General features: G+C 43.9%; 4 protein-coding genes across 5 annotated transcripts; 2 read left to right on the top strand and 2 right to left on the bottom strand.

Moving 5' to 3' along the window:
• The first annotated feature begins 1,683 nt into the window (after window positions 1–1,683).
• On the top strand, window positions 1,684–43,618 carry LOC119379318 (ovotransferrin). The gene is made up of 9 exons (XM_037648597.2): window positions 1,684–1,827; window positions 6,234–6,500; window positions 9,158–9,412; window positions 14,047–14,372; window positions 24,885–25,215; window positions 28,110–28,213; window positions 28,738–28,877; window positions 38,476–38,591; window positions 42,766–43,618. Exons 1-9 carry the CDS (start codon window positions 1,773–1,775, stop codon window positions 43,569–43,571), a joined length of 2,400 nt encoding a protein of 799 aa, XP_037504525.1. The 5' UTR covers window positions 1,684–1,772; the 3' UTR covers window positions 43,572–43,618.
• A 4,828-nt stretch (window positions 43,619–48,446) lies between these two features.
• Window positions 48,447–51,334, bottom strand: LOC119379319 (ATP-dependent DNA helicase DDX11). Its single transcript, XM_037648598.2, has one exon. The coding sequence runs from the start codon at window positions 51,294–51,296 to the stop codon at window positions 48,672–48,674; it is 2,625 nt and encodes an 874-aa protein (XP_037504526.1). The 5' UTR covers window positions 51,297–51,334; the 3' UTR covers window positions 48,447–48,671.
• Window positions 51,335–51,568: 234 nt separating this feature from the next.
• On the top strand, window positions 51,569–90,787 carry LOC119379317 (DDRGK domain-containing protein 1). 2 transcript variants are annotated; one of them, XM_037648596.2, is made up of 8 exons: window positions 51,569–51,815; window positions 53,213–53,335; window positions 53,419–53,537; window positions 54,481–54,582; window positions 62,490–62,609; window positions 65,643–65,681; window positions 68,545–68,601; window positions 90,537–90,787. In XM_037648596.2, exons 1-8 carry the CDS (start codon window positions 51,725–51,727, stop codon window positions 90,732–90,734), a joined length of 849 nt encoding a protein of 282 aa, XP_037504524.1. In that variant the 5' UTR covers window positions 51,569–51,724; the 3' UTR covers window positions 90,735–90,787. The 2 variants fall into 2 exon arrangements, with proteins under 2 accessions (XP_037504524.1, XP_049267888.1); XM_049411931.1 differs by having other exon boundaries at window positions 53,213–53,340; window positions 53,421–53,537.
• A 25,595-nt stretch (window positions 90,788–116,382) lies between these two features.
• LOC119383312 (uncharacterized) lies at window positions 116,383–117,138 on the bottom strand. Its single transcript, XM_037651393.1, has one exon. It carries the CDS (start codon window positions 117,136–117,138, stop codon window positions 116,383–116,385), a length of 756 nt encoding a protein of 251 aa, XP_037507321.1.
• Between the last annotated feature and the right edge of the window lie 6,227 nt (window positions 117,139–123,365).

Below are 123,365 nucleotides of genomic sequence, written 5' to 3'. Positions count from 1 at the left end.
GATAAATTTGGTCCAACTGTGGTCATGTTCAGCATTGCAAGTAAGCAGACATTTTGCGATTCTGTTTCCCATGTGCACGGCTACCCAAGCCATGTTAACATGCCATATGCAAATGTTCTGTGGCCTTGTTCTGTACATTCCAGCTCGCATCAACTAAGGGTACCACAATGCCCTGGTGGAGGAGTACGTTGAGGCACCTAAATCCTCCTCGAATATGGCAACTATCAACATGGGCAGTGGTTGTTACCTCTGCACAAGGCAGCACTACATTTGCAATGCGGTTGAGCTTGGAGCCCGTGGCAAAGCAGTGCTTGTGCGATGTGCAACACAAAAATGCTGTTGGTGTTTTCGAGGACTACTTGCCTTAACGAAACTTTATGAATGACTCTTTTGCATATATATTTGTATTTGTGAATGTATGTATTACTTGTGTGTATATGTGGTAATTGTATATGTCATAGTCATCACCCAACACCTGGAGTAGCAAGCCAGGCAGCATCTCCAGGGATACCATTAAAAGTTGCTATCTATCTATATGCAGCACTTGTGCACTGTGAAAGATTGGCCATGAATTGGTTCACATTATGTAGGTGTACATCGTTGGAACTGCTGGATTGGCCAAGAGTTGAGTGGTTCAAAATAAAGTAAAGTAGAAACAACCAAGTTTTTATTCATATTCTTTTCTGTAGGGTCACAACATTCGAGTAGAAAAAGAGGGAAGGGCAATGTGAATCCTTGAGGACAGTAACTAATAAAATTATATAATAAATTTGGAAGGAGAGGAAATGAAGTTTCATTGCGCATTTGCAGTTCACGTGGATTCTACTATGTGAAATCTTATGAACTGCTAAAAAATCTCGAGTGGCAGCGCAAGCCTTCCCATTGCTGTGCTCAAAAGTCAATGTACCCATGGGTAGTAAAACTCACTAAGGGCACAGTTATTTTTTGCTCCAATAATTCATTTTCGTTTTATCTCGTAGTTAATACAGTTCAATAAAATACTATAGTGGCACCTTTGTCTAATTTACAGTTTAAAAAACTATGGTGCAATCCCCTACTTTCGTTTATGCACACAAGGCATAGGCTAATATATATAGAAGATTCGAAAGTACTGAAGTGCATAACAAAAATTGGACCTCGATGATACGTTCCCGTTTCGTACAATTCCCCGGTTCGCGATATATCGTTATCAAGCGAAACTGTGTTATATGTTAGTGCATTTGGATTGTACGTTTGCCCGAACAGTACATTTTTTTCCGCGGTTTTTTTTACGAACGTATGAATGAGGTTCTACTGTCTATTAAAAAAAAAATGCAAATCCTCCGCCGCTGTCGACGAGGGGGGTGGATAGCTTGGAGAAGGTGATCGCCATGCAGGAAGGTTGATAATAATAACCGGTTAGTTTGTTTAACTCTGTGGTAATGGGCTCGTGCCACTACGCGCATCTGCGCGTTTGAATCATAGAGAAATGGAAACAAGCTCCCTTTCTCTATGTCCGTACTTGGAGAAACGAAACTACGAACGGGTACGACGCAACAGGCAGAAACCTCACTATTACATTAACGCATTTTACTTAATTTTTTAAGCAGTAAATATGTCTAAAAAACGCTAAATGTGAGCAGCTTTGCTTTAGTTTGCTCGTATAACTTTAACTACTCACCTGTGGACCGGAAGTGACACACCTTTTGAAAGCGTTGCTGCCGCTCCTACTGCTCCTACCTGTTACCGCGTCTGCGGAATGCGCGTGCGTGAAGTTTGAGCAAAAGTTGGATATGTGGCCTTTGTCGAGGCATTTACTGTCTTGGCTCCTATTAGTTACCCTCTACGGTAAGCCGCTGTGTTTTCTTCGTAACCCAAATGCTTTAAAACGGCCCTGTACACCGTGGAGGACACATCTGGCGGTTATGCGAACCACACCTTGCGCTGTTGACAGTTATGTCGACTGACTGCCCATAGCTTGTTTTGTTTCCTTCTGTGCTGTCTTTAGATCAGAAAGACTTGTGGCCGTGGCAAAATTTAATCTTGTACTCGTAGGTACGCGCTATTAAAACCGCACGATTTTTGAAACTTGCATTTAACGGGTTGCTCGTAGGAGGGCTTGTCGAATCTGGGCTGAACTGGCGTTTAAAGTATCCAGAATAGCAAACACTTCGTGAATCTCTGTCGCTGTGATAATTTTATGGCTCGTGAAAAAATAATCAATGAGGTTTAGTCACCCTTTGACACTATATTTAGGTTAGTCTGTGGTGTCACCACTGCATGTGCTAATTGAAAATATGCCTGAAGGTACTACATGCGCTTAAATCACGCTATGATCAAGCGATGCGTCAGCGCTTAGTAGGATCGAAGCGTTCTGATCATGGTAAAGGTGGTTGAAACGTGGTATTGCATTCCTACCTCGTTAAGGTTTCAGCTACTGTGCTTCTGCGCGACCTGTTCGTGAGACAAGATGCGTTTTTGAGAGCTGAAGGAGATGACTGCTCATAAGGTAGTTCTTAGCGAAGAGCGTTCTACTATTTCTCTGTCTTGTGCCATGTTTGGGTCCTTGCACATTATGAAATCTTTTTTTTTTCTCTGTTAGTGTGTTTTCAGTGTCCACTTCCTTCCTATTTCTATGTTTTTGGAACATGTGCATTACACAGAGTTGGTTTCTTTTGGCAAATTCCACTAGTATTTATCCTCTGGTATACATAGATTCGATGCCATACTTGCCAATTGCCTGTTATTCTTTCTGCTTTCTTTCTACTTCGCATTGAAGTCACCCACGACTATAGTGTGCTGGGTTAAGACCTTATGCATTGCTACTTGGACGTCCTCATAGAACTGTTCCATCCTTGTCGTCATTGCTGGACATTGGAGCGTAACCTTGCGTTACTTTTGGTTTATATTTCTTATTTAGTTTTGTCATGATGCATGCCGTGCTACAAAATTCAACGTTGCCCGCAATAGCTTTGTGGATTTGTGGACCCTACGCCATACTCTCTCGTCTTGGGGAGGCCCTGTATCAGAGGATGTGCCCATTAGTTAACACTGGATAGGCTTCCCCAGTTCTACTAACCCCACTAAGGAAGTGATATCCCAATTATTACCTTGTAACTCCTCGAGTGGCTCCACTGGCCTAGCTTCACTTGAAAGGGTCTGTGTGTGTAAAGTTGCTAGGTTTAGCCACCAGTGGCGGCCTGTCTAGGTCCAGTGTGTATTTTTTTTTCACGCTCCGCTGCGTTACAATTCTAACCACCACCATGGTCAGGAGTTCTGCAGCCTCTGGACACTGAGGGCCAGATTGTAATTGAGAGCATCATTTCGAAGGTGGTGGCCAGTACTGCACCAGGGAAGCCAATTCCTACTTGGGGGGGGGGTAAGTCGTAGGAAGGAAATGTAAGCATAGCCCTTCAGGTGCATTGCCTGTCCAGGAGGCCATCCTCCAGGTCGAGGTCATAAGAAGAGCGTGCTTGTGGGTTTGTGGGGGGGGGGGGGGATCAGAAAGAGGAAGATGGGGGGTGGATTTACATTTTCTTAAATTGCTGAACAGGCCTATTACTGAGACTATAGTAATTCTAGTTATATCAGCTCATAACCTGATGCTATTTATATAATTGCTTTCTTGTACGTGTATTCGCTTCTTTCCTTATCTATATATGTGTGTGTATATCAGGAAAGAAGTGGATACACGTACAAGAAAACAATTCTTTTATGCTTAACATTACGGCCGTGCCACAGCCGTAATGTTACAAAGAATTGCTTTCTCGTACATGTATATATAAAAGTTCCTACTGTTTACATTTTGTCTCTTTCATCGTAAAATTTCATTAGACTGCCTGCCTTTTGTTAACCTTGTCAACAAAAATACTAGGCTTTCAGAGTGCAGTGACCTTCTACTACCAAAAATCAGATCTAATTATGGAAAAATCACTCATCACTTCCATGGCATATCACTTTGGAATTTCATCTCTGTTGATATTAAGTCACGTCTTTCATATCAGTTTAAACATAACATAAAAAAAATTACTACTAATAAAACCAGCTCTTTGTCTTTCTTAAAGACATTTTCCTTATTTTTTTTTATTTGTTCTACATTACTTCTCTTAGTGTATTTTTAGGTTTTATATTTTGTAAAATTGTTTTTTTTTTGCTTAGTAAAACAAAAAAAAAGCTTTTTGTACGTCATCACACATTTGTTTTGTTTTCCGAGTACTTATTGTGGTAATACTGTATAATGCCGCTTTAACGTTTATGTACCTGTTTTGTATTTGATTATAACTTGTATTTCATTATGCTTTTTTCTCGTTGGTTTGTTTGCACTGTTCTTGCTGCTCTAATACTTATATGTGCCCAGTGAGGATAGGAGGTCCCCTTGACAGTTTTCAACTTTGGGACCTCCTGATACTGTATATAGTATGTAAGCACATTTTCTTGTACATGCAATAAGAATTCATAAACGTTAAATTGCATTTTCTATTGATGAAAATGAGTGACATTTCCAATGTACATATCTTTACTGGCATTATGTACTTTTTTACCTTGGGATACAGTAAGCTCTTTTTTACCGTGCTTGAAACCAGGATGCACGTTTTATTTTGCTTGCGCATAATATAGAGAACAATGGAATATAAAGTAGCCGCTGACTCACTTCGTGATGCAACTGATGATATCGATAAAGTATGATGCATGTTTTTGATACAGTCAAATGTATTATCAGGCCATATAGGAGTGGGACAGTGGAACTTGGACACCCACTTTTAGTAGATTTTTTGTTTACCTTATGTGTCAGAACTGCTTTGCTGAGTACTGTGGTGCCATTGAATTTTCAGGACAGATGGAAGTTGTGTGGTGTAGCAAGAGTTATCTTGTACTATTTTTTTAATTCATGGTTTGCAGGGTAGGCAAGAATTCATTTTTTTCTTTTGAGACTTTCCAGATTTCCTCTGTAATGTTCAGATCAGACAACTGCACAAACTTTTCATTGAAAGATGCATTCATTTTCATTTTCTTTGAATTACCCTGTCGCTAACTGGGTGCAGGTTGTAGATAATAAACAATAGCGCCTTTCGACATTGGGAGTTTGTATGGCATGACAAAAACATCTGTGCTTAGCGAGCCAGGAGTGTAACATCAGAGTCTCTGGGGCATGGAGGAATCCTTGTAGAGCATGCTAGTGTATTCAGCAGTATTCTTTTCTGTGTTTGGCAACATAACATGAGGTTATGGCCGAGTGGTCTAAGGCGCCGGACTCAAGGGGAAAAAAAAAACATAACATGAGGCAGTATTTGTAGCAAAACTTGAGCACCAGCCATAGTGTGCGAACATGCACAGCTGAATTCATAACCTCACATCCCTGCTGTTGCCCTGTCAGAGGTAAGCATAGTAAAGCTGGCGGTATGCCATGTAGGCTACTGCAACTTGCATACTTTCTCCATGGCGGATGTTACTCATATTCCTCATACACATTTACCATGCTGTCCCCTCGTGATGATATCACTGAAAGAAATTGTGTTTGTGCAGTTTGTAAGACTTCCAAAGTTTGGTAGGACCCCATGTTGAGTTTGATGTAAAATTTAATTGTGTACCACTTGTTCAGCTATAACTACTGCCATAGCATTCCACTTGTTTGATATAAAACATATTTTTATGTATCGGAGTTTGTTACAAGCAGGTTTGACTGTAAGCAGCTTCCTTTTTGTTATGGCAGTTACTTTTATGTGACACTATTCATTTCTTTGTGTGTTGTGAAATTCCACACACCTATCTGCTCTCATTTGAATTGAGATATGTTGCAAATGTTATGTCACTTCTACCATGCGAGTGACGGCTATACGTACCATTGCCATTATGGTTAAGTCTCTGATCCTGCTTTTTATTATAAATATGATCGGAGAAATGATTACTAGCTGTTGCAGACAAAGTTTCAAACTTACGATGCTGGCTAAAAGCGCCGGTGGACTCTGTTCCACTGTCCAGCACCTGTAGTTCATGTAATAAATATGTAATTCTCCTGAACTCAGCATTTTTTTACATATCACAGTTCTGATGGTTACCTGAATGGGCCCAGAGCGAAGAAATATGAATGAGACTAATATTTTATATTTTCCTTCTTTTTTAAGTGTCCGGAGACCATTTTGAATCTGTTTTATTACCAGAAATGCTGAAAGAGATCTTGTTTGAAATTTTTTTATTCTGTTTGCTTTTGGAAGTCATTGTCTGGTAGCTTGCTATATCCATTTTGCTTGTTGCAGCACTTCCTTGTCGCTGCCAACATGACGTCACCTGGTGCACTGTGAATGATGCAGAACACCTTAAGTGCACAGAATTTGCCGAGGCAGTGCGTGTAAGCCGCCTGTTCTCTCTAACTCTCAAATGTAAGCGAGCTGCATTCAAGGATCAGTGCATGAACTTTCTGGATAATGGTCAAGCAAACCTGGTGGAACTTGACCCTGGCGAAGTCTACACGGCTGGGCGTTTTCACAGTGTCATTCCTATCCTGGCTGAACGCTATGGCAGAGGTAAGCAATGTCTTGGGAGTATTTTGTGAAATAGCATTTCTCACAATAAACATGCTCCGGCAGGAAGCCATTAGAAGGCCTGTGCAAGCTACAGTTCCAGTTTAAAAGCCTCCCACAATAATCATTTCGTAACATTTTGCATCAACAGAACATTCACCAATTAAACATTACTTGCTACTGTCTTCATTTTCTACCTCCTCATATCATTTACGAAAGTTATGGTTGAAATATGCATCTACTTGTGCAGCATCACACTTGTCACATTACCACTCTTCATTACTTCTCGGTCCATCCACTGTCTATTTTAGATTTGTAATGTTCATTCAAATAATCTTTTTTTTTTTCATACTTAGATGCCTCTTTTGCTTATTTATTTATTCCTGAACGAAATCATGTTTTACACAAACTGTTAAACAAAATGCATTTGTGGCTGTGCAAACAAGACAGAAGTTCTGGGGAAGGTTGACACTTCAAGTGATAAGCAAGTGTCGAGCAAAGAACATCACTGGCGTCAACATTTTGGAAAGGGGACTTGTTGTCTTTGTGCATGTGAATGTATACACACATGCACATACACATGCACATACACATGCACTCACTCCAAGTTGACATCAGGATGTGTAAGGGCAGAACATTTTTCTCTAACATGGCATGCATACCCAGTAATATGCCACACTACCATATTTGCACAGCTATAAAATTTTTTTCCTTTCCATACCACAATTAATTGCAAGCTCAGCTGCCATATGACTTATCCTTGTGGGAAAGCTAACCTCCTGTCCTAATCAGGGTTGCTGCCTTTCCAATGCAAAAAGTTGGGAGAGGAGTGGGGCAAAGTTAAATGAGGGCTAAGGCATTTGCTGTTTTCTGCTCGTGATACTGCATTTGTGATCAATGGTATTTGTCAGAACTCAACTGGAAGTTCACTAACTATACCATATACGTTTGATTCTGTAATCTCTCAACAAGCTCTGCATGATAGTTGACACTCTGTTCTTTGCAATGTGGACAGCAATATCAGGCACTTCAATATTTAACATTATTCTTTTTACTTTCAAGCTACACCTTGTTCACATATGATGGAAGCTCCAATTCTGAATCTCGTTAGGCTTAAATGAGGGAAAAGTGCAGTAAGAACTCAGTATAAGAAACGCAGATGTATCAAGTTAGCAAATATAATATAAAATTTTATGTATGCTCACAACGTATGTCAAATACAAGAGTACTTCTTTTATGTTAAATCTCACTTTGTTATGTGATGTCAAAGTACGTCCTTGTAGGGTCGGGTCACAGCCTGAGGCCTTTTCATAAAGTTTAGGACAGCTATATCCGAGACCAGTTGGCAACCCTAGTGCTGTTGTCATGAGTAAAATAAAGAAAGGTGGAGGTCCGGTCTTTGATGTAGTGGCAGAAAAGTAGACAGAAGAGTAACAGCACCAACTTGTTGAATGGCTCAGTCGGTCAACTCCATACTAGACTATCTACATGTTTCTGTTTGGGTTTCATTGCTGCAATATATCATTCTTCACATTACTGTGGACTCTGGACAACTCACGGAAATTGTGAACAAACAGAAGGAGGAGGCTAATCTTTCTGGTCTCCCATAGACACAGAATTAACAAAGTTTGGCTAATGAACCAAAACTACCACATACTTCCTAGGCCACTATACTACACCTAAGAACTGAACAGTGTGACGACCACAAAAATGGTGATTCTAAACAGTTGAGAAAATTCAAATCATTGAACACTTGTGGTGCTGTGGTATCTGCAGCTACTATGTGGTGTTCACATTGCTTAGTTTTCACATTCCATGCCACATGATGGTGCAAATTAAAAAAAGCAACAGCACAAAGTTATCATACAGGCTACAAAATGAGACGATGTGAAATGAGACACGGAAGTTTCTAATCCTTAAGTCCATGCTGTCATGGAGATGAAGAGAGAGAGATGTTGCCCTAAAACAGCAATTCCTTTTTTTTTAAGGCCCAAATGCTAATGAGTACGTCAGATAAAATGAAAAAGGTACTGTTACTGGAGTTTAAGCATCCGTGCAGCACAAATTTTCTTGTCAGTTGGCCCCATTAGAAAGTTGCTCGTAAAATGGGCATTAGTGGCTTATGCATTAGCAATGATATTCAAAGCACAGCACTATCACCCCTCGGGTTTGTTCACTGCAATAAAATTATGACACTCAGTGCTTTTCAAATAACATGACTGTTTTTATAATAAATAGAACACATTCTTCTGTCCCTTCGAGTTCTCTAGATTCTAGTGTATTTTGTCTGTTTTCACCGTTTTCAAAAGTCCCCTATCCCATTGTATTCGTAGTTACAGAATACAGAATTGAAAGTTATAGATGCAGAATTGGAAACAAAATTACCAGCACTAAATATGACAATCAAAGTGAAGAAGACAACGAAGTCGAGTCATGGTTTTCACCTCAGTTGCTCACTTTAATGTAACATGTTTGTCTCTCAGGTTCCACTTTCAAAGAAATCTGCAAAGCAAGCTACCTGCAAAATATTTCACCTGAGATTGATTTCTGCAGTGTGTGGAACTTGGATAAATTTTTATTTTATCGGACTTATGTCGTAATTAATGTTATCATTTTGTTTGCTTTGCACACATCTTACATTCTTTAACTGTAATTTGCAGATAGGGACGCTGGCTACTACTCAGTGGCTGTCATTCATGCTCGGTCTGAGTTTCGTTCACTGAATGACCTGAGGAACAAGTCTGTCTGCTTTACGAGTGTGGGTGACATGGCCGGTTGGGTGGTTCCCATGGCGACACTGATCCACGAGAACATCCTAGAAGTAACCGACTGCAACAACCTTGTGAAAAGTGCAGCTTCCTTCTTTGGCCCTAGCTGCGCACCAAACTCTCTTATTGACAAACACAACCCAACAGGTATGTTGCCCAAACTCATTTGTTGCATGCAAGTAAATTGTGAACCCACGGGGTCCATTTCACATATCGACAGCGTGTGTTGCGTTCGTGTTCATAGTATTGTTCTGAATTTTGTGTAATGAAGACAAATAAGATTCATGTTACAAAAATATAGTGTTTAGTTGTTGAGTAGGTTTATGGCTTTCTTGATAGTTGCACCACCAAGCTGAAATTTCATTCTTTTATTTATTGAAAAGTATTGTGTAAGTAATTGTAGTGCTTATCCAATTCATTGATAAACATTCACCTGCTGATGTAAGATTTTGTGATCAGAAAGCTCACTCTGCACCATTTTCTTTATGAATGGTCCATTAAAGGAACACTAAAGGCAAATATTAAGTCGACGTTGATAGTTGAAATAGCGGTCCAGAAACCTCGTAATGCTACTTTTGTGCCAAGGAAGTGCTTATTTTGAAATAAAATCATGTTTTAGTGGTCCGCATTGCGTGAGCGCACTTCAAATCACCTGCCTGACAGCGGTCTTTCTGACGTCACTGTTGCCGTGCCCAACGTTGCCCGCCTTGACTGTGCGGCGGCATGCACTGGCAGCGTGCACCATTCCGGCATCCGGCAACATCACATGCATGCAGCATTTTGTCAAACTTTCTGTCAGAGCGACTTTCACGAGCGTGCAAAACACATGCGAGAGTACGCAATACTGTTACTACCACCGAGACACGACGCCGGGAGCCGGGCGAAGCGATGTTCGGCAAAAACGGAACCTTTGAACCACGCACGCCATTCCCCATGGCAACTCCAAAGAGGTTCTTTTTTCCATGAATCAAACGGAAACGAACAAGCAGCACTTTATTACGTCTCTTGATGCACGGAAGGTTCTTTTTTTATTGCAGCTAGTTTGATTACTAGTGATTAATTGTAGTCGGTTGCTCTCACGTCATCGCGATCATTTCCAAAATGTCCCACTTGTGGCGCACGTCATGTGATACATTTAGCTTAATTTCTTGATAAGTAGGGCACTGCCGTTGATAATATTGCCGTTTTAGACGTCATACATTGAGCTTTCACTCTCACATAAATTGTTATTTGCCTGTAGTGTCCCTTTAAATAATGATGCAAGTAGAAAAAAAAATAATGAGCTTGTGTTTGAAGCTAGTTTAACAATAGTGACTCTCAGTGATGTTCTAAAAAGATGACATTCTGACATTGCCTTGAACAAACCAAGCAACATTCTCTTCTGCCTGATGAGTACTAGTACAAAATGGAGCATTCAAAGTATCTTCTTTTGTTTTTGCATGCTGAAGTTCCCCTATCAAACTCGTTGGTTGCACTTCAACCAAGACCACATTACCCTGAGTGTAACTTGTCAGAATAGGAACATAGAAGAGGAACAGAGTGCACAACTTTCTTTACTGATGTAAAACCGAGCACTTTTCTGTACAGTGTCCAGCAAGAGAAGCATGTACCATATTTTAACCATGATTTTTAAACAGGTATCAGTAGCAATGGCGCTGCATTGCTGAGCTCACAGGCCTGATCCTGGCCATAGTGCCCACGTTTTTGGGCGAAATACAAAAGTGCCTGCATACTTAAGTTGGGGTGTGCATGGGCCAGTTGGCAAAGGTTAATCTGTGGTCCCCCACTATCGTGCCCCTCATAATCTGATGGTTGTCCAGTGCGTAAAAAATCAAATTCCAGGACTTAATTTTTTAAAATTAATGTTGGGACAGCTGTGCAAAGGAACACTAAAGAGCAGCGCTATGCTGAAGCTAGTGAAGTATTTCTTCCAGACTAGATTTACAGTTACAGTAAAAACTCGTTGATTCGGATTTCACGGGACCAGAAAAAATGAATGCCGAATATCGAAAGTATCAAGAAAACGATAAACAAATGTCAGTCACATCAATACACTTTCATTTTCTTGATGAATATGTGAATCCTCTACTTATTTTACATAACAGCATTGCAAAAGCCTCAATTTTCGTCATCCTGCAACTTCGTTCTCAATGCGACCATGGCGCCAGACTCCCATATTTAATTAGCCAGAAACTTGCTCTGCACCCCTCCTGTATTACGTACCGTCACCACGTGCACGTGACGATAGTTCTTTCGCAGGTAAAATGGCCGGCAACTGACAGTTCATCCATCAGGATGTAGGAAACAAGCTTTATGCGAGCATACCGACCATGCCTGAAAGCTCCTCATCTTCAACAGCTCCTGTCATGTTTGACTTTTTTGATATTGCATGCGCATCGTATGAAGTTAAAACGGAGCTGCTGAGTGCCGGATCTGCATGTGAACAAAACCGTGGTCACTAACTAATGATGGGACAGCGCCGCCTGGTTTCGGGTTCTGCAGACGCCGTTGTCACTCTTTTGCGTCGCACATTTGCAGTGCTTCACGCTCGGCGTGCTTTGAGGATCGTCCGAATTAATTGGTGTGTGGCCAAACGTGGCCGAATTAATGAGTTTGATGCCATTAAACAATGCATATGCTGGCCGGGACCAGGGAGCACGTCCGAATTATCCGATTTTCCGAGTTAACGAGAGTCAAATTAACAAGCTTTTACTGTATTTGCTGGGGGAAGATTCACTACCAGTAAAGGAAGGGAAAGGCAGTTTCTACAACGGAGCCAGGGCTTTGATTTGAGCAAGTTGGTTCATAGTAAACTGGGGAGAATGCAGTACAGAAAGACGGACAGAAAAGCAACATGGTACACTATACAATCGAACACAGATATATCGAACTCGAAGGGGACCCCGAATTAGTTCGATATATGAAAAATTCGATATAAAAAAAATACAGGCCCCGAGACCTTACCAGTGGCGGACAATCACCTACAATTGGCGCATTCAAAAATGACAACTAGCTCCGCACGCACGATGCAACAGAATGTTTTATTTGCGCGAAAAAAAAATCGCTTATCTTGGCCTGCTTCTTCATCGTCGAAATGAAGTTAAAGACGCTGGCCTCGATCTTATCGAGGCTGTCCAGGTGCGACAGCCTGGTTCCCTCCATGTCGCCGCAAAAACGGCGAATCAAGCCGAACGCAGCTGCCACTTCAGCGACGAAGTACGCCCGTGTAGCCGCCACCTCGTCCGGACGATCTTCGTTGCCACTTGAGCTGTCGGCCTGGGAATCCTGGGTCCCTGCGACCGCAGCTACGACATCCTCGTCAGCGAGGCTCGCAACAGCCTGAACATTGCAGTCCGCTTCCACGAAATCGTCCGCAGACACTTTGGGTGGAACGGCAGCCGGGAAGAGGGACGACAACTCGCGAAACGTGTCGTCTATGTGCTTGTCGTCGCAGTCTTCACCAGTTTCCGCAAGTTCCGCCGTCACGAAGCCTGCCTTTCGGAAGCAGTTGGCCACTGTGTCCATCTTCACATCTCACCAGCTACACTTTGGAAAAAAAAAATGTTGAATTTCAATACAGTAGACCGTGGCAATGAAAATTATTTTGGTTATTTATCTGGATAAAATGATGAAATTTGGCACGCAAATGATTTGTTGTGCTAATATCATAACTCAACTCGGCTTTGAGCTATCTGTTGTAGCTTTTGAGTTACAACACTTGTTAGACTCTCATTGTCATCCCAAAATTAATTAAATAGTCATGAATTCATCAAGATTTTTGCATAAGCATGTCCACAAGGGGCTACTTTGTGCCATAATGCTGTTGGATTATTTTCAGTATTCAAATAAGCACACAAAAAATGTTTTTGAATGTCCTGTACATAGTGTCTTACTAAACTTTTACAAGAAATAAAAATATCTATGATGTGCAGACAAATATAAACAGTTTTACGAGACTCACGAATGTTTCAGGATCTAAGTGCAAGAAACAGAACAGTTTTATCTTTATTTGTTGTGAAATGGCACAAGGATGACTAACAGGAGCTGCACAAAAAATGAAAGCTGAGAAAACGGAGCTCAAAGCTATAAAAATGGAACTCAGAACGGAGATGGTTTTGTTTTTCATTGGAGAAATGCAGCACTGTTGCTACCTTGAGCTCCGTTCTTTCCTCTTTACGATGATGCTGAGATGGCGGCACTGCACCAAAGGAAATCTACAAGATTTAGACCTTCAGAAGCCTGATTTTCTCATAGTTTTTTCATGACAGCCCACAAGTAAAGCGCTTTTTTCCCAACTTCTACTATGTATTTTGTTCTAATATTTCACCATGACATAAAAGATGTTCTTAGGATTCCAAAAACAAAGATGTAAATTGAAAAATAGAATATTTTCATGAAATTTATCATTCCCATTGCCACGAAGGAACCAATAAAATATGTTCCGTTTAACAGGAGTTCCATTTACTGAGAGATGAACAGGGGTGCAGAATTCAAGCACGAAACGAATCATATTCACGGCAGTTTTCCCATTTAAGCAGCAATTCCATTTAAGAGATTTCTGTTTACCTAGAGTCTACTGTATAACAAAGTTACACTTCAATAAAGTAAATTGCCGATTTTACCTATTTTGTTAATAAGTGATGCATCATGTTTGGTCACACCAGTGGCTGGTTTTCTGCTGCAACAATTCTTTTTTCCATGATGGTATCATGAGTGATGTTCTGTGTGTTTCAGACATGTCTTGTAAAAAGTTTACATTCTGTGATTTCTCGGTTGTGCAGGTGACAACCCACAGAAGATGTGCGAGTTATGCACGGGGCGTCCCGGCGAAAGGTGCTCGGGCAATGACCCATTTGCAGGCTATCAAGGTGCACTGCACTGCCTCATGGAAAAGGGTGATGTAGCCTTTGTAAAGCACACCACCCTGGATGAATTGTTTTTTGGCCAGGTGCCACCAGATCGATTCCGACTTCTCTGTCCAAATGGCGAGACAGCCCAGCCGGACCAGTACCGCACCTGCAACTGGGGCAGGGTACCACCAAATGTGGTAGTCACTACATCAGATACACTGCCTCGAGTTCGCGTGCAGTACCAAGAGTTCCTTAAGGTGGGTTGTAATCATGTTCTTATGGTTATAACTTGTGGTGTCAGTGTTATGGTAAGTTATGTAACATATTCCCATTTCACACTGAATGCCCAATTTCTTGCTGCCTTGTAAGGAATTGCACAATTGGTGGAGGGACTTACAGCTTTATCTTTCTTCAAAACAACTGCTATCGCACCTTGGTTTGTTAGAAACATTCCTGGACCCGTATTCTCAAACGATCGCGAAAGGCGATAGTACTATCGTGTTTGGTGACGTAAAATCTGATGCGTTCGATAATTGAACAAACACTTGCCTGTGACGTCATTGTTGCACTGGCCATTGGTGTTACGAATGTCTCACAACACAGGAGTGAGCGTACCGTACGAGCGCAGAGTGACCCGAGTGCAGCGCTTTCCAGCGCATGCTGGCTTCTACGCAGTGGCCAGGCTTGGCTGTGGCTACTTGAAATAGAGGACGTGTTGAAAGTGCTTTCCACGTTTTTTCATGCAATTTTTTAATGCACAGTATAATATTTAAAGAATGAAACTGTGTGAAATGTATTTTCGTTGAGAGTTTAACATGGCGTACTCGGAGAGTTCAGCTGTAGTGTGCCGCCGCAGCGATATCGTCTCAACATCTCAACATGTTGCCGGCGCGCGATAAACCGCACGAGCAAACCACGAAACCAGGAACGTTCAAACCACGAAAAAACATGCGCTACCAAATAACGAGTACTGAAAACACCCAGGTAATGCTCGCTGAAAGCTTGAGCGTAAAAAAATGCTGCGCACATCCACCGAGGATTGAATACTAGAAGCTACCGTCTATGTCACTGAAATGCTAGACTTTACCACCAACCGATGGTGATAAGGTGTGTTCGTTTATTCCAGACATGGCAGGAGCGCCGTGAAGCACCGTCACGTCGACGGAAATACTAGATGGCGCCCTCACTTTTCTGGTTTTGCTTACTAGCCAATCAGCGTGCACCTAAGGCGATACTTTTGCGATTGTCACCTTTTGCGATCATTTGAGAATACGGCCCCTGTTTTGTATTTTCCTTTAGTGTCATGGCTGATTTTCTTACTTGTGCTTGTAAGATGAGATAAATTACTTTATGGATTTTTATTTTATTTTTTTATCTTAACACTAACTTGGCTTTCACTCCTGCTTGATTTTATATAGACTGTTGCAATCATCACTGTATCAAACTTCGTTCCCTTATGTAATGCCATTTGAACATTTGGGTATTCACATAAGTAAATTCACAAAAGTTGATTGATTCCATAAGCATGTCTCTGAGAAGTCAGTACAAGCATTACCACATCTTCAATGCATAATAACTTATGTGCATATATGTAGTAGTTTCAATGCTCAGCTTCTTCATGGCCACAAAAAAATGATAATGAAGATTAGTTGAAATGACTTGCATATCCTGCATATTGTTTTGCACATTTGTCTAACGTCTTGGGGGAACGTCATGCCCAGTTTTATACGATGGTGTCTTTCACTGGTCTCCTCCTCTCTTCTTTGTAACATTGTTGGTGCCCTTTCTTGCTTCATTAGCTGGCAGTGCTAAATGTGCATGTCTGCTTATGGGTAGAGCTGCAATGCAGCATCACTTGCATGTTAGAAGATATGGTGCCCTTAGGAAAGTCGGAGCGTGCTGTCACTACAAAGCTTTATGGTGATTGCATGGAACATATGCTTTTGGAGTGTGTCTATTTATTATAAAAAAGTGCAGTGTACCCTTTAGGGTCTGAGGTACAAGCCGCGCTCATGGAACACACGGACACAGTCGTGCCATCGAGCAGTGAACACGTGAACAGTTATTAACTGCTTTTACAACTGTGAGCTTGCCAGCCAAATCTAATACATAACTAGTAACACGCTAAATAACCAGATACATAATGCCAATACAGTCAAACTCCGCTACAACAGAATTGACGATGCTCGGAAAAAATTTTGAAGTGAACATTTCGTTGTAGTGAAATCGAAAAAAACTTAGCTGACCTGAGCTAGTAGAACAGAGAAACTTTTATTTTAAAAATTCAAAAAGTGTCGGCTGCTTCCTTTGTTTCCCCAGCAGCATCATGACGCGATTCTCAAATATGCATAGCAATGCCAGGTTGAAAAGCACACTGAAACAACAGCTTCCGCGAACGAACCAAACAGAGGCATGGGTGCCCAACGCGAACTGGACAGTTGCACTAATACGCTAACGCTAGCTATTTGCCGACAACAAGGTACCGTAAAAAACGGAATATAGGTCGACCCCCCCACTTCTAACTACTGAAAATCGAAAAAAATAAAATAAAAAATTCATGGAACTAGCTAAAGTATCAGAAGGAGCCTTGACCGTGAAACAAATGCAATTTCAAATGGTGCACAGTGAAAATGTCTACACGCGTGTTTACACATGGCAGAAAGCCAAAAGATGGGCTCGAACATTAACTTCATATGTCACAACAGTCTTGGCAGCATTAATTTGGATGCACTTTGACGTACCCGGTAGCGATCGCAACGCAAGCGCGGCTCCTGTGCAACCTTCGTCTCCAGCTCTGGATACGCTGCATGTCATGATGCGATCCCCTTCAGCGTCCGCCAGTAGCAAGTGCTTCTGTGGTGCACTCGATCTGCCCGCTGATTATAGCCATACGTGTCACTGTAACCAGAGCTGCCGGCATCGCAGGAAGCAACAAAGAAAGAGTATTCCGCGAAATTGGAGCAGCGAGAACACCCATGCAAAGATAAACTTTCAGCTATTGTTTGTGACTCACGGCTTCTGCTTGCGTTCAGGTACACTAGCATCCCAACACACCTTTCACACACTTCAGACAAGACTTCTTCGTGCTTTCGCTAACTCGATCGCTATTTTCTTGAACGCTACGGTAAACTGTCGTCGGCCACCGGTCGAGAACAAGATAAAGAGCACCTCGGAGCCCAGATAGATCACAGGACAACAACAAAAGCGCAAAATGAGGCAGGCCGCCCACGACACAAGGCTGGTAGTAAACAAAGCAACGTCGATGATTGCGATGACGATGGAGGAAGTTGACTTAAGTTGCCCATAGTGGCCAGACTTGCGAAGTTTTTCAGCCAGTGACCGGTATATAAGACGGGGGGCGACTTTTTAGGGCTGCTTTGTGAAAAAAAATTCGACCTACTATATTCCGGTTTTTACGGTATCCTCCAACTCCATGATGCTGGCATACTACACGGAGTGATGACTTACACCTTATTCTATGCTATTCTTATCATCCACCACTCGTGGCTGGCTGATCTTGTTGATAATGTGGACGAATTGTTGCTCCGACCACCAGTCGCACTGGCCAAGCGCGAATGGCATTGGCATTGGAAAAGCCATTGCGCGATTGCACCCCAGGGCTGCTCGCGTTGATAACGTGGATGTCCCGTCGCCCTGACCAAAAACACAAAAAGCATTGGAAAGGCATCGGAAAAGGAATCGTTCCGTGATTGCACCCCAGCGAGGACAGCCGAGCTTTGGCTTCGGATTGTCTGCGACTAAGAAGCAACTCAAGCCAGTTGCAAAAGCAGGGCAGTCTGATCTCCGTCGCTATCAAGCAATAGCGGCCCCCATGCTCAGTCAACAGTGGCGGTTTTTGGTGGTGCCAACACGCGATTTAGACTTTGTAGGCGTATTTTTATGTTCTAAAATGCACCAAAATGTTGAAGATTGGGTTTATTGTGCGGCAAATTAAATTTTTGAGCCCGGAATTGCATCATCAAATTTCGTTGAAACGGAACGGCAGCAGAAAAACTGTTCGTTGTGGCAAGCATATGTATGCATTGACTCCTATGGACAGTTGACGGGGAACAGAGGATTTTTTGTTGTACCAGAAATTTTGTTGAAGCGGCGTTTGTGTAGTGGGGTTCTACTGTACAACACACAGAGAACATAACACACACAAAACAACATAACACATACAATGAACCGCGAATGCGGTGTCGTCAACGTCAGACTCGCTACGAGGGCCCACGGGAAACGAACCGTGGTATCGCACCCACGGACCCTCCTGGCTGCCGACCATCGCCGACCACGCCAAACCCCAAAAGATAGAAAAAACATCCTCCCCAAGCGCCTGGATAACCTCGCTTCCACCGAGCGACGCTACTGGCACTGCCGCGCGACCACAGCGCCATCTCTCGCTCGGCGGTGAAAGTAACTACGACTAATCAGCTGGATGCACGTGTGCTGTGAGGTGAAAACGACTCTACAGGGGGTGATAGCACCCCCAGAACCCCAGTACTGTGTCAAGAGTTCTAGGTGATTTCTTCATTGGAAAATGTCACAGGCAAATTGGTTTTGCTAGGGGCATAGAGTTTCCTAAAACGACCTAGAGGGAACTCTGGCGCTGTGATCGTTCAGCCACCATGGGAATGATGGGTAGTACACGGATTTGCCTAGTCTTCGTGCATGTGGGCTTCGAACACACTTGTGGCTTTGTTTATTGCTATGTTTTGGTTTTCTTTCGGATAAAAGAATGGATCGTTGTGAACTTCGTGACCAGATTTGAATCGGTGAACCTAAAGAAGTTAAAGTGGTGAAGTGAAACTGCTCATTTTTGCTGAACTTCGTTTTGCGACAAAGCGGATGCAGGCGACGCGGAGCCAAACGGAGCCGAAAGAACGAAGTTTAGACAAATCCGTGTACTACCCATGATTCCCATGCTGGCTGAAGCGCGATGCATTGCAGCTCCCATAGACACTAGCGCCAGAGTTCCCTCTGGTAAGTATTGTAGGAAACTCTATGGCTAGGGGCACTACTAGTGTCCCTGTATGTGCTTCTTGAAGGGGCATAGTTGCATGAAGGTCAGGCGTGTCACATTCCAAAGTCTTGTAATAGGTCATTTACTCTCCGTGTGTGCGCAAGAGGCATTCTCCGTGCGCTGCAGTGTACAGTGGTCTTTTCATTTGCCATTTTCACGATAAGTTGCATTTGGTTAGTATGTCGGAAACCTTTGTTAGTATGGTGTAAATGGACAGCTGTCAGTGCGGCCTTGCATGCAACAGCGTGCAAGGACATATTGTAGGTGCCTGAAACGCATTGTGGAGGCCTGAAAGCATTGAATGGACATGTTCTTAACAACTGAGAAAACAAACACTGGAAAAATACGGCCAAATATGATCACTTGTGCATTTAACCTGGTTGCTCAGCACTAGTCACTTGGCTCTGCAGTCCATTAAGAAAGCTATTGTAGAGATGTCATGCTGCCAATTGGGAATGATTATACAGTTGTTGGCATAGTAGTAGTAATTCTAGCTAAAGGCACATATAGTTTGTATTGCTTGCATCCATAAATTATCATTGATGCTTTTCTTGAAGCATCGCAATTTAAAAATAACTGTGTACCTTAGTTTATGCCTACAGCATCTTTTCTCCGTAATGCCAATTTTCTCCGTAAGCGATTTTCACACAAAAGATGCTGTAGTTAGTGATGCACATGCTATTATATGTTTGGGTACGCATTGAAGTTGTGAAACCTGTAACATCAATGAGAAATGCAGTACAAGGCTAGTTCATTTTTGAGCTTCTGTCTGGTCGCCTCTGCATAGCATGCGAAATAGCACAGCCACATCAGACGCTTGATGCTCTGGATGCCATGAATAGCAGCCTATGTTTTTTTAGTGTGAATGGATGTGATGAGAAATTGAGCATTCTCAAAACAATGTTTTGCAACTGTTGGCAGTTGTTCTTGAAGCACTGTTTTCATAGGAAAACAAATTAGGCCTTTAGGCCTAGCAGTACCTTCAGCACTTCAGCGATGCTAAGCTGCTTAAAGTTGACCTGAAAACTATTCATTAGCCACACGAACATAGTTGCACAGGACATGCCGTTGCAGAAAATTTGCTGCCGATATGTTAATTCCTAAAGAAAAGATGAACCTTCCACAAGTGACCAGAAATAGTTGCATGCAGTAGTTGCATGCAGTACGCTGCCACACATACTCATCACCCTATTAAAGTGCGTTGTATTTTTACACGACCTACAAGAAATTCGCCAAAAATGTGTTCATTGTAGCCTATAGTCTGCTCTAGCCACGTCTGTTAAATGTGAAATTTGTTGCATGAATAATATAATATAGGCAGACCAAACTAAGTGAGGCTAATGGTCTGTTATATCCAGAAGTATGTTGTATGCAGATCCATTGTAATGGGCATGGACTGTAATTAAAAAAGAGAAAGGAAGGTGCTTCCCTTGGCTTCATTGTTCGTTGCATCATGCAACTAGCTAACAAAACACAAGCCCCCAGGTTGCCCATATGCTTCTCGCTTGTTGGATTCTAAGGGTCTCAGGTTTGGTAGTGTTGATGCCATAACATAGCATATAAGCCTTGGCCAGTTTCCAGTTATTAACCCTTTCACTGCCAATCCCGAGATAACTCGGGTGATGACAGACTCTCAAGCCCTGCCAATCCCGAGCATACTCGTGTTGCCTCTTTTAAATCGCTCCTTGCCACTTGCGAGAAAGCTCTTGTAAAAAAAAATGAGGGTGTGTGCTGTCATTTGTGGAGAGCACATATAAACAAATATAACTTGTAGTGAAATTTTTAACAACTGATGGAGGCATGCTTGCACATCAACAACAGCTCGCATCTCTTTGTCAGTGTCTCAGCAGCGCAGCCATGGCGAGTCAGCGTGCCACATGCACGTGCTATTTCACAGATGAAGAAATTCAAGAGCTCTTGACTAATTCAGACTTCAAGTAAAAGGGATAATTAGTGTCTCAGCGACTTTTAATAATGGTAATTATTTATGAAAAGTTCATTATTTTGTTTATTTATGCAGTGCTTCTAAGCAGTGCTACTTCTATTTTGATGAGATAATCCCTATAAAAATGTTTTCATGTCCTTAACAGCATCCTACTGCATTGCTAACAGGAAATTTACGCATAACGTGCAGAAGCAAAACAGCCGGCATGTAGTGTGCAGCAGTGCCAAAAAAACCATGCAGTGAAAAGGTTAAAGGGGCCCTGTACACTTTTCCACGTTATAATAGAATAGTCTCTCTATTAGCGCATGATGCTTCACGAATCACATGCCGCAAAAATTTTTAGAATCCGTCAAGTACGAGCGGCGTTACAGGGATTTGTCGCACACTTCAAGCACTTTCTCTCCTCTCGTACCATCAAGCGCACTTAAAGGGACTGACAACCAATTTTTAGGGCACCTATTTTCTTTAGTGCAACAGAAAGCTAACTAGTCAGAGTGTCTAGCCATGCAATGGTAATGTGGAAAATGCCATGAAACATTTTTAATTAGAATTTTTCTATCTGCGGCGAATATGAAGTCTTATACAAACTTGGCAACACATGCTGCAAACGGTGAGTGCCAGAGCGGTTCGTGTTCGAGCGCGGCGGTTTACTGCGCATGCGCCGTGGCTTGGCATGGGCCACTCGCGGCCACGAAGGCAGCGCCGCTTATCACCTATTACTTCGTAGGCAGCACAGAATAGAGCGGGGATAGATACTTTGAGGATCAATTATGGCGCGCATCACAGCATCAGACTATGTGACTACGTACGGCAAAGTGACCGACTTCATAATCCAGCTTCAAGGCTCTTCCGCTAGACTGCGCGACATACCGGTTTTTGTTACTTTTAAGCACGATTTACAAATATAAATTAGAGCTGTGCGAATAGCAAAATTTTGAGTGCGAAGCGAATTCGAATAATAAAGATTGAGTGCGAATCGAATCGAATAATTTCGAATAATTTTCGAATATTTCTCAAACATTTTTCGAATAATTCGAAGTGAAATTACAGAACAAGTTGCAGAGAATCCCTAAGTATGTTCTTGTGAGATAGCAACATGAAAGTGTTTCTTTTCGCTAGGTTGGTGAAGCGCTGGTGGGGTCATATTTCATAGTTGTCTTTCTTATCAAGAATGAGGCAATGTAGAGGCCGAATTGTATTTATGTACATGATTTGGTGCAACCAAAGTGTTGCCAACAACACTTTACACGTGATAGGCAAAGATGCCATTTCCTCGGCCTCTCCTCCTCTTTCAACTTCTGTGGAAGCCCAACTGATGTGGCGGACAAGGGTGTGCTCCCTTCAAGTCCGGAGTTCCAAATCTGCCTCGTAGACATCGATATATAAGAACATCTGAAATTTTGGATGCTAAAAAGCTTCGGCGTCCGATTTTTCGGACTTCCTGCCCAAATTTCAGGTCCAAAACAGCATTAATTGAGCCCCCAATTCTGCCACATCTTTCATCTCCATATTGGAACCAGCGTTTTCTTGAGTTAATACATTTGCGACTGTAGCGGAGCTTAAAAGGCAGCTTTGCCGCAATACGGGGGTGTGATGAGGTGAAGCATATTGAAAATCTAGGGACCACTTCCAAACGGACGTTGACCGACTCTTGGCTAAGTTCGACCGTAACGGACCTTGAAAGGCAGCTTTGCCGCAATACGGGGGTGTGATGAGGTGAAGCATGTTGAAAATCTAGGGACCACTTCCAATCGGACGTTGACTGTCTCTTGGCTAAGTTCGACCGTAACAGACCTTGAAAGGCAGCTTTGCCGCAACACGGGGGGTGTGATGAGGTGAAGCATATTGAAAATAATAATAATAATATCTGGGGTTTAACGTCCCAAAACCACGATATGATTATGAGAGACGCCGTAGTGGAGGGCTCCGGAAATTTCGACCACCTGGGGTTCTTTAACGTGCACCTAAATCTAAGTACACGGGCCTCAAACATTTTCGCCTCCATCGAAAATGCAGCCGCCGCGGCCGGGATTCGATCCCGCGACCTTCGGGTCAGCAGTCGAGCGCCATAACCACTAGACCACTGTGGCGGGGCCATATTGAAAATCTAGCACCACTTACAAGCGGACGTTGACTGTTTCTTGGCCAAGTTCGACCGTAACGGACCTTGAAAGGCAGCTTTGCCGCAATACGGGGGTGTGATGAGGTGAAGCATGTTGTAACTCTAGGGACCACTTCCAATCGGACGTTGTCTCTTGGCTAAGTTCGACCGTAACGGACCTTGAAAGGCAGCTTTGCCGCAACACGGGGGTGTGATGAGGTGAAGCATATTGAAAATCTAGGGACCACTTCCAAACGGACGTTGTCTCTTGGCCAAGTTCGACCGTAACGGAGCTTGAAAGGCAGCTTTGCCACACTACGAGAGTGTAATGAGGTGAAGCATATTGAAAACCTGAAGGGGTCACTTTCAACCGGACGTTGACTGCATTTGTCTTTGGCAAGTTCGAATAGTTCGAATAGTAAAATTTCAGTGCGAATCGAATCAAATAGCAAACGCTATTCGAAAAATATTCGAAATTTCGAATATTCGCACACCCCTAATATAAATCCTACTCGCAGTGTGAAAAGGATGCTGGAATCTGTCACTATATTTCATGGTCTTTTCATTTCTACCAGGATCTAATCACACGTTCTGCCCAGTTGTCGGTCCCTTTAAAGCTATGCAGGGAGGGTGATGACAAGGGGACAAGAAGATGCAGCCCTTCGTCAGCGCACATTATGACCTTGAGCACTTTCTTTTCATTTTTTCTTCGAACGCGCGGCTGACTTTCAGGGTGATTGCGCACGGGCATGTGGTGGCATCCCGCGGCGACCACGGTAACTATTCAGGTCACAATGCCCAAATGAGCCAATAGTGGTGACTTTGGGTATATGGCGTAGTAATTCGTGTATGTGGCATCATTTGTAGAGAGAAGAGGGAGCGATGTTTAGCTGACTTTGAAAATTAATTGTGAATTCCAGGCCGTGTGCTGCGCTATAATGTTTGGCTTGTGTATTCTTGGGAGCCTCGACTACCGATTGGCAGCGTTTTCTGACCATGCTCAGAAAGTGTTGCAGGGCCCCTTTAAGTTCACATTTGATGTGATGCCTGTGGTTGAAAGAATGTTCCACATAATGGTGCCATGACCATGAGTGGCGCTGCCTAATACTCCCAGTGCTCAACTACTCATAAGCATGGACAAGGGGACAGCCACTGCTGTAGCTAATTGTTAGAACACTGCATGATAAAAAAAGCCGTTTTTTTTTTTATGCTTTCTAAGGCTTCATTGTCTGTTGGTTTCGCATGGTTATAACTAAAAAAAAATTGAGCCCCTCAGTTTTCCTTATTCTTCTTTCTCTATCAGTGTTTCTTTTGTGCAGTTGCATTTAATTTATTATCTAACTGAATAGACTGAAACAGTATTAAATTTTACTCTGTTGGCTGAACATAGCACCATTAAGCACCACTGTTCCATTTTGTGGGAACATCCACATTCTTCAAATGGCATTGCCAGAGACGATGCATACTTGTGCCTAATTGGAACATTTAGCTCAACAGCCATATGCATTTGTTTGCCTGAGCAGTGCAACAGTCAGCATGTATTCACAAATTATGGTTTGTTTTTTATTTTTATTGTTCTAAAGTATGTTAGTGTTGTTAGCATCTGAGTGTCGAAATGTTATTACTTGTACTGCCACAGTCTTCATAAGAGGCTAGCACTAGTCATAAATAAACTAATAAGTAAATGTTTTCTGTCGCAGCTGGCAGTGCAAACCTTTGGCAAGCCTCCAATGGGGCAGCTACCATGGTTTTACCAGAGCCATTCAGACAGTGGTGGCTACAACCTAAGCCCAACACCTGATTGGAGTCGAGGTTTCAACCAGAGCTGGGCAGCTGGACAGCCGACGCCCTCCTGGAGTGACTCGCTTACAACTGATCGCCCATTAATTGTCAACATGACAGAGCTGTCGAAGTTCTATCTGTTTGCCAGCGGAAGTCGCTATGGCAATGCTACCAATCTACTTCTGCAGGACTTGACAACGGAGCTGGTCCCGCTCAATGGCTATGAGCAGACCTTCACCGGTTACCTTGGTAAGGATAGCAGCTTTGAGCTTAAAACAGACAAGGGACCTCCTGCTTGACTGTTGTCATTCAGCTTTTCTTTTTTTCACACTTAAGTGACAGGACGGACAAACAGCCGTAAGCAAGGTCTTTTTCAAGGCTCTATTGAAGTGGGGAATGCTTTGCCACTCTGTATTTATGAAGGCTGATGACCTTGCAGCTGCACTGGAAGGCCTTTATTTATTGATGAGGTCTGTTATGTTGGGGATGAGGTGCGTCATTTGCTACTGTGTAAAATCTCTGCTTGCTTGGTACTCTTTCTTTGTGATGTGACCACTACTGCTTGTGCCAAGGCCTGTATTATTTTGAAACAAGTTAAATAAAAACCTGGCACTTCATTAGTGGAGCATAAAGCAGCAGTTTTACATCAATCTGCACCAAGTGGCTAGGCTTTCTGCCACTGAGTACAAGGTTTGAGGTTCATTTCCTAGGAGTGGCACTAGGAATTGGGCAGGGACACTAAGGACAAACAAGAATTTATGCTAGAGTGGCAGGTTAATGCTTGAGAACGACTAAAAGCCCAATATTATGTACAGCAGCACTTTACTAAACGAGAAAATAAGGTAAATGTAGGACACGATTTGCACCACCAGTGAGACGTTCTAGTACTACTAGCCAGATATGACATATTAGGTCCTCAGTGTATAATCACTAGTATTTAAACTACCCATAATAAAAAAAAGATCACTGCAATGAAGAGGGGACGGTATAAAATGCTACGTACACGTTTCTGTTCGATTCATAGAAAAAATAACTCATTGACGTTGCCATTGACGGCACAGGTGGTCGAAAGGTTTCATTTTATCCGGGCTCTGCCCTGCTGGTGTAGTGTAGCCACATCTCAAGAGTAGTTTCGTTAATGCTTATTGCTGCATGGGCTTTGCTGGCTAGTGAAACTCTAACTGCAATTTAGAGGAAATACCATGTCCATGGTATGTGTTCGGATGCCCGAATTGTGTGTGTACGCCATTTGGCCAAGAGCAGCTGCAGCAACAAAATCGATGTGACTTTACAACGGGCACGATGGGGGGAACTCGTACGCTCATCATCTTAAGTGCCGCACTTCTGCGGCAGTGGGATGAACAACAACAAAATATACTTGTGTGCTTGCTGCATTTTTATGTAGAGGATTACAAAGCCAACCGTAATGTAAGCAAGTCGTGTAACGCGACCTCCAAAGCACTGTTTTCCCGCAGGCTGTTCCGTCGGTCTTGTCAGGATGGTGCATGCCCATGTAAGGGAACTGGAAGATTAAAAAAATAGTTTCAAGGTTTTAATAAAATAAGATTATAACAATAGGAAGGGCTACATTTCATTCTCATGACTACTTTCATGAACCATCCCAAGCAAATGCTCAGGTATCAAGTGCTATTCTACCCGTGGAAAACTTCGCAATACAGCGCAGGCAACAGTCGCCAGAAAAGTGTATGAAAACAAGCATAACAGGAAGCGTTTTTGTGTGCGTTTCCAGTGCAGGCACAAAGTTGCCAGAGAACGGAAAACGCTGGCATAGCACCTGCTAAAGGCCAGTGTAAGGAAGGCTATGTGTCAAGTCCGTTCTGAGGCAGAATGTTTAAAGTGTTCTAACGGTATGCGGACCACTGAAACCTGATTTTCTTTCAAACTAAGCATTTCCTTGGCACAAAACAGGTACTACGAGGTTTCTGGAACTCTGTTTCAACAATTCATGTTGACTGTTCTTTGGATTTCGTTCTAAGAGCCCCGTGTGGCTAAAATTTGCCTAAAATCTACCGTGGACCCTCTCACAACCTCAGTGTTGCTTTTGGACAGAAACCCCATCAGAGAAACACAAGCCAGTGATTCAGTCAATGAAAATTTTATTTGTGCGTGCTCAAATATATTTCAAGATCGGGGCACAATTTGGTTTAACTTAGGCAGGCATAAAGAAACAGTACTTAAGTCAATACTTGATCTTTTATGCCTTGAAAATGTTGTGTCTGTTTTTTATGTTAAACTTGGCTCAAATGTAACTAAAACAAAACCTATGCTTGTGCCTCTTGTTCATAAGCGAAAGGATAGGCTTTCTTCCGTGTACTAGAGTGTAAATTGAGAACCAGTAAATAATACAGAATCATTCTAATCAATAGCCTGTGCATAACAATGCCTTTATTAATTTCAAATTATTAGGGATGTGCGAATAGTAAATTTTAGGTTCGAAGCGAATTCGAAGCAAATAGTGATTTTGTCGAATAATTTCGAATAGAATAGTTCGAATGGTATGTATCACATATAAAGAAAAATGAGCATATTTGTCGTGACCCAACTAACCCGCACAATATTTTTAAAGATTGGAACAAGGCATGTGTGAATGTAACTTCTTTGGTTCGTAGTAAAGTGGAAGGAACTTTGGATAGTAGCAGGATCTCAATTTCAGTAGGATGCTAGTGATAACCACTAAAATACATTACGTTTAAAATTTGCTAGTCTTATTGCATATAAGCCTGTATAACAAGCCTATAAACTTAAAAAATAATTAATCGATATGAGGGTAATATGTTCATTTAACCTTGAAGTGGGGCTTCGCGGCAGTGCGGGGTTTACCTGGACGGGTGTTTTCACGGCATAGCACTCCTACGGTGCAGTGAAACCACCTTTGCAGGGGGGTTACATGCAGTCTAATACACGCCTATTCATTTATTTCGAATAATTTAAATTCGTGTCAATGCAAATTCAAATACTTTAATATTTGTTCGAATATTTGAAGTGCTCGAATATTCGCACTCGGCTATAATTTAGCCTTTCTTTCTCTTTTTCTTCTATTTTTTAGAGAGATTTGGTATTATGTTTGAGAAAGTTTTCCCTCTGGTTGTTTCTCACCCCAAGTCTCAAAATTGTTCTTGCAGGGAGGCATGTGGAGCACTTCACAAAACTGCGCAGATGCCCTGTCCCTCCTGCTGTGCTTTGTGTGGTTTCAGAAAAGGAGATGGAGAAATGCCATCGCATGAGGGTTAGCTTATTGTGTCCTTCCCAGTGCATGTAACTTTATTGAGCCTTGTTTGCATGGAATGCATTCAGTGGCAGTGTGGCACCTTCCTCCTGCCACTAGGATCTCTTTGTTATTTTCCCATTATGCAGGTGGAGCAACTTAACATCACCAAATATTACCATTGACCTTAGCAAAGATGAGCAAGGATATAGCTTTTAGACAAAAAATACTTTCTTTTTAAACATTGAATCGAGGGGCCTACCAGAAACCTCACAGTAAACTCCTATTGTAGTTTTGCTGGTTATTCTTATCCATGAATGCACAAGGGCTAAGGCAGAGTTTTGTTTATATCATGTGACAGCTCACAGCCTGCGTAAATAATTTATATGAAAAGTCATCTGAAAGCTGCTCAAAATTGAATGGCAAGTGGTGTATTATGTGCATTATAAGCTATTATGTAGCTTGTTTGCATGAATTTGTATGCCAGTATTGTCTACATATGTGTGGTGCACCTCTGTGTGCCAACCTTTTTGTTATCCTTGCAGACGGCCTTCAAGTCTCAGATGCTGAAGCCAGACCTTAACTGTGTGCGCAGCCATAGCCACCTGGGTTGCATGCATATGATAAGAGATGGCCTTGCAGACCTTGTTGTTCTTGAGGCTGGGGACATATATCGAGCTGGACAGTAAGCATCCTATTTTCCCTCTGGTCTTTGGCCTTCCATTGTTAGTCTAATGCATGTGATGCATTTGTCACAAGGCTACCTAATATCACTGAGGTAAGGACATTTTGCTGTTAGGGCACACTGTGAGGCAAAAAGGGATATACAGTCAGCTTCCTTAAGGCCAAACCCCATATGCGCGAAAATGCACGCGACAGCGACGAGCAATGCTATGAGCGATGAAACGAGCCGTTCGCGCAACGTGTCGCGTGGTCGATATCGCGCGATCGCTCTGTTTTTCAGATTTGGAATTCGTCGCTCGTCACCCGGAAGTGCTGTGCTCAAGCAGCCAATAGCAAAACACCGGAACAAGATGCATCAGCGACATACTGCTGATTGCCGCCACTTTCTTATCGACGCGCATCAACAACAACGTTCATCAACATGGCCAATGGCGACGAGCGCAACGTTGACGTTGTTGAACGCGAACGTGCGTTACGGGACCTCAGGGACGGGAACTACAAGTCCCATGCCGTCTGTAGCGTGGCTTGGCGGCACGTAGCAGCAGTAATGGGATCGAAAAAAAATGCTGCAAGACAATGATAAACATTTTATGTACAATTATGCAATGAAACGTCGTATTTTACATTGTATACCGCTGACAACGGGCCACTTTTGGTACGAGTAAACGCCCTCATGCCAGCAACAGCGGAGATCGCTCGCCAAAGCCATCGTGTGAATGACCACTTGCGCGAAGACGATTTACGTCGCGTCGCTCATCGCTGTTGCGTGCATTTTCGCGTATATGGGGTTTGACCTTTAAAGGAGTATAGACACCAAAGTCTTCTATTATCATTTTATTTTTTTATGTGGAAAGCTGTTTATTAGGGACCCTGATCACAACCGGCAAGTGCATGATAGCATCCCCAGTAATTTAACATTACACAATTTACATGGGACGCCCCGCCACGGTGGTCTAGTGGTTATGGCGCTTGACTGCTGACCCGAAGGTCACGTGATCGAATCCTGGCCGCGGCGGCTGCATTTTCGATGGGGGCGAAAATGTTTGAGCTCCGTGTACTTAGATTTAGGTGCACGCTAAAGAACCCCAGGTGGTCGAAATTTCCGCAGCCCTCCACTACGGCATCCCTCTTAATCATATCGTGGTTTTGGGACGTTAAACCTCAGATATTGTTATCACTACAATTTGCATGGCACATCTGACGATTTTAAAAATTTCTGCCAGGTGGTGAAAAATCTCCAAGTGACGACTTGTGAATAAGTATCACGTGAAAGCAGCATCATGTGGAGTACCAAAGCAGTGACATTGGCAAACCGATGTGGCGTCTGCTACCTTTCACACATGCACCTTCGCTTTGCGGCACCAGTACCACCGAAACATGCAGCTGAGTCTCTCGGCAATGAGACCATTTGTCATTGCTATTATCATTCAATGAATTCGACCATGTGTGTCTGCCCAGAAGGGAGCAAGTCGAGGTGGAAAACCATTTCATTTTTTATCCCTCATCATCAGACACTGAAATACACATGGTCACGGTGGTTTGATGGTTATATTTCATTAAAATTGTCATCATAATTTGGTGTACACATCTCCAACATCACGTCTTTTGCTGTTCTCTCCTGACCTTTTGCTGATGGTTATCGCGACAAGTCTGGAAGAGGAACCACACTTCGTTTCTATACTTCAAAATTCAAATAAATTATCCTTAAGCTGTGTGTTCTATATCAAAATTCGTCGCAGCATTTCTTGCAAGTACACAAAGCTCCTTCTGTAGTCAGTTTGCCATCTGATTTTGGTGTCTACACTCCTTTAATTCTACCTTGATGTAACCATTGAAATTGTTATTATTTCTTGGTGGGAAAAGACAAGACAGAAGAAATCTCCATGCCCACCACTGCTTCATTTGGCCCTATGTAACTGATGTGCACCTGATTTTGTAACAAAAAATGTAGCTTCCCTCTAACTCCAGTATTAAGAAAGGAAAGTGAAACCTACCGAGTTTTAGCTTTTAAGAATGAAAGTTTACTTACACCTGTCAGTGATTCCACTCCTGCGCCAACTGCGCCAAAGTGTGCCAAATTGGATTTACTGTGCCATCGTGATAATATTGACGGAAATTACATGAAACTGCCTCAGAGTCTCGGGTTTGGGGGCGTCCGTTACAGGCAATTGCACCGTCAGCGCGTCAAAACATGTGCAACTTGATCTTGGGGGCCACCAAAGTCACAACCACGGATCAAAAATTATTCCGCTGAATGAACAGCGCTCGCGTGTGCTTCCCGAGTAAGCCACAGTGCCAAGCATGGTGCCGGCGCAGCTTCAGTGCCGACTCAATTCAAGTCGTCTGGATGGCAAAAGGCACTCTCTTTGGAGGCTCATGACGTCTAGGCCAATCGGAGCGAAAAAGTGTGTGGTGGCGATTCATCGTCAGACATTGTCTGTTCCAGAAACGCTGCTGGTAGTTCGTCTCAGGCATCGCACGGCATCTAATTAAAGCAATGTTCAGTAATAACTACACTTGTGCCGCTAAAATGTCCGTAACTTCTTTTTCTGGACATTGCGGAATGAAATTTGGGAGTGCTAGCAATATATATATGGAACAATAATAAATTTTCCGTGCTTCATGTCCATGGAAGAGCATGTGAACATTGGGAATGCATTGACGCTTTTCCTCAAATATACTATATCCATGGATCTTCATCCAGAAGAGCTTTTTCGTAATTCCTTCCACCAGCGCATCCGGGTTTGTAATCGCTGTTGCGGTAAATACCCCCTAAGAGGTCCTGCCCTCTAGAGCTAATGAGTGCTAGGGCCCCAAATTGAATTTTTCGCTTACTTTTCTAAAAATGTTGTCTCATTAATAAAAGCATGCCTTCTGGTCGGAGCAGCCGCAGTTCGGTTTTAGTATGTGCAGCTGTCAATAGCGGGCTCGTCCCTGACGGCCCTAGTGTCGGAAGGCCCACTGTGAAGTGGCTACGACATGTTACACATCTGCCCCTCGCTTTCCAGGGTCAATAGCTGATGGTTAAAAAAAAAAATCAGTTTTGCTTAAAGGGACCGACAACTGATTTTTCTCGACCCAGCTTTTTACGGCACGACAGGAAGCCTACCCTTCGTAGCGTTTGTAGCTGCAGTGGTTTATCCTAAAAGCACGTAGTTATTTTATAAGCTGTATTTTTCGATCTGAAAGGCTCTAAACACGCATGAAGGCTTGCTCCAGCAACGCTGAGAATTGATAGCAATGCCGCTAGCCCTTGTGAAAGCTGTCGTTGTTCTGCTTTCGCAGGAGTTACTGTAGCTATGCTTAACCACCTTTATTTTGAGCTTTCGAGCCATTTTTGAAAATAGCAAGCTGTTACAATGAGACGATGTGGCTTTATACACCTTCTCGGTATTTGTACAGCGTTGTGCGCGCCTGCGACCAAGGTTGCCTGCGCCTGTGTCATGGATGGCTTTTCGCGGCATGGGATCACTACGCCAAGCGAAGGCAGCGCCACTTTGTTGCATACAACTAACGCAGGCCTATATGTACATTTTTATGGAGTAATATCTTTTAATATAAAGAAATTAACAATATTTCAGTACTAACAGAAAAGTCATCGAACGCATACACCAATCAACGATCACGTGACCGGCTTCATCGGACCGTGTATGATTTTGCCGCCAGAGGCGCCGCGACTTTCAATGAAGAAATAAAAATATAAATCCGCCTCTCATGATATAAACAGGGTTGGTTTGAGTCAATGCGACGGACAATCTTTCCATCAGTGCAGTCATCTCATTTCATGTTCTGGGCAGTTGTCGGTCCCTTTAAGAGTGAAGCAATGAATGCGATACCAACAAATTGTATTGTTTTATGAAGTAAGGCTAGCAGCTAACTCTTTTGGATCCGATCTCTCGTAACTCAGCAAAACGCTGGTTTAAGGGAATATGGCCACTCCAGGGTCTGAAGCAGTTTTCGTGCTATCATTTCTCTAAACGCGAAGTAAGCATTGAGAGCAGAGTAAGTTTCCGAGCTGTGTACTGATGCCTTGAGATAGCGCACGCGCCAGCGACTGCGCTCTTCGAACGACGCAGCCCCTCCCCTCCCCTCCCCTGGCGTTCTTTCGTGCTCCTTACGAAAGACGGGTGGGTAGTTTCCTCTCTGTTTGATGAGCAATCGACAACAGGTCTCGCATGCAGGTGATGTTATCGCATGCACCCTCTGTGCGATGGAAACGGCCAGTTCGTTTCATCTCTACTTCAGCCACATTCATCGCCAGCACTCACGAGCTTTTACTCGTGAGTAGAACATACGATGCGCGGGTGATGTTATCATTTCAGCGATTCCACTCCTGCGCCAAAGTGCGCCAAATTCTATTTACTGCGCCATCCTGATAACATCGACGAAAATTGCGCCAAACTGCGCCAGAGTCTGAGCTTTGGGGGCGTCTATCACCGGTATTCGCACTGCCGGCGCGTCAAAACGTGCAGCTTGATCTTGGGGCCACCAAAGTCGCAACCAAGAATTATGCCGCTCAATAAATAGCGCTCAGGCGTGCGTCTCAAGTAAGCCATGATGCCAAGCACGGTGTTGACGCATCTTCTATTGCGCAAGTCGGCTCGACAGCAAAACGCGTTCTCCGCAGAGGCTCGTGACGTCTAGGCCTATCGGTATCGAGAAAGTGTGGCAGCGATTCATCGGTGGACGTCGTCTGTTCCACAAACACTGCTGATAGCGCGTTGGAAGCGTCGCACGGCACGTAAGGAAAACAATGTTAGTAATAACTACATGCGTGCCGCTAAAATGTCTGTCACTTCTGTTTCTGGACATCGCACAATGAAATCTGGGATTGCTGGCAATAAATATATGGAACAATATCGAATTTTCCGTGTTTCGCGTCTATGGAAGAGCACGTGAACGGTGGGAACGCGTTGACACTTTTCCTCACATATACCTTATCCATGGATCTTCATCTAGAACAGCTTTTTCGTAATTCATTCCACCAGCGCATCCAAGTTTGTAATCACTCTGCAGTAAATACCCCCTAAAGGCTCTGCCTTTTCGAGCTCGTGCGTGCTAGGGTTCCAATTCGATTTTTTTTGTTGCTTTTTTAGAAACATCTCATTAATATAAGCATGCCTCCTGGTCGGAGCAGCCGCTGTTGTGTTTTAATATGCGCAGCTGTCAGTAGCGGGACCACAGTGAAGCCCACAGTGAAGCGGCTACGCCATGTTACACGTCCGCCCCTCGCTTTCCAGGGTCAATAGCTGACGGTTAAAAAAACTCACAGTTTCGCTTAAGGGCAAAGCAATGAGTGCGATACCAACAAATTGTATTGTTATATACAAAGTAAGGCTAGCAGCTAACTCTTTTGGATCCGATCTCGCGTAACTCAACAAAACGCTGGTTTAATGGAATATGGCTGCTCCAGGAACCGAAGCCTTTTCGTGCTGTGAGTTCTCTAAACACAAAGTAAGCGTTGAGAGTACAGCAAGTTTATACGAGCCGTCTGCTGATGCCTCGAGATAGCGCGCGCACAAGCGACTGCGCCCTTCGAACGATGCGCCCCCCCCCCCCCCTCCCCTCCCCTGGCGTCCCTTCATGCTCCTTACGAAAGACGGGCGGGGTGTTTCCTCTCTGATGAGCAATGGAGGGCAGGCCCGCACCGGGGAGATGTTATCGCATGTGTTCTCCGTGCGACGGAAACGGCCAACTCGTTAATCTCCGCTTCAACCGCGTTCGTCGCCAGCGCTTGCGAGCTTTAACCTGTGGCTAGAATGCGCGGGGTGATGTTAGCCATTTGGACTTTATACGGAAAATTACGCTGACGACGATGGCAAAAACCCGTCGAGAGTGTCCATATAATTGCTGTGACAATAAAAATTTTAAAAATAAGGAGCCATTCTACTCTGTGAAGTGCATGATACGCGCCCAGCAAAACATTTTATTAAGTTACCTTTCTTCTAAAGTGGGCCCCTTTTTTTATGTCCCTTCACTCGTCAACGATCCAGCTTTTTTGGTAAGCCACATTGCTGTTGCTTCGTGAGCGCTCGTGTAGTCGTCTTGTATTCTTGTGTCTCGTCCGTTCGCGCTCGGTCTATTACAGAATGAACCAACGTGCCCCACAAAACATTTTATTAAGTTACCTTTCTTCTACAGCGGGCCCTGTTTTTTATGTCCCTTCACTCGTCAGCGATCCAGCTTTTTTGGTAAGCCACATTGCCGTTGCTTCGTGAGCGCTCGTGTAGTCGTCTTGTATTCTTGTGTCTCGTCCGTTTGCGCTCAGTCTATTACAGAATGAATGAACGCGCCCAACAAAACATTTTATTAAGATCAACACATCGATCGAGAAGAAAAAGAACCTGGCTTTCGCCTTGGAGTTGTCTTAGGGGGGTGCATTAGGCAAAAATGTTTGAGGCCCGTGTACTTAGATTTAGGTGCACATTAAAGAACCCCAGGTGGTCGAAATTTCCTGAGCCCTCCACTATGGCGTCTCTCATAATCATATCGTGGTTTTGGGACGTTAAACCCCAGATATTATTAGGGGAATGCTTAGGGACAATGTGACTCTTTTGCATTGAGGCACTGCTGTACGTCATGGCGTTTGTCTACCACGTCTGCTAATAACCACATGTATGTACTATTTAGAGTGTTATTTCATAAACTACAGTTTTATTGATCCGGTATTCTGTTTACTTGCCAGTGTCGAAAATAAACCGAAGAGTTCACTCAGCTGCATGAGCCCTTATTTTTTCATTATCGAGTGAAGTATGGAGTCCTCCTGAGATGATTTTTTCCATGAGATTTGCAATGAATCAAAATATTTCAAGCTCTTCATAAGAGCTTCATAATAATTATTTAGATGCTTGAATGTTAATGCAATTTGCTTCTCTAGTGCACTCCAGGATGTAAGCTACTCCAAAGTGCTCCCAGATGCAAAATTATCTGCTCCAAAGTGCTCCAAGATGAAAATTTTTGCTGCTCCAAAGTGCTCCAAAATGGAAATTTTGCTGCTGAAAGAATTGCTCCAAATCAGAAGTCCTTGGTAGCATCACTGCAATTAGGACTTTAAACAGAAAATGACTGCAATGATGACGCCAGTGGCTACGGCAAAAACCCATCAAGAGTGTCCATGTACTTGAAAAAAGAAAACAACTTGAGGAGCCATTCCACTCTCTGAGGTGGATGATCAGCGAAGCTGTTAAGCGCACGGCACAGAGGTGACATAGTGGATGCCAGTTTGGTATGTAAGGCCAGGCTGTCAACGTTCAATACGCAATATTAATGCGAAAGCCTTAGATGATGAAGAATAATATGGTGAACTTCTTGGCTAGTTGGTTGAACATCTCGTATAAGGAAACCGCGCGGTAAAAATGAAGACGCAGCATAGGAATTAGGGGTGTGTGAATATTCGAAATTTCGAATATTTTTCTAATAGTGTTTGCTATTCGAACTTTCCAAAGACAAATGCAGTCAACGTCCAGTTGAAAGTGGTCCCTTCAGATTTTCAATATGCTTCACCTCATTACACTCTCGTATTGCGGCAAAGCTGCCTTTCAAGCTCCGTTACGGTCGAACTTGGCCAAGAGACAAAGTCCGGTTGGAAGTGTTCCCTAGATTTTCATGTGCTTCACCTCATCACACCCTCGTATTGCGCCAAAACTGCCTTTCAAGCTCCGCTACGGTCGCAAATATATTAACTCAAGAAAACGCTGGTTCCAATATGGAGATGAAAGATGTGGCAGACTTGGGGGCTCAATTATGCTGTTTTGGACCTGAAATTTGGGCAGGAAGTCCGAAAAATCTGACGCCGAAGCTTTTTAGCATTCAAAATTTCAGATGTTCTTATATATTGACGTCTACGAGGCAGATTTGGAACTTCGGACTTGAAGGGAGCACACCCTTGTCCGCCAAATCATTGGCCTTCCACAGCAGTTGAAAGAGGAGGAGAGGTTGAGGAAATGGCATCCCTGCCTATCACGTGTAAAGTGTTGTAGGCAACACTTTGGTTGCACCAAATCATGTACATAAATACAATTCGGCCTCTACATTGCCTCACTCTTGATAAGGAAGACAAATATGAAATATGACCCCACCAGCGCTTCATCAACTTAGCGAAAAGAAACACTTTCATGTTGCTATCTCACAAGAACATACTTAGGGATTCTCTGCAACTTTTTCTGTGATTTCACTTCGAATTATTCGAAAAATATTTGAGAAATATTCGAAAATTATTCGAAAATATTCGATTCTATTCGCACTCAATCCTTATTATTCGAATTCGCTTCGCACCCAAAATTTTGCTCTTTGCACAGCTCTAATAGGAATGAATGTGGTGCGTTGTTCGTTCCTATGCTTCATCTTCGTTTTTACCGCGCTGTTTCCTGATACAAGATGAAAAATAAAACAGCACTTAAGACTGGACAAGGTGAAGACACAGACACTGCGCTGATATTTATTTATTTTTTTTTCCCTGCATTAAAGAACACAGAAAGGCTCAGACCCTTTATCGCTTTCACAGTCTTCGCCAAAGTAGTTGGTCCCACTTCGTCGCACAGTTTTGCCACTTGCGTCCTCACTCTTGCTCCATTGACGGCGGGGAGCTCCATGAAGTTCTTTCGGATGGCCTTGCTGTCTTAGACGTGCTTTGGCATCAGCAGAAACCCTCCTTCCTTACCAGACTGGAGAAGCTTTACATCTGCTCTTCGTAGGCTGGCAACGCCGACACTTGACCGCTGTCCGGCCGTCTTAATGTCTTGTGGAAGGCACTCAACTCCCTTCTGGACGAGTCGACCAACTTCGTCGTCATTTGCTCGGCCAACGGTGCTTCTTACGAGGCCAAGCAGCTCAACCTTGTCAAGGCTTAGATGCTCGCAGAATTGTGGTCCTTTTTATAGCACCTTTTTCACCCCGGCAGGAACAGCGACGTCTCCAAGGATGATGACCTCTTGTCCTGGTGGCGTTTGTTGGTTATCACCAACTGGTGATACTCCCAAGACTCCCAACTGATACTTGAATATGATGCTTAGTGCAAGAGGATTTTCAGTTACATGTTGCAGTCACACGTTCGCTTGTGGCTGCTATCACGTTTCCGGCCATCGCCACTCTTGTGCCGAAGGTGTAGTCATTGTCTGGCCGGCATCTGTAAGTGAAAATGCAAAGTATATTTTGCGGTAGAGTGTGGCGTAAGCCACACCTTGAGTTGTGGGGCTCACTTTGAACCTGGAGGCATATGATGAGCCACGATGACGTGGGCCAATCAGCAAATACATCTCTCTCCACGGCCGTTATGCTGGTGTTAGCAATAACTGGTGCAGCCACTAGCTGTTGCGATAATATCTTTTCTAGACAGCATTAACAGTGTGTCATATTTCTCTCAGTTTGGATCATAAACTGGCACATTTTTAAAAATCCGTGAATTTAAGTTGACTACTATAGTTTGGTGCGTGGGCATTCAAAAAAAAAGAAACTATCGGCCTAGATTCAAGTAAATACGATACTTGGCAGAGTAACGTGCTTTGCACCCTCTGCCTTTTCTTGGGACACAATATGTGAAATGCTAACTAGTCGTGAAACATACTGCTGTACCTTAATTTCATATGTTTTATTCTCTACAGTTCCTTTGGCCTCATTCCAATCATCACCGAGCAGTACAATTTAGATGAGCCGTACTATTATGCCGTAGCTGTGACACTCCAAGGGGACAAAGAGACCGATTTGTTGTACCTGAAAGGCAAGTATCAATTCATGAATTTTAAGACTGCAAATGGTAATCTTCCCTACATGGTCATTTTAGTATAGCGCAACACCATTAATCAAACTTTTACTGCATTGCAGAAGAAAAAATGTGTTAGCCCTAAAGACGTATCATCCAAGCATTCTGCCAAGCATTCAAATTTACTTCAGTTGCTTAACTGACGTGTGGGAATAGTTAAATTTTTTACCAAAATTAGATTGAAATTCATTGGTGTCAGAATGATAAATCTTGAATTGGAACTATAATGTAAAAACTTTCCTTAAGAGCACCTTTAGTTTACCCTTCAGGTACGAAGAAGCTGACATGGTTGAAACGTGCACACACACACACACATTGCAGTTAGCTATGTGAAGTTTGAATCAGTGAGAGGGTAAAAAGTAATTAATGAGGTAAAATTTCTTGATTTGAAATTTGCAGTACAGCAAAAGGTACAAAAAATTTGTAAAAGCAAGCATAGGCGTGCGCAGGGTTCCCCATCAGGGGGGGGGCAAAGGTTCATTGCAGCGCCCCCCCTCCCCCTTCATCCTACTAAGTCAATGTACGAGGCAGATTTCGTGCCCCTCCCACCTCTTATGTGACTAGGGTTCATTGCAGCGCCCCCCCCCCCCCCCCGCCCCTCCTGTGCGCATGCCTATGGAAGCAAGGACATGGTGCTGTGTGTGCAAGTGCGTACATTTTAGTATGTGTGTGCAGGGGCGTAGGCAGAAATTTTTTTCGGGGGGGGCACCTCCTTGATCTGTAGTGGGGACGAGCAGGCAGATGTGGTCGAGTGTCATTTTCTGCTCTGTATGCTATGGCAAAAAAAAATTTCGGGGGGGGGGCACGGGCCCAGGTGTGCCCTAACGTGGCTACGCCCCTGTGTGTGTGTACTGAACTAGCTAATGAATCTCATAATGGAAACTGGGGAAATAAAGGATAGTCTTGATTCTTGCATGGCACAACTGGGGAGCATAGCAGAATGAAGAATTGTATTCATTTGTAATACAGGGTGTCTACCGACCGGGAAAACCGGGAATTCTCAGGGATTTTGGGTAGTCTGGAAATTCTCAGGGAAAACTCAGGGAAATTGTCCTCCCATCAGGGAAAAGCCACAGTATCTTTATTGAAAGGCGACGAAAGTCGCGGTAGCGCTTGCTCGATATTTTGTGAACGCATTTTTCAAATCAAACGGCCGCTGCGGCTGCGGGGAAGTGGCGCACCTTGATGCTGTCATCGCCTTCGGAGCGATGAAGTGGGAGGGAATCCGGCGTGGCATGCGGGAACCGCGAACCACGACACATCGTATCACGCAATGTTGTCAGGATGTTCTGGGAGTACGCGGTGTAGTTCTGTAATCTTTCTCGCGCGTGCTGTGCGTTAGCGCCCGATATGGTGTTTTTGTTATCGCCACGTGTCAAGTAACAAGAATGATTAGTTGTAGAAGCGGTAGCAGTAGATGTAACGAGCTTGAGTTATCTTGCAAGCGATCACGATCGCGCAGGAAGCGGATGTCTTCGACAAGGCTCGTATCTGGCGAGAAAAAGGACGCTTGTTGGCTGTTATCGGAGAGCTCACTCGCTCTGATCCCGAGCTTCAAAGATGCTATTTAGGACTCCGTGAAGAATACAATAAATTTCCAGGCGAGAGCTAGCGTAACTAACGGGCCCATTCACAGCAAGTGAAAGCTTTTTTATTTCTTTTTTCCCCGATGAGGGCACTGCTGAAACAAGTTTTAGGCAGTCGACTGAAATTTTTTGGGGCTGCAGCTGGCAATTACCAGCCACACCACGTGGGTGTTTGCTACAAAGCCGAATTACAAAACTTTTCAGAGCCATGGCATAGCGGCGACCGAAATTCGCGACACCGGCACGGGTCCTACATGCTCGATTCGGCGCGCGATGTCGGAAAACAGTAACGTACGTTTCCACCATAATCGGATGCGCCGTAATTCAGGCTGTTGCCGTGCTTTCATGCGATCTTAGCCCGCAGATATATTGCTTTTTTTTTTTTGCGATAGCAATTATATATACACTCCGACGCGAATTTTTTGCCTTAGCCATGATCTTCCCTATCAAGTACAAATCGCGATTACATCACCCCGCGCGTCGCATGCTCCATGTGCAAGTGAAAGTGCGCGAGCGCTGCCGACGAACGGGGCTTAAGCAGAGATGAAACGAGCCGACCATCTTCTCCCCGCGATGGGCACATGGAGATGGGAGCCGGTGCGTTGGGAAGGGGGGGGGGGGGCTGGCTGCGTGAGTCCGACAGGAAGTGCGTACTTTGTACCAGCGGGCGTTGGCGCGTGCGCCGCGGTATCTTTAGTGGGGATCAGCAGACGGCTCATACCTTTGTAGGTGTTGTGCTCTAATTGCAAAACTTCCGTTGAAGCCATAGCAGTGGCAGATCCCGGGGGGGGGGGGGTAGGGGCGGTAGCGGCGATCGCCCCCCCCAAGCCAGCCCCCGCCCCCTCCCTTCAGTGCCTGTCGTCCACCTCCTTTGTCAGGCTTGCTTGTCGAGTTTGCCCCCTTTGTCAGGTTGCTTTGCCTGCCACTGTCCAAAAGGGGTAAAGAGAATCTTGTCCCTGCTCTCTACCTCTCATTGCTCTACCCTTTCCTGCTTCCCTATGCACATTTCCAACGAAGGCTTCTTAAGCACCGCCATAATCCCCTCTTGGCTGTTGTAAATATGCGTGACCCACCAAAATGCACTGCTGAGCGTTGGCTTCAGCCTTTGTACCCCCCCCCCCCCCCCATTATGTACCTGAATCCGCCCCTGAGCCATAGATCATAGATAGGGCACTTCTCTTAGTGCAGCGGCTGCGTTTCCTGAAGGAGCGAGCTGCTAGCCTATATTCATATAAAATTCCTCTTTGTTGCTATCAGATTTACTATTTTGGTCTCGCGGTAAAACTGACTCTTTTTTTTCTTACGTGGGATGGTTTTCGATGTTGTGCGCTCGTGGAGAGCAAATAGATCGGTTGGGCAACATGATAGCAAAGGCGTTGCATTGCTCTGGGCAACGCGCGAGGATTTGACAACAACCCACAGCAGCAGAACAAGCGCAATTCTACAGTGCATTAAACCCGCATTTGTTTCGTCTTTACATGTGACACTCTGGCAAGGCATCTAACTGTGATTGCTGCATCTCAGGCTCAACAAAATTGATTTTTTTTTCACGCAAAAAATAACAAAAGTTTTTTCATGTTGCTATATTAGTCGAGCATTCTTGTGGCCTTTTCAGTTTAAGATTAATCCTTCAGTAACTATGCCTTGCATGAAAGGTCGAATTTCAGTTTAACGAAGTTTCGATATAACGAAGTGAGTTGCCGCTTTTACCAACTTCGCTATATTGAGGTTTATCTGTTCTATGTACTATTCAAATGGGATTAAGTCATTTTCATTTTCTAAAATGCGTATTAGAGAGTGACATCACCGAGCGATATGGTCTCTACCCATCTTGACCTAAAACAAAGTTCTGTTTCACTCAAGGAATTTCAACAAAAAAACTCAGGGAAAACCTGGAAAACTCAGGGAATTTAAAAATGTCAACTCGGTAGACACCCTGGTAATATCAGAAATTGTTTAGATAGTCATAAACGTCAGCATTGATGTTTAACGCGCAGTATGGGTTATGAAAGGAATGATTCTGTGAATAAGCATGATCTCTATTAAACATATGAAATAATAAATAACATTGACCGAGGGTAACACCCCATCAATCTATTCTTAGGAAGGGTTTCGATTCTGTAAGCCATGGCATTCTTTTGACTAATATTTATGATTATGTGATAAGAGGGACAGCATACGGCGTAAGTCGTTGTTATTTTAAAAGACAGTTATCAGTACATATCAATCAACAGTGCTCCAAGGTTTGACGGAATAGTGTCTGGTAAGAGGTGTACATTTGCTCTCGACAGCAAACAAAGCAATATACAATGTACCAAAGATACACGAGCCCAACATACCTCTGCATCCAATAGTTAACCTTATACGGCCTCCGCTTCAGAGATCAGTGCTCGTTCATGTCCATCTCACTGTGATCAGCACTTTAATGGCTTCACCAAGCTCACAACACTCCCTCAGCAATTGGCACAGTGGTTAATCTCTCACTTTTTCACTTTTTCTTGAGAATTTTTGTGCGATGTTGAAGTAACATGCCTCTTTAATTTCAGGTAAAACTTCATGCCACACTGGCATCAACCAGGCCGCTGGATGGGTGGTGCCTCTGAGCTTTCTGATTAGTAATGAGCGCATGCGGTCCTATGGCTGTGATTCGGCTCGCTCTGCCTCGGAGTTTTTTTCCAAGAGCTGCGTGCCCGGTGCACTTTCCCGGGAATTTGTAGGCTCGGAGCGGAGCTACAAGAATCTGTGTGATCTATGCCACGGCACCAGTACTCACTTCTGCGGCCGTGATGCTTCGGAGCCCTTCTATGGCCACACGGGTGCCTTCCGCTGTCTCGTTGAGGGTGGTGGCCAAATTGCATTCGTCAAGCACACGACTGTCTTCGAAAACACGGCTGGTCGCAACAGCATGTGGTGGGCACGCAACATCATGCCTGGCGACTTCGAGCTGGTCTGTCGCGATGGCTCGCGGCAGCCACAGGACAAGTATGTCCAGTGTAACCTAGGAAAAGTGGCATCCAATGCCATTGTGACTAGCATGAACAAACCACAAAGCATGATCGACGCCTACATCAACCTCTTTGTGTATGCACAGCAGTTCTATGGCTCTAAGTACAGCGAGGATTTCACCTTCAAAATGTTTGTGTCAGAGGCTGCACATCGAGATTTGATCTTTCAAGATTCAACGCAGCAGCTAAAACCAGTACCTTTGCATAGGCGCAACTATGCAGACTATTTGGGTAGTGACTTTCTCCAAGCAGTACGTCTTGTAGACTGCTCTGGAGGCTCAAGTGGTGTTCAGATGTCCATTGCAATCATGTTGATGTGCATACTTTTTCTGAAATTCTTGGCGTAATAGTCCTTCTGCTCACTCTTGCCGATAGACTGTCTCGAGCCACTTAATGCGAAGATTACTACAAAAAGTGCTTGTATGTGTTGTGTTAAGTAGGCGATGTAACGCAAGCGTTGTCAACTCAAAGCAGGGGGAGGAGTTTTGTACTGCTAGGAATGACCAACTCTAAATTGGGTCAATGTTGGACTTCCTTTATATTGTTGTGGAGGAAAGTGGGATGTGCATTCTGATGTTTTGAGCTTTGCCTTTTAAAGGGGCCATGCAACACTTTTTGCTGAACGAATAAAAGTCAACAAGACGACAGACAAGGGACAAGGGTCCGTCATCCTCTTGACTGGTTTATTTGTTCAGTGTTATGTATCAACTGACCCAGACTTCAACCTTACTGTAACACTTTTTGAACATGATCAGAAAGTGCTGCTGATGGTAGTGAAGGCTCCTGCGAACATGTGAACCAAAACATTATAGCGCAGCACACAGCATGAAATTTAGAATTAAATTTCAAAGTCAGCTAGAAATCGCTCACTCTTCGCTTGACAAATGATGACATAAGCGAAAATGACCGCACCATAAGCACAAAGAACACGGCCATTGGCTGATTTGAACGTCGCGAGCTGCATAGTTACCACGGCCGTCGTGGGATGCTGCGACGTGTCCGTGCTGCACTCTATAGTACTAGAATTACACCCAGTATAGAATTAAACCAGCGCGCTTGCAGTCACGCTAAAAGTAAGCCGCGCATTTAAAAAAAAAAAAGAAAAGAAAAAGTGCTCGAGGTCAAGATGTGTACTGACAAATGTGTGTAGCTGCTTGCTGGTACGAATGTAGAGAAAGCACTTTAGGTGTGTGATAAATCCCTGTAACTCCACTCATCGGTTTGTGAGGCAATAAACTCCTGTATATGAAATCATTCGATGATTACGTCGAAAAGTGTTGCAGGGCCCCTTGACAGGATTGCCCTTCTTGCCATGGGCTAGTGAAGTATCTGGCCATCAGCAAGAGCTGAAAGCTCCAAGTGAAAGATGTTTTCACAGTGTTATGAATCATAATGTGCTACTTTTCGCCATTGTAATACTGTGACTGCCGAAGAGGGAATGAGCTTTCTTTTTTCTTTGTGTGCGTGAGAAAATAAGAGGAGAAATAAGCACTTCATTTTAAAGTGTTAATGAGTTTATGAAGTTTAAGAAGACTGCACTTTACAGGGCACTTGTCAACAGAATCATTTGAGACTTTTATTCCTTTTTTTTGTCATTACTTTTTTAACTATTATTAATATTATTATTATTACAATTATTATTATTATTATTTCTTCACAGAAACATTGCATGAAATGCAGCGTTCAACGGAAACCTGTCTAATCAGGAGTATTCATGGCAGGGAATAACGTGCACTGATCAATCGTTAAAACAAAATAAAAGATGTTTCGGATATGCTACAGGGGCCTTGTTCATAATCTGTGAATTGTCAACAAGGCCCCGTAGCATATCTGAAACATCTTTTATTTTAACGATTAATCAGTGCTCATTATTTCCCACCAGAAACATTGCATGTAATGCTTGTTAAAAATCTGAGGTGCCTTTGTGCTCTTGTTGTTTGTTGTACACATATCCTGGTGCCCTTTCTCTGCCTTCATCCCCCCACCCCCTTCCAAAAAAAAAAAGATTTTAATCTCTCTTTTTCTCTTTTCAACTTTTTTCTCCCCGGTTATTTGACCAAATGGGACCCTAATGAGTGCATTCCTGAGGGACTGTGATGACAAGAAAGAAAAATGTGTCATCCGTTTGTTTGGAGCTTAACAGTGCACTATGGTGACACTTATTTTATGGGTCTGAAATGGAAGCGTTACAGCAATAATACCAAATGTTTCATATAACTGAAACTTTAGAAAGATGGTATGTTGTACATAGTTAAAACAAACAGCATGTTTTGGGAAGTTCACTATTTTATAGTGTGGCCTAGGTACATAGCTATTAAATATTAGTTATTAAACACAAAAGAAAAGTTATGCTGCCTGTCAGTGGCATAGCCAGGGGTCTGTTTGGGCGATCAACTCCCTCCCTTTCAAACAAATGCAATTTGTACGTGTATGTTTATGCATACACATGGAAACACACACATGAACATGCATCCCCCTCCTTTTCTGAAATAATTTCTGGCTATGCCCCTGCTGCCTGTACTTTTAATTGTGACATGGTGACCTACATTTTTAACTATAAATCCAGTAGTGCTGAGTATTTGCAATCCAGTGTTGAATAGACTACTCATATTGGCATTCTGAAAACAAGTACTGTGATTTCGTAGCTATAAATGGTGAGCTTCAGGCAGATGACGAAAGCAAATTTGTGACAACAGGCTTTGTTTTTGCACACTTTAGACTGCTACAGTCCTAATATTTAGAAGTTATTTTTAGAGACAATTTTATTGGGGACCTTTGTGCCCAGTTCATAGAAAGAAAGGAGGTTGTGATGAAGTTGTTTACTCAATTCTTACTTTTGAGGCATGCACCACACTTGAAATTGCAGTGTGTGCTCATGGAGTGCTCATGAAGTTTCCAATATGGCGAAGTTTGTTCAGAAATATACTACTTTGTTATTTCAGGATTCAGCTGTATACAGTTCTTGACACACTTAAACTGTTTCTAGTTGGCAAATTGTTTCATAATGCATGCATTACTAACCTTGAGCAGCTGTGGAAGTTCGTATTGAAAAGTAGCCCGGTTTTGCTGTTCTGTGTTTTTAGCTTCTTATGACCAATAATCACCGCCTCTTGATTTTCTTTGGAGCATTGTTGGCATTGCGAACTATTTAGAAAAGTAAACTTTACAAATGGAAAACCAACATGTGATTGGTTTATTCTGTGTACAACATACCACCTTTGTCATAAAGTTTGTTTTAAGTAAAGTGTAACACTCTTGAATAGTGTAGTGTGCATTGATTCTTCACTATTAGAAAACCTGTTTTTTGGCATTCCCTATTGCTGACACATTTTTTGAGTGAGTGAGTAAAGACTTCATTGAATATGTCCGGCGGTATTGAGCGGGGTGGGACCACAAGCACCCCGACCTAAATCTAAAAAAAATATTGTGCATTTGTTTTGTTTGTTTTTATGTTGTTCATTAACTGTAGTCCTTTCTCATTTTACTATTTGAGGTCATCTACAGACCTCAAATGAAACTCTAGATCTGAAAATTTCCAGTGTGTTTAAGACTAACACCTACCAGGTGTATTGTGGCTGACTTGCTATAAACAGCGCTATATACAGGGTGTCTTTTTTTAGACAATGCATTTTTTTATAAAAATTCTATGAAAGTTGGGCACCTGTCGTCAGGCACGAACTCTATGTCGAGGCGAAAACTTATTGCTGCCCCTAAAATTGCATTTAAAGGAGTAACTAACAAAAACAACTTTTCTTAAACAAATGCTCTCAATAACTCAAAAGTTAATTAACAAGTTTTTTAAATTAATCATTTCAATACAACTTTACATGCAACCAAGTATTTCAGTCTGAACATAGAGTTTGTGTGCGAAGATGACAGGTCACCAACTGTCATAACGTTTTTGTAAAAAAAAAACTGTCATGCCGCACGTTACTACATTCTGTTGCCTTCCACATCTCTGCACAGTGTCGCCGTGTAGTGCACGACAGACAGGTATAATGTGCAGCATGGCCTGTGAAATGGCACTACACTTTGTTTACTGTGCAGTGACAAACACAACAGAAGCTTTGGCTGGGGAGCGTTTGATCTTGAAAGCCATCATGACGTGACCTCTCTTTGTTGGTGACATTTCTTTGCCCAGCTGGTGTGGCAGCCAACAGCAAAGTGTCATAGGCTCCCAAATTTCGTTAAACTGATAGTAATTTTGTAGCATTGCCAGTCACTGTCAATGGATCTTCAGGTTTTTTGCCTGTGCTCATACCTCTAGGACTGTTACCTGAGCCATCAAGTGCTTTTCTACCCGTTACTCTGTATGCCATTCACTTTCAGCAATGTGTGACACATACTTAACATTCCGTCCATATGTACTTTTTTTTCCCTCCAAGTTATACAGCTGATTTTATACTTTTTTAATAGTGTTGTGCAGCTTTGTACATAGAAATGGGCAATCAGTGTAGTAACAATGTTGTTCTTAGCTGTATCTGTTCATTTAGGCCCATTTTGTCTGGCACACATATTTTTATACATCTATATACACGGAATAGTGCTAATGGATTTTAATATTTGTTACGAAGCTTTGCCTTGGATTTTTTATAATTCAAGAGACCCCGTGATATATTTCTATGCATTTTTTTTTTTTTTCATTGTGGCACAATATAGCCTCTGCAACGTTGTCTTCGTGCAGTACACTTTTGGCTGTATGGTGTATGACTAGATAAGAGACTGTACTAACAATTGTATGAAGGTGCCACATTGGACCATATTGTAACTGTGTACCATTCAACTTAAGCTCGTCAGAACTGTGAAAGGTAGACATAATCGAGAATTGTTGTGCTAAAAATGTGCCGGCGTTGAAGATCACAGAACGAGACGTTGACATCATTGAGCTGGCTGCTCTTGAGGTCACCTGTGCGACCTTCAGTGAAACATAATTTACCCACAGTTGGAGTAATACTGAACTATGCTGCAATAGGATTGGTGCATTGACATCGACTAGGAACTTCATGGTTGGACAAGCAAAACAGAATTGTCCACACTGAAGTACTGGAAGTCTGCTGTAATGACATTTGCAAAATCATTGTGCCATGTTAAACTCAACAGCTTTCATGCAAAATTGTAAGCAGTTGCTAAAATGTAAGTCTATGTGTACAGAAATGTGAACGTCAACTACTGTCAACAAAACATCTCATTGTAGAATCTCAGAATGAATCGATATAAATACATCAACACCTAGAGTACTTGTGTTTATTTCTTCATCTGTGCTGCTTGCTCTTATCAAGCACAACTTCACAACAGAACCTTGTGCATGGCCTTGCAGTAAGTAAAGTATAATACACGAGTAGCACTAACATGTCCTAGGCAAACAATGGCCACTGAAAAGAGGTTTAACACAATGTTTTCAGCAAAACACTGTACAAGAAAAGCTGCTTCCCAACTTCGCAAAGGCCTCAGCCGACACTCTGCACATTCCTTCGCCCTCGGAAGAAATGCTGAATTGCTGCAAATGCTGGCGCAAATTTTGCAGGTAGGGTGAGGCTGTCCTGTATCCAGGCAGGCAGGGCTTTCGTGATGCTTTGTTTCTGGTAGCGATGGTCAAGCAGTAGTATTACAGCGTAGTCATTCTTGTGACGAATGGCTCGGCCAATGGACTGATTCACTGCTTTCATACAGACGCTTTCATAGTATGCCTGACCTGCGGTGCGCCCATCATCTGTTCGTGAGTAGGTAGCAGTCAAGAATTCCATTTTGCTTGACATTTCTGGTGCTTTAGCATTGGGAAAAGGAAGGCCAACCATAACAATGCACCGACCCATCTCATCAGAAAAATTGATGCCCTCGCTCATCTTCCCACCTACTACTGAAAAGAGGATGGCTCCCGTCATGGGTTCTGAAACAGATGTAGCTTTGGCGCATTGGCTGTACTGTGCTAGAGTGCTCTCAAGCTCTGAAGACTTCAAAGGCTCATGAAAAATATGCTTCTTCATAGAAAACTTTTCTAGGACTCCGGTGTCTTTCCACCTCTGCGAGACAGCACGTTCATACTCGTATGATGGAAAGAAACAGACAATGCCACCTGGGACAACCCTTGTCACATTAACAAGTACCCTGCCTAGTTCGTCAATCATCTCGGGGTCCATTTTGTTCTTGTAGGTAAATTCAAAGACTCTGCCTGTGGGTCCCTGACCTAAGGCTATTACGGATAGGTTTTCTTTAGCAACAACATGACCACACGAGAAATGCATGACTCGTTCTGGAGACACTCCAGCAGGAATTAGGAGTTGGTCAACAAACTCGCTTGTAGGTTGCATAGTGCCTCCAGCCAAAATAATTGAACGTGCTTCAGATGCAATATCTCTGAAATGATTGGCAGGGCTGAGGAGCAAGTACTTCAAGAATGAGTTTTCTGTGCATTTAGCCTTGTGCACCAATACTTGGCCATCATGGCGAGAGTATGAAAGTTCACGAATGAACTCCTGTACTGTTATCATAGGATTTCCAGATGCAACAAAACAGTCTTTGGCCTGCTGTGTGGATGCCTCTTCCATGGGCACGAACTGTTTTGAATTGCATTTTTTCATGGAATGAATGAAGTTGGACAGCTTTGCAGCTTGCAAGTTTTCAGGTTTTTTTGCTACTGCAACAGTGGCCTTTTTTGCAAAGGAATTAACCTTGAGGGCAATTTGACTCTGTTCCAAGTAGCGGACAACCTTGAACAAATTAATCTCTGGTATCCCAGTGTTGATCAGAAATGTAGTCGTTGTGCACATGGTTGAAACATCACTTTGCACAGCCTCCTTGCCAGGCCCCGTTAGGTAACGTATGAAGCACTTCAGTACATGAAGGACCTGCTTAATGTAGAATACATTCTTGGTGCTCATTCGGGCATGGTAGCGATTGTAGTATTCACCGAGCACACGCTGGGCATCCCTGAGGTTAGTCATCTTCAAGTTTACACTATGCAAGTCACTGATAGTTTCCAGAAGATTGTGTGCTTCATCAATGATCACAACACTGCCTTTCAGGTCAAGCTTGCATGCCTCCCTTGTTGTCTTCTGCAAAAGGATATTGTATGGAATTAGCAAAAGTTCTGCGTCTGGTGTTGCATATCGTGATGAATAGTAAGGGCAGGTTTTTTCCTTCCTTGCATGATGAACTACTTGTTCAATGTCTTGAACTTCAGTCAGAATGTCCATTGCTATGGACTCCATGGCCTGGGGCCTGTAGAAGGGGCATTTGCCCACTGTGTTTCCCTTGGTACGCTTACGTTCAGGTGACGCTGTTACCTTTGGCTTAGATGAAGCCTTCTGCATGTCCAAACAGCGATCATTTATTAATGACAGGTTACCCAGTTTCGTCACCATGTCATTGATGCACAGATTCCCTCGAGATGCGAGTGTCACAGTGCGAATATTATCGCTGTACACGGTTTTCTTCAGTTCTCTCACAAACTGTGTTAGCTGGGAATGCGTCCTGCTGCAATAAATTATTTTCGGTCCAGTCAAAGCTTCGGACACTTCATCGCCGTCAGCACCACGAGCGGTTTCGTCATCACTGTCGTAGTCGCCAACGACGTCCTCTTGGTCCTCGTTGATTTCGGCCAGCAGTCGAGCAATTGACTCTGCTTCTTTGCTTATGTCATCAGGGCCTTGCGACACACTTCTGGCTTTTGCATCTCGAGTAGCAGATCGCCTCCTCGCATCCTCTTTATGGTCTTCGTACTTCTTTTCTTTGTCCATGAGTGCTTTATACTGGCATTCAACTTCCCGCAGTCGTTGATCTACTACCATCTTCCGTGCACCTCTTGTCAACCAGTCATCCCCAGGATCGACTAATGAAGCACTCTCCTCTCGTAAATCCGCTAATTCTGTTTCCAGCGAGGTCTTTTTTGATTTCTTGCACTCGTTCAACCATGCCAGCGCTCCGCACAGAATGCTCAGAGATTTACCTGTGCCCGTTGGACTTTCGAAAATGCCGACCTTGCTTTCGCTGAGCGCTCTGTACAACGCCTCCATGAAATCGCATTGCACTGGGTATGGCTCAAAAGGAAAGTGAAAATTTACATCACACTCCATTACAACTGTTAAAGCAAACAAAATACGGTAACCCAACGGGTTTCGGCGGGTTTCGAGTCAAAGCGTTTAGCGCGCGAAAGTTTGTGCTGTCCGCATGACGTCAAAAAAAGAAACATGTGCGTCGCACTTGGGTTAGGGTAATTTTATTCAGTTATCTCACACAAACTAGCTAGTCAAAACCGAAACTTAAAAAAATTAGTTAAAATTATCACATTATAGTTTTTTTATAATACGTACTCTGCGCAATTTCACCTGACTGCGGACCTTGTTTGTGGTGTCATCATGTCGCGCGGGTTGTGTGGCGGTTGTGGCCCGCGTTGTCTGCTATCCGTGTCCGTGCTGTGCTTCGGCTGTGATATGCTCTAGAGTTTCGAGGCATCTTAGCAATTCGTCGTTCTTGTGTAGTGCCTTGAAAGTCACCGCCCGAAATGTCTGATCTTATTATGATTTTGACGGGAGCTATCTCTCTGGTCACTATCATTCTCATCGGCTTGCTCGTTTGGAGGGGCAGCACGTCGAGTGAGTTTCTTTTTCACAACATAAGCACATTCCGATTTCCTGAACTTGTCGCGTTGTGTCGTGCCCCCACGCAAACGTTAACTGAGTGCTCTCTAGTGCGGGAGTAATGCGCTTCTACGTGTGTTATTGTGGTTTTCTTTGGAACCAGCTGTCGCCACTTACATCTGTCAGGTGCTGCTAATTGATTTTTTCGTTAGCTATTATCGCACGTGGCTGAATCTCGTGCTAAATATTCCTGCCAACCTTCCGAGGCGAGTTAACGTTTTTCAGGTCGCGTTCTTTTTCTTCCTGATCTCGATTAAAAGTAGATTTTGTGCTTAACAGAAACTGCACGTCGGATGAATTCACAGGAGCTCGACGTGTTTGCGTCTGACTCTTCAGGATTCTCCTGTTGCACAGTTGTTTTATTAACTCCGAATACTGTAGTACAGTTCAAAGCGCTTTAAGGTGCTCTGGTAAGGTGATACTTCTGGGATCAAGGAATTATACCCAGCCGAAAACAGACGAACACAGGAAACGGTGAAGGAGACAGGAAAGCGGTTCCTTCACCGTTTCCTGTGTTCGTCTGTTTTCGGCTGGGTATAATTCCTTGATGCAATGCACCAACTAGCCCAACAACGAGTTCTACTAGAACTTCTGCGATGGCTGACCGTATGGTATAATGAATCTTATTGGTTTCATTTTGCCATTCTGCTTAGTGTAAATGGTGGTGCATTGATAGCACGTTTTACAGCGACGCTGTACATGATTAGGCTGTGTCTGTGTGTGTGCAGAAACCCCTAGCACTGGCATGTGCCATAAAAATTGGGCAAACACCACTACTCACCATTGGTCGACTAAAAAGAAGTTCACAGGAAAAAACGTATGTGCCAAAAAGTGGGTGAACCCCACTACTCAACACTGGCCCACTAAAATTAAAAGGAACACGTGGGCAGGCGAACAACGTGCACGAAATTCCAAATGCATACGGCAAGCCAGACAAGACAACGCATGTCGCAAGATGTAGAATGTGAAAAAGACACATTGACCGCCGCTTTACAGACAACATACACTACAAGCATATTTTATGGTTTTCTTCATGCAAGAAACTGGCTCGGCAGACACCATCGTGATGACTGTTAGCATTCTGTTTGCAGTTTTCCCAGGACCAGTCATTTGGCAGTTTCCAAATTCCTTTATTTCATAGCCACTTCAGAAAAATATACCTGGGTGTGACAACTTGGGACTTGATTGCACTAACCATGGAGCTGTATTGTATATATCTACTGCACAAAATTTGATGGCAGTAAGGCTGGAATCTTATCTCCACATTTTGCATTTTTCTTCTTACTTGGGAAAACTGTAACATAGTATAAAAGGCAACAATCTGCTTGCGGAATTATTGTCTTGTTTTGTAGGTGACAAGGAACCACAGGTTCGTGCGGTACCTATCAACCGGGAAGGAGGTGCGCCTGCAGGAATACGGCGGCCACGGCGAAATGTACGGGCAAGGATGGGTGCTGGTCGGCAACTTAACGAGGGTAAGCTTAAGGCAACCAGAAGAAAAGCTGATGTGTATGAATGCGTTTTGAGTTCATTGTAATTTTCCTGCTATTTATAATAGACGATGATGATGAAGATGAAGAAATGCTGGAAGACATGGTAGCAATGCCTGAAGGAAAGATTGGAGCTAAGAAGCGCAAGAAGCTTGAAATGAAAGCTGAGAAACGGGCACAGCGAGAGGTGAGTTGTTAAACTACACATGTTAAGCATCCATTCTGCTCATGACCTCCACCTGAACAGTACAGTTCGGCAGGATTTTTCCTTGGGGGGTGCAAACCCGTGCTGCATCGCAGCTGGGGGAGGGGGCAAGAGCTGGCATATAGCTAGGGTGGGGGGCAAGTGCCAGTGTGGCTTGAGGGGGGCAAGTGCCCCTTTTGCACCCCCCTGCCTACGCCCATGACAGTAACCAATCTATTTTTCTGCAGAACTGAATTACATCTTCTGGGTACAGTGTTGGTTACTGATGTAAATATAAATAGCCCACTTATGTGTAACCAACCCTGCCATTTAAGCACAGGCAGTTAATTGTACTATGTTCTTTGCTTTACCTTGTGTCCCTTGCTTGTCCAGCACTGAACCATAACTGCTGGCATAGCATCCTCTGAACATAGCACCATTCAGCCATCGACATTCCTGTCCCTTCATATGTAAGGACAACACATAAAGCTTTTTCTGCGATTTACGGAAGCTGAACGGAAGTATATCTTTTGCTGTATTTAATGCTCATTTGCACTGCTGCCTAATCGTGTTGGTTTAATGCTCAGGCTCAGAGTTTAATTGTTTGCCTATCTATGCTTCAGAGCCTTCTGACCTGCTGTTTTGTGTCGGTTGTAGAACTTTAAATGTTCCAACTTTCCTAAGTGCTAAAAATGCAACAGAGTGCATAGTAAATGCCATAATGTCCTTCATGTAGCCATGTATTTTATTTATTTATTTATTTATTTATTTATTTATTTATTTGTTTGTTTGTTTATTTATAGTAATAAATACTTCTGTAGCCTGCAACCATTGTAGACACAAGCGACTAACAGATGATATGGTTTACGACACAGTCTTGGGTTACAGAAGCAGGAACATGGCAGTTGGATTGTAAACAAATGACATTTGTGCTTTTAATTTCTAGAGGGATTTGGAGGACCGGGAAGAGCGGCGCCAGAAGCAGGCACTTGATGAAGAGCGAAGAAAGCAGGAAGAGCAGCGAGAAAAGGAGCTTGAGGCTGAACGGGTGAGTAAGCTTAGTTCTTACGGGTCAACACATGTTACCCGAGATACTCTATAAATGAGGAACTTTGTTTTTTTAATAAGCATTAGGATTGCACTGCTATTACTGTAAAATAGACTTACAGTCAAGGAAACAAAGGAAAGCATAATGCATTTACAAATGTCCACTTTGGGCACAGCATTTACGTAAAGATAACACCTTCAAAATTCGAAGCACTAAAAAGAAATGAGATTTAAAGGTTTCACATGCATCTAGTCCAGCTCGGATACTTTGAGACAACTGTGAGTGGAACTGTGCATGAACAAAAATCAAACTGTGTCAGCGAGAAGATTTGTCAGCAAGAAGAAGGGAGCAAGATAGTATAATAATAATCCCTGGGGTTTAACGTCCCAAAACCATGATATGATTATGAGAGACGCCGTAGGGGAGGACTCTGAAAATTTCGATCACCTGGGGTTCTTTAACGTGCACCTAAATCTAAGTACACGGGCCTCAAGCATTTTTGCCTCCATCGAAAATGCGGCCGCCACGGCCGAGATTCAATCCCGCAACTTGCGGGTCAGCAGTCGAGCGCCATAACCACTAGACCACCGTGGCGGGTATCTGCAAGATAGAACTAGTATGTGTGTTTCTTGCAAAAGTAGTCAGCCAACATGTAGAGGTTCACTGGCTTAGGTTGGGAGGGGGGGGGTGCTGAGGGTTTTCAGCCCCCCCTAAATTTTTCAATTTTGCATGTGTATATATACCATAGCTCGGCGTACTCACTCACATTCATTTGAAAGGTGTGAGTATGAGTGAGTACCCATGAGTGTGAGTAGGCATGAGTATGAACATGAGTGAGTACAGGTGAGTGTAAGAACGTGAGTGAGTACAGGTGAGTGTGAGTAGGCGTGAGTATGAACGTGTATGAGTAGGCGTGAGTAAGAACGTGAGTGAGTACAGGTGAGTGTAAGTAGGCGTGAGTATGAACGTGTATGAGTAGGCGTGAGTAAGAACGTGAGTGAGTACAGGTGAGTGTGAGTAGGCATGAGTATGAATGTGAGTGAGTACTCATGAGTGTGAGCTGGCGTGAGTATGAACCACGGTGTAATTCTTACACCATGGTATGAACTTGAGTGAGTACAGGTGAGCACGAGTAGGCGTGAGTAGAACGTGAGTGAGTACTTATGAGTGTGAGTATGAACGTGAGTGAGTTCTCATGAATGTATGAACAAGTAAGTACAGGTAGTGTGAGTAGACGTATGAACATTAGTGAGTACTCATGAGTGTGTGTAGGCGTATGAACGTGAGTGAGTACTCATGAGTGTGAGTATGAACGTGAGTGAGTTGGCGTGAGTATGAATGTGAGAGAGTACTCGTGTGTTAGTACGAACGTGAGTGAGTGCTCATGAGTTTGAGTAGTCGTCAGCATGAACATGAGTAGTCATGAGTGTGATTAGACGTGAGTATGAACATGAGCGCTTATGAGTGGGAGAAGCGAGTATGAACGCGAGTGAGTACCTGCAAGTGTGAGTGGACGTGAGTATGAACGCGAATACGTTGAGTAGACGTGAGTGTGATCGTGAGTGCCAGGGGCGTAGCCAGAAATTTTTTTCGGAGGGGGTTCAACCATACTTTATGTATGTTTGTATGTGTGCGTGTATATATAGGCAAGCAAAATCGAAAAATTTGGGGGGGGGGGGTTGAACCCCCTCCCCCCCGGCTACACCCTGGTGAGTGCCTATGAGTGAAACCTGAATGTGAAAGTGAGTAAGTGACCATGAGTATACATTCAAGTGGATGGGTTCTTGAGTGTCAGTAGACGTAAGTATGACCATGAGTATCTATGAGTGTGAGAAGAGCGAGTATGAACATTAGTGTGCACCTATGAGTTTTAGTAAAGTTGAGCTCGAGTTTCAGTGAAAACAAAAACAAGTGAGTGCCTGAGTGTGAGTGATGGTCAGCAAATGTAATTAGGCATAATCACTAATGTGTGTGCCTTTGAGTGGTAGTCAACGTGAACTTGAATGTAGGTACCCATATGAGTGTGAGGAGTGTGTGTTGGGGGCTACTTGGTAAGACATATTATGTAAACTTAAACTGCGCTTAGGGCGAGACACTAGAGTAGAAGTAGACAGGACAAACGCAGACTAACGACTGATTTATTGAAATCACATAAACTTCCTTCCTGGAACAATGCGCGTGCGCAATAACAGTCATGACCGCGTGACGAAAGCACACTCCTCCACCAAGACCCCTATCTACACAAGAAAATCACCTATTTCGCACCTACAAGGAAATCACCTATTTTCTTGTAATTCCTGTCCGCAGTCCTGTCTGCTTCTACTCTGGTGTCTTCTCCTAAGCGCAGTTTAATATTACATAATATGAGTGTGAGTTGAGGTGGGTGTGAGGCGAGTGATGTAGCAGCAATAAATTTAAGAGACCCACAAAATGTGACACTCGGGTAACCCACTCAGACAATGTATTTCTTACTTTGGGCTCACTCGGACTCACTGACCAACACTTCACTCAGGCAAGCTCACTTGCACTCAGCATCATGAGCTTTTATCCTCAGCCGGAGTGAGTCAGGCTGAGACTCACCACGTTTTAATTTTTCTTGTGTAAACTCACTTGGACTCAAGCTCTCGAATATTCAGGTCTGTCGAGCCCACTAGAACTAAAAGCCGCCGCGGTGGCTTAGCAATTCAGTACTCAGCTGCTCACTTCAAAGACGTGGGTTCTTTCCCGGCCTCAGCGGTCTCATTTGGATGAAGGCAGAATGTTAGAGGCCCATGTACTGTGCGATTTGAATGCATGCTGAAGAACCCAAGGTAGTCGAAATTTTCTGGAGCCATCCACTACAGTGTATCTCATGTTCTGAGTCGCTTTGGAACATTAATTCCATTAAACCAACCTACCAGCTATAGTCTGACACAACTTAAGAAGCACGGAGAAGCCCCGTCCCCATGACCGAAGTGCGGAAGCCAATCGCCTCCACAACTAAAGAAACAATCCCGCTCATGCACATGGCAAAGTTCTCAGAAGGCGGGGGCACCTGCCGTCCGGCTCATGACGTCAGTCTGGAGTGTGCATCCCTTGATGCAGGTTTGTGTACATCCGCTTTTGAGGAGGAAGTGCTACGGACTTCTAAAGTTGGGTCCAACTATAGGACTAAACGTTCGAAGGTTGTGGGATCGATTCACGGCCCCAAAGGCCACATTTCGATTGAGGCAAAATGCTCGCGGCCCATGTACTTAGATTTAGGTGCATGTTAAAGAACCCCAGGTGAGATGGCGAGTTGGGCTAGTTGGTTTACGTTCATGCTTGGGAAATTAGGCTGAAGTGCAATGAAAAAAAATGTGGACATTAGAAGTGGACAGGACAGCACTTACAAGCGCTGTCCTGTCGTGTTCTTTTTTACTGTCCTTGTGAATACGAATAGACGTGAGTATGAGAGTGAGTGAGTAGGTGTAGGTGTGAGTGAACGTGAGTGAGCACCCGTGAGTGTGAGTAGATGTGAGTATGATCGTGAGTGAGTAGGTGTAAGTGTGAGTGAGCACCCATGAGTGTGAGTAGACGTGAGTATGAATGTGAGTGGATACCGGTGAGTGTGAGTTGATGTATGGGCAGAAGTGAGTACGAATAAGTGTGAGTTGGATGCGAGTATGAACGTGAGCGAGTCAATATGGGTGTGAGTTGATGGGAGTATGAATGTGAGTGAGTACATATGGGTGTGAGTACACGTGAGCATGAAAGTGAGTAAGTAGCTTGGAGTGTGAGTATACGTGAGTGTGAACGTGAGTGAGTACATGTGGGTGTGAGCTGATGTGAGTATGAACGTGTGTGAGTAGCTCGGAGCATGAGTACATGTGAGTATAAACATGAGTGAGTACATATGGGTGTGAGCACATGCGAGTATGAAAGTGAGTTAGTAGCTTGGAGTGTGAGTATACGTGAGTGTGAACGTGAGTGAGTGCGTGTGAGTATGAACATGAGTGAGTAGCTTGGAGTGTGAGTATGAACGTGGGTGAGTGCGAAGCCTTAAAAAAAATAGGGTGAGTGGGTATTCTCTTGTAGTGCCGACCTATGATATATACACACACACAAATGCACACACAAACCTGCCTAAAGGGTGGTTGGACCCTCCCCCCCCTCCCCCTGCCAAAAAAAAAAAAGTTCTGGCTGCACCCTTGTAGAGAATACTATTTTGTTATTTTTAACAGCGTTAATTTCCACATTTCTGATTTCTGATTTAGCTCACTGTTTTTTGAGATAGCTTGTGAAAGAGTGAATATAGTTCCCACACATCAAGTATTTCAAGCGTTCAAGAATGGAGTCAATTTTACTGTGCGACAAAAATGACAGGAAAGGAAATTTTGAGCTTCCTCATCTTTTCTGCTGCAGTCATTGATGCTGTAGATGCAGTAAGCATGACGGAGCTTTTCCAACAGATAAAATTTATGAGCACTTGAAAAGAATCCAGCAAGTTCTGCCAGTAGGTCTTGTTCAGAACTCTTGAACTGTGATGCTTACGACCAGCCATGGTTTTACAGTATTGTACTGTACAGTATTGTAGCTACAGTATTGCACTGCTGAGCGCAATGTCATAGAGTAACAATCATAAGGTAACATTGATTTGTTTGGTTCCTGGCCATGGTGGCTGCATTCCAATGTGGGCAAAATGCAAAAATGTCTGTGTACTTAAGTGTGTTTTAGAAAACCCTGGGGGTCACAGTTAACCCGGATCCCATACTACAGTGTTCCTTGTAATCTTATCGTGGTTTTGGCACTTGAAGGGGCCCTCCAACACTATTGAAGCTCCCATTTTTTACTTGCGAGTTGAGTAGACTGAAGGATAGAAAGAATGATGCAGCAATAGGAGCATGAGTCTAAAGTTATTCAGCATAGCGTAATAAAAATACAAAAAAAAAGATTATGCTCAACTCGATCTTCGTGGGGTCACGTGACCACACTTCACTTGCCACAGACATTGCAAGGGGCCGCCAATGGAATGAGCAGAAAGCATAGGGGAAGCTCACACACCATTGTTGCCTGTTCTGTCCAAGGTATTGTTGACGCCGTTCCCATAGTAACAAACAACCTGGTTCCTGACCACGCCATTTTGTTTGCACAATCAAACAGGTAAGGTTGTTAGAAATGAACTTGCCTGACTTGTCAGAATTTGAGCGGGCGCTGCTGCTTCAAAGTGAGGCTTTGCTCGCCATTCCTTACGACGACACTCCAAGACACTCCCTCCTGAGAAGGGAATTTGTGGAACAAGGGTGGTGAAGCACGGTTTCCCCTGCCTGTTGAGCATCCTGGAACTGCGCAGTTGTTTTGTGGGTTGTTCTGTACGGCCGCCCAAAGAACTACAAGGGGGCAGCGACATCGGTTCTGATTACTTGCACTATTTCAACAACAATCAAGAGCTCACCACACGTGCTAACGAGGCGGCTTGCAAATGTACACAAGCAAGAGAAGGGAAGCGAGCGAAGCACAAGCAAAAAGCCAGTGGTGAAGTGGCAGCTAGCGCCTCTATCGTGTTTTGTAGTTGTAGTGTTCTATGAAAAAGCACAGAAAGAAAAACAAAATCCAATAATAACCTCATTTTTGATGCCATGCCATGATCACCTCTAACATTACATTTATCCAATTATGGGCTGGTACTCTATGCCATCATTTCCACCAGCAATAGTTCTGGCGAGTGCCACTACACGCTGATGCGGTCGGCAGCAATGTAGTGACTTCATTGAGCAATTAAAATCTTAAATCAGTTGTGATCGGTGCTTTGACCTATGCTAAAATTATCCCTAGCCATCATTCGATGCAACCGACAAATAAAAAAATAGATGCTTCAAGTTGGTTGGAGGGCCCCTTTAAAACCCCAGCATTTAATTGATTTTTTAATTGTGGTGCTCAATACAGACACAAATTAGGGCTTGCTCTTCACATCTTGTTCTCAATTTTCAAGTTCCGAAATAAGCAACAATCCTTGGGAATATGGCCCTGCTGATGAAATTGAGCCTTCACGGGTTCCACCACTGAGGCAAGAAGTTTCAGCCAAGAAGCTTCAGCTTGATGATGTCTTCTCTAGCAGGAGCTAGACCAACTTCATAGACAAACTTCAAATCGTTTTTAAGAATAGCGTCCTTGTGTTCCTCAACAGCTTACTGTATCTCCTGTTCAAAAGAAGCTAACAGCCTTGTTTTAGAAAGTTAGTTATTTAGCTAAAGGCATTTTTCTATCTCTCTCTGGTGGAGAACAATCCATGACTGGGCTGAAAGCATAACCTGACAGGGGTACCTTGTGGCCTAGTGAAACATGGATCTAGGATTAGTACTCGTCAACCTTGCACAGCTTGATGTTCAGAGAGCAGCTTCACATCTGAAGATATGGTGCACTTGGTGTGTGTTTTGAACTGGTCACATTAAAGCTCTTGAGAAATTAGGGCTCATTAGCATAATTACTGGGTGAACATTGATACATTAAATATACAAAAATAAGGTAAAGTTTTGTGTCATTTACTACTTCTGTGAATTGGAAAACCAGTGTTGTTGACGGGGTTCTTTAGACTGTATGTGTTAATTATTATAGCACGGAGTGGTGTCCAGTTTTAAGAGAACGCCACTGCAACAAGTTATCTGTGTGATGCCACTAGAAAGAAATATGGCTTTGTTGTCATTCATTGCTGTGAGTGCTCTACATTTTTGGGGACCCACCACGGTAGATGGGCAGTCATGTCATTGTGCTGCTGAGCACACAGTCACAGGTTCAATTTCCGGCCGTGGTGGCTGTATTTTGATGTGGTAGAAATGCAATAATACTCATGTACTTGACCCTTTGTGGGTTTGCCTATATTTTTGACACAATAATATAAAAACCAGTTGTGGTATATTCATATAAGCTACAGAGAAATAGTATAAAACAAACTTCATCAAAATCAAGCCAGTAGTTTACTGAAATAAAGTGGGACATATGTGTCCCACTGTCTCATGAAGGCACCATCTCGAGATTGCATCAACAGGTATTTGGGATGAAACGGCCGAAGCAAGTGGCACAGAGCATTGCTTCTCAAGGTGTGCTGAGGAAAGTTGTGGGGATCTCATTCCAGCAGTAGAACACCACCTGCACCTGTGCCTCTTGTGAGCTGTCATAGCGCTGTGGTTTGTTCCTGTAAAGCTTACTCCACCGCATGCACCAACCATTTTTTTGTCCATTTGCCTGTCCTTGCTTTGGCTGTCGAAATTGTCGAATACAGCTGTTGTCCCTGAATATGTGCCTACTTTTCAAGAGGTATTTGATATCAAGAATAATATTTCCACGCACCAATACCCGCAATTACGCTGAGGAATGAGCGTGGCAATATCGCAGGGGATTGTTTCGATGCATTTATCGGTCAAGTTATTCCACAAATTTACAAAAACACGTGATGACTGGAAGCTAAAATCACCTCTCTGAAAAAGCAGAAAAAGAGGAAATTATCCGGTATTTTGATTGGTAGGTTCTTTCTATCTGTAGAAGAAGAAAATTCAGAAGCTATCATGAAAAATTGATCGAAATTCAACGTCACTGTAACACTACTTCCGCCCTTCGAAAGTGTGGTAAAGATTTTTCTTCGAGAATACGAAGACTTAGGTAAGATATGAGTGACTTATTGTTGAGCTAATTGCAATGGGTGATGTGGGAGAAAATTTTTCCTGCAGACGAAAAAGTGGGACGTATGTGTCCCACTGTCACACAAGGGTTAATACTCTTGAAATTTAACTGCACGTTAGAGGGCTCAGGTGGTCAAAATTGTTAAGAGTCCCTTCCTTATGTTGTGGTATTAGCATATAAAACCCCTGTGACTTTTTTTTTTTTTTTTTTTTGCATCTAGGGTATGCATGTAACCGGAGTTATCAAAAAGGGTACATTTGATTTTGTTTCAGGAAGCAGAAGAAAAGCGGCTAAAGGAGGAGAAGGAAAAACAGGAACTGGAGGAATATCTCAAGTTGAAGGAAGCATTCTCAGTTGAAGGAGAAGGATTTGATGCTGCAACTGAAGAAGAGGTACGTAACTAACGTCACCTGGGGGTTAGTTAGTGGGGGCATTTCCTTTCTTGGGCTCACAAGCGCTCTCGCTATGAATGCATCTCTGCAACAGTACTTGTGCACCACAGCAAGTCAGAAGAAAATGCAACTGGGAGAAAACAATAACCTCAACACTTTTTCCTACATCCATGCTCACTAATTACGTACTACAGTGGCACGCTAAGTTTTCAGCTGCATAGTTTTGATCCCACAGAATGCTTGAGTGGCTACATATAGGGTGTTCTTTTTAGACAATAAAGATTTTTTATATAAAGCCTATGGGAGGCTCCTGCCGTTTTCGTGCATGAACCCTACGTCGAGGCAGAAATACATTGCCCAAGTTGAAATGGCACTGTTGTGACTTATTAACAAAAATCACTCATTCCCTTTTTGATTATTGACTTCAGGTGTTTATATTAGAAAGTTGTAGTGCATGACGATATATGGCATACCCATATTTTTTTAGAAATCACAAAAGTTGCACGTAATTCGAGATATTCATCATCAAATTTTCAGGGCGATATCGAAACTGATCGCACCCGGCGTACACGAAACGCGACCACTCTGTTACGTCAGACCGGAACTACCCATGACAAGAAAGTGATGAAACGACAGAACCCTGGTAGTCACATAATTTTTATAAAAATCTGCATCACATAAAAAGAAACACCCTGTATAACAGCATATCGTCTTTAAGTTTATATGTGAGGGGTGTTTTGGCCTTTTTTCTGCATTTTTATTTCATTCTGGACTGGCAAAATGTTGCATATGACACAGCGTTTTGAACTGAGCCTTTTGAATATGGCAGGTCAAGGGAATCACACCTGTACTGGCAAAGGAAAGATCAATGTCACATTGTTTCTATGCACTTAGTATTAATAGATTTTGTGGGCATTCTTGCTACCCAAAACATGCAGCTATGTGCATTTTGTAAAACATTTAGACACTCTTTGCGCACATTGTGTGCAGTTTTCATTGATTGAGGTAAATGATAATGTAACTAAGGAACCCTCTATTTACGACTAAACCTTACAAAATATGGCATAAACTTTTTTATCAGTTAATAACTCGGAAACTGATCGTAACCTGCTTAATCGTAGGTGTTTCTAAGCAGTAGGAGCAGTGACAGAGACAAACAAAATTTTAGTCAGCGCCCAATTCAATCAGTAATAGGAAGTCTAGAGCTCTAAATGCTGAGTTATGAGGCTTGAAAAGTCAAACAATGTCAAATGAGTGATTATTGAATAAGTTATCAAAGGACCCCTGACACCAAAGTTACAAACTCGACATGTGTGTGTTGTTTGATTGTCCTGCGCACATGGGCACTTCTGACTGATTATTAGTGAGAAACATTGCCTTCAAAATATTTCAATTTGGTATTAAAGTAAGCATGACTGCTCATCTGAGTTGGCAGCACATCACAGCATCGCCACTTGTATGATGTAGGTCGGGGTCACCGTGTGACATTCTAAGGGTAAAGCGAGTATTGTCGTCGTCACAGACAAGCTTGTGGGGCGCACATATCATGACTGGCACCCAACCGGAGCTGTTTTTCCTCGCCCCCTTCGCTTTAAGTACCGTAGCAAGGAATTTCCTTTGCTTTTTCTGAGGGGGAACTCTTGACAGTCTAGACGGGACTTGACAGGCATATCATTTCGAAGAATGCGTCTGGTGCATCACACCTTAACTCATAGTACCAGCACTCACGTCATCTCATTCTTTCCCGCATGCTGGGCCCAATTTGAAAAAGTGCACTCTCAGTATCACCAAAGATTGAGCGCATGTGATCTTATGGCTCCACTGTGGTGGGGCGCTAGTTTCTTAATATTTAGGTGGGTGCTTTGAAGTGGCACCAAAATTGGTTATAATTAATGATAATAGCATTAATTACACAATGCATTAGAGCTTTTACGATTCAGTTTCTAGATTATCAGACACAAGGCTACTAATTAAAGCATAAAAGTCAGAAACAAAAATTTGGCTGTCAGGGGTCCTTTAACCCTTTGCAGTCCGTTGTCGGGCCCTGCCCGACAACGCAACACGGTCGCAGCGGTCTGTGATCGGGTACTGCTGGACAAGTTCTTTCGCAGTTGATTCACATGCGCATTTTCTCACATACATTATGTGTCATCTGTGAAAGAGTAAGTAAACTTCTTTTACTTGAGCTTTGCGTCACTTAGTTTTGGACCAGAACGAATGGAAGGTGGGAAAAGGTTTCGGACCGCAAAGGGTTAACTCTTTCACTGTTCGGTGTTTCTGGCCATGACACACCCCCAGTGTCGGCTTGGCTTCGGGAATATCAGGGAAGCTTGAAATAATCAACTTCTTGTGCACCCGGTTGAAGAGTTGTGCTCATGGAGTGTGCAGAACGTGACACGTCGAAAGGAAACAGTGTGAGTGAGAAATTGCCTTTCTCCCACATATTTTCAGTTTGCCATCATGCTTCTGGGATAATGACCCCCCATTTCAACACCAGTGTCTGATGTGGACACAGTGCTGGTGAAACCTGTGGTAGATCACAGAACAACCACAGCCGCACCCTTGCACCCGTAATCGCACGCACGCCACATAGTTGCTCAGCCCGAGAGAGTAGTGCGCACGGGGAGCGACCACAACCCCCAGCAAAAAAGAGTGGGCGCGGTCGCTCCGCACTCTTCAACATACGTACCAACATGTATGAGGCGAAAATACGAGCTTCTAGAAAAATTCGACAGGTGGCGTGACCAGTATAAACACGCCAGTTTTGTACTTCGATGTGATTTTTCAAACGCACAATAGAGAACGTATCGGTACGTCAATGACACTGTGGGGGGGGATGCAAAAACGTACCGATACATTACTGACAGCGAAAGGGTTTTAAAACACTCATTGACTGAATTGTAACACATAGCAGCAGATAAGCTAAGAATCAATAAAACAGCTTATTAGATGATAAACTTCAAATTGTTGCGGTTTTGCTTTTCAATAATAGTATTTCCTGCTGTTCTTGAGTGAAGTATTCTTTCTCTACAGGCTCAAAACAAGCTACAAGAATTTCTTGACCATATAAAGGTGGGAGAGTGCAGTTTGTTCTCTTTGCTAGTGCTGTTTTTGTTTTCTTGTCTGCTGAGTGCTTTTCATAATATTGCTTAAATACTATTTTGTTTAGCTTATAACAAAGAATTACTGCTTGCATTATGCCAACTAAGCTAAATCTGGCAGCATGTGACATTGCAAAACTCATATGAGCCAACTGGCAAAGCATGAAACTTGCTGCACTGCCACGATAGTTGGCCACTGTGCTTCTGCTGTCAGCTCCTGGTATTCCCACACCCTGTCGCTACTGCATGAAAACTACAAATGAACTGGTGCACATGTTCAACCACAGTTTTGTATTCTGCTCTCACGTTCTTGGAAATCACTTAATTTACAGCAACACTGTTAACGCCTTAGTTCATACTGTAATGTTAATCATGTGGGCACGATTGTCAAGGTTTTATGTTTTTGTTGTTCACAAGCATGCGCTTGTGTACAGAGAAGGACGTTGTATAAAATTAGTTTAGTGGTGCTTTGGCATGATGCTCACAAAATGCTGATAAGCGAAGCGAACACCTAGGACATCAGAGTAGTACACAAAGCTGCAAGCTGTTTGACTTGGCCATCTGGTTCTAGATTTAAATATGAAGTCAGACATAATATACATAACTTTGATACTCTAGCAAGGTGGTCTCAAACTCGCTTCAGCTAGCGCACCACAGTCATGAAACAGTCTCCCGATGGGCTGGGATGATGAAGAAGGTTGGAGTGAGGGAGGGGGAGGGTGCAGTTTGGGCAAAATGTCAGCTACCGTTGCCATTCGAAAGAAGGCCTTTTCCATATCTGCTATATGGGTCAGTTTTGAAGGGGATTCAGCATCAGGTTTCGAGAAACATATCAATATTGATATCCAGAATGACTGAAATCTGGACACCAATTCTGAAAGATAGAGTTTTTGTTCTACGGTTGTGTTTTAACTCATGGTGAGTCATGGGATGCCTCATGAGAAGGATGCTTGAGATCAGTCATGTCTGATTAATAAACTGAAATAAAAAATATTAATAAACAAACTGAAACTGTGGCTCATTAACATACTTATAGAGAAATTTTTTTTAATGGGATGAGGACAGTCATGTGGGGGTGGGGCCATTAACGAAAGGTCCAGCATGCACACCGCATGTTTGAGACCCCTGCTTTAGCACAATTTGAAGCAAATGAGCATTATTATACAACGAGACACAGAGTATTGCAAAGTTGTCATGCCGTTTGAGTACTGCCATAGAATGCTTGTGTTATTCTTTACCATCGTTAAAGGGCCCCTCACCAGGTTTGACAATTTTGAGCTGACGATCACAATGCATGCACTGGGTGTTCACGATTACGTCTGCCAAAATTTGCAACGTTACGCGCTGCCTAAATGGGTCAAATTTCAAGCTGAACGCTGCTTGCCCTTCTCGCGGCCGCGTGCCCAGGAAATGAGGGGATGAAGTACACGGTGGAATGGCCCTACGTAGATGGTAGTGCTGTGACGTCGCTCCTCTACATAGACTGTGCTCTGACGTTGCCAATAGTAGCACATAACACTACGATAATTATTTGACACGACGTGTAGTTTGTGTAATTTGTTGCTTGAATGGATGAATAAAACTTGAGAGCAGGAATAAAACACACAAACAGAATGTGTGCGTTTTCTTTTTTAATTTTTACAGTGAATCGCATCGAGATTCAAGACTAGTCTACCTCCGTTTCACACGCGTTCGTGTTCTCACGCTTTGGGCATCGTGCAGACGCCACCCTTTACAACGAAACTAATTTTCTACCGCGTTCCAGCGCTCATTAGGCTCATTTATCCTCCCGTGTCTAACTAGATGTACATGCGGCACACTGCTAGTCTTGCGTCTGTACAAATGTTGCAGCTTTCATGCTCAGTAATAGGTTCAAAGCCAAGTGATGGGCAAGTGCGCATTCGCCATAACTTGCAGAGATGAAGCGCAAAGAACGCCGCCACAACACCGCTCGCGTCTCGGGGGCTCGGGCTGGTTCGGGCACGTCATGCGCTCGTGACATTTTGTGCGCATGACGTGTTCATGCGTATGCGTTATATGATCCTCCTGCTCGCGTGTCGAAGAGGGCAGGGAAGGGATTTGGCTTGCGAAGGTTACACGGGGCGAGCGGCAAGGGTTAGCAGCTCACCTCTTCGCATCATGGTTTCACGCCGCTACAAATTATTGTTTTTCTCAGCTTCTAACGGACCGATTAGAAAAATTCTTGTGGCATAATGCTCTTTATTGGGCTCGCAACAACTTCGAATGTCTAACTAAAATTCCCTATGTCGCCTAGTGAGGGGCTCTTTAAACTGTCTTCAGTCTATTAATTTTGATTTATTTATTTGTTCCTCTGCTAAATCTAGATCTGTGTTTGTAGAAGAAAATTGATTTCACATATCCTAGCGTCTTTTTTCTTTTCTTTTTTTTTTTACTTATGTGTTGCACTTCTATTCTGCATTGGTCATATGTTTTAATTTCTTTATTAGCTCTTTTTTCATTGCTGTTGCCCACAGGCCAATCATTACGTGGTGCTGCGGACTACTCAAGCCACCTATCGCCCTTTTTTTCGTCGTCCTCCATCTGTGGAATTGTGCATGGTGTTAATGGTTATGGGTTAACGAAGTTAATCATTATTACAAATGTACTTTGGCTCCTTTGTCAAATTCATTATAGTAAGGTTTTATGATGCCTTCATGATGGCCCCTTTACCATTGTGATATGATGCTACATTGTTCAAGCTAATCGGGTCTCTTCACTACTGTTATTACTCTTACAGGTTACTTTTGTTGTGGACTATGCAGCCTGCTGCAAATATGTGACTAATTCATCTTAGGTACCATTCACTGTTTCAGAAAGAAAAGGTTGTCATTCTTGAAGATCTAGCTGCAAAGTTTCAGTTGAAAACTCAGGTGAGTGGTTAGCTTCAGTTTGTTTGTTTCTGTTCCTGCATTGAAACTGTAACTTTTAGTAGATATGGCAAATTGCATGGCTTCCAGTACTTGCATCGCACTCTTGTAACTTCCACCAGCATTATTAGCAATTTGTTGCATGCTGGATAGTCAAGTGCATTATCTACTTGTGCACCATCATGATACTGTTAAAATATTTTCTTTCTTGGTGCTCTGAAGAATGCACATGCTAAAAAATAAAAAGTCAATGTTTCGCCGCAAGGGCGAAGCAATGAATGCGATAGCAAGAAATTAATGCTATACGAAGTGAGGCTCGCCAATGGATACTCTCAGTTTGAACAGCGTTCCTGTTGCAAAGGCGGTCGAAGCAGCGAAGGAAACTAGCGTGCTTCAACTGTCGAGCTGTGACACTTGATAGTTCGCGCTCATCTTCTGTTTGTTCGTTTAGCGGCGTCCCTTCAGCTGGAGTGACTTTCGTACGCTCGGTAACATGAGCGCGGACATCACGGTGAAAGCGTGAAACATTCCTCCTCCCCTCACCGCGAGAAAACCGCGCGAGCGGACAACGGAAGGGCAATGTTCTCGCTGCGCAAATATAAGAAGCGAGCGAGCTCGACGACGACTTTAAATGCGCCCGTCGTGCTGCTAGCGCCATCTCGCTGGTAATGAAGAAACGCTTATTATCGCCTGCCGTCTCTGAGTCCGTCCAGCGGTAAAGGGTATGTATATAACGCTCGCCGTTAGCTACGTGGAGGATCTGCGTTTCGTGGCGTAGTGGATAGCGCCACTCGCTGCGGAGCAAGAGGTCCCTGGTTCGATTCTGCGCTTCGGAAGCATTTTTTCTGAATTATTATTCTTTGGGGCTTTTATATATATATACATACTTATACATATACGGTGCATGACGGCGACGGGGACGGACATTTTCCAGCCGAGACTGTCCATATAATTGCTATCGCAATAATAATAAAAGAATGAATGCACGTCGGAATCCAGCACAGTAAGTTGCATAATGCCTGCTGAATTTACAAAGGCATTTCTTTCAGCTGCAGTGAGAAAAATATATTGCTAGATTGCTTGCACTATGATTAAATGTTTGCTGGTGATTAATTAATGGTGAAATTGAATATTATACCTGTTACAAATATTTCTTTTTCTTGTAATCACATGAAATGTGAGCAGCAGTGAGCTATTATGACTTTTAATTAAGAGCTGGCAATCGTTGATTTGTTATATCAGAATGCACCACACATATACCTAAAGGAGACGGGTATCTAGGAGAATTGAAGTCCTATCACCTATCATATAATACTTATGTAAGAGCTGTATGCATAAATTACGACCTAAATATTTCAGAAAAAAAATTATTTGTATATAGGTAGCACTTTCTTTTTCAAATGGGTACTGATACCAATTTTTGAAGCTTTGTTTACCAAGCTATACAAATCTCCTGTATACAGAGACTGCTCTAAGTGTGACGGTCAGGAAATGGTGATAAGATATTTTAGTTTGACGTTAAAGTCAATTTTCACATAGCAGACCTACTGACATCAACACTAGCGTGCTGTCATGCTAAAGTATCAGTTCTGGTGACTTCACACATTAGCATGGCTATTTGTGACGGTATCAGGCGTCAAAACATAAAAAATGGCGAGAGGCGTGTGTACTGTGCAATGTTAGTGCACACAGTAAAAGAACACCAGATGGTTTAAATTTCCAAAGCCCTCCACTATTGTGTGCCTCATAACTATATTGTGGTTTTGGCATGTCAAACCCAAGATATTATTATTACAAAATAGCTACTTGTGCATTGCCAACGGAGCCACATAGCAGAGTGGCCGTGAAAACACGATATCTTGCACGAGCACGTGACAAGAAGCTCAAACCATGTTGTGGTGTCTGGGTGCAGTACGAGCCAAAACTAGCTTTTAAAAACATGTTGTAATTAATTTTTCAGGCCGCACTCATGCTTACCAGTACATTTTCTTGGCTCTTGCAGGCTAGGCCTTTCATTTGACGCAAAATATATGACAGCTGAAAATTTTCATGCCAGTACCCCTTTAAATACCTTGTCTATCGTGGCCGTGCAGCACCTCTGCACAATTTCAACCTTCGTACACAGGTGCATTGAAGGGCCCCTAAAGCACCCAGAGGTGACAATTTAGTTGTGGTGCTGCCGTTGTGCACGAGTCTACAACGAACATGTAGTCGTGAGAATTTTTCGAAATGGTGCCATAATAGTGGAGTTACGCGCGTTTGATGATCCAAAAGAGGCCCTCACTCAGTTCGCTCTTTCCTTCGCCGTACTTTATTGACTTGCCTCTCCTCTTGGCTCAGTGTTCCTTCTCAACGTGCGAGGAGAAAGAGTGGCGAGCACCGATAGCTGCAAGCAGGCAAACAGGTTCTTTTTGTGGATGACATGAGCAGACAACAATGTTGATGTCACGGCGAACACCGAGGTGCTGAGGATTACCGAAAAGCCCGGAGAGGAGAAGGGATTGTTTCTTGGAATTTGTGGGGTGCCCTTGGCTTGTTATGCTGCCACGTTTGTCACTGTTGATCGTGACAGCATTCTAAATTCAATGCACGCGTTTACTTGAAATGTTAAAAAATTATCGGAGGTGGTCTAGGGACCCTTCCACACTTTTGTGACCATGCCTATTCCCATCGGTAGTATGTCATCGATGACTTCAAGTTCAAGTTTTGACGCTCTCCGGATGGCTAATGTCATTTAAAAGGCAGCATTTTATCAGTTGCGCTTTTGAGTTTCTTTTTTTTCCGCTGTGGGGGGATTTTCGAAGCTCCTTAGCAGTCGGGGAGGTGAGCGCTCGTGGTTTTGGTTATGACATCGACATCGCTCGCGGGTGCTCCACGAAAACACGAATTTCGACATTTCCGATGAATCTGAGCGTCAATCTCTGGATGATGGTAGCAGCACAGACATGGAAGACGACTTCGATTCGTCAGACTTGAGTATGGACGGCAATAGTGCATCAGACCGCCCCGGTACATGAGCAGGTATCCGCGAGTAAGATTTGCTCTCTCCTCGGGCCGTTTTGTCGCTGCCGCGTGTTGATGTACACATATCTGGTGCGTACTGAAGGTCACAGCTCTTATCTGCAAGGTGTCAACTTCGTTCGGGCGGGAGCATTTGGCACCAGCTGCAGAAAGAGCGGAGTTCTCTCCGCGAAGACGGTGCGGAGTGGACCTTGACCTAGCGCTCCGGAATGCCACATGGCGGCTTCTTCGTGTTGTTTTTCACCGTAGAAGTCGTCAGAGAAATATGCAACCACACAAATAAGTATGGGTGGATGCATATTTTCGAAAAGCCAATGCACAGTGAGAGGGACGGATCCTGGAGGGAGGTCACTGAAGAAGAGATGCACATGTTCGTCAGACTTCTAGTGTACAAAGGAATCGTCCAAGTCCCGTGCCTGCATTGCTATTGGAGTCAACAACACATATTTCCAGGTCTTCTTCCACCGTCAATGATGCCACGGCAAAAGTTCAAGGTGTTGCTTGCCTTCTTGAGTGTCTCTCATCCGGAGAAGATGACTGTCGCATCCCACAAGAAGTTTCACCACGTGTCTTCTCTACCGCAACACATGAATGATTCATCCGCGCTATTTTTCCAACCACGTCTGAACCTTTTTGTGGATGAGAAAATGATGAAATCTAAAGGTCAGTCTGGTATTCGGCAGTACGTGAGGGACAAAGTGGTCAAATGGGGGATACAAATTATAGATTTTGGCAGATTCGGAAACGGGGTACACTGTTCGTTTCAATGTATACACGGGAATGCACCTCAGGGCAGGGTTGCCAGGTTTGGCTACCTTTATAGGCTGGTGGCGGCAGAAAAAATGCCTTGGCTACTTGGCTACTTTTTGGCTACTTTCTTGTTCCCTCGATTTGAATCAAATTGTCAATATTTGGCGACGACACAGCCGCTGCTGTTCGAGTATGCAGTGTCAAAACATGGCAGCTAAGGCACGTTTCCAGCTCCCAAAATCCGGCTCTCTCACGATGCAATGCTGCATGCGCCATTCCCCTTATCTATTAATTGGCAGTGAACAGGGCAAAATAAAGCGATCTGTTTCCTGGGCATTCTGCACTCATTGATGTTAGAAATTGAATATTTGACAAACTGCTTATGTCATTTTTTAGGACTTGGTACGAAATGCAACTCAGGAATAATAACTGCTCGAACTTCGTCATCATTCGGGAAATGATTCTGGAGATGTCTACAATTTATGCTTCTTATTATATCAGCAACTGTGATCTTAAGCACAGTCATGCCGTACTCATTTTATTGTTGCCACAAGGCTGTTACTTGTACTCTTCTTAAGAAAACTCACGCAAGATGCGCGAAGGCAGTGTCACTAGAGAGTTTTAAAATAAGGTTCGTAGCGTTTGTGTTGCTTCAGTGGGTATGCTATATTAGAAATGCTAGCATATGAGGTATGCACAGGGGCAATAAACTTTAACACAAGGCTTTGCGTACGCTATGTGAGTGGGTATTTTTGCAACAGCACAAGAAACTTCGTTATCCTGCACGAAGTGATTGCTAAAGCCAGAAATTTATGCGTGAATCTCAGAAATTCTGATTTTGAAATGTTGATGCGATACTTATTTAGATTTCCAGCCAAAGGCTTTTGCGTTCAGTAATTAAATAAAAACGCTGAAATCGTTTTCACAAACACGTGGCTACTTTTGGCTACATTTACTGCCCTTGGCTCATGATGGCTACTTTTTGGCTAGTTTTTCCAATTTTCTGGCTATTTTTTTGTCTTTTTGACCTGGCAACCCCGCCTCAGGGTGCCTAGCACCAATCACAAAAAATTGAAAAATACCAGAAACTGCAAACTATTCAATGAAGAAAGGAAAGTTGAGGAACAAAAATGTTTTCTGCGAAACGTATGCAGCCAACCTTTGTTTCACCACGTCGAGAAACCGCTTCGCCCGGTGGCACGATAGGCATTAGCGCTTTTATTTTTGTATGTATGCAAATAACTTTTGTACTTAGAGAGCTTATATTTGCAGTATTATTCTATAAGGGCTTTGTGTTCAAAACATATATTTCGATTTTTTTTTATGTTTACCCTGTGCATAGTAACGATGATGTTTTTATGATTATTTTTTCTTTGTTACATTTTTCTTTGTTTTGATCATTTTTTTATAATATTCGAAATATATCTTGTTTGAAATTAATACTGTTAGAAAGACCAATTCTTCTTCTATCATTTGATACCCTACATTTTAGCATCAATTAATTTCTGTGGCAAGAAAAAAAATATTTCCTGGACTACCAAAAACAACAGGTTTTTCGCGGTCACGAAAGTGTTAAAGCATGATGCAAGAATAGTTCACTTTTTTTTCACATTTGAATGTACCTCATTTTGGTTGTGAATTGCAGTTGACATTAGTTTGGCTAGAATTGGTTCACGAAATTTGTTTCTCAGTGCGAAATTTGTTTCAGTTTGTGCAAAGCTGTGTGTATGCACCACTGCACTTGTGGGAACTTTTGCAGTTAATGCATATCTTGACACTTGCATGCTGCCATAAAGTACACGACTGTTGCACAGTAGCATTCTGTTAATGTTCTGTGTAGAAACCTTGGCAGTTTCTCATTGTGCATATGATGCATTCTTTAATAGGGGCCCTGTTTTTTCGTCTGCCTTCTGTAGCACTGGAGCAAGTGTAGTGTTGAATACTGAGATGAATGCAAAAAGGATCATCAAAATTGGTGCATGGGAACTGAAGTTATTAAATAAGTCTTCAAATTTCAAGACACCAGCAGATGAGAAAAAGACGTTCTCTTTTGCATTTCATTCTGCTGTTGACGTCAGTGGCTGGTTCCAATCACTGCGCGCCTGTTAAAGAGACATACTGGAAGTCTCGCCTCATAGTGGCCATTGCGCAGCGCATCTAGCATCATTTTCTAGTTGTTTTCAGAATTTGATAGTATTTAAAAAGAGAAATGCTTTTGTACCTGAAGAAGCATTTTCAGCTCACAATAGTGTGGCCTTGCTAGTACTATATGAGCACTGCATGCAACTTGTTGTGCCAAGCCAGTCAAAACGCTTAGGCATGTCACTACCACGTGATGAAAGGTCAATAAATTGGAAAGAACTTTGCTTTCGGCATTGCCACTTGCGCAACGATATCGGTGCATTCCAGAATAGGAGAAGTGATGAAAATGACATGTTTAATTTGGGTCGCAGGGTCCCATAGGTATACATGTTCAAGGACAGCTTCACCTTTGAACAGCACGGTATCAGCTCAGTGCTTAAGCTTATTGGTTTTCTTTTAGGTTGTTTATTCAGTCATTGACTAAGCACTAGCAAAACTTGTATCCTGGCACCTTATATCATCATTTATTTACCCTTAAAGGCCCTTTTCAGGGTATTACATTAGGGGGGGGGGGACAAAAGCATCAATAACAGCATGGTCATTATTACATAAGGGGGGACAAGCGCATCAATAACAGCGTGATCATTGTTATGCAATGCTAGGAAATAAAAAATATATATATATATATATATGTTGTGCATGCAGGGTGTTTTTTTTTAGACATACAGATTTTTTTATGAAAATTCACTGACAGTAAGCCTTTTGCCATTTTCGCACACGAACTCTATGTCGAGGTGGAAAAATTTTGCCGCAGTTGAAATGACAGTGTTGCCACTAATTAAGAAAAACTCGTTAATTAACTGTTTAATTATTGACTTGAGGGCAGGTGTTTATATTAGAAAGTTGTAGCACGTGCCAATTTATGGCACACCCATTTTTTTAGAAATAATGAAAGTTCCATGTAGTTTGCGATATTCATCATCGAATTTCAAGGGTGAAATCGAAACTGATCGCGCCCGGTGTGCACAAAGTGCGGCAGAACACCGGGACGACACGTGACAAGGAAGTGACGAAATTCGAATGAAGACACGTAGGAGCAGATACTGGCCAGAAAAATCAGCAAGCATTCTGAAATACACAAGTAGACAGCTTAGTGTTTGTGTGTGATGGGTGGTGCTTATGTGTTTCTTTCTTAAACTATAAAGAGGCACGAATAACTATTTTGCATGTCTGCAAGAATAAACGCCGAAGTGCCAGCCCATGAGTTTTATGTTTACCAGACAAAGAAAAGGTTGAATCGCGGTTTTCTTGTGCACAGTTCGAAAGAAACGGATAAGCACCAAACACTACGCACGAAAATAAGGCAATGCGCGGGCACAAGTAAGATGACTTGCAGCTTTTCACAAAAACATATGGCCGCGACGCACCTTCATTCAAATTTCATTGCTCCCTTGTGACGAGCAGTTCCGGTCTGATGTAACAGAGCGGTCGCGCTTCGTGCGCGCTTTGCGCGATCAGTTTCGATTTCGCCCATGGAATTCAATGACGAATATCTTGCACTACGTTCAACTTTTGGGATTTATAAAAAATAGGTATGGCATAGGTGGGTACACACTACAACTTTCTAATATAAACACCTGCCCTCAAGTCAATAATTAAAAAGTTAATCAACGAGTTTTTGTTAATTAGTGGTAATAGTGTCATTTTAACTGCGGCAAAGTTTTTCCGCCTCGACGTGGAGTGCGTGTGCGAAAACGACAAGAGCCTTACTGTCATAGGATTTTTATTAAAAAATCTGTATTGTCTAAAAAAAACGCCCTGTATACCTTAGTGTAACACATGCACAGTGCTCACTAATTGAAACACGACAATTTAGGGCTAGGTAATGCACATAGTTTTGTTTCCACTATCTTCAGATCGTGTCATATAGGCATAGTTTTAACGCAAACACATGTATCAGAGCTAACATTACCTGTAGTGCCCGGATTTATAGCGACATGACACGGTTATCCAGCAATTGCACATACCAGGGCTGCACAAACATGCTTTAAAATTCTATTGCAGTGCGATTTAAGATACTCCGGCAACTAGTATTTCAGATGCAGATAGTACAATATACTACCTCAATTATTGTATCCTATATGATACTTTCCAGTCTTATCTTGACATACTTTGGTGCATTCGCAAGTTCCTTATTGTAGATATATATAATGTAGCAGCAAATACCTATGCACAAAGACGTTTGCTTGAAAATTTATTCACTGCGACCATGAAATTTCTGTTAGTATCTTAAAAGTTTTCTTTCTTGCTCAATTATTATATCATTATTATTTTTAGTAGTAGTATATTATTTTCATTCTGAAACAACTTATCGGGGTGCTTTTGGCTGCTTAACATGATAGCACCTTATACACTGCACTGTCAGTAGTGGTCAATTCCACAAAAGATCAAAAAAAGGTGCATACTTGATGTTTCCGATTTTCCTGATAATTTTGTATGCTGTGCACATATGACTGCACAGCACGAAATCGCAGTTCGTTTTCAAATAAAAATTTTTTTCAACACAGGAAAATTCGACAAGTGTCGCCGGTTGACGACGACCATTTTACGAAGAGTGCGTTTTCGTAAATTCGCAACCATGCTGGCAGCTACTGAACCTATATATTATAAATATCTTTCTTTTTAGCGGAAGTAGAAGTAAAGAGGAAATAGCTCTTATCATTTCATGGAATTCTGAGCAATTTATGTATTTTTAAAAATTCACGAAAAACACTGCGTTTTTGAAAATCAGTCAAATTTGGAACGCTATGGCTACTTCTGTGAACATCTTAGCTTGTTCATATTTGCAGTATGAATAGGCCTTTATGTAAATAATGAACCTCTGCATTTGTATGTCTAATAATTTTCAAAGTAATAAATTTTCATGCTCGAAACATCAAAAAGACAAAAGTGATCCTCAATTCAAAAATCTATAATAAAAAAACCCCAATCTCAATTTTGTTCAAAGTGCCCCAAAATGTTCTCAAAGGACTGCAGAATGATATTATGAAAATACATGTTGCATCATTTTTATGAGAACAAAAGCAGAAAATGTCAAACATTGTGTTTCCAGAGCGTGGTGGCTACTGCGTAAAGGACATCTCTAGTAACAAGAAAATACATCAACACGTCTTTTTTCTTCTCTGAGCTTCGCTGAACAACAGTAATGATCTATTGTCGGAAAGTGGGAACTGTTTTGTAAAGAAAAAGATCGTTCCAATTGAATGCATTTGCGACATCACTTATATACGTCGACGGGCAGCACGGACATTTTCATTCCTCTGGATAATTTTTTATTGAATGCGATTACTATATAAAAGCAACGAAGCTAAACGCGAAATTTGTGTAGCTGAGTCGATCATGCATTGTAAGAATGTGAGAAATCGCAAATGGTGACAGTGGTGAACGGCGAGTACCGCAGTGCAACCTAAGCGCAGCGGCCACACATGGTTTGCCAGGCTTTGTCGCTCTGCACGAGAAAATGCTGGGGTGTCAATTGCGTTGGTTACACGATACATTTTTCACCGCTCGTCGTTCTCCCGCCCGGTCTCTGAATCCGCACCGTGAGAATTGTGTGGCAGATCGAGTGGCCCGCGCTACACGCCTTCGTGTAAACGGAGTAGCATGCGTTAGGCGGGCTGGTGCAAAGGGCAGCGCGATAGACGCCACCTGAGCAGACGACAGCAATGAGCACGGCTGTGCCAGTCAGCCAAACACCACCTGAGATAGAAGTTAAGCATCCATATTGTGCTTCACTTTGGTGCTATCACTGCCCTACGCTCTGAAGGTGGCTATGGGTAGGCGTTATAGCCATGACCGAGTTTTTTGTACGGACTACCTCATGGTGCACAAAAAGAAAATTCCGCTGCAGCAGAATTTTCGTTGTGTAGAAGGATCTAGTCTCTTTTGCGGAGGGTCATGAAGCAGGATGCGTGCTCAATTCAAGAAGGAGACCAGATCGGCCAGCACTGCTTCAAGAGATACAAGGACATGCAAAGCAAAGCAGATGCAATGCAAACAAAACGTGTTTTGTCCGTGGTCAGAACTGCTGCCACCAATCTTCACGTAAACGATTCTTTTAAAACTCTGCATTGATCACATAAGGTCTGACAACGTGCATATTTGGGCCAGCAAAAACCAAACCTTTTGGCGACCGCTCTGCAGAAATTCATTTCCATTCATGAAGAGTCCTTGCCTTTTATACCCACCTCTCAATTCTGGCACAGCACAACATCATAACAGACACATGGAGGGAATACATTCTTTAGCATGCAAGATATGAATTATACTCAACTGAAATAGGTGAAAGAAAAGGAGGCTACAACTGAAAGTGCCTACTGTGGACTGAGGGACTGAGGGACTGGAGTAACGTTAACTAGACTGCGATGCAGAATACCGTCACTAAATTTTTATTTACACAGGCCTGGTTTCGTTCCTTCCCCTAACTGTAATTATTGTAATCAAGCAGAAACAATAGAGCACTACTTCACAGAATGTCGAAGATACCAAAATATAAGGCAAAGATTTCTAAAACCTCCTTTTCAAAAACTTGGCCTTGAGCTTTCCACATCGGCATTACTCTCCCTGGGGGCGTCGGCACTAGGGCAATGCAACAGGAGCATATATGATGCCATATTCATTTATATTAAAGAAACAAAGAGACTGCCATGTTAATATTATAAGTAGAAATATATCATTTCATTCCCTTACTTAAATTTCTGTAATTGCTTATTTATTTAATTATATTATATAAACAATCGTTTAATTAACATTTCATTTAAAAAAAAAGGAAAAAAATCAAAATTGCCCGAACATTTTTTTTTTCTTTACTATAAATTATCTTTTTCGCATATTCCTTTTTATTTTATTTTTTCACAAAGTACCGCCGCACGCTTCGTGGCCGAACCCCCGTAGTGGGTTGAGCTATTCCCCTAAGGAACCAACCAACCAACCAACTGAGGGATGTCTAATACGGGGGTGGAGTAGCAAACCACGCAAGTGCGTTTAATTGGAACGATCTTTTTCTTTACAAAACAGTTCCCACTTTCCGACAATAGATCAATACTGTTGTTTAGCAAAGGTCAGAGAAGAAAGAAGACGTGTTACTGTATTTTCTTGCTACTAGAGATGTCCTTGACGCAGCAGCCACCACGCTGTGGAAACACAATGTTTGACATTTTCTGCTTTTGTTCTATTGAAAATGATGCAACATGTTTTTTCATAATATCATTCTGCAGTCCTTTGCGAACATTTTGGGGGACTTTGAACAAAATTGAGATTGGGGTTTTTTTATTATAGATTTTTGAATCGAGGAGCACTTTTGTCTCTTTCGTGTTTCGAGCATGAAAATTTACTACTTTGAAAATTATTAGAGAAATACAAATCCAGAGGTTCGTTATTCACATAAAGGCCTATTCATACTGGAAATTTCAACAAGCTAAGATGTTCACAGAAGTAGCCATAGCGTCCCAAATTTGACTGATTTTCAAAAACGCAGCGTTTTTCGTGAATTTTAAAAACTACATAATTTGCCAGAATTCTATGAAATGATAAGAGCTATTTCCTCTTTACTTCGACTTCCGCTAAAAAGAAAGATATTTGTAATATATAGCTTCAGTAGCTGCCAGCATGGTTGCGAATTTATGAAAACGCACTCTTCGTAAAATGGTCGTCATCAACCGGTGACGCTTGCAGAATTTTCCTGTGTTGAAAAAAATTTTTATTTGAAAACGAACTGCGATTTCGTGCTGTGCGGTCATATGCGCACAACATACAAAATTATCAGGAAAATCGGAAACATGAAGTATACACCATTTTTTTATCTTTCATGGAATCGACCAGTAGTGGTTTTTGCTTGTCACTTTTTTTAATTGATGGGAGTTTCTGCTGTGCTTGCTGGCCAGCTAGCGGGTTATCATCTATTGTTACAAGAACGTCAGTAAGAAGCCTCCGCACGTTCACACACTTACTTTTATTGAGACTGCGAGAGTGCCACCACGTGACTCTGCTCCACCAACCGGGACTTGCATACCTCATCGTTTGCCCTCGCTGGAGGGCTCTGGCGGATTGATGAAAGAATGTCACTGTGTCACTGCCTTTAGTTTTATTCAGGTGACTTAGTGGTAGCAGTGACATGAGAAGCCAGAGTGTTGGAACAAAATGTTCTTCGCTTCGCTTTTAGTTTCATTCTACTGCAAAAAGTTCCGTTCTGTTTCTCTTCCGGAACAAAAAAAAAAGTGTTCCGTACCGGTTCGTAGCGGTTTTTATTTGTGAAAAAAAATGTGAAGTTAAAGGGACACTAAAAGCAAATATTAAGTCGACGTTGATTGTTGCAATAACGTTGCAGAAACCTCGTAGTGCTTGTTTCGTGCCAAGGAAATGCTTATTTTAAAAGAAAATCATGTTTTAGTGGTCCGCATGGCGTTAGCGCACTTCAAATCACCCGCCTGAACGGACTTTCTGACGTAGCAGTTGCCGTGCCCAACGTTGCCTGCCTTTACTGCCCGGCCGCCGAAGCTACGGTTTCTTGCGCAACAGCGGCCATCAACCTTGCCAAGACGCAGCCACGGGCCACTCCGAAACTGTATAGCTCACTGTAACGGAGCTTAGCTTGGCGAGCAGCAGCAGAAGTAGAGTATCGACAGGGCGAAAAATAGTGAGAGCCAAGCACACGCAGCAGTACACGATACCGAAACTACCACTGAGACGCGCAGCTCGGCGAAAACTGAACTTTTGAACCACTCGCACCGTTCCCCATGGTAGCACCAAGAGGTTCTTTTTTCCATGAACCAAACAGAAACAAACAAGCAGCATTTTATTCAGTCTTGTGATGCACGGAAGGTTCTTTTTTTATTGCAACTAGTTCGATTGGTTAATTGTACTCTGGACTCTTTGACGTCATCGGGATCATTTCCAAAATGTCCCACTCGTGGCGCACATCGTGTCCTACATTTACCTTAATTTCTCGATTACTACAGCACTGCTGTTGATATTATTGACGTTTTAGACGTTCTCATACATTGACCTTTCACTCTGACATAAATTGTTACTTGCCTTTAGTGTCCCTTTAAAGTAACAATAAAAACGTGATTTGTGGTATCGCTACTTGCGCTCCTCTTAAATGTGGGACAAGGGTAAAACACATTCTTCCTACATTTTTAAGAGGAGTGCAAGCAACTGTATCATGAATTCCTACCAACTAGCACAACCTAGTACCCTCCTGAGTTATGGTATTTAATTTTCTTAAAAGTGAATTATGAATTTTTTTAGCAGTCTCAATCCTTTATGTCAAGGGAGTGAGCATGATCTCGGAAGCAGCCGTCATCGAGTGTACCTCTGATATGCGAGACCGCTGTTGTGATAAAACAAACTTCAGCGCCAAGAATGACCTCACCCCGCTGGCTTGTGTGACAGGCGCGTAAAATTCCACTTGCGTTAATAAAAACATCTCTGCTGCCACTCTTCGTTTTTCGCAAAGTTTCAACACATCTTTCCTTTAGGATTCCTTCCTGAGATACGTGCTAATACTGTCCCCTGAGATATGCATTATTGCTCATGTTGCATAACAGCGTTTGTTCCATATTGCCAAGCTTTCCCGTGAACTGAAAACCAATAAGAAATATTTTGGTTTTACTCCGAAACGAAATAATAGATAACATTTCGGTTACGTTTTCGTTCCAGTCAAAAATATAGTTTTTTTTATTTTTGGTTTTCATTTCGTTCCGACACACTGTGAGAAGCACAGTTCAGCCAGCGTTTTTTCACATGGTGCCAACGCTATAGCAGTATCTTGAATCTTAGATATGTGATACATTATGTCATGTATCGGAAATACAGATACTCATATAGGTCTTGCCAGATATGTCATTATACAGATACATAATACCCAAAGAGTATCTAAGATACATGTATCTTTGATACTGCCCAGCACTGGTGCATATCAGTTGTTATACTAATGATCCATGAGCACTGTATGCAATGTTGCCCACTGGCTGTACACTTTATACCTAGTGTATGTGCTTGTGTAGTGAGCTTTCATAGCTTCTGTGCGGCCAGAAACATGAGTGGTTGCTTTGTGAAAACCCCTTGTAGTTTTTTAGTTTTGCAAGCTTGTGCATGACTTAAAGGGACCGACAACTCATTTTTCTCAACCCATTTTTTTTACGGCGCGACAGAAAGCTCAGCCTTCGCAGGGTTTGTAGCTGCAGTAGTTAATCCCAAAAGCACGTAGTTATTTTACAAGCAGTATTTTTTTATCTGAAAGGCTTTAAACACGGACGTACCTTTCCTCCAGCAACGCTGAGAATTGATAGCGATGCTGCCAGCCCTTCTCGCGATTTGTGAAAGCTATTGTTGTTCTGCTTTCGCAGGAGTTCCTGTAACTATGCTTAACCACCTTTATTTAGAGCTTTTCAACTATTTTTGAAAACAACAAGCTGTGGAAATGAGATGATGTGCCATGGCATTATACACCTTCCCTGTATTTGTAACGCGTTGTGTGCACATGCGTCCAAGGTTGCCTGCGCCTGTGTCATGGGTGGCTTGTCCCGGCGTCGTTACTCTCTCGATGCACGAGCCAACCCAAGTCATCGAAAACGTCACTACGCATATGCACGGCCGTGCCAAGTAGCAGCGCGCGTCATTTCTGAGATGAAGTGCAGGTAGCAAAACTATGTCGCTTCAAAATCTTAGCGACCTGGAAACTGCGTGCACGGTTGCATGAGCACGCTGAAAAATTGCTCAAGACGTGCTGGCGAGCATGGAATCATTACGTCACGCGAAGGCAGCGCCACTGTAATGCATGCTACTAACGCAGGCGTATATGTACATTTTTATGGAGTAATACCTTTTAATATAAAGAAACAAACAATATTTCAATACTAACAAAAAAAAAATCATCAAACGTGTACAGCAGTCAACGGTTGCATGGTCGGGTACATCGGATCGTTCATGTTTTTGCCGCCAGAGCCGCCACAGGTCATTTGTTGCGACTTTCAGTTAAGAAATAAAAGTATAAATCCACCTTTCACGAAAAAAACTGGGTTGGTTTGAGTCAATGCGACGGACAATCTTTCCATCAGTGAAGTCATTTCATTTCATGTTTTGCGCAGTTGTCGGTCCCTTTAACATTCAAGCCTGCATCTAAGGATGATAAGTTGATCCTGTTGCGTGTGCTAGTGGTGAACCAGGTTCTAGCTGCTCTGCTTCATTATTATCTGCCAGCAGGGACAAATGTGGTAGCCAATGAAACTAAATTGAGAAGATTCCAAAGTTCTTGCACATGGCAGCAAGCCTGCTAGTAGTGTGCATATTCTTGCAGAAATTGTGTTGGTAATGTAACTGAAGGATGGAGCATGTATTTCACTTTCGATTAATAGGTGCGCCCATTCTGGTTATGCAAGGTGACTTGTATAGACAGTTCGTCATTGTTAAACACATTGGCACTAGATTCACAAACCTCACAAATGCCAGGCACATCTGTGTGCAGGCAGTGTTGTGTTTCTGTATGAATGGCCCTACATGGCAGTAGTAGCATGCCCTCAGCCCGTGTCCTCTCACCTAGCACAACATGGTAGTGTTGTGTCACCTTCCTACAATTTATGCGTATGCACATTAGAAAGCAGTGGTGCGATCTTGTCCGCGTTCCAAAGTAAGCACGGAGGCGTGGCGTTACATACAGCCGCACGCGATTGGTCAATGAGGGGCTGTGATGTCTGTCGCGGTTCACATTGGCCATTCGCGTGCGGCTGGATGTAATGCCACGCCTCTGTGCTTATTTGGAATGCGTACAAGATCGCACCACAGGTGCATATTTTCTATATTGTGAACTTGTTGCACTTAAAGTGTTGCATGTGATGGCTTTCAAGAAGGCTTTACATATAACTCCTGATGTCAGCTTTGTCTAAACGTTTTTCTTTCTTTTTTGTCTGTTTTGGGAAAGCAGTTCTTCCATTTATTGTTAAAAAAACAGGAAACAATGTCATTTACAACATCCTTATTCAAATAGCAGAAAGCTTGTTTTTCAAACGATTTATTAACAGCACAAAATAACTTAAACTGCAGTACACTTCAATTACTTCTTTACTTCAGTTGTTTTTGATGTAAGTTTCAGAAAATGCCTGGCAGTCTATGTGTTAGCATTCTCTTTTTCTGCCCCAACATAGCTAATGTATGCCTGTATGTGAAGCTTTCTTTTTATTTGACATCATCCTGGCAAATACCTAGTAGTATGCATTCATTTACATGCAGAGTGTGATAGAAGTTACAGCCATCTTATCAGCCATCACTCTTTGGCTCTTTCCATCCTTAAATCCTGGTGCAATGGTGCAACAGAAAGTGAACAAAGATCAAAAAAGTAAACTCAGTGTTCGCTGTATACTCTTTATGCATTTGTTGCCTTGCTGTGATTCCTTTGCATCAGAAATGAGTCCATAACAGCTAGCAAAAGCATGCAGACCATCTGTCCATCTCATCATTATAAGAATACCGTGAAATTGCTGTCAATTCTGTAGCTTTAAGTAGTATAAAAATGGTTATCTGCTGCTTTGTCAGGCTGGATGCCTAGTGTCATTTGAACATCTACAAACTGTGCATGCACCAGCAGTTTGGCCTGATTGTTAAAGTGGTTGAAGGTGTTCAAAATGTGGCTCAGTGGTTGCAGTTATAGGCAATAGACTGCTAGCAGAAATCTCTTCTCAGCCTTTCTGCTTTTCATAAAGTGTAAGCAGTATATTTGTGCCAGCTTCAACTAGTGACTTCATTAAAGCGAAGCTTTCTTTAGGTATTCTACAGGGGGGGTTTGCTTGGTGGCAGTTATCTGGTGCCCCTTAAGCACAGCACAACTAGTTCACATGTAAGTGTGGCATTGCTAAAGCGCAGTGCACACAATGCATACAGATAAAGCCAAGCATGGATGCATCAATCACACAAAGCAAGGCATTAACATGGAAATTTTTACAGGCAATCTTGTGGTATACATGTGAGTGGTGGTGAGACACCTCAGGTGCCTAGACATTCTTCCAAGGAAGCAGAAATCTAAAAGATACCATTTGTACTATGCAGCAAACAGTGTCAGTCATCAGTGTCTGGAAAGAATGTGCAAATGCCTTAAAAGCTTTGTGTTTTCACAATTTGGACACAGGGTTTGGTCCTGTTCAAATTTTTTTACCAAATGAACACTCTGATCTCATGCTGCACGTTGCAATATGACCTTCTTATTATGCTGTACCTGTATGTACACTTCAATTTTTTTTTTTTGCCTTGTTCCCCTGGTTGTCACCTTCTATCGTCGCCCTTTTTTTTAAATCCCTTTGAGGATTAATTTTGTTCGCGAAATGCGTCCCAAAAATTGTATTTTTTATGGCCGAATTAAATTCTTCAGACGAATCTATTTAAGAAAAAAAATTGTCTAAAATTTTTTGGGGTGACCGTAAAGCGACAAAAAATCATTTCGGTTGTTACACACACATGGTTTATTCGTGAGTAACAGCAAGATAATTTCTAAAAAAAAAACTATACGACTGTTAAAAAATTATGCGTTGAAATGAACGTCTGTGCAGTTCACAGACGGACTAAAATAAGTGTACGAAAAGGCCAACTCTGGCGATTTTTCGAGGTCCATGGATCTCAATAAAATTCGCTGGGTACGTTCCTTTACACGTTCCCGTTATTTATGCCAAATTACATGCTGGAGACATACGCAGATTCATTGCAAATTAATTTTATTGATTGCCCCGACTCTCCCCACCTCGCTTCCCAGAATTATTGGCAACATTGTGTGCATGACGTCATTTTTGAAAGCGGAAGTGACGTAACCGAGGGGCCCCTAGAGCGTCTGCTATCCGCAAGGCAACAATCGCGTGTGTTTGGCGAGCGCTTCGTTGGCTGGGCGTGTGAATTTCAGTTCCTTGTGGTAATGCGTGCGATGGGTGGCAAGTGGTGTTGCGTTGTGGGCTGCACACGATTCCCCGTTGTCAGTCACGAAACACTCGCACCTAACGATTACCCTGCGTCTCTATATTAGATTGTTTTAGCTAGCAATGCCGATTTACTGCACGGAAAGTACGGTAATACCGTACCGGCTCAAGAATGCACATGCGTAAACATCACCGAAACCACCGAAACACGTTCCGTAATATATACAGGGTGCACCGTGACCGGGCCTATCGGTATACGGTGAGCTGCGCATCGTGCAAAACAACGTAACCTATACATAACTTGCAACTACGTCACACCGCGGAACTCTGGGATACGATTCCGCGACATGCGCCGCCATTACCGAGCACAATGGCAGCAGACGAAACTGACTCAAGCTGTGCGGCTCTCGCATTTCCCGTCAACGCTGCACATCGCAACGGCGATTTGTGCGATATTTGGCTGCTGCACGGGAAGTGTAAATCAATAAAAAAAAAACATGAGGCGGGGACGTACTGTTCGCCAAACGTGATCACAAACCCGTGCGACCGCACGAAAGAGCTGTCCGAGAAGCGGAGCACATATATGCGCGCGTAAACAGGAAGGACCTCGACGTTGCACAACGTTTGTGTGTCACTTCATAACAGGCAAGTTACGCTTCCGAATCTCCTCACCTTTTCGCCGAGTGTATCACCGCGGAATTATGCGCGAGGTCAATTTTTGTCGAAACATGAAGCACCGAATTGAACACAGCGATCGCGCCTTGGTTTTCGGGAGGCCCTCTTAGCTGTTCGGTGAAACGAACCCCGACTGGGCGCCAAACCTGCTATTGGGCCATAGTTTTATGCAGCAATCAGCGACGAAATCTGTGTAGTTTGAGCGCCGCAAAAATGCAGGCATGAAGAGCGCCGCTGCGTGCGAAGTTGTTTCAACCAATACGTGCGACACCACTGACGACACTGCAGGCAGCATAATGTCCTGAACGACTCTCGTTCGTCATAAGCGCAAGGCAAACGATCAAAAGACACGCACTACGCCGAACGATCCGCGCACGAACGTAAACACAGCGCGGTCACTGAGACGTATGTGCTCGGTGATGGCGGACGGAAGACAGGAACTGACGTCACTTGCAAGTTATGTATTAACGTTGGTGCGAAAGGTGGCTCATACTTGGCTTTTTTGGTACCGTCGGCCGTACCAACGCGATGTTGAATGAACGCCCCTATTGCCAAACTTATGCACTCTTCCCATAGCAATATTAAGAAGTTTTAGTTAGTCTGCGAACTTCTCAGCAATAGCATTTTACCCGATCACGGCCCCACAAACTTGAGCTACCTGGACAGGTGGTGCCACCTGGCGGTGGAATGTGCAACCAGGCAAGCAAAGAGCTAAACAGGTGTGTTCCACTTCATCGAAGAGGAATGGCCATTTTAGTTGGCCTCCAAATGCGTCGGAATCGCAGCTGCCATTTTCCGACAGCTCTGCTTGTGCACGTGACACGGTCAGTCACACAAGATTTCCGACGGAGTCACCTTTCAACTGAGCGTCTGCTCTTCGCCGCTTTCGCAGCTTTGATACTACGCGCTGGCGGGACCGGCATGCCTTGCATGATTTCCGGTTTTGTCCCCACTTATACGTCACGCGAAAACAGTATGCTCGGTTGGGTTTCGGTTTCGGTGTTGCGCTTTTTTGCTTATTTAAAATTATTCTCCAATTTGCCGAGTATTTCCGCTGTCGGGCCCGTGACAGGAGCGTCTCAGGAACATAAAAGCACCATTACTTTGACATAGCCAAAAAATCGCCGGGGGAGAAAAGCCACTTTTGATCCAGTCAGCATCGTCTCCCTGCGCACGCTTTTGAGATGTCATTCACTCACCAACATCTGAGTCTTGAACGCGTAAGTAACTCCTCGTATGATGGGCTGACATTTACTGAATGAGATTCTGATTCGGCAGTCCGAATCGCCGCCACTTGTGGCAAAGAAACCGGCGCGCACTTCCATAGCGAAAGCAAACAGCGTGGGTGAGTGCACTGTAGAAAACTGTGTAGTTGTGAGCGCGTCCCGAAAGCGAAAAGTCCGAAATCTATAATAATTCTTCGTCTTATTGCCAACGAGACGGAAGCGGTTTTTGTGAGTCTCCGGAAGAGGAAACGCAACCACAGCGGCATCGTTTGTGTCAGCGCTTGCACGGAAACAGGCGTAATCGTGTACCGGGGAGCAATAAACGAGAGAGTAACAAATCGGTCACCTTTTGAAAGATTTTAAAACAGAAGGCTATCAGTTTTGCAGGTGCAAAAGCAGGAAGAACGAAACCGAAACAAGCCGGCGCACTGCTTTAGTAAAGCATTGAAAAAAAAAAAAAACGGAGAGACATCGGTGCAAGGAAAAAATTCCACGTATTCCCGCAGTGGGACAGCACATGCCAAGCAAGAGAAATGATTAAAAAACGCGCCCATTTTAAACATACAGGCATGGCGTACGTGTACATCTTTGACCGTCTTGTGGCTGTTAGCAGTTGATGCCATGTACGTCTTTGACCCTCAGAGGGTTCATTCTTTTTCGCTGTGCTTACCGTAAAATCCTGAGCAAGCCCCCCCCCCCCTTCTTTTTTCGGGAGATTTCAATATGTGCCGCCTTCTCCCCTCCCACTATTTTCACTGTTTCATTCACTGTTTTTATACGCCCGAAGAGGGCGAATGAAAACAGTGAATGCATGTGTATTCAATAAAGCATTTCATTGGAAGCATGGGTAGGCATTCTTTATTCTTAGCAGCTCTTCCGCCGCCATCTTGAATTTTGATCCATGACCGAGCAAGGGCCCCCCTTCCAAATCTTGTCGGAGTATCCTTCACCGTAGGGGGGCCGCTTACTCAGGATTTTACGGTAGTAGCAGGCTGAAAAGGTTAGAACACACCAAACTCGACCCATCATTTGCACTTTCTTGACCATAATTTTTTTTTTACAGAGGAAGCATGTGTGACATGTTTGGTTCAATCACTTGATCAACATCGCGCATCCTTAGTGGCAGAGTTATCATCGATGTCATTCTATTTTATTTCGAAGGCCTTTCCCAGTGATATCCGCTTATGTGAGCAATTTCATGTTATGCCTGCCAATTGCCTAATCTCATCACACTAGCTAGTCTGCTTCCGTGTTTAACTTTCCTTGGCACTCATTCTGTTACTCTTAATTTCTCAGATCGCTTTATGCTCAGTGATAGTGTATAGTTTGTCTTAGTACATAGGGCATCATATAACATGCTGATAGGTTAGCTTGCTCTTTTTTTTTAACCCGAAAGTGTTTTATGCCGTGGTCCACCACGGCTCCACTGACGTATTTCCGTCACGGATATGACGTAAAATATAGACACTAGCAGATGGCAAAGAAAAAACTAGAAGAAAAAGTTCGAACTTACGACCCCTCGCTCCGCAGCGCGCGGCGCGAAACGTTTCGGCCACAGACGGCACTAAAGGCGAGCTATTTATATACACAATTTGCCGGTGGCGGTACTCGGAGATCGGTGGTATGTCATCAGCGTGTTTTCGTTATCTCTAGCGAGATGGCGCGAAGGGCTCGAAAGAGGGCGCGCTTTAAAGGTCGGCGCCCCACGCGTTGCGATGATCGCGTGCGCTTATCTCGCGATGGCGGTAGTTTGTACGTCTTGTGCCCTCACCGCAAGTTTGCGTTGAGAGCACGAAGGTCACTTCGCTCACTGCAGCGGCCGCTTTTGCGAAAGGAGCACGCTGCTCATAGAAATAAGTTACAAACTCTGACAGTTGCTCGTCCTGTGTATGTTCGTTCCGTGCGTCCTTTCTGCTTGAGCAGCGCGTTGCAAGTTTCGAGCTGCTTGCCGTTCTTCCCGTGACATTACAATTTGTTGCTATAGCATTCATTCCTTCGCTCTTGGGGCGAAAGAATGCACAACTATCGTTCAACTACGTTTGTGAAGACACGTTTCACTTTCGTGCTATGCCGATTCCTATGACAGAGGGATCAGCCATGTTTTTCTTCCATAGCCACTCAAGTACATGCATTTTCCTGTTGCTTCTTACTTGCTAGAGCTTCAAACTCAAATGCAATGCATAAGTTCATGAGGCTGGACTACTGACTGCCAGTATGTTTGCTGACACAGGAATGCATTGACCGTGTACAAGCCCTGCTGGCGGATGAAACCCTGGTGGGTGTCATCGACGATCGAGGAAAGTTCATCTACATAACACGGCAAGAACTCGAGGAGGTGGCACATTTCATAAGGCAGAGAGGACGAGTGTCAATCAGTGAGCTGGTTGACAGCAGCAATTCACTCATCAACCTGACACCAGCAGCGTGACCCTTGTACTAGAGATTTTTATACATTCTTATAAAGACACAAGTGATATAATTTACTGCGTTGTTTGTGTTGTGTTACTACTATGTCAATTGATGAAAATGGATGGAAGGATTTTGGACCTAGTTTTTACACTGATACTTTAATTGGAATGAGTAGCAATGAAGAGATGCTCATCGCAATGGATGGGGTTAAGTATTCTGCATTTAATTATATGTATACGGGTGCGCGTATTGCGCATTTTTGATACGATTCCGTTTTCCTGCGCCAAGCTGCGCAAAAAGCATAAAAACCGCAAAAATTGAACTGCTCCAGAATAGCCTCAAAAGCAAGAATTTTGATGCCCACGTGAGCTTCAGTGGGGAAAAAAGACCGAGTTGACATGATTTTCCAAGCAGCGCCAGGAATACCAGGAAAATAAGACGTTCGCAGAACACACAGACGCGCCCAAGCGTGTTTCTTCTATGCGCCTTTGTAATGGAGGCTCCCATGGCGCCGCTATAATCTCTGGACTGGTGTAAATATGCGTCACCCCGCAAAAATGTGTTGCCGTGCCCCGAGCGTGCTGCCTCTACTCGTTAGGCTGTGAGTTCTGGCGCTACTGTCGCTTAGCGAAAACTACCTAGTGGCATGCGTAGCGAGGTTGACTATCGGGTTCTTTGTTGTGCGTAGCGTGTTCCTCCGGTCGCTGCGGTTTTCGTTCCGACGCTGCTGCGTGTGGTCACATACGCACGCGTTTGCCGTGAGCGAGTACCTTGTTGCGTCAACGCGGCGTCAACTAGCTTCCTGCATGCAACGCATCAAGGAATTATACCCAGCCGAAAACAGACGAACACAGGAAACGGTGAAGGAGACAGGAAAGCGGCTAGAGCTTGTCTTGCCATACTTGAACTCTTGAACTCTGCCATATTGTTGGCCCTAGCCGCTTTCCTGTGTCCATCACCGTTTCCTGTGTTCGTCTGTTTTCGGCTGGGTATAATTCCTTGGTGCAATGCACCAGCTAGCCCAACAACGAGTTCTACTCTATAGAGCATGCAACGCGTCTCCGCGATGTTCCAGCGCATATGGGTTCTCAAACTGGGTTCCGCGAGCGACCAGAACGAATGTAATCCGCTCCCATTTTACTCCCTTAGCAACTAATTTATTTATTTAGACGAGCAAACTTGCATTTGCATTTTGCATTTAACGAAGCCATCGCACGCCGCATCCGCACGTCGAGTAGCGAGAGACCCACGTGGTAGAAGCACTAAAGACTCGTCGTCGAGTGCGCGCCATGAAATTTTCATGATTTGCGGAGCTGTGGGGACAGCTCATGCTCGTGAGCGTTCAAACCGTCGTGGTCGAGAACAGAGCACACGAATGAGCAGAAGGATAGCGACAACTGTTTAGTGACTTAAGGATTAAAGCACGCGGGCTCGCGCAGCTACATATCAGCTCAACAGGCACGATCGCACACGTGCGTCCCAGGCAACATCTTCCCGCCTGGTCTTCCGCTCGTCACGTGATGCGGTACACATAGCGCCATCTCCTAGTGGCTGCGCCCGCGACACCTCCTCTTTGAAGTGGCCCTCCTGCTCTTGTCACAGGTCAAGCCGACTTGGAGCTCTCATGGTTTATCCACTTCTTGTAGTCGCCACAGGTTGTAGCGGCTGGAGATGTTTTGGTGCGTCTTGTGAGACTTCCAGGTGTGCTCACTACATACGAACGAAGCGTGTGAGCTGGCACAATGACGGTCCCTGTTGTTGGAGCACCAGACAGAATGCGGACGGCTGTCTGCGGTTGAATGGGATCTCTTGCTAAGGTCGTATGTCTCCGGTTTTATTGTTGGCCCTGCTTGACCTTGTAGGCTTCGTTTCGTTTCGCAAATTATACGGTGCTTCACCGTGGCCTCAGCACGTGTGGTGCCACGGCACGTCAGTTCTTAGGCGCCTTCCCATGAGGACTTCCGCTGGTGTGAATCCTTCTTTCCCTGGCGTGTCTCTATGCGCGAGCAGAGCCTTGTGGATGTTTGGCGATTTCTTGATCAGCTGTTTAGCAGTCTGAACTGTTCTTTTCTGCCGCGCCGTTGCTCTGAGGGAAGTTAGGGGCTGCTGGTTACGTGACTTGATCCCCATTGCTTGACAAACGCTTTGAACTGTGCCGAAGCAAACTGAGGTCCATTGTCTGATCGTATGATAGCCGGTGCCCCAAGGCGCGCGAAGACCTGACTCAGTGCTTGTGTTATGTTCTCTGTGGTGGTACGCTTCAACTTCTTGAGTTCAAAGAAACGTGAGTAGTAGTCAACGTTTTTAGATTACTTGCCGAAAATAATCTAAAAACGTTGGTAGTAATCCACATCTACGAAGTAGTTAACTCCATCCACAGAGAAGAGATCGATTCCAATTGCTTCCCATGGGTGTTTAGGAAGTGGGGAGAGTATCATGGGCTCGGCGTGTGGTTTACGGTGTTGTTGACAGACAGGGCATCTTGACACATAACTTTGGATGTGCTGGTTAATGCCAGGCCACCACACCGATTGAGTGGCTCGAGCCCTACATCTCCCAATGACCTGATGACCGGCATGCAAGTGTTCTAGCACATCACTTTGCATGCTTGGTGGAATGACAATGCAGCTGCCTTTGAGTAAAATGCCATCCACTTGTGTCAGTTCATGAGCAAATTCTGAATACCTCTGCACATCCGGAGGTAGTGCCACTTCTTTGGGCCACGACGTCGTGCAGTAGTCCCTAACTCTTGCTAGAACAAGATCGCTCTTTTGTGCTGCCTTTATATTTTTCACCATATCATGGGAAGGCAGGTAGAAGTTCCATTGTGAGAATTTCATGTTCTACGATGGCCGTGCTGAGGCTCCTTGGGCTGCTGTTGGTCCGTTTCCTTCTGCGGTTTCCTTGAGAGCACATCGGCTGTATGCATTTCCTTGCCTGGGATGTGGCAATGGTGTAATCGAACTCGAGGAGTCTCATACGGACCGTTGCAGACGGGGACTAAGTTCGTCCATTGCCAGCTTGATGACAGCAATGGCACCGGTGGCTTGTGATCAGTTTTCCACGTGAAACTGCAGACCCAAGCAGATAAAGCGAAATGCTCGCAGGCCCATGTAACTGCCAGTGCTTCTTTCTCTATTTGCGCATATCGCGTCTCCGTGTCAGAGAGTGGTCTTGAGGCATAGGCAACTGGAAGTCTCTGACCCGCTGTCTCTTGAAGGAGGACTGCTCCAAGACCGTACGATGATGCATCCGCCAACACAGTGTGATGACTACAAGGGTCGTAGTGAGTAAGCACTGAAGTCGTCGTCAATGCTTTCTTGACGGCGTTGAAGCTTTCTTGCTGTGGCTTGTTTCAGCACCATTCGGCGTCGCTGTGAAGCAGGTCGCGTAACGGTTTTGTGAGCTAAGAGAGCTCCGGGAGGAACTCGGCAAGTGGTTGCCATTCCCAAGAAGGACCTCACTTCTGTTACATCTTTAGGCTCTGCTAGGTGACACAGTGCGTTAACCTTTTCAGGGTCGGCACTGTTACCATTCGCCGACACAATGTGTCCCCAGGAATCTCGCTGACTGCTGGTGTAGTACGCATTTTTTTGCGTTCAGGGTGAGCCAGCTTCTTGCAGGCGCTGCAGTACTTTGTGCAGGTCGTGCGTCATGTTCTTCTCTTGAAGGGCCAAAACACTATAATATCGTCTTGCAGGACACGCTTGGCCTTCGATGCCTTCTAGAACTCGTAGCATTTCTCTTCTGGAAAAACTCAGGTGCTGTTGAAATTCCACAGGGGCAATCGGAGAACTGAAACCGGCCGAATGGCGTCAGAAATGTAGTGTATTTCTGGGACTCGGGTGCTAGCGGAGCTTGCCAATAAGCCAGCTCCTTGCATCAAGCTTGCTGAACCATGTAGCTCCGGCTAGTCTGGCCAAAACATTCGTCGACGGTGGGCATTACGACTTGTTCCCGCAGAATGTTCTTGTTTAACAGTCCGAAGCGAACGAGATTCGAAGCTTGCCTCCTCTCTTTTCGCGACTACCGTAGGTGCGCACCACTCTGTGGCCTCGTCGACCTTTCTGATGACGCCAAGGTTCTCCATTCTCTCCAACTCACATTTGACACTGGGCAGCATGGGCAGGGGTACTCGCCGCAGACACGTAATAGCACTTGGCCTGGCATCGGGGAGTAATATTATCCTGGATTCCTTCTTGAGAAGGCCAGGCCTGTAGTCAAGTTGGGGTAGTGCAGAGATGTTAGCAGGTCGCCTGACCTTGCTTGTTGACGCTGTGACTTCGAGGAGGCTTGGAAGGATATCCAATGATTTGATTGCAGGACGTCCGAGAAGTGCATCGTGTAACTTGTCGATCACGTAAACTTCTTGACACACTCGGCCATTCCAGCACAAGGTTGCGCTAAACAGACCTATTGCTGTGATTTTGGTCCGGCCGGGTCCCAGCAGCCGTTTCTTGGCCTGTTTCAGGTTGCCCATGACTTAATTGTTCGTTGTAGAGGCTTGTAGGTATAGCTGTAACATCTACAACCGGTATCTACATTTAAACGTCATTGGCAATCCATTTACTGTAACGTCAGTCCTCCACGGCCCAGAGTCCTGTTGGTCTGTCAATTGGACCCAAGTAAACCTCTTCCAAAACAGCTTGGTGGGTGCTCTTTTCTTCCTCGGAGAGGCAGATAAGCCCACGGCGGCAAAGTGTCCCTTTTTGCCGCAGGCGCACGTGCATATTTTCCCGTTCGCCGTGCACATAGTGTGCGTGATGGTGGTGCGTGTTGAGCCACACCACTTGCACGTCGGCGCCATTTAATCGCGCTTTGTTTTTTGAAAGCGCAGATTTGGCTTTCCTTTGCTCTTCGAACATCACGCATAGCGTCTATAGCCGCAGTCTGTAGAGTTCGATTACGAACGCGTCGACTGACTCATGTGCTTCTTGCTTCCGGCTGTTGAACTTCGCCCGCTCGTATATCACGTTCGTCCCGCGGCACGAAATGTTTCGCGAACGCTCGTGTTACCGCGTTCGTAGTTGAGTTTCTTAGCTTTGGAAAGTTTTGAGCGACGCCAGGACATCATCGCTTCAACGGACCATCGCGTAAATGAGTGTGTTCACCTGGGTTTCGTCGTCTTGTTTCTTCAAACCTGAGATGACGCGGTACCTTTCCCATCGTGTAAACCACCGCTTCCACTCCTCGGGTCGCCGAAAGTCGAGCTTTTCCGGCAGTTCGACGACCAAAGGGTTGAGCGGCGTTGCAGGCTGAGCTGTGGGCATAGGCGTGCGCAGGGTTCCTCATTAGGGGGGGCGAAGGTTCATCGCAGCGCCCCCCCCCCACCCTAAAAAGTCCATGTATGGGGCAGATTTTGCGCCCCCCCCCCCCTCTTAGGTGACTAGAAGGGTCAATGTACGGGGCAGATTTTGCACCCCCCCCCCTCTTAGATGATTAGGGGGGCGCCTCCCCTGCCCCCCCCCCCCCTCTGCGCACGCCTATGGCTGTGGGCACTGTAGGCGTTGCCATGGGTGCTGCAACGTTCCGTGTAGCGATGCCGGCATTTGTTAGGCCTACTGTGCCCTCTTCACTGCGTTGTCGTGCCTTCCACGTATCCCGCCCGCCGCTCGAGAACAGAGCACCACCTGTTTAATGATGTAAAGCACGCGTGGTCGAGAACAGAGCATCTTCCCGCCTGGTTTTCCGTTCGTCACGGATACACAACATCTCCTAGTGGCTGCGCCCGCGACACAAACACTTAAGCGACATTAATGACTTAAGGATTAAAGCACGCGGGCTCGCGCGGCTACGCACGCAACAGATTTATACCGTGTTTGCGTGGTTAACGTAGCTAAAACATGGCGGCGGTTTTCGACGCCCGCTTCACTGAATTTGCGTTGATGGACGGATCCACTTCTTTCGTAGCAAACGCTGTGCGAAATGGCTTCGCTTGCCTTCAGTAGTCCCAGGCAACATCTTCCCGCCTGGTTTTCCGCTCGTCACGTGATACAGGCGAGCATTCTCGTTTTGTTCTTTTCACTTTTTTTAACGCACATCCTCGCCATGGCGCCACCGTCCGGCTTGGGCGTAAACCATCTAAAACACCTCCGCAACCAAGTGGCTGCTATCCCTTAACCCCCGCTATCACCTAACGCTAAACTATAACGTCTATAACGGGCACATCGGCGCTTTATTCGTGGCCATGGTGCTCGGCGATCACGTGGCACAGTTTTCATACACGGTGATTTGCCACTGCTCTAGCTATGTCAGTTTTGTAAACAAAACGCGCAACAAACGCTTTGATACGCGTATGCGGCATCGCTTCGCGCCGGCTGTGGGCTACACGAGCATTTAGGCTTAGCTTTACGACCGGTGTATCCGTCGACGGCCGTTTCGCTGTGCGACTGGCATGCCTCCGTTTTTTGTGTTCGAAAAAAATAAAACAGACATCTGTACGTCCAGCGCTTCGTTTGCGTGAGCACGTTGCTTACGCTGCGCGGTGCCTGAAGCATGAGACTCGCGGAGCGGCGCGGGGTGGAATCGCAAGTCTGTGTATTATGGGGAGTTCTACATCAACGGCGATGACCTACGATATTAAAGAGAACATGCCAACGAGGGCAGTGTTAATACTGTGCTGCGCGCGTCGAAAGGCGTTATTTCTCTTGTCTTCACGCTCAAGAAAAAGTCAGGGGTTCCGCGGCACTCTGGAAAAGCTGTTTGGGGTTCCCCAAGGCCCAGAAAAGTTCGAGAACCCCTGCTCTAGCGGTTTTGCACGAGAAGCGGCAGCGAACTGATGCGATGCGTTGTTTGGTCGTCCCCCAATAAAAGCGTTAGAATACACTTACAACGGTGCTACTCTTGCCAGTACCACACGTGCTCGTTTGACGAGATGTCTGTGCAGCAAGGTTTCTTGGCACCCGCGCCGCACTCTTGAAGGTGGTCCCGCACGAGGTGGCAGCGAACGGCGGTGCTAGCTAGCCACCCCTAGCGTGCAGCGCGCTTTTGTTGTCGGTCTGTTAAAAGCGTGCAGTACAACTTGACGCTATGCCAACCGCGCGCCGGAGGCGTTATGCCTGAAGGCGCTTGTTGTGATGTTGCTCCTGACAAAGAGTAACTGACCTACAGGAAGCTCTAGGGAAGCTTGAAGAGCTAAATAAGCAGGCGAAGCAGTAATCTGCTAAATCATATCACTAGATCCTAAGCAAAAACCTACTGCTATGTAACTACAATTCTTGTGCAATCACAATTTTTTTTAGAAGTGTGGTGCTTTTTCGGTTTTTTTTTTTTCAAAATGTCGCGGTTAACCTAGTTTCCAGAACTTTTTTTCAATTTATTTCATATGTTTCTTACATGGGCTAGATACCGTAAAATGCCGAACAAGCGCCCCCACCCGAGCAAGCGCCCCCCTCTCTTTTTCGGGAGATCTGAACTTGGCGCCAGTGACCGAGCAAGCGCCCCCTCCTCCCCTGCGGCCACCTTTCTTTTCAAAACGAGCATCGCTTGTGTAAAAAGAACCACAAGATTGAGTACAATGAATGCGTATCTAATGTTGTTTATGAAATCCGTTGTCACGTGGCCGGTAGTATATTGGTCCACGGCCAGTCTGGAGGCGCACACTCGCTCCTTCCCTTACGGCCTGCGCACGGGCCCCTGGGGGCTGTTTCTACCTATGACCGCAACTTCGTGGGGGCGCTCCGAGCCAACCCGCTCCCGGCCGCTGCGTAAGCTAGCGCGCGCAAGGAGTGCTTGGCTTCAGACTTACCGTGGCCCTTTATGAAGTTACATTATATGGTATGCATGGGTAGCAAGTATATATGATGACTCTGGTAAATTTCGCTTTTCAGAAGGGGTGGCGCAGGCCGACGCCCGCTTCTGTTGCTCGGTAGAGCATCGACGCGGTTAAACGAAGCCTTTTTTTAGTTTTCTGTGACTTCGAGAATAAGTAAGAGGATGAATATTGCATTTAGCGCGCATGAGTGATCGTGCGTCGCACTCAGAAGGCTCGGCCGCATGATCCGTCACCGACCGGCGTAAGAAATGACGCAAAACTTATTCTTTGGGAAACGGGCGTTGCCAGAAATTTTTTTTTTTTTGGGGGGGGGTGTTCAAACATACTTTATATGGGTTCGTGCGTGCGTTTGTATGTGCGCGTGTATATATACGCAAGCAAAACTGAAAAATTCCGGGGGGGGGGGGGGTTGAACCCCCCAACCTCACCCCCCCCCCCCTGGCTACGCCCCTGTTGGGAAAAAATGGTTTAGGAAACGTGCATTTCAAATGCACATGCCGGTTCGTTCGTACTTGAAAATAAGTACTTGAATCAATGAAAAGAAAGTCATTGCACATTTTTTGAGTGTGAAGCTGGCATCATAATGTCGTGCTTTATGTATTGAAATAGATACTTCATTCCAAAACGTGAGTCACTGCATAAACTCTGGCGTTCACGGCCTGGGTTATTATCTGTTTTCCGCAAGTATCATATCCTGCTTTGAGTCGCGTAATCACAGAACATTAGCTGGAATAAGTTGTTTCACAGCTCCCAGTCGTTGTTCTGCTCCGAGCTTTGCACTGTACTTACATAGCCTCGTACACTGTCGACCTTTTTTTTCTGCGCATAGCTGTATATTGCAATTTTATTAACGTTTTTTATCCCTGATATTTTATTATATGAATGTTGCATTTGTTTGTTTGTTTTTTATTGTTTTTTTTTTCGTGCGCCAGTACAAAGACCTTATGGTTGTTCCTGGGCACGTTTAAACGTTTATTGATTGATTGATTGATTGTTTTATTATTATTATTAACGGTAATAAAAATAATAATTCATTGTTCAAAATAGAAAAAAAAAAACACAAGGAAAGAAGGGAATACAAAAGGAGGTAAAAACACAAGGTAAGAATAACATTATATAGCGCGCACTCATATAGCCTCAGACAAGCACTAAAATACACAAAACAATAAAAGCCCAAGTGGCACCACAGTCCAGATGCACTTTTCAGTGCGCATGTGAAGACAGATGAAATAATGCACGCCGGAGACGAGAAAAATATTCATCTTCTCCTTGGATGAAATAATGCTGAAAAAAAAATACTGCGGAGTAAACGAACTAGTGGATCACATATTTTGACAGAGAATCCTTTCAATGGGAAACCGGCTTACATACTCAACCCTATCTTCTCCTTGGTAGTGGCTCGCCATAAATTGCGATGAACTGAAAAAAAATAGAAACTGAGCACAAGGAGTAAAAAACTACTCGGTGAGCTGCATCAGCATATTTTGACATTCCGAAAACCACAGTTATGGCACCATCTTGCTTACATACTCAACGCCGTAGTGGAGTGGCTCGCCATAAGGATGAAATTTCGAACCTGGGGTTCTTAGAAACTGAGCACAAGACGCACCTAAATTAGAACCACGGGCCTCAAGCATTTTGCCTCCATCGAATATAAGGTGACGATATAGTTATGAAGGAATAAAGATTGTTGTGGCTAGCAGCGCATCGACCACCTGGGGTTCTCTAACTTTTGCACCATAGAACACGGCCTCAAGATTTTCGCCTCCATTGCTTCTTCCGAATATAAGGTGATGTCCTAAAAAAAAAATTGTTGTGGCTACCGCACACTCACCGCTTCCTACAACCGGAAGAAGTAGCACGAGAAATTGGCCGGGCAAGCCGCACTGTGTATGCTTCTTCCGGTTGTACGAAGCGATGCGGCGCAACGCGCTTTGGAGGGTGGCTCGCACCGCTTCCTACAACCGGAGAAGCAAGCGCGCCGTTAGCACCAGAAATTGGCCGGAAAAAGTTCCAGTTGTACGAAGCGCGTTTTTAGATGCGGCGCAACGCGCTTTGGAGGGTTGCAAACTCGCGACGCCCTCGAGAGGCGGCCAAGTTTTGTCGCCGTCGCTGTATAGAAAAGGTGGCGCTGGCCGTTGAGATCGTTTTTGCAGTTTACGAAGGCGACGCGTGCTTCAGCCGCGTTCTTTTGCTCGAGAGGCGGCCAATTGTTGGTTTGTGCTCGCGCGTTAAGGTGGCGCTGGCGTACGTTTGAGATCGTTGAGATGCTACGAAGGCGACGCCGGGCTCCGCTCCACCAGGCAGCCGCGTTCTTTTGCTGAGTTGTTGGTTTGTGCTCGCGCGTTAATCACTCATATTCTGCTCACGCGCAAGGCGTATTTGAGTATAACCGCGCATACGTCATCAGCGCGCCGCGAGCTGTTCGGGGTATGCTTCGGCTGTGGTTTACCGCGAACGTCTCAGCGCGCCCGCGGCTTTTGGGTATGCTTCGGCTGTGGTAGTGTAGACGTTTCTTCAGTTGAGCTTTTCTGTATGTTTGACCGTGTCTGTTTCGAAACCTTTTTGAGCCCTTCTTGGCGCACTTCGGGACTGTGGTGGACCGTGTCTGTTTCGCTTTTTTGATGTCCGGTTCACAAGAACACCACTTGGCTGCAATATTATCTGGGGATGATGGACAAGTGCCAAACCACGAATGTCCGGTTCACAAGAACACCGATATGATTATGAAGCACGCCGCTGGTCGGAAATGCCAAAACCACCATTGAGTGACGTGCACTGAACGCACGGAAATTTAGACACGGTCCTCTAGCACATCCATCGAAAGGCGACCGCCGCGGCTATGAACCTTCGGGCACAGACGAGCCCGCACATCCATCGAAAGGCGAACCGCCGCGGACCTCTACTGGAGTTCTTCACTCTCAGAAGTCGAGCACCGTAACCACTGCACCACCAAGGCGGATTTGCGAGGCGCTTGCACCTGGGGTCGCATGCCAAAGGCGCAAAAATTAATTGCAAAACCCTAAGGCTTCCCGTGCAGTTCCGTCAAAAATTAATTAAAGCTAATGCGAAGGCTTCCCGTGCGATTGTATAGGGATCGAATAGTAAGCAGCTTTCCGAGGCCGAATGCGCGAATAGTGACAGAAGTGAATAGAGTGAATATGGCTTTTTGAACTCAATCTGAAACAGAAGTGAATAAAGTGAAGCCGTTCTTAGAACGAATGGTATACAAATTGATGCAAGTCATGAATCTGAAACAGCCGTTCTTCATATTTTTGTATTTATTTATTTATTTTATTTACTTATTTATTTTCAAAGGTTTCAAACCGGACATTATGTTCACGTCCTCGTATTCATATGTAATCTGTATTTATTTATTTATTTATTTACTTATTTAGGTCGGTTCGGTTTCAAACCGGACGATATTTTTTGAGGAGTATTTTTTTTCTTTTTTTTTAAGATAAAGGTGCAAGCCCTCACGGCCCGTGTGGGATATTTTTTCGATATTTTTTTTCTTTTTTTTAATTATACATGAAAATATATAGAAAATTCATGTTGAAATTTAGGTTTCGCCCGTTTTGCTGTAAAGAAGGTGATACGAATACATGAAAACATATACATTGCGAAATTCATGTTAAAATTTAGTTTACACAGCTTTGTAAAGAAGGCGATACGAGACTTGCCTTTGGCTATAGAAAGCTTTGTAGGCAAAAAATTTAAAAATTGGACTGGAATGATGACTTGTTTTCCTTTGGTCAGTAGGAGTTGTGAGGGAAGCAACTAACAAAAAATTTGGAGGGAATTGGAGCGTATTTCAGTAGGAGTTTCAGAAAGCCTGGAGGAATAGTAGAATGTATTCACATTGTCAGAAAGCGCGAATGCTCCTTGTTAGCTCCCCAGGCGTGCTCCCCAGCAAGGTAGCGTGCCTTATATATGAGCTGTCGCCTTTTATGCCTCTAATATGCCTTACAGGAATGACAGTTATCGCTCTTTTTGCGCCAATTTTCGCATTACTTCGTTGCGGTTGACATTTTTAAATATTCGGGCTTCGGGCATTATTTAAGTGGGATGGAATACATGATATTAAGTGGGATGGAATACTGGAGAGTTGGTGCAGATTTAACAGCGCAAAAAACAGAGACGAAGACGTGGCTAACAGCGCAAAAACAGAGACACGGCACGAGACGATGTGTGATGGACAGTCATTACAAAGCATGTGTGATTGTAGAATCGAAGAAGCACAAATGATTTGAATATTCGAATGGTTCGAAGAAGGAATATCGCACAAACCCATTTGAATATTGAAATTTCGAATATCCCACAACCCGCAAATAATGTACCTGTTGCGTTCTGTTTCAAATAATGTACCGTTGCGAAATCGAATGAAAATGACAAGAAGCGTGTTTTTGAAAATGACTTTTTGACGTGTTTTTCTGGCTTTTTGAAGGCTTTCAGCAGCTGGCGTAATACGTGTTTCGTCGAGGTTGGGATATGATTCAGCCTTACGGGAGCCTAAAATGTTTTGCGTATATAACAAAAATTAAAGCAAAAATTAAAGTTACAACGGGAAAAAAATGAAGGAAGTGTTACAACGGGAAAAAGATGGCCTTAACTTTAACTTATTTTTTTTTTTTCAGCCCTGTCTTACGTTGTTTGCTGAATATCGCGTCTTACGCCCCTACACCCACGCGGTTTCACTCAAGCCGCGCATCGAGTAACCCGTGCAGCCGCTTGTGGCGTCGCGGCAAGTAGAGCAACGAAGTTCTTGTTGGCGATTGTACTCCCGCAGCTGCTCAGGCCGTAAGGAAGGAAGCGAGCGAGCGCCTCTAGACCGGCCGTGATTGGTCAAACCGGTCGCTGCTTCAATGGTTTGAAAGTGACGAGGGGAGTAAAAGTAGTAAATAAATAAAGCATTTTATTAGAAACATGGATGGACATTTTTTTTTAATTTTTAGCCGCTCTCCCCCTGCCATCTTGAATTTCAGTCCGGCACCGAGCAAGCGCCCCCCCCCCCCCCCATCCATATGTGGTCGGATTATCCTTCACCGTAGGAGGGGGGGTGCTTGCTCGGCATTTTACGGTAGGTCGCGTGGTATGTAAATAGGTACTGTAGTTCATACCTGGCGATAATCTGTTCTTTCTCCAAAGGCTGTTTCGGTGTTATGTGTATTCTAAGCCAATTAAAATATGTACTTGTCCCCCCAAGTTGCTACAAATTTGTTTTTTCAAGCTCCTAGGACGACACATTAAATGCCGCTAACTACTCCAAATCGAGGGTCTTCTGCTCCAAAATCGAAATTTTGCTGCTCCAAAAACTGCTCCCGATTCAGTTTCAGCAGTCTCACCCCTGTATATGGCATGCTACTCAGAATTTTTACTTGAATGTCATGCTATTCCCTGCTTACAACAAAGATCTTCACTTCTTGGAAACATGAATCTAAGCTAGGCATGTGCAAATAATAGGGAATTGTCAGCTCAAAATATTGCCAGATTGTTGATCCCACCTTGTGCACTGAAAGCTGCATTATGTTTATGTTTACATATTTTGTTTAATCATTGTTCCTTTGCAGGCTGTGGAAGTAAGTACAGCCACTGCATAAAAATTTATGCAGCAGTGAGTTCTAACCAGCGACACAAAAGTGCAAATAGTCATATGGAACCACATGGCACCATGGATCTGCATGGGCCTGCATGATGCTGCAGAGCACCAAATTCTTGTTTAAAGAAGTACAACCAAAACAAAATGAAGATGGCTGAGAACATTGGTGCACACAGATCACATATGTGTATCTTTATCATGTCTCCATCGCTTTTTCTTGCAGTGTGATGTCGGTGCACGTTAAAGAATACCAGAGGGTCAAAATTTCTGGAGCCCTCTACTGTGGCGTGCCTCATAATCATATTGTGGTTTTGGCACGTGAAACTTCAGATATTATTATATTATTTTTTTTTTCTCTCGGATGCTTTTCCACTGGATGAGCCTTTGCACGACTGCGTAATTTTATGTTGGTACAAGACAAGTACATGTTGACTATTTTCGCCAGATGTTTACGCCAGAGAGATTGCTTCAAAAGAAGGTTGTTTCAAGATCAAAAAGCTGAGAGTGAGTTGATCAGTGATATTGCACATTCCTAGCTATCTACAGATTTTGGATCTGGTGTAAATATACATTGTTCCAGTCAATCGAAGACCATTATTTATTTCATGGCCCCAATGGCAACTACATAGTTGGCGTGATGCTAAAGTTATAGTGGCTGAACTGAAGATTCACTTCCGCTAGGTGGTTAGCTTTAATTCACAATGATGTGTAGACTGAAGTATATGCGATGTTAGATGCAGACTGAATTTTGGAAAACTATTCCAGGGACCGCCATCAGTCATTTTTACCTTATAGTTCATAAATTAATTTAAATGCCTATAGACGCCACGAACCAACGGTTATTTTCGCAAGAGTATAGCTTGGGCTTGTCATTTTTGTATATTAGCCGACTTGTACACAAATAATGCAGAGAATGTGCATACATTTCACTGAGCTAGTGTTTTTGGTCCACCACTTGGATAATTATTTTTGGCGAACGTGGCATACTAGGCATAAAAATGAGAGATGAATACTGCAAGCTTTTAACACAGAAGTATTTGCCCTTCGTGTGCACTGGAAAAAAAAGAAAAAAAATTGATGTTGTTATTCTATAATAATTCTTTTGTTCTGCAAACAATTACATACCCATTTAAACTGGTTCATACTAATACTTCTTTTGCTCTGCAGTTGAACCGGCACTGAACTGTTTACGAATAACCAGAGTGAAAAAATTTTCTATTCGATGCCCTGGTAGCTATATGCATGATTAGTTCGTTTTTGTCTGCTTGTTCCTTTTTTCCCCATTTTTGCACCTTCTGTTCTGGGCCATGAGTAGTCTCGCATTACTGTCACATGTTAAGTTAAAGGGGTGGTGACACCAAATTATGAGGCTATAAAAAGCCTGCTGTAAGCTCCCTCTGTATGCAAGAATACTAAGAACGAAGTGTTGGACGCAGCAGACGTTTAGAATATATTTTAATTCGCGTCCAAAGTGTGCCTACATGCTCATTCTCGTGATTGAGACACGATCGCTAGCCTGACTGACACCGATGTCACTGTAGGAAGCGTAACGAACGTTTTAGTGACGTCAGACCACGTTAGAGTGACGTTCATTGAGCGGTGACCCACAGCATGCAGTGTTTCAGAGTTGCCACTCCGGAATTGGAATGACTCCGGAATCATTCCACATTTTCGTGACCCCGGGATGGAATGGGGACAACGCTTGGAGGAATTAGGCAAATGAATGGAATTAAGGGCCTTTTGCACGGAATGGAATGGGAATGAAATACGTCTTTTTCCGAAAATAGAGCACGTTTTCGTATGCGCGCTCTTTTTCAAACTTCAAACAGTACGTTAAAACATTAGCTCTAGCCCGGGAGATCAGGCGTTCCCGAGTTTCGAGCTGAGAGCTGGTCAGCCCGCACTCCCACTGCTCCGGGTTGGGATCAATTAGCCCTGCGCGTTGGTTGCCATTGATACCCCCACACGAAGTGGAGAATACTCTATGCACAGCCTGATCTCTATCCCACGAGCAGTTTAGTACCTGACACACGTAAATAACCTTTGCGACAAGGAAGACATTGCATACCTGCGCACAGGCGAACACAGAAAGTTGTCCTGATCACCCCATCCATGCTTGCGAAGCGCACTTGACAAGCGTGAGTGCTGACGAGCAGTGCGGCCCAATATTCCGTATTCGAAGCAAAGGCCCAAGGTGCCCGAGCTGTGCACTGTTCCAACTAATACCAGCAGATCTAAAGGTTTTGTTCCCCATTAACCAAATCTGTTTTCTCTATATTCACGACCGCTCCAGACGAGTAGCAAAACTGCTTAGTCTTCTTGAACATTACTTTTGTCAACATAAAAATACGCTACGTCGTCATTTTAGCATTCATTCGTTCAAACATGTTGACCAATAAATACTATAGGTAGAGGGAGAACTGCCCCTATGGCAATTAGTAGGGTGGTTGTACTGCACGAGATATGTCACCAGGCTACTATTCCTTGACCTTGGTGACGTGTTTTTCGTACTTTTGCAGTCCTTAATGCATCTGATGACATCAGCTTTATGGGGCGTTCATTCTTACCTCGATAAAACTATCAAGGTGCCTTTCCTATGTTGAGAAATTACAGGAATCGAATTGAACTGCCCGACCATTCCCGGAGTGGGATTGGGAATGAGCTAAGTTTTTTTTCATTCCGAGGAATTGAAAGGAATGGAATTGCGGTAAGTTCTAATTCCCCGGAATGGCATTGGAATGGAGGCGCCCATTCCGCAACACTGCTTCCCACCCACTTCAGAGTGCTCAACCATAATTCCTCATCATCATCAGCCACAGCACAAAGTGCACATAATGCCTTACAGATGTGTAGGGGTACCACGATTCTCCGAGGAATGACGAAAAATGACATAGTGAAACCTTCGCCACTTCAGAAAAATTACGATGATTTATGGCGTAGTGGGTACCTTACATGTATACTTGTATTAGTTGGTCCAAGAGACTCTACAACGGGCTCTACAAAGCCCGCTCTTCCAGCTTTGGCTGTGACTGTGCTGCGTATTCCGCGCATGCCTGGCGATCTCTTTATCAAAACAGCGGTCTCGCACATCAGAGTACACTCAATGATGCGCTGCTTCTGAGATCGTACTCACTCCCTTGACACAAGGCATTGAGCCCACTAAAAATATTCGTATTTGCCTTTTGAGAAAATAAATATTGTGGCTGAATTTAATACTTACTGGTTTGTGCTAGTTGGTAGGAATTCGTGGTACAGTTACTTCCGCTCCTCTGAAGAACGTGTTTTACCCTTGTCCCACTTTCTTAAGACCAGGACAAGTAATTACATCACAAATCCATTTTTATTACTACCTTAACTTCAAATTTTTGCATTAAAAAACCGTTGCGAACCGTCACGGAGCATTTTTTTTTCTTTCCGGAACAGAAACGGAACGAAACATTTTGCGTCGGAACGAAACTAAAACCGCAACGAAAAACATTTTGTTCCGACACCCTGCCCACTTGTACTTTACGGATTCGAAATTTTTCTTGCGGCTGTCAATTCGTGAGGAAATGAACTCCGATACTGAGATCATTGATGATTACTTGGGAAAAGTGTTGTAGGGCCCTTTAGTAGTCTTCAACAGGTGTACAATGCTCTCGTGCCCATTGATAAGGAGCGAACAAATATCACCCAAAGAGCAGACTTGTACATGGTACTGAAAAGAAAGTAAGCAATTACAATTAGTTCATTCAATATTGTCATTTTTTACCAAGACCCATGAAAGTGATTGTGGAATTATTAAAATGTAATAATTTACTTCTACGTCACTTTCCTTCCAGCATTTATTATACATTATACGGCAGATACAAAAACAGAACAAGCAATCCTGCATCTTTGTGTGTATTCCTTGGCAGCTTTACACATTGTTTATATCACCAACAAGTGTTATTCATTATGTTTGTTGGTTATATACCCTCTTTTTGTTGTTAGTGCAACAGCAGTAGCGCTGAAAACTCGTTCAGTGTGCATGCCAGAAAGAAGGGCACTGCTGTAAAGTGCAAATATTGAATACCTTGTGCACAAGATAATTACTTAATGCTGCAATGTCTTCCCCAACGTACTCTACAGAACTTTTATTTTATGTATTTCATTTCAGTCGATAACGATGGTCTTTTTTTCTGAAATTCCTGTTCAGTCAGGCTAGGAATTTTTTTTTTTTTTGCTCGTCGAACATTTCTATAAATTTACCGTTTTACCTGTTCTCAGTATGATTAGCAATAGAAAGAAATGCAGGAAGGAAGAGCTCTGGGATGGATGCATTGAAGGTCTGTAAATGTTTGTCATGCAGTGCAGTGCTTATAAAGTGACCGTGCTTATGAGTGTGCCTGTTGTAGCTCTATTCACTAAATGTTACTGATATTGATTTAAAAACAACGATCGCTTTTGCCAATCTGCCGATGGGCAAATTTTTTCCAGCTTTTGACAAAACTTGTGGATATGCCATACACGCGGCACAATAAATGATTAAACATTTAAAGGAAATTAAATGGCAAAATATAAAATACAGGTCTTGCTATAGTTATGAGTGCAGTCAGTTGAAAAGTAACGCCTGAAGTTCTTCAACTTGACATATATGTCAATAGCACTGTGCAACATATGGGAGATGAAGTTTACTGTTGCAAACCGTTTTAACCTCCTCAGTCCGTGGGTACCCATATGGGTACATTCGAAAAACGTGCGCTGTGCTCGTATAGTTCAAGACCGCTCGGCGAAAATGTATGTTTCTGCTAGGGGAGCGTTAATTAACAAAATATCGACGACATGTCGTAGGCCCATCTATGCACTCTCAGTAAAAAGAAGTACGGCGGCCTTACGCAAGGAAAGCGCGCGCCGGCGGCCAGGTGAGATAAAATTTTCCTTCATTCACGAAATACTATACATTTAAATGGTTAAGTTGTGAAAAAATTACACCATCTCCCGCTAAAGGGGACCATGAGGCGATGCGAAGCCGGAGCACTTGCACGATCGCGTTCCGTTGGCGTTCGTTGGGCATGCTACCGACCTCGCGTCGTGGAACGCGAAGAGGGACGCTACGCGCGTCGTATCTTCCATCTAGCCTGGCCGTTAATTCTCACAGGGCGAGCGGGGAACGCGGTCGACAGGCGGGCGAGAGGGGGCTGCGTAGGAGAGGAGAGAGAAGGGGAGGGGACGCGCATGCGCTCGAGCTCATCGCGGCGTTGCGCAGGAGAGAATTTCGGCATATCTAGCCCGTGTTTCAGAGGAAGAGTGGGGAGGGGAGAGGGTGAGGGGAGGGAAAGTGGAGAGGAGAAGGGGAGAGGGGAGGGAAAGTGGAGAGGGGGAGGGGAGAGGGGGAGTGGAGAGGGGTATGGGAGAGGGAAAGTGGAGAGGAGGAGGGAAAGTGGAGAGGGGAAGGGGAGAGGGTGAGTGGAGAGAGGGTGTGTGGAGAGGGTATGCGCATGCGCAGTAAGGGTGGTCACGCCGCACACCACCACCACCACCACCGGATTGAGCTCCGCCTTAAGATACTTCGCATCTAATATGTGAATAAGAACGATCGCGATAGACTAAAGAAGGCGCTTGAAAAGTTCTGGTTTGTTGCTATGCCTTGCCTCAAAGATAGCGCTACACTCTTAGAAAAAAAGTTAGTAAATAGTTAGTAAACGCATGGAGTTACTAGTTTCGAACGTATTTTACTACCTTCGCGGCATCTCTTTACTAGCCAGCAGCTAGTAGAGGTCGTAACTTCTGCCGTTACTAACCAGGGAAGCTTTCTTGGTGTTTTTAACTAAGTAACTACTAGCCACCAACGTTGCCAGATCTTTCGTAGATGCCTCAGCATACTTGCCGTAATCGTGACGGTCTTTAGCAAAATTTAAACAAACTTTAATTTTATTGATTACCTTGGAATTAAAGTTTTGTGCTACGTGATGGCACACATATAAGCAAATATAAGGGCACATGATAATGTGCAGAAAACATCAATTATTCTTCTAAATTCTACGATTGCTAACCAGTACATTGTGTGCTATCCCAAAGTAGGAGCATAAATAGTCTTCAAGCCACTGCTAGAGTAGATGACGGCTACGTAAAAGTCTAGATATTCTGTGTGTACGCTTTCGTGTGTGTTCTAGTTCGTGATCAATTCATGCCTCAATGTATGTTGCTGCGATGCGTACTTACCATGGTAATTACATGTAGTAATTAGCGGTCATTAGTTAATGTACGAGGACAATGCCACTTCGTTTTCTTTATCGTTAGATACTTTTGTAATAGAATCATCTTGATATGGCAATGCACACGCACATATAAACAAAATAGGCGTAAACCTAATTGGCTAAATGTAGTAGAGTTAATACGGTTACTAAGTTGCTAGCGCGGTTACTAACAACTTAGTAATGGACTAGCCATTTGAGCTAGTACTATTCACTCACTAACTAGGCAGCAAATTCAACTAACCTGCATTTTACTACCTTCACTTACTGAGAGGCTAGTGTATTTTGTGACAAGTAAATGATTAGTATTTAGTTAGTGAATATGCCGACCTTTTTTTCAAAGAGTGTACTTACTTACAAATGTACCCAATTGGGTACTTCAGGTCGTTACGTCAGATCGTTACGTCTAATGTACTTAAGTACATTAGATTTGGTCGTGTGTTGCAGGCAAGTTCACTGTGACTAGGAAATACAAGAGCTACTATTATAGAGCGACATTGACTTGTCTGATAAAGACGACATTCTCGACGAGTTGCACAGCGGTAGTGAAGGATCAGATAGCAGTAGTGATGATGGTGACGATGACTATAATGATGACTATGATGATGAGGATGATGATACATCAGTAAGCCACTAAGTTCAAGGTCGTGGTCCTATTGGAAATCGATAGAATAGACCCTGTTTGAAAAGGGGCAGGACACGCACGAGTATAAGAACAAGAATGGAGGCGAAAAAGAAAAAAAGGTGTTTCACTGCCACATTGCATCAAAGCATACAACAAGAACATGGGCGGTGTGGATCTTGCGGACACGTACGTGTCCAATTACAGGACAAAGATCCGTGCAAAGAAGTCGATCATAGGGGCATTAGTCGACTTACTCGTCCTAGTGGTGACAAATTCCTGGATCGAATACAGGAATGACGGCAAGCTCATGGACCTTGCGGCAAAGGACCCTCTCGTGCAATTCGAGCTTTCGAACACAGTTGTGGAAACGCTGATCCGCGCACACGTGAACAATTGCAAGAAGTCGGAAATGCATTAGAGCTGGATGTTGAAATGCTCGGGTCTATACTGCAGCTCCTATTGGTATGAAGGTCATTTCAATACCACCCAATATGGCATGATTTCACATAATAATAATAATAATATCTGGGGTTTAACGTCCCAAAACCACGATATGATTATGAGAGACGCCGTAGTGGAGGGCTCCGGAAATTTCGACCACCTGGGGTTCTTTAACGTGCACCTAAATCTAAGTACACGGGCCTCAGACATTTTCGCCTCCATCGAAAATTGCAGCCGCCGCGGCCGGGATTCGATCCCGCGACCTTCGGGTCAGCAGCCGAGCGCCATAACCACTAGACCACCGTGGCGGGGCATGATTTCACATGCATGGACATTTTCCAGACCATGTGCCCCTAAAGTCTTTGATGAGATGGCAAAAATCAAGGTTGCAGTGTAAAAAACCCGCGTTAGATGCGCTAAATGTCACCAGTCTCTTCGCCTTCTAAAAAGTTATTTCTTTCTTGATATTCACTCAGCTTAGTCTTGATGTACCCTAATGGGTACCGCCATTTTCTCCTCGGAAATTGCAGTTTTCGTTTTTTTTTTTCTTCTTTTGAGAAGTGTTTGGTGGTCCTAAAGTGCTTGCAATAAAGAGTTGATATGAGTTTACCTTGTCTACTTTCTTGTCGGGTTTTAAGAGGTTAATGCAGGACACTTTGCACATTAGAAATAAAGAAACCTGTGGATGTCCTCACTGTAACTTCGCTTTAGTCATGCACGTCCTATGGCGCACTGTCTTCTTTCCGTGTCCTTGCTTCGCAACCATTTTTTTTTTCTTTTGCTCACTCAAACCTATGGCAAACATGCAAATTCCTGCTGTAAATCGAAATGGTATCAGCGGCTTTATGCGACAATTTGCCCACAGGTAAACACATTCCAATAAAAATTATGAAACTAGCCTGGTATTGTTTATCCCAATTGCCATAATGATATGCATAAACCGGCTGTGCTATGTTGAGCATCTAAACCCTGTGGTGTGTAGTTCTGTGTTTAACATTACATCAGAAGAGCTTGATCAGTGTGCCAAAGGAGCTTCCGTGCTCCAAGATCTACGAGAAATGGTCGATGGCTGTTCCACTACTGTATGTGTAATGACCAGAGACCGTATTTTCGGCAAATGCCTATTCTGTTCCTTGCGCTCCTATCGCGCCACTTTGATATATGAGCATGAATTAGAAGTTAAGAATGAATGAATGAATGAATGAATGAATGAATGAATGAATGAATGAATGAATGAATGAATGAATGAATGAATTCATTCATTCTGGGCTTTTAATGTGGGCTTTTATAGTGTTTTTATAGTGCCTATATATGCCTATTTTTGGCGTTTATGCCTAAATGCTTGCAAATGCCTATAAATGCCTATTTTCAATATTGGCGCTTATATTAACACTATTTAGCCTCAAGTTTCGCTCCCGGGTGCAGTTCGAGGCCGTTATTCATGTCACCGGGCAACATTGACTGTTCGGAACTGTTTGGGGTTCAACCTAGTCCTAGTTCGGCCAACTTCCGGAAAACAACCGTTAGCAGCAGTGAAGTGGGAGACGCCGACCAGCGTTCGCCGTCGCACTGATATGGCGCGAGCGGTTGGCGAATGCGAGACCGCGGAAAGTCATCAGCGGAAAGGAGAGTGAAGAGCAAAAAAGAAAGAAAAATGTCATGTGTTGGTAATTTATTTTGTAAGATGTTCACTGCAGTAGCATAGCCAGAGATTTCCTTTCCCGGAAGGGGGGGGGGGGGGTTCAACCATACTTTATCTATGTTCGTGCGTGTGTTTGTATGTGTGCGTATATATATACACATGAAAAACTTAAAGTTTCGGAGAGGGGGGGGGGGGGGGGGGGGTTGAACTCCCCTAAGTCCCTCTTCCCTCCCTGGCTACGCAGTGGTTCACTGCCAGGGGAGAAATTTGCTCTACGCGATTCGACTCGGCCAATATGAGGAATCCCTCCTATTGCCGATCCGAGCAGATACCGAGCATATAGCCGATCTGGCTATCTCCTCCTGCTCTGCCCTTCTCAGACATGCCGAAAAGACACTAAGGAGTGTGTTCATTCGACAGTATACACTTCACTCACCGTGCCGAACACGGGAGAGATCGTGTTCTGCGAACCATGCGGGACAACGCACAACTGCACGGTTATGTTCAACTGTTGGCGCCTTTAATTGTGCCATCTTAAGCAATAACATTTTTGTTTTCCTGCCGTAGATAGAGGTCGCGCACGTCTTAGTTTGAAATTATTTGCATTTATGCGAAAATTTACTGTGCTTACATTTACGGTTTTGGAAGCCTAAAACGTAGATTTGCCTGCTTATTTTTGACGCCTAAAACGAGCTTTTTTAATGCCTAAAAATCCGGCCTCTAGTAATGACAAAGAATATATGCACTACATTTCTCTTTTTGTTTTATTCAACAGTGGCTATATAAAAACAGCACACCATCTTTGTTTGCCTCAGGAAATGTCAAATTTAGTCTGACAGTCTAAAATTATAAAATTCGGCAGATCCCACGCGCTGCGGGAATCTGTTTCATGCGAAGCAGTGATCAGCGAGTACTTCTGCGCTGTATTTTATGGCTTTGAGCCAAGCGTTACGAGGTGGATCGACATGTTTATTTAAGTGTAGTGGCTGTGTGCACATCATGGGCTTACCAGGCACGTCGACAACACTGGCGTTTAAAGGATAACTTAGGGTGCGGCGTAACGTCAGCCTTCACGTTAGAGTGCATACGTCAGTATTATCGTAACTAAGTGCACTTTATGGTGCAATCATGTGAATATCATGCGTAACTTTCTTCAATGTATTCCTCCGGGGTCGAGCAATGCTTCAATATTGCTTGCTGAATCATAGGTATACAAATGTCATGTTTATTAGACTGCTATAAAAGCAGAGCCAACACTGGAACCACAGACGTTAATCTGATATGACGCCTGTATCGTACGAGTACATATGTAGTGTTTATTGCTTTCTTGTAAAATTAGATAGCCAGCACCACAACCACAATTGACTTTGCACCGACATTACGCTGCATATAGGCAGTTTTTCCAAACCGGTTTATAGACCTGGCGTGGTTCTGTGGTAGAATACCCGATTGCCACGCAGAATGCTTGGGATCGATTCCTGCTGGGATCCTAATGTTTATTCTTTCCATTCACCAGATCAACGCTGCCGATGTCGGTTGTTCTTAATGCTCTCACATTCAAATTACCAATGTCAGTTCTCGCTGTTCCTGAGTAGATATAAACTGTCAATCACCTGTGGCGCATACCCGTACACCGCGGCCCGTGATAAACGGGTATGTGCCACACGTGTCTGGAGGGAAGAGTTTGACGACGTACGCGACAGGATTTTCATGTTATTCATGCCATAACCCGACAGTCACATTCGTCAAATCTCTCTTACCCTCTCATGCCAATTTTGGTCTACACCAAGTTAAGGAGGCGATCTGAGAGCACCCAGACGTAGGCGGCTAGATAGATAGAAAGTTATGTAGATAGAAGCGCTCAAAGTGCCAAAGGTTTGCTAAGAAATGCTTCACATTTAAAATGAAGGGGCTGTTTCTACTGCGATGTAAATTATTTAATCATCTATTAGAGTGTGATATGAGTTGCAAGAAAATGAGGACTACGACAGAAAAGCGCACTATCACTTCTTATTTATTTCATGCCCTATTACGCTACAGTAAATATAAACCAACTTGCCTAGAAACAAGTGGTTATACAATTAATGACTGGATGTCCCATATAGACGCTTGCTAAAAACGATAGTCTTACTGCACATGCCATGACTGTGATAAGTCATAGCTGTTTTCTCACAATGCTCCATGTTTTCTCAAAAGACTTCACAGGCTTCACTATGGTCAGGTGCTAGCATGTTTTGTAATACATGCTCATAAGCTGGGGCGCAGTGTTGTACCTGTTCCAAAAAGTGAGCGAAAGTTCTGGCCGCATTCGATTGGTTGCGGCTTGAGGAATGGCTGGCATAAGCGCAAGCCTTGACCAATCAGATGCGGCAAGAACATTCATTCGTTTTTAGAATGGATACAAGATAACATTCCTAGATATCGACATGCAGTAAGTACTAACTACTCTGCATAAATTAACTTCTAAGATATATTTTAAAGATTGGGTTGTTAGACAAAGACGTGCAACAATATGCTCGCATGCAGCACAGGCCAAATAACGAAAGCCAGAGACACTGGCAGGTATCAGATCAGCTTCTCACTACCTGCTCATGACCTGGACACCATGGCTACAATGTGAAAGCAAGCAATCTGGCAGGCATCTAGTAAAGTAGGCTTTAACAGTGTGGTTCAAATGCCACAGTTCTGTGACTGAACACAACACAGCAAAGTAGAATCTGCACAGTTTTGCATGTACCATGAAAGCTGCTCATCTTGCTTGGAAATATTGACCTTTTGAAGATTCATTACGAGTTCCATACCAGCTGCATTGCACTTTGTGTTTTGCACAGTGTTACAGCGATTGATGCAGGTTTCAGCAGAATGCAGCTTGCTACCTTCAACAACAGAAGAGCACATGACGTGCATCCCCTTTTCAATGCAATTTATTGATTTACATTTGCTGCCACAGCCAATCAGAATATGCACTTTGAGACAGTCTTTGCAGGGACTAAAAATAAACACATGTCTTAGAGTTCCTTGGGTGTCTTGTAGCATAATTCGGCTTGTATTGCCTACAGCTTGATGTCTTCATGGTGTCACAACCATAAGTGCACAGGTAAATCGCCAAGTATTTTTTTTTTTGCTCATCATCTTTTTGCAATCCCAGTAAATTGTTAGTCAGGGCAACGTAATGGTCAGTCAGCATGCAGCTTGTGCAGGAACACCCCTGAATTCAAGATCAATCGTTATTTTAACTAACCTTGCATGCGACCACTTGCTTTCTGTTCTATGTGAGGCAGCCTAACCATTGGTGTTGGACTTCAGAAGATGAGTTTCCTGTATTTATATGCGCTCTTGTTCGTGCCAGATGTGGGAAGCAGCTGGCGACCTTACTGGTTGACAGTGTATATGAGGGCATTATCAGTGGCCAACCTGTGCGCCTGCCAACAGACGAGCAGCACGCCCATGAAGCGGATGCAGAGCAGCGCGATGGCCGTGGAACCGACGTCGATCATAGCGCGGTTGAACAGGCCCTCGAGCCGGTAGTCGCATGAGGCTCGGTGCGCGCCGTAGCCTTGACAGCCCCGTGGGCAGCACGACGGCGGAATAGCCAGGCCGCGGGCGCGATAGTCGTGCGAGCCATTGGGTCCTCCACAGCAAGCCAGCGTGCGTTGCGCGAACTCGAGGCCGGTCCCCTGGCAGCCGTCCAGGTCTCGCACAACTACGCTGCGCACGGCGGCGCCTATCACGTGCCGGTACTCGAACGAGGCGACGGCGGCGGCAATCTCGCAGGCTATCATGCAGGACAGGATGCCAGCAAACATGTAGAGCGCCCGGTAGTTGTCTCGCCGAAGCCCGGGCACCAGCAGCAGGGCCAGCGGGAAGGACAGCACACCCATAACGATCAGGATGATAGGCGTGCCCAGACGGCCGGTGAAAAAGTTGGAGTACGGCGACAGCCGGCCGTGCCAGTGGCTGCCGACGGCGATCATCGCCACGGCAGACATCAGGAGCACGGCCGCAAACACGCCGACCGCCTTCTTGAGTGCGCTCTGCATCGGTGGCTGTCGACTGCGGTTGAGAGCGTCGTGACTCTTGCACTGCGCGGGCTTCTGACCTTCGTGACGCGAGCCGGTTTGAGACATTCCGTGGTCCTTGGCGTGTCGCAGCGCTCGACCCGCGACAAGTGCATCTCGAGGGGCTGCCACCTGCGCCCTGACTTTGGGCGCGACACAAAGTCGCCCACTGGTGACAGCTCAATAGAGACAATGGCAGGCAGCACTCCGGGGCCCGAACCGCACCGTTGACACGGAAGCAAGTTAGGCCGCACTTGTCGCCCCACATAACGCCGGTCATCACATCTGCAGCTTGTCTGTGCATTCGCGATGCGGTTGATAGTCGGGACTGTCGTTGGTGTGGCGAACTGCTTTATTCAATGCAGGCATTCATAAGCGCAGTTCATCGTGGGTCCCTTTTCTACCGGAGCCTTTTCTTGATCGCAGATAACCTAAGGCTGTGTTGGTGTTTCGATGTGCCACATGTTGCCGCGCGCTCGGTACAACAGGGAAAAATCTAGGGACTTTAGGTACACTGTAAGAAAAAAAAAGGGTATAGGTGACTCTTTTCGGAGAGTTCTGACTTGCCACGTATACGACTCTCTTTAAAGAGTCACGGTGACTCTCTTGGTGGGTCAGAGCTAGGTGGTGTTGGTCAGAGTCGGCGCGCTCTAGGAGAGTTCCCTGACCATCTAGGAAGAGTGGAATGACTCTTCCTAGATGGTGGAACGTGAATCTGAAGAATCACGTTACCACTCATGAGGGAGTCAGACGATTCTTACCGGTAACACTCCAACGGGGGTCAAATGACACACCGAAGCGTCAAGCGACTCCAGAACTATTTTGAGTTACTCAATTGACCCATTCTCTACTTTTGCGCGACTACTGTTGGAAATAGTGAAGTATTCATTTTAAGGAAGTCCAATAGTATACTTGCCGTTGTGCACAGTGGCTGCAAAAAAGATAGTTCAATTTTAGCATTATTTTAATGAAACTCGTCAAAACAACACATCTTTTCCAGCAGAGTAATCTTGAGAGCGCGAAAAAATGGTCTGTGATTTCCAGTTACATCGTTGAGGTATTCCTTATTTACATGCTTGTATGAGTATAGCCAACTAAAATGTGTGACAGTGATGTGCAGAGTGTAATATGGTGCAAAATAAACTGAAGAAATCGGCATCATGTTTCCATATTTATTCCTTATGATTATGAATAAATCAAAAAGTGGTGATGGCTGGAGGCATCAGACTTGTGACTTGCTATGTTGTCGCTCCCGTTCAGCTTGAGCAGCCATGAAAAATTGTATCTGAAATGCAGAACGTGACATTATGCTGCCTTGACTATCTCGACGCGCTTTGGGACTTGTGGTTTATGCTTCCCCTTCTTTGTTAACCTCCTCCTTTCTCTATATAGCCGGCAGCTCTTAGCAGCACTGAAAGGTTTTCTTGCGCGTCTTTTGTGCCTGGTTAAATGTAGCATGCTCGGCTCTCTGTCACCATACTGTGTTATCGAGTTTTCATCTTTTCACACCGTCCTATTTTGGGTATCATAGCATATAATGAAATGATCTTTTCTCCTATTTATTACAGGTGTTCGCCCTAGATATTAAGAAAGAAAGGCCACACCAACTAAATCATGACTTTCTTCTTTTTGATGGTGACCGGCAGGCTTTAGTATGAAAACAGATGTATGTCAAGACATTTGCATTTTTCTCTTTTCCTTGGGAACTTTAAACAAAAACAAAAGGCCACAATTTACAAAGCAGTTAACTTTTTTGAGCGTCTGTGTTTGTCGGCATCTTCAAGAAATAGCACTAGGGCTATTGTGTTAAAATATGTTTGACGTGGAACGCTGCCCCATGCTGCTAATGGCACAATTTTCATGCCATTTGTAGTGTTCTCAGCAGACTTCCGGAAGTGCCTAGTGATTTCCATCAAGTACTTGTCATGAAGCCATGTGTTCAGACTGCTGTACCACACACTGTGATATTTTGACACTGAGCAATGTGATGTACGAAGTGCAATACCCTGGCCTGCCCTTGACAATCCTCAGTTTATAGATGTGTGCTTACTGAGTAAAAAATGGCGAAGACTCACAATTTCTTGAGCTGATGTGTCTTATTATATTTGTTCTTTTAGCCTGATATTTTTTAATGCTGGGCATCATAAAACAAAGTTGGTTTTTTGATCAGGCTGGTACTTCCATATTCCTAAATTTTATTTATTCATTTTAGTAAGTGGCCCATTCATTGTAATTTTCGTGGTCGTTTCCATTAGTTTTCTGTTCGTACATTTTGTTTCTGCGCTACAGTTGGTTTAGTTGTGCTTTTTGTCGTTGTTTACTGGCTCACTGTGCTTGCTTTGCTCAATGGATGAGTATGAGTTGTGTTGCATTAGAAAGTTTACGTTCTCCACTTTCTAATGATAGCTAATATTGTCGCCTAGTATGCAGCGTTATTTCATGGCAATGAAAACAGTGTGAGCAAAAAACAGCGTTTTTGCTGTACAAGCCTCCATTGTACTGCCAGTGCGGCAAAACTGTTCAACATAGCGAAATTAAATTTGCTGAGCCTTTTAATGAAGCGTTATGCAAGGTTTCTATGAAGAGATATTGCCAGTAAAGCAATTAGAAATTGATGCACGCTCCAATAAAAATGGGCAAAACTATGAAAGTTTATGAGTAAATAACTTTTTTTTCTGTTCTGTGCAGAACAACCATATTAAATGGGCTTCTAGGCTACAATGTACTTTATGTCTACGCGAAGTTGTTTGGTGTTCTGATGAACAGTTCTTGAAATATTACTACTTCAATTCGGCAATTTATGGCTCTACTTGGTCAGGCATTACCGACGAAGGGACAAAGCTATCCAAGCTGAAACTCTGAAATCTTCAATATTGAAGCAGCAAGCCTTTCTCTGGGTTTCTATGAAGAGAAAATTGTCGTAAGTTAATTAGAAAATGTGTAGGACAGCAGTGAATTTAGCTCATTTTTCTGCTTGCCAGGTTCGTGCATATTTACATTTTTTTTTTCTTTTGCAGGCTAATTCACAACGAGTATTGCACATTAGCAGGACCATTTAGTGTCTTGTAATCACCAGTACTCACTAACTTCACGAAGCGGTGCTTGAAACAAAAGATTTTCAAGAAATAATAAATCTTGCAAACAATTTTTGGTGGTGGCGCCATCTGTGAAGAAAAACATCAATGTGTCTCACGTCAGTTCCGCCATTCGTCAAAAGTGGCGCCTCTAAACATTACTAAGCCGCCAAAACTAACCAGTTAGTCTAGGTGCAGGGGCGTAGCCAGGGGGGGGGGGGGGCTTATGGGGCTTCAGCCCCCCCCCCCCCCGAAATTTTTCGTGCTCTCATACACCACCAACAAGCGGCGTCACCCGGGTGGTGGGATTTATAGGGCTTCAGCCTGATTATCATTTATTTAATTATTTATTTTTTTCTGACCCTCAAAATGTTAGCAGAAGCAAGTTTGATATCGGGCTCTACACAGATGGCTCAAAAGTGGATGATGACACAAAACATCAACTGCTAGCTTCTCCATGGATTTCTCCGCCCTGCTATATGTTTAAGTCTATGAACGAGTTTAAGCAGAAACGAAGGTTTACGTGGCTTGGCTAGACAGGTACCGATGGCTTATCTACTCAGCGCTTCAAGAGGGTACGTTTTGCCGAGTTTGTGTCCTTTTTAGCAGAAGTGAGATTGGCAAGGGCCAACATGCGCGCACTAAGGCCCTCGTATCCAAGCCATTTCAAAAGTGTAAGCACGCCCTCGAAGTCTTCGGTGCACATGAAGTCACTAAATATCACACTGACGCTCATCTGGTAGCCGATAGTTTTCTTCAAACCTTCTCAGGATGTGTGCCCAGTGTTGTTGATCAGCTGGACCATGGCAGGCAAATTCAAATAAGAGAGACCCGAAGGAAGTTACAGCCTTTTGTTGAGACAGTTCTCTTTTGCGGGCGGTAAGGTGTGGCTCTCCGTGGACATAGAGACAGTGGTCCCATGGATTCAAGCACAGCCTCCTCTACAAATACAGGCAACTTCAGAGAGCTGCTTCGCATGCGCGCGGATTGTGGCGACACAGATCTAAAAAAGCATTTGGAAAGTTGGCCAAATAAGGCCTCATATATTAGTCCAGATGTACAAAACCATATTATAAAAATCTCTGCTGCAATCATCAAGGAAAGCCTATAGTCGCAAAAGCAAACGCTGCAGGCTGCTTCTCTGTACTTGCTGATGAAACGACGGATGTTGCTGGTATCGAGCAGCTTCAAGGTTCCTTAATAAGGATGCGAACGGAATCGAAGAAGTGTTCTTAGGCTTTGTGCCAATTCACGACCAAATGGCTGGGCCCTCGCCGACACTATCTTGAGGCTCCTTATAGAAATGGGAATTAACATGCAGCATCTCCGTGGTCAAGGCTACGATGGTGCAAGTTCGATGGCCGACAAAACGAATGGTGTTCAAGCTGCTGTCCGTGAGAAATATCCAGCCGCACTCGATGTACTGACTGCGCGTGTCACTCCCTTAATCTATATATATATATATATATATATATATATATATATATATATATATATATATATATATATATATATATATATATATATATATATATATATATATATATATATATATATATATATATATATAGTTGTGTGTGCGGCATGCTCCATCACAGACATTCGAAACTGTTTTGGGACTCTGAAGGCGACGTCAGTCTTTTTCCGTAAATCTTCTAGCCGCTCACACGTCTTGCGAAAAATGATAAGTTTGAGCTGTCCTGAGTCTACAAGGCAGCGCCTTTTGGGACTATGCGAAGCGCGCTGGCCCGAGAAGCATATCGATGCAGTGCTTTCATTTGTGAGCCTATTTGAGCCGCTGATCGCAGCACTAGAGGAGATTAACGGAAATGGCGAAAGTCCAGTGCAGGCAAACAGTCTAATGTTGGCACTCTTGTCACCAGCGTTCCTTGTAAGCCTGCATGTGACGGAGCACTGACTTTGCCACTGTCAAAGAAGCTGCAGACGAGGAGTATCGACATGAGCGCTGTAATTGACGACATAGAAGTGATACACCAGACAATTGAAAGTGACCGCAAGAACACGAATGCTTCTTTCTCAAAAATATTTGCACAAGTGCAGGCATTGGCAGAAAAACTGAATGTGGGAATCACCAGCCGTCGAGCCGGTGTCTGGAAGCAAAACTTTGGCAGCAATGCATTCGAAAGCGCTGAAGAATATTTTCGCAGAACCCTGTTCATTCCGTTCATGGACCACCTACTAGCCCAGTTAAACCAACGATTCGAAAAGCACAGGGCACTTTTAAAGGACTTTTCATTAATTGTACCATCCGCAATACCACCAATGCAAGATGATCGGGAGAGAGAAGCAGAAAATCTCCTGACCGTTTTTGCGCATGACGTCGAAACGAGGGCTGCTTTGGGAGAACTGCGACTATGGTGGACAAAGTGGACGAACGAAGCAGCAAACCATCGCCCCAGTACAGGAACCGATGCCCTCTCTCATTGCGACAGCAGGTTCCATGGGAATATGTACAAGCTACTCCATATTCCAGCCACCCTTCCAGTGACCACTGCAAGCGCAGAGAGAACGTTTTCAAGCATGAGGTTACTTAAGAACTACTTACGCTCCACGATGTCTGAGGAACGCATGGTTGGCCAGGCACTTCTGTACGCCCACAGAAATGTCGACATCAGCGTGTCGGAAGTCATTGACCGTTTCGCTAAGCTTCCTCGCCGGGTCAACGTTGTCCTTTGATACCGAACAGGACAAAAATCAGCGCAAACGAAAGGAAAAGACACTGCTGTTCCAGAGTTCAGGTCAATGAGCCCGTAATTCTGACGCAATATTATTGTTCACCACCTTTTAAAGCCGTGAGGATTTTGTACCTTTTAGCAGTTAACACTGTGACCTAATATAAACATAAGAATACGGGCATCAGGTGGACATTACTAGCCAATCGACAGCTTCACCTTGTTCACCGGCGTACGCGGCGTTACCAAACAAATTCAACTATTGGGAAGCCGTACTAGCAGAATTGTTTGTTACTTTCATTTGTCGTTTTTGTTCTTCATTGCTTTTTGAACTAGAAGCGGCAACCTTCGTTTTATATTGAGTGCACAATAGTGGTTCGCACTTTTAAAACAGTTTTGAAATAGTTTCTTTCGTTATTTCTGCGCTCTTCCTTTATAGTTCTGTCCACATGGTGCGTCCGAGACAGCAGCTTGGCCCAGGGACATATCAGTTGGGCATTATGTATAGTGATCATTGCTTAGTTTCGTT

Source organism: Rhipicephalus sanguineus, chromosome 1, assembly GCF_013339695.2.
Source record: "Rhipicephalus sanguineus isolate Rsan-2018 chromosome 1, BIME_Rsan_1.4, whole genome shotgun sequence".
Classification (NCBI taxonomy): domain Eukaryota; kingdom Metazoa; phylum Arthropoda; class Arachnida; order Ixodida; family Ixodidae; genus Rhipicephalus; species Rhipicephalus sanguineus.
Note: the sequence above shows the minus strand (reverse complement) of the source record. Positions and strands in the feature narration are given on the sequence as shown.

Coding starts and splice junctions, on each gene's coding strand:
- LOC119379318 (XM_037648597.2), top strand. CDS start 1,773: ATGTGGCCTTTGTCGAGGCATTTACTGTCTTGGCTCCTATTAGTTACC. Junction 28,214..28,737: donor AGAAATGCCATCGCATGAGG/GTTAGCTTATTG, acceptor TTATCCTTGCAG/ACGGCCTTCAAGTCTCAGAT. Junction 38,592..42,765: donor CGATTTGTTGTACCTGAAAG/GCAAGTATCAAT, acceptor CTTTAATTTCAG/GTAAAACTTCATGCCACACT.
- LOC119379319 (XM_037648598.2), bottom strand. CDS start 51,296: ATGGAGTGTGATGTAAATTTTCACTTTCCTTTTGAGCCATACCCAGTG.
- LOC119379317 (XM_049411931.1), top strand. CDS start 51,725: ATGTCTGATCTTATTATGATTTTGACGGGAGCTATCTCTCTGGTCACT. Junction 51,816..53,212: donor TTGGAGGGGCAGCACGTCGA/GTGAGTTTCTTT, acceptor CTTGTTTTGTAG/GTGACAAGGAACCACAGGTT. Junction 65,682..68,544: donor AATTTCTTGACCATATAAAG/GTGGGAGAGTGC, acceptor TCACTGTTTCAG/AAAGAAAAGGTTGTCATTCT.
- LOC119383312 (XM_037651393.1), bottom strand. CDS start 117,138: ATGTCTCAAACCGGCTCGCGTCACGAAGGTCAGAAGCCCGCGCAGTGC.